This window comes from Tenrec ecaudatus, chromosome 13, assembly GCF_050624435.1.
Source record: "Tenrec ecaudatus isolate mTenEca1 chromosome 13, mTenEca1.hap1, whole genome shotgun sequence".
Classification (NCBI taxonomy): domain Eukaryota; kingdom Metazoa; phylum Chordata; class Mammalia; order Afrosoricida; family Tenrecidae; genus Tenrec; species Tenrec ecaudatus.
This window is the reverse complement of record NC_134542.1, coordinates 66,330,420-66,473,911: the sequence shown is the minus strand read 5'-3', so window position 1 is coordinate 66,473,911 and position 143,492 is coordinate 66,330,420. Positions and strand designations below refer to the sequence as shown.

Genomic DNA, 143,492 nt, shown 5'->3' with positions numbered 1-143,492 from the left:
AACCACACTTCCATTGTTCCCATATTCCACGCATACAACTTTGGGCGAGTCTTCCCAGGCAACCATGATATTGAGGATGGGATTCTCTTACTGCAAACCAATCCCTAATCACATGCTGACCTCCTGGCATAACTGTTTCCTTAACTGCTTCCTTGGACACCGTTTTTGCGCATGTCTTCCTTCCCAAGACTCTCTGTCTAGATCTGTAGCTCTTGCTAGCAACACTGTTGAGGAACCCTGAAAGCGGCCTACGTTGTACGTGAGTCCCGTTCGTTGTTTCTTTGGCAGGCGGGGCCGATCTCATCGCTTCACGCTTTATCAGCCGTGGTGAGTGCTCATCATGAAGTGATGGACAGGAGAAAAGGGCACATCTGGTTAATCACGTGGTTGTCTAATTCTGGAGTGTGGCTGAATGCTAGCGGATCATTTTAGGCAGAAAAAAAAAGGAAGCAAACCTACTGCTGTTGAGTCCATTCCACTGACTGTGTAGGTCGCCACCAAGTGTTTGAGCCACTGCTCCACCAGGGCTCCCTAGTGGCTAATAGCAGGGGGAAGCGATACTGACGGCATGTACAGGGGACAGAGGTGCTCATCTGTGCAGCACTTACAGTCCCCTGCTCGGCACTGGGACAGCGGCTGGGGTGTGTGTCCAAGGACTGGTGTTTCTGATGAATGGGTGCCCACACTATACAGATTAGAAAGTATTTGGGTGATTAACAGTGTTAAAAATAGTTTTAGATCACACCGGTAAATGGAGACCATCCACACTTTATATGTCATCAAACATATAGATTAACCCTACAACTTCAAAAGCCTTTCCCGAGTATATATGCTCTTAACCTTTTCTTCAGTGTTTCTCAGGAGTGACTTCCTTAGGGAAGCAGCAGAGCCATGCAGGCATGGTCTTGGGTCTACTGCTTCCCCCACCTCTACTTCATCAAGGCACCCGCTCTTTCGAATTGGGTTCTGAATCAGAGTTTATTTCTAAATTGTATGTATTTGATTGTTGTCACTATTGGGAACACAAGGACAGCAAACCTTCCACCAATCCAGTTGTTTCTACATGTACGAGGCGGGGACATTGAGTCCCTCATTCAAACTTGCAACCATTTTCACCCTCGTTGACACAAACTCGTTGTGTACGCAGATGCCTGACTGATCTTTTGAGCTGGAGATCTCGCTTATTGGCCTTAGAGCCCTTCATTGTAATATTCGTGTTAACCCCTCCAAACCAAATACACTGCTCTCGAGTCAGTTCCAAGGCATAGCCACCTCTTAGGACAGACGAGAACTGCCCTGTGGGTCTCTGAGATGGTAACTCTTTTTTGGAATAGAAAGCCTCCTCTTTCTCCTGGCTGATGATTTAGAACTGCATACCTTGAAGTTAGCAGTCCAAGTGTAACTTATATGCCACCAGGGCTCCTTGCTAACTCCTAAGGGAGAGGGAAAATATATCCTTATGTATACATATATATATATCACATAGATGATAGATTTACATATATGTATTGTATGATAAACACACACCAGGAAGTATCCCCCCAAACCAGAAGTACAGTAGGCAGAGTGTAGCTTTCATAGTACACATTTTTTCCCACGAGGCGAGCATTGAGAAACTTGCTGTGAGTTAGCGCACACAGTGGCATCATCTGGGAAGGTTCTCTCTGATCCAGTGAAATTCTTTGTAAATGCAGTTTCACTCAAACCTTGTGTGTGTGTGTGTGTGTGTGTGTGTGTGTGTGTGTGTGTGTGTGATGGCCAATTTAAGAGAACAGTGAAATTTTGTTTCCTGCTCAGGAAAAATGCTTCAGAAACTGTTGTGATGTTGAACAGCTTACAAGGATAGTGCTATAGGAAAAACTCAAGTGTACAAGTGATTTTTCTCATTTCAAAAAAGTGAAATGTCAATTGATGACAAACCTCATTCTGGAAGTTCATCAACTTCCCATGGATGAAAATGTCAACTTATAATGCATTTGTAGTTCGTTCCACCGGGTCAGACTGCTAATCAAGTTTTCTATTGAGAGGTTCTAAAAAGATTGCATAACAGTGTGTGACCAAAACGGCCTGATTTGTGGCAGACAGGATTGGTTTTGCCACCACGACAACGCACCTGCTCACACAGCCATCTCAGTGCACTAGTGTTTGGCAAAAAGCACCATGCCTCTTTGCCCCTGCACCTTACTCACCTGACCTCACTCCATGTAACTTCTTTTTGTTTTTATGAATGCAGAGGGACATGAAAGGACAGCAATTTGATGACATAGAAGAGGTGAAGAAAAAAATGATGGCGGCACTGTCAGCAACCAAACAGATAAGTTTGAAAATGTTTCCAAGAATGGAATCGCAGATTTGACAAATGTATTAAGTGTGATGGAGAGTACTTTGAAGGTGATAAGGTTCTTTTTGTTAAAAAAAAAATTAAATACTCGCTTTGAAAAAAATTCTGTGTTTTGGTAGGTACCCCCTCATGTGTATGTATGTATACACACATATGTACACATATACACACACATATATAAAATGACATGTCTTAGGTAAGGCACATTTTAGTCCTCAAAATAACATCTTTGCCTTTCAGCACTCCAAAGAAGTCTTGAACAGCAGATATACCTCATGGCAATGCATTGCTTGATCTCCTTACTGCTGCTTCCATGAGGATTGGTTGTGGATCCAAGCAAGATAAGATCCAAGATAAAATCCTTGGCAACTTCAATCTTTTCTCTATTTGTCATGATGGTACCTATATTCGTCCATTTGTTAGGATTTCTGTTTTCTTCATATTGAGTTGCAATCCATATCGAAGGCTGCAGTTCTTGATCTTCATCGTCATATATATGTATACATTTACATATAAACATAAACGTACACAAAAGGAAAGGTGAAGGGAGTCAAAAAGACTCACTAAAGTAAGCCAAGGAAACAAAATAAGCAGTATCAAAACAGAAGATAAAGAAGAGTTAAGACACAGAAAAACCAACAAAATGGAAGATGTAAGTAATTTCTGATTAGTAATTAGAGTGAATGTAAATGGACTAAATACTCTTATCACAAGGCAGAGAATGATAGAATATATTTACTTTTAATTGTCCCAACTATGTAGTTTTTAGAAGAGATGGTTTAAACCCAAGGACACAAATAGTTTGAAAGTAAATAGGTGGAAAAACAGCCCAAGGGAATACTAACCAATGAGAACTGTGGTGGCAATCTTGCTACGAGACAAAGTAGACACGAACAAAAATCTGTCAGAAGAAATAAAGATACAGTGATAAAAGGAGCAATTCATCAAGAAGATTTAATAGTCAGAAATATATGCATGCAACATCATGACACCTGCTTTCGTAAAGCAAGAACTGACAGAAGTGAAAAGAGAAATAAGTTCTACAGTAATAGTTGGAGAGTTGAATATACCTCTTTCAATATTGGACAGAACACCTTAAAAGAAAGTCAAGAAGTAAACAGAACCAGAATTAATTTATAAATCAGCTAGAATTAAAAGACATAGCCAGCACAATGTGCGTTCTGTTTCAGTGCACATGGGTTACTCTGCATGTCACAAAGGAAGTCTTTTAGGTCACAAAGGAAGTCTTGATAAATTTGAAAGGATGAAAATCAGACAAAGTATTTTCTCTGACAATTATGGAGTAAATGTAGACATCAATGTCAGAAAAAATACCTTGAAAAATACACAAATATATTGAAATTGAACAATCCACTATTAAACTACCAATGGGTAAGGGAGAAGTCACAAAGTTCTTACCATGAAATAAAAAGAAAGTACAACGTACCAAAGTTTATGGGATGCAGCAAAGACAATACTCTGAGGGAAACTTATAGCAATAAATATATACATTAAAAAATAACAGCAATAAATATCTTATAGCAATAAAATAAATATCTTACCGCAATAAAATAAATATCTTACAGTAATAAATATCTACATTAAAAAATAACAACAGCATAACCTGACAACTCCAGAAACTAAAAAAAAAAAAGAATAAACTGAGCCTAAACTCACCAGAAGGAGGGAAACAACAAAGATCAGAGCAACAGTAAATATAATCGAAGATAGAAAACTGATCAAGAGAGACGATTAAACCAGTAGGTTCTTTGCAAAGAGCAATAAAACGGACACATGTTTTGCTAGAGATTGACAAAGAAAAGGCGAGGAGCACTAGACAAGGTAAAAAGACAAATGTGGTTATGTTATACGGGAGAGGTGAATGGAGAACAGAGTTATGTCCTTGCCCACTCCCCTTGGTCAGTTTCATGGCCTTCAACCTGTGCTCTGAATCCAGGTGGTGCTTTCGAAACTTGAACTTCAAACCCAGCCAGGGTACCTTCCGTTCCTTCCGTCTTTTGGGTATTCCTGACCTTCAACCCCAATCACATACTTTGAACGTGCTTCCTAACTGGCCTCTTCATGCAGTCTGAAAGGCTGGCCGTTGGAATCCATTCAATTCACCTGTCCATTGTGACTGTAGTCTGCACACACCCATCGAATTTCCCGAGTCCTTATCAAACCAAACCCGGCCCTGATTCATCTTAACCAAGCGCTGAACCTCTGCCAGCTTTCTGCTTGCTATTTCGTTTTCTAATAACATCTTTGGACGAGACCCTGCATCGAGATAATAGAGTCACCTCCCCAGAGCTGAACATCTTAAAACAAGCATGTGTCAAACTTTTAAGAAACCAGCCTTTGGTTATCTGCAGTTCCAGGCTAGCAGGTCATCCATGCTTGGTGTCGTTGTTCGTGAACTTGTTAAGATATCTTTTATACCAACTTATAGTTCAGGCTATGACAGCTAAACCTGATGGGGGTCTTGTTTATGGACACTATTCCGTTTTCATTTCTCCATATCGGACTGCTCTTAATGAGAACTGAAGGTGCCAGAACTTTCCTCCCCTTGTGCACTGGCGAACACCACAATGGCTGCCAACAAGGGAACTTTGCAGTCGTCAAAATCAAAGAGCCCAGTCCAACGTCTTTAAGGGCCAGTCCTTTCTGCTTGAGAAAACTCCAAGCCCTATACTGCTTATTATGGCCTGCAAATTGTTGATGTGACAAAGCAAGTTCTGTGTACAGGAAGCAACCACTTCCCCTTTCCCTTTGGAGAACCTAAAAAAAATTGATCTTAGATAAGAAGCCATAAATAATTACACAAACAATTATTCCACTTTTGCCTTTTTTCTTCTAATCCTATAATGGTACTTCAGCAAAAACAAAAAGCCAAAAACATCCAAACATCAAATGCTGCTTGCTTCCCTTCCATTTTCACAGTGAATAAAAATAAGAAAAAATAATATTATATGTTCTTGGCTCTTACAATTTTCATTAATTGTGAAGACGCCAGTACGGATGCATTGCCGCCGCCTAATTTGCTAATGAAGCTTGATTATACCACTAAATGCAGGGAGCTTTCTTTCCAAATAGAGCACACAGCCGTTTTTACTGCATGCCGTTAGGAACCTAACTCTTCCTGGTTACATGGAGTCCCTGGATTTACTATGTTTTTGTAGCTCTAATATTTCGTTTGAAACATCTAAACTTTAACTTCTCCCAAGCTACAAAGCCGTTAAAAGGCAGGCCCCTCTCTAAACATTAGTTGGGCTTTCTAATACATGCTGTCTTTTCGGAGCTGAGAAGTTATGGCAACAGTCCACCAGTGTTCAACCAGCTTATTTGATGTCGCTTTTCTGGGCCAAGTGAGGAATCCAGTGGATAAAATATGACCCGTCATTGTGAGCAATAAATAGTAACCATGCGCATACTGATAGATCAGGCATCTACCATTTGGAAATGTTCTGGGGGGTGCGGTGGGGCAGGCGGAGGGGTCAATGACCCTGGAGAATAAAGCTATCCATTAAACAAGAAAAGAATTTCCTGCATTTGAAATGCCTCAACCTGGTTGATTTACTATTCAACATTAGTGTGATATGCACGTTTGATATTTTATAATCACTTTTAAATCATACTTGTAATTTTCATGTTACAAGGTTGGATAGAGCGCTCCGACCACTGAAGCCTATTTTAGGAAAATTACCAAGGAGGAGCTCATGGAATACTGTAAAGGAGCAGGATAATTGTACCTTTCACCAGGTAAGCCTAGTTGCCTCAAGGAGCATTGAGAGCAGGAGCCTGCTTCTCCTAGGACTCCCTACGATGCCTTTGTCATTCGTCCAATCCCTGCATCATGATGTGTTCCTTCGTTCTATTTAACAACTATGGAGGTCTCCAAAAAACACAAAACAAAAGACCGTTCCAACTCAGAGTGACCCTGTAGGGCAGAGTGACACTTCTCTGTGGGTTTCTGGGGCTGTACATTTTTATGAGAGCAGAAAACCTCGTCGTCTTTTCCCCTCAGAGCCACTGGTGGCATTTGGACCACCAATCTGATCTGGAGGTTGACAGCCCAACTGGCCACCCACTGTGCCGCCAGGGTGCCTTAGGGAGCACCCAGCGAGATCCAGTTCAATCCGTGATGAACAGGACATGGTTCTTGACCTCCAAGAGTCACTGCCAAGTGGGATGCCAAGTATCAACAGGATACAGAAGAGAAACGAGGGTCCAGATGAAGCAAGAGCGGGTCGGCACATACACTCTTCTGCAATGCAGGTTAGATTCTCGGCGTAGGAGAGGGTGTCATGAAAAGAAATCTCTATTGTAGAAGACCTGGATTGCCTCTTTATTCAACTACTTTCTAGGTTTATGACCTCAAGCGAGTCCCTTCAACTCCCTGAGTGTTCTCATCGACAAATTAGAAACAACGATATAGCTACGCTTACCCAAGTCACTGGGTGGTGGTTTTAAGTCTTAAATGAGCTAATTGCGTATGCACCATTATGGGTGCTGGTACACAGAGCTTTCTACTCCCATAAAGATTTGCAGTCTCACAATCTCACAGAGTCAGATCTGCCGTTCCTTATAGGTTCATTTTGAGTCAGCATCAACTTGATGGCAGTAAGTTTGGCCAGAATAGAAGGTTATGCAGACCCGTGGGCATTGGGCCAATCAAGGCCTCAATGCTCTACCTGCTCTGTGGCTGGCTGAAAGCTGGGACCTAAAGACCATGTCTAAATCACCAGGCTATGTCCTAGACGCTATACAAGCAAATAAAGTACACCAGCTTCTTCGATGTATCCACGTACAGGCCTCATCCAGGGAGAAGGCCAAGAAACCACTTGTCTTGCTGACGTTGTTCTAGAATATTCTTGGGGCTACACCATGATAAGACTTGACTTTCATTCCCCAAAGAGACAGGAGCCTGCAAATGAACAGGGTCTGACAGTGAGTGGGCTTGCCATTCTGGCTGTGGGTGATTCATCAATCTTGCCCTCCTCTTTCTCTGGCTCGGATATCTGCCTCTAGTTGTGAGATCTGGGTCAGACACATTCCTGAAATGGGGCCTATTCTTTCTTAAAGCTATTTCTCATTATATCCTAGCCGGGAACATATGCTGTTTTTTCCACCGCCCCTGGTTGGATTTGGCCTCTGAATTTGGCTAGCCAACAGGGAAAATGGCAGAAAGGAGAGGGAGTTGGTGTGGTAGCTGTCTATTTTTGGCGGCTCATAGACTTCTCAGTATTCCTTTGGCCAGAAGCTACACAAGCGTTCTCAGCCCAAGGGGAAGTTGTTTTGGAAAGTTTGAGCCAAAGCCTCTCTGTTGCTGAGTGGGCCTGGTAAGAAAAGAATGACTTTTGGAGAAACAGCTTTGCAACTTGGGGGCTAAGATGGAATGGGTCACTGGGATCCTACCTGCTTTGGTTTATTTTGTTTTGCTTTTCCTTTGAGCTGAGTAATAGCTGGAGACAGGGACCACTGGGCTGATGACCCAGGAGGGGCCTCATAGATTACTTCCAACTCACTAAAGACCATAGCTAATTCACCAGGCTATCTCCTAGACTAAGTCGTAGCAACACCATTGCCTCAGAGGTGAGGGCTGAGAGTAGGTCTGCCACAGGCTACCTTGCAGTCCTGTGGTGGGTTGTCATCAAGACAGCTGACTCACGATGAGTTGCCCTGTCTTGTACCATCGTCATGATTGTTGGTGCGTTCCAGTTCATTGCTGTGGCCATTGTGCCTTCCTGAGTGCCCTGCAGCACAGGGGGGTTATCTGCCAGCAGTAGCTTAGGGAATAATCTGTGTGTTCCATAAGATTCTCATGAGCTTATTTCTGGCAGTCGGTGATTAGGCTTTCCCACTGGTCTGCCTTAGTCTCAGCTCCACTGAGACCTGCTCCCCAGGGATAGTGCTGCTGGTGACATACATTCCAGAATCATAACAACGAGCAAGACACTACAGTGTAACACACTGACGGGTGGCAGGCACTGTGGTAGGAAGAAGAGGGCATTGGACTTGAACTCAGGAAACTCATGGGTTAGCCAGTGGTCCAGACAGACCCCTTACTATTTGTGTGACCTTAGACGGATCTATTCTCTTCCTTGGGCTTCAGTTGCCTCCTCTATGAAGGGAAGGGTTCAGACTAGCTCTCCAATGATGCTTTCCCAGGTCTCATCTGAACAAAGATTAGAAATGGATTTCTTTGGGGGACCAAAACTCTAACAATTGAGAAGGGGGTATTATCTTCATCTTTTGGCAGTGAGATAGTTAAAGTTTACTGTGCCAACCTGGCCAATAAACACATGTGGGGTTAATTGAAGGGTGGAGAGATAAATGGCTCAGTGAGCCTCGCCTTTTGCATTCTCAGGTCTCTTGCTTTCTGATGGTCGCACCAGGGTGCAGCTGCCTTAGCCAGTTCCCTGCTTTAGCTGGCAAGGCTCACTTCCTGCAAGACATCCTTGAGGAGAAGCCACATGGACCTACCCCAATGCAGCCCTGGGTACTGGAGCAGCTGTGTGGAGACCCCTGCCAGTGTTGAGATGTTTACACATTCACTAATTCAGCTTTCCTCCTGCAGTCGGCGTCATTGTGTGAGTTTTGTGAGATGGAGGAGGATTTTATAGATTGGTGTTGGACAAAAGGTCTAATGTTGAACTTGTGGGCTTGGGCAGCACTGGGTTGGCATGTTTTCTTAATGTTCACTTACCCTTTATATAAAACTCTCTTATCCATATAAGTTCTGTGGATTTGTTTCTCTAGGGTCCCCAGACTCACACAAGTAGTCACTGATAGTAAAAGACCTCTTAGATCAAAAGGCTGGTTTCCCTGTGGCCCACTTGAGCAAGGATGAAATACCGAGGATTTAGAGGGCAGCTACAGAGAGGATTTCTTGTTCGTGGACAGTGGAATACAGGAGAAATCAAAACAAAAGTGATGTGGTGATTTTTATATGGTGATTCCATGTCATTTCCCAGAATGTATCCGTCAAATGAGACGAAAGCCAAGTTCAACTCTCTTCCCCCCAAAATGTGGAAAAGTTCATTTGCTTGTTAATACACCTATGTGGTTTTTCAACTAATGTTTATAGAGTGCCCGTTAATTTTCACTTTTTCCCTTTGGCCTGGAAAGGAAACAGACGGGCGGGAGGAAAAGGTAAGGGGGAAAGAGGAGTTGGTTGTCTTGACACGGAGGTGGGGCCCGGGGCCCCGGGAGCACACTGGACTTGAAAGTGGTCGTTCTCTAGGCAGGGCCTGGCGCTTCACTGAGCAGACAGCTATCAGATACCTACACTCTGTGTTTGTGTTTCCCTCCCTGCTTCTCCCAGGTGCCAGAGATGAGGGGCCTCTGTGCTCCCAGGCCAAGGGAAGGATGCCAGCCCCCCTACCCCACCCTTCTCCCTTCTATGCTGTCATTTACTCTCATGGGAAGCTCGGAGTTCCCACACAGCTGCAGCCAGGAAGGGCAGCATGGACACATCTGCCTGGATCACAGGGTGCAGCTGATAAGCACCAGCTGCTGGAGCTGTTTGGCCCAGAGCACCGCATCCTCTCTCACCTCCGCTCCTATAGCAAAACCACAGACCCGCTCCAAGGAGCCTGATTGGCGGCAACTTTGGAGAAGGGGAAAAGATTGGGTTTCTTGCCAACCAAGGTCGACCTGGCATTGGTACTGCTGCTCTCCGAAGCAATTCACACACAGGGTGGTGGCATCCCTCTTCTGGGGGATTGACAGGAAACCCAGTTGTGGCGGGGGTGGCAGGTGGACCTCAAACCTGTACAGACCTGGGATCTGGAGTACATGGATAATGCAAATGATTGCCGACGAGAGGTTGATGGTTTGGATCCACTCAGAGGTGCTTCCAAAGAAAAGTCTGCTGATCTACTTCGGAAAGCTCACAGCCTCTGAAAACCCCAGTTCTACACTGACCCGAGAGAACCATCGTGAGTTGGAATTGATTCCCTGGCAACTGCTACGGGCTCTCCAACCAGAGAAACCGATACAAGAGCACGAGGGCAGTCTTCCTCAAGCTTCCATGTGCCTTTAAAATCAGGCTCTCGGTCCGTCGGTTCAAGGTAGGGCCTGAGAACTTCCATTTCTAGCAAGTTCCTAGGTGATACCTACACGATTGGTCTGTGGACTGAGGGGGACATTGTTTTACTTTCCCCAGCACACCTCCCTGGGAGTCAGGTCATGAACCTGAGCCAACTGGAGCAATGATCATATCTCAATCACAGGCAGAAGACACCACCAGGGGGGATTTGCTTGCTTTCTTTTCTTGTTCTTTCTCTTTCTTCTTCTTTTTTTTTTTTTTGGCTGGTCAATATGGAACTGAAGGATGGAAACCTTTTTCCTCTAGTGGCTAGACTATAAGCCAGAGCCAATGCTAACTAGGATTCTCATCTCGCAGAGGAACTACTGGTTTAAAATGATGCAGTAGCTCCCAGGGAGAAGTGGAGAGGAACGGGGTGGATCTGAACCATGTTCGAAGTCCTGGTTCCAATTGTTCTGTGGGCAGAACTTTCTATCCCTTGACTCTGTGAGTTCACACAATGCCCATCATTGCTTAATTCAGCAGTTTATCCATCTGGTTGCCCTTTAGAATCAGATGCCAGAGCCGTCCTTCCCTGGAGACTCTGGTTCAATGGGTGTGAGGCAGGTATTGGGCATAGGTGTGATTTCAGGCTTGCCAGTGATTTTAATGCACTGCCATCAACTCATTCAAGTTGAACATCCAGCAGCCAAAACGGAGAGACTCCTAAGATGGGTTCTTAGCAACCACTGATCCAGAGGCAAAGGGCTGGTACAGACTTCAGTGAGGCCATCAGCTACACAGGCCTCGCTGATGGAAGAGAGGCCTGAGGACAGCAGTCCAGCCTTCAGTGACCCCTCTGCTCCTTAAGCGCTGTCATAGGATTAAAAACATCAAGCTGACTTCGGCTCATGATGACTCCATGTGTATCAGAGTAGAATTGCTCCATAGGGTTTTCCAGGGCTGATTTTTCAAAAGTAGATCTCTATGCCCTGATTCAGGGGACCCACTGGGTGGACTCAAACTTCCAACCCATCTGATAGCAGCCAAGCATGTTAGCCACTTGTGCCACCCGAGGATCATACTGTATCACCTCTGAAGCAGTGCGTGGAGCTCTCTGTCCTAGCTTGGTCTCTGCGGGTTGCCAGTGTCTTAGCTCTCCTTCCACACTGGATTGAAGTCTCCCGGGTAGATCATCCCCAGGCTTTAGCAAGAAGGCTGCAGCACCATGACTATTGCCGTAATAGGAATGATTCTTGGCTGGTAACCGAAAGGTTGGAAGTTTGGCTCTATACAGAAGCACCTCCAAAGAAAGCCCTGATGGCCTGCTTGCGAAAGGTCATGGCCTTTGAAAACCCCATGGAGGGCAGCTCTGTTCTGACACATGTACGTATTGCCACACATCACAGTCAACTCAATGGCAGTTGGTACCGGGACCATTTTGTATGCTCCTGAAGGGCAAGGATGATATCGGAAGCCTGCTTCATGCCTTCAAAGCCTCAGCCACTGTACATGCATTTACTGGCATTCCAAGATATGAGATGATTAATAGCTAATACAAATATGTGCCATAATTGGTTGGCCTCGTCTTTCAAGCCTTCCCACCTTCCTCCATGTCTGTAAGGAATTCCCTAGGCTGTTCACCGTCTGCTCTCCACGTGTGTTTTGGAGGAGGGAGGGGAAGATTCGTGGAGCGGTTATTTCATAGCCCAGACCCAGTGGAGACAACGTGCCCAGAGTGGGGGATCATGGGATTTGTGAAGGCTCTTGCCACTTGAGGTTCAACAATTTGAAAGAGAAGTAGCAGCTAGCGTGTCCACCCCACCCCAGGTCAGGCCCTTTCCTCAGAAATGCAATTGCCAGTAGAAAACTGACACTCCCTAACCAGGCGGTTCAGCTGTCAGCCCCATAGCAGAGTCCTTATTCTACAGCCTTCTCGCTGAATTCTTGGGATGATCGCTGCCAGGCTTGTGGAACCAAGACTTCCAACTGGTTCATTCTGGTTGGACCCTGAAAGACTGACTCAGAATCTACATTTTAACCTGATCTGGAAGAATCACCTGGGAAATGATAGTGTCTGAGTCATTGTCTCTGGGCTAGAGGTGAAAATTCTCTGCAGGGAGGTCTAACTAGCAGGAACCAGAGAGAAATCTGCAGGGAACACATGCCAGAATTGGTAGGAAACCTCACAGAGCTATCTGGGTGGTTTCTTCTTCGCTTCCCTCAGGAGGACTTGTCCTGGGAGGCTTCCAAGAGGACCTTCCACAGCTGGTATGAGGAGACCCGGAGTGTGGGTGTAGAGCCCTCAGATTAACCTCAGGGCGGTTCTCCCAGAATTCAAAGAATCTTAGGCATAAGAGACTAAGCTGAGGGTTAAGCAAAGACACCAGTCTTGCCAGTAAACTCATCTCCCAGGGAAGGTACACGAAAGCTTGTTCACATGCAGGAGCCAGAACTGCTTCTGGATTGATTCAGATGCACAGGGACACTTTACAGGATCTAAATTTTACCTGGAGCAAATAACCTCATCTTTCCCCCCTAGAATGGCAGGTGGTCGGTTCGAACTGCTGACCTTGCTGTCACCCACTACGCCCTCATGTCCTTCTTTAATTTACAGTATAATTATATGGGTGGGAGCAAAAGGATAGGCAAGAGCTCTGATGTCAACAGATGCCGGTTGGGAGTCCAGAGCTTGACCACGGTCTTTGGGACTTTGCTTTGCCTCCACTTTACTGTATAGCCTGCCGCAATTCAAGGAACCATTCTGGACTCTGATTTCTCAAGCTGGGTACCTACAGACTCTTCCATCAGCAACATTTTTACAATTGTGGAAACTATTAGCTGAGGTCAGTAGTCCATAGCCTTGAAATAGCGTGTGTGGGAAACTAATTGAAATTATTCGAAAGGATAGTAAGAGGCTTTCTTCCAAATGACTCGAACCCACACGAATATCCATTCTTTTATATATTTTGTGGTGACTTGGCCAAGGAAATGCTGTTGGCGCTGCTGTGCCATTGGGTGGGTTTCCACACCTAGCGACCCTCAGTGCAACCGTATGAAACCCTGCCCAGTCCCATGCCCTCCTCACGATTGTTCTGTTCCAACCCATCAGCCAGGGTGATTACGGAGCCCCAAACCACAGGATTCCAGGACAGTGTTGTTAGCTGCAGAAAAGAAACATTGGAGGAGACGTGAGAAGTTTCTACAATAATCTAGAATTCTGTCATGTGGAAGAAGGGGTAGGTTTGTTGTATTATGTGGGGTTCTTCAGAGAAACAGAACCAGGAGAAGGTAGATACAGTTATAGTAGTTGGATAGAGAGATGAATCGGTGGATGGGCTGGGCTGGGATAGGATGGGATGGGATGGATGTTCTTATTGTTGGGTGCCACCAAGTCACTTGCTACTCTGACGTGTTAAGTCCTGCCCAGTCCTGCACCATCTTCACCACTGTTTATCTATTTAAGCCCATTGGCGCAGCCACGGTATCAATCTATCTTGTTCCTCCTTTTTTCCCTGCCCCATGACTTTAGCGAGCATGAAGTCATTCTCCAGGGACTGGTCTCTCCTGACGACATGTCCAAAGGACATGAGATGAAGTCTGGCCATCCGTGCCTCCGAGGGGTGTTCTGTTGACTCTACTTCTCCCAAGGCAGATCTGTTGGTTCTTTTGAATGTTAGTTGGAAATGTTCATTGGGGTGTGTGGGTGGTGGATGGTAGCCCCTGGATGGGCTCCCCTGTGCTTTAGTGAAGTCAAGCTCATTTATCTAACTCGTTTGAGAAGTTCTGTTTGTTTTGTTTTTCTCGCTTTTCCTCTTCTCCACAGTCTCAATGGTATCTCGAGGCAGATCTCCCAGGATTCTTGGGAAAGACCTGAGGGAGGAGGACATTCGTCAGGTCAGCTGCTGCACACAGCACACCCTAAAGGAGCATTAAGCAAATGGGCAGAAATGCCTACCCAGAGAACTGCCCCTCCCAGGCCACTGCAGAGAGGTGGAGTCTGGCCAGCTCTCCCCAGCTGGCTTGGCAATCAGATGCATCCGTGATTGATTTCGCCATCTGAATCCCAAAGGCTTGCACAGTGGGGTTACAAAGACAGCTCTTAAGAGTGTGATAATCCACACTTCCTGATAAGGCTTCCAAACACCACTCTCCCCAGTGTCCTTCTCACTTGGTAGCAGATCTCTCTGTTGATAGTCTACAAACACCTCCCAAGGCTGTGACGAAGTTGGCGTCCACTGTTTTGTGTGCCCCCACGGCATTCTGGGATATCTCTCTGTTGCCAAGTATTATGGTGTATTTTCATTTTTTCTGTATACTGCCCCCCAGCGCACACACACACACACACACACACACACACACACACACACACACACCCCAATGATCTCCTCAAGGGTAGGAATTGAGCCTTCTTCATTTCTGTAGATTCAGCAATAATCAGCATCGTAGTCTTAACACCTATTGGGCAGATGTCATGAAACAATCCTATGGGGACTTTAACATGAAGAAATAAGAAATCTGCATGTTTGTCTAGCCACCTATAATATTTATAAAGTGAATAAATGAAATTAGTTTATTAATAAGTAGACTAACATTACTATTATTAAGAAATGAATGCAAGCCTATTTATAAGGCATGTATAAATCTGGCATGGTGTGTGGCATATCGAAGTTAGCTATTGTGTTGTTTCGATACAATGAATGGAAGGAGTAGCATGCGCTCCCATTGACTGGCAACCACAGTTAATGCCAACAACTCTCTGCCCCTTCCGTGTTCCATTAAATTAGAAGCAAGTGAAAAATCACTTTTGAAAAAGTCTCCAGCTAAATCTATAAACTCATTTCTTACGTCTGAAGCACAGTTTGTCATGTTGCCGGTATCCCTCAACAGGACCTTGCTATAGCTAACCAAGTAGTAGGGTCATCTATTTGTAGACAAAAGACTTGGTGGTTAATTTGACCTGAGCCAGGCTCTCCGGCCCAATCTCTTTCCAGTGACCTCACACAGTTGGGTGGCTCATGAGTTCTTTCTCACTTCTGCTTCATCCCTTTTGCTGAAGAGGACTCTGTAACCATGTGAATGGGCCCCAAAGCTTCCTGTGCCATGGAGCTGGATTAAAGGCCAAGAAGAGAGGGGCTATAAGGAAAATGGTGGATATCTCATTACTTCTTGGGTCTTCAGAACTCTTGAGGAGGATTGGTTCTTTGCATCAGGAGTCGAGTAGGTCGGAGGTTGTTTTGGAGGAGTCCTGCTGGCACAGTGGTTGGTACTTATTGTTAACCAAAAGGTTGGTGGTTCAATTCCACCAGCTGTCTTCCGGGAGAAAGATGTTGCCATCTGCTTTCATAAAGATTTCACTAAGAGTCAGATTTCACTCCACAGCAATGGGGGCTGGGAGACTTGTCTTTAATAACTGTTAAGTGAGGGATTTTCCAAAGCAGGCAGTCCCTCAGGCCCTGCTCAACTCCTCTCCCTGGTTAGACTTTGAAGACAGAATTCCATTCATGACCCAGCCTTCCTCCTCCCTCCACACCTAGCCCGGCTATGAACTGGGACGGCTTACCTTTCTCTTTCCCTGCCTCTATTGGGACAGGGCCCAGTACTCGGCTTCATACGTCTCTGATGACCCACGGCCACACCCATTTGAAGGATGATTTTGCAATTCATTTGGGAAGACAGATGGAAGAGACAAACCTTATAAGTGTGTACTGCTACCTACTGCTTCAGAAGCAGTGAACTGAGTAAAGATGAGTCATGCAAATGCGGGCACAGATAAGCTTTTTTTATTTCAAATTTTTGATGTTTTGTTTATTATGGATATTTTGCATTGATGTCTACTTTGTAAAATATCGCACTCAAATAGTATTTATTTCCGTTACTGAGTTAAATATATATCTTTGTACAATGTGTGAATATTTATAAATGATATATATTTATATGTATATATATTAAGGACATGCTCACTGCCATCGAGTGGATGCTGACCCATAGTAACCCCATAGGACAGGCTAGAACTGCCCCTGTGGGTATCTAAGATGGTCACTCTGCGGAGGTAGAAGGCCCCACCTTTCTCTGGCCGAGCAGCTGCTGGTTTCCGCTGCACCACCAGGGTTCGTTCTCTCTCTCTCTCTCTCTCTCTCTCTCTCTCTCTCTCTCTCTCTCTCTCCACACACACACCCCTTTATATTTTGACTGAATCCTCTGAGTTTCAATCACTAGGACTCTATCAGGTGACACACAGGAAACACAGAGCGCTGGTAGACTGCTTTCTTGTTGGTCTCACGTATTTGCTACATGAAGTGACGATGCATTTTCTTCCATGAGTTAACCGAGTGCCCAGCATAGGTCAGGACCTGAGCAAGAGGTGGAAACTCCCGAGTGTGGAAACTCCTCAACGCGTCAGGGTATCTGCTTCACCATAATTAATATGTTTAAATTGAAAGTGGTAGGTGAGCGTGTTGGCGAATCTGTTCTCCACTGAAATGAAAGGATTGTTTCACTGCTAATGAAAGGAAGCCGTGAGCTTCCTCCTGCGGGCTTCCAGAAGCACGTCATCCTGGATTACAGCATGCGCTTCGTTAATGTGTCTGCTCACATGTCTGTCTTTTCCAAGACTGCAATTGCTCTGTGTTTATCTCACTGTTTCTCCCTAGCACCAGGCCCAGTGCCTGGTCCCAGATCTGCTCATTACATGTTTAGGGGGGTGGATGAATGAAGTTAGGCGGTATTTCTGACTCATGCAAAGTGTTTTTGAAAGACACTTTGGTATAATGCTTTTGGTTGATATCAACTTTGCACTAAATTAAAACCACGAGCTTTGTCTGAACACTATCTGACATGGGTTGAACTGTGTGCCCCCAAAATAAGTGTGAACTTGGCTGGGACATGATTGAATGGTTATGTAGTTTTCTAATATGACAGTTATATAATGCTGTAATTATCTTCCACCCACCCACCCACCCCCGCCCAATACGTATTCTGATGTGATCAGCCAGTCAGTTGTAAGGGGATTAGAATGGGTGGGATACAGCGCTGCTATTGCTCAGGTCCCAGTCCTGAGCGGATGCAAGGGGAGTTTCTCTGGAATGGGACCTGCGTCACCTTTTACCTAGAAGAGGGAAGCAAAGGAAGAAGGGACTTGAATACGGTCAAGAAAGAAGAGCTTTTGGACCCAGGGTCTTCTTGCTGAGGACCTCCTAGACCCTGGCTTCTAGACACCTGTAGAGCACCAAGAGCTGTGGACTCACAGATATGAAAAGGGAAAAAGGATCTCCCTGGCCTCCAGAGCCAACAGAGAAAAAAGACTTCTTCTAGAACTGAATTCAGATGCCCAATCTTCCGCTCTGAAACAACAAGTTACTGTTGGTTACAGATATGGACCTGTGCCCTGTGCTGTGTCAGTTCCAGCAACACCGCATTGTCGCTATGCTGTCAAGTTGGGTCCAACTCATACTCCAATTCACAGTGCTAGCACTACTTAAAACTAGACTGCTCCATTTGGACACAGTGAACTGGCCAACCAACTAAAGAGATCCATATTTGTACCCATTTCAAGGAAAGTTGATCCAACAGAATGTGAACATTTTTAATAATATTAATATTACACGCAAGTGAAATTTTAAAGAAGCAAATTTAAAAATGACTGCATCAATGCCGCAACAGGGAACTGCCAGAAATTCAAGCGAACATGGAACAAGGGTTATCACTGCTGATATCAGATGAAAAGACACACAACTGTGCGAATCATAACACATTATGAATAACATACAAAAACCCTGGGACTCCCAGGACACTTAATTGTGCTCAGGCCGCACGTGTATCGTTAGGATGATTCGGGACTGGACAATGTATTGTCCTGCTGCATGTGGGGTAGTTGATGAGTCAGAACTGACTCGATGGTACCTCCCAATGACAAAAGGTAATTAAAACACGAACTCTTTCAGCCAGCGTTTCCATGTACGCGATGCTGATGCTCATAGAATCAAATCGCGTAGGGAAGGCCTCAATAATTAGACCCTTCGGAACATTAATTTAGTGGAAGCTTTCTTTTCCCTTTTGGTTGCAAGTGACATAAGGCAACTCAAACTGGCTCAAGCAAAAATTAGAATCAGTCCAAATACTCAAGAAGTCCAGAGATGGGTAGCAGACCCTCGGCCGTCAAACCTGTATCTCCTCCCCCCTTGCTGGAGATGAGTATGAGCATACGAGGTTCATACCAACCAACTTGGCAGGTCCCAATGAGCAATAGCTTCTTCACGTGAACCTCAACAGGATAGTCTTGGGATGATGTGGACCCAGCCTAATCCAGTGCCCACCTGTGACCCAGTCACTGGGCCAGAAGGTGTGGGCCACTTCAGAGAAATCTGGGTCCTATGCCCATCACTGGCATGCAGGAGAGGTAAGGAAGGGCCAGTCCCACCTGAAGGGTACAACCTGAGACCCCCACAGCAGAGAGGCTCCATTAGAGAAGAAAGGGGTGAGTTCTGGGTGGCGGAAATTGCAGATGCCCACTACACTGTGGTACTGGATTTACTTCTCTGTTTTTGCATTAAGTTTTTACTGATTTATTGGGATTGGTGCCATTATCAAGTCAGTTCCAACTCAGAGTGACCGTATGAACAACAGAACGAAATACAGTTCAGTCCGCACCACCTTCACAACTGTTCCTGGGTTTGGGCCCATTGTGGCCGCCACTGTGTAAATCCATCTCGTCAAGAGTCTTCCTCTTTATCGTTGCCCCTCTGCTTGATGTCCTTTTCCAGGGACTGATCTCTCCTGATACCATGTCCAAAGTAGACGAGACTAAGTCTCGTCACCCTTGCTTCTAAGGAGCATTCTGATTATACGCCTTCCAAGACAGAGATGCTTGTTCTCTTGGCAACCCAAGGTCTTTGCAATATTCTTCCCAAGTATTACAATTCAAATGCACGGATTCTTCTTTGGTCTTCCGTATGCAGTGTCCAACTTTCACATGCACGTGAGGCAATTGAAGAAGGTTATTATCAAGCAGTTTTGTTAGTGATATACGGTGTTGTTTTCCCCTTGGGGAAATCACTCCTGGTCATTTAAAAAGTTGCCTGTTTTTTTAATTCCCCAGATTATCTTTGGTCTCTTTTATTTATTTATTTTATTATTATTATTTTATTTTTTATTACCTATATACTCGAGTATAAGCTGACCCGAATATCAGTCGAGCCACCTAATTTTACCACAAAAATTGAATTTTAAAATGTGCTGAAAAACTCAGCTTAGCACAAGGATCAACCTAGCATCCCCCCTCCCAGGGGGATGAATAATGGAAAAGTGTGTGAGGGGCGATGGAGGATGATGTAAGATATGAAAATAATAATCTATAACTTATCAAGGGTTTGTGAGGGAGGACGGGGGGGCACGAAATGGGGAGCTGATATCAGGGGCTCAAGTGGGAAGAGAATGCTTTGAAAATGATGATGGCGGCAATGTGCAAATGTGCTTGGCACATAGGAGGAATGTATGGATTGTGATAAGAGATGTAAAAGTCCCCAATAAAAGTTTTTTTTTTAAACCACTTATACACAAGTATATACTGTGATTAGCCTCTCCTCATTTGTCTTTGGCTTATTGGCTGAGAACCAGCATCCAGGTTGGAACTCTGGCTTCACGGTGTCCTCTGAGGGAGAATGTGGTGTTGTTCGAGTTTTGACTATCTTCACCTTTCACTTCCGATGGGCTTCACGTGGTTTCCACAGCAGGCTGTCTTATCTCACAGGGCCTGCTTCTGAGAAGCTGCACTGAGCACATGAGAGCTGAGTGCTCACTGAGGGGATCTGCGGAGGAATGCGGATACTCCTAGATCCGGCTGTGTTCTCCCACCTCCATCCCTTTCCGTGGGTGCTTATCTCCCTCTGAAATGCCCTGGCCTGCTCAGTTTCTACTTGTCATTCAAGCTTCCAATCAGGCTTTGCTTCCTCCAGGAAGCTCCCTGGCCACCCAGGCTGAGTAGAGCCAGGGGTCCTTCAGAAGGAGACAGTTCTGTGGTTGAAATCCTGTGCTGAGTTGCCTATGTTTGGTGTTCATGTTCACCTGTCTGTACAACTGGGCAGCTCTTTGAAAGCACAGAGTATGACTTTTAACTCTACTCCTGGAGTCTGGAACAAAGTAGGTCTTTGATAAATGTTTGGAGAATGGCCCATCCCGTCCATTAGACATCTTGTGGGCCCTCTGATTGCTCCTGCTATCCCACACCTGTTCCACAGCCACCACACTGCTGCTATGTAGCTGTGTGTCTCATTTCCCCCATTTCTTTCTAAAGTTCCCAGAATAAACCCACTATGTTATTATTCAGTTCTGTAACCTGGTGCCTAGCTATACAATAGGTTCCACATAAACACAGAGTAAGTACTTTATGCCTCCCCATGTCTCTTCAAGCCACTTCAAAGTGGTCAAATGTTATGGCCCTGCGTTTGTGTGTGCTGAAGTGCTTGGCTAGCTTAGTATGTGCTGAGCCCATGTGACTTTTACTAACCCTTGTTTGGAATAGCCCATAAGTGCCCTCGCATTCAGGCTATCGAGTAATAGAACTAGGCTTCTGGGCATCGTGTGTCCCAGGATCTGTCTCTCTGTCTTTGCAGAAGGAATCCAAGGCTTTGGCTGAGCTGGGATTCCAAGACCTCAGAATGACATGAAAGTCAACGGGGTGGGAATTTGAGCCCAAGAGGGAGGGAGGACGGACATCAAGTCCCCGTTAGAACATGGAAAGCAAGAACTAGATACCAGCTGGGGAGTTCAGAAGGGAGAAGAGACCTCAGAGAGCTTGAGGCTTCCACAGAGGGCACTCGGAAAGACCTGAGCGGTAAGGGGATACGGCAAGAAGAAGGTCTGTCGCTGCAAGCCTGCCATCGGGTCTGTGGGTGGCGAGGGACCGAGGCAGGGAAGGCGTCTGAAAACAGAAGAAGTGGCTTCTTGGCAGCGACAAGGGTCTGTCATGTGTGCCCAGGACACCTGTTGCCTGAATGGGTGATGGAGGCCACACATGGAAAGGCTGCAAGGTGGAGTTGTTACTCTATTCTGGGGGGGGGGGGGGGCAGATGGCCTTCTGACAGCCAAAACTCTCCCTCGGCCTAGAATGAGAGGAAATCAGCTTAACGCCATAGAATTAATAATGTGTTAGCTGGAGTCCAGATAAAGGTTCGCACAAGACTTCGGACCAGTTCCTTCGATTCTACCCCTCACTGAGAACTGGCCTTTCTGGTCAGGATCTATGAAATCAGAATCTACAGGTCAACACGCTCTACATTTTCGAGCTCCCCATAAGCAGTCTTATAGGTTCGTGTGCATGTCCAAGAGCACGCGTGCCTAAGAAGCAGCTGGCGGATGTAGACTCTGGTTTAGTGCATCTGGAGTGGACAGGCCGATGGACCACTGGAAGCCTGGGACCATAGTCCGCGGTGCTGTCACGGGGTAGACAGAGGGCCCTGGCTGAATGTACTGCGTCCGGGCAGGTGGCAAAGCAACTAGAAGACAAAACAAACGCCAGCAACCCTTTCGGCCAGAGCAGCTCCGCCCTGTGGGTGTCTGAGAATGTAGCTCCTTACAGGAGTAGACGGCCGCGTCTTTCTCCCGAGCTTTCAGATTTCTGATCTTCAGGTTAGGAACCTAACGTTCAACCCACTAGGCCACCAGGGCTCTTTGGGAGGAGATTCCAATGAATGGAAAGGGGGGGAAATTTGTTTCTACTTTCCTCGCGCTCATGAAGTTGGACGGGTCTTGAAGTGAAAGAAGTTGACTTCTTGGCAGGGAGCAGCTAACGGGCCACCAGCTTACGTCAGAGAAAAAGATGAAGCTTGGAGAGAACAATGTCTTTATTTCCTATGTATATTTCTTTGTTCTAAAAGGAGCGCTAATGTGTTTTCATGGTGGGTTCAAAGAAGAGATTGTCCTGGGAAACATCACGACTTCTTTGGGAGGTCAACCACCATGTGAAATCCTTTCCACTGAACCTGCGCTCCGCTGAGCCCAGGACCACTTCCCAGCAGAGAATTGAATTTCCTGAGTGGGAAGAAGGGGGTGGGGGAGGGGGTGCGCTTTTTGGCTCAGGTGGTTTTTAAGTAAAACGATTTCTATTCAAACAATGCGCACACCGGCAGAGTCACACAAAAATCAATGAACTCAAGAGAGGAGACATTAAAAAGGAAAAAAAAAAAACGGGAAGGCACTTACGTGGAAGAGCAAAGAAATGTGTTGTGAATTTCCGTTTAAAACATTTGTAGATACAGTCCCATTTCAGCCTCAAATTGAAATGGGCAGTCTACCGGTCCCTATTCACCTCCTCCCTTCTGGCCCTAAAAGACTACGTTGGCTCTAGATTCAGCTCTGCTCCTCCGTTTTCTTCCATTTGGGCAAGAGCAGTGTGTGAGCGTGTACTCCAATCCATGGAATGCATGACCGGCTGTCACTTTCCTTCGATCAACTCAAATGGGAACCAAGTATTCCTAATTTTCACCTTAAACAAGTGTCCTGGTTTGGACATTGAAACTCACTGGCATATAAATATAACTCTGCATTCTTTGAGGAAATACATAAATTCAATAAAATAGCTGCTTTGCTGCTTTTCTGGAGGCCGAAGGAGAAAAATGTCAGGCTCTCATTGTTCACTGTCTCTAACAAACCCCCTTTTGTGTAAGCAGTCTGACTTCCCAGCCCAAAGTTCCACACTGCAGATAATAGCTTCAGAGGCGATTTGAATACATTCTGTTGTGTAGATGAAAGAGAGTCTTCAAAATTAATCTGTGGCATCTCTGAATAAAAAAAAGAAGGGCACTCGTCCAACCACTTGGGGGCCAAAGTGGTGAGCAAGCAGAACAAAAATGCCAGGATTGCGCTCCCCGAGAACCAGCGTTTGACATGGCACAAAGCACAGCAAGCAGATGAGCTACCGATTGGTGATGCTGGCTCGCCGCTGTTTGGACACAGGAAACACCATACCACTATCCTGGAGAGTCAGTTTTATGAATAATTTTCTTTCTCCAAATTTATTTCTATTACAGCCAACAGTAAAGAATAGAATGCACCAAAAGAGACGTAAAGAGATTTGGAGTTGATGGTGTCAGTGACCCTGGCATCTGCCTTTTTAGGGGCATTCGGGTGAAAGGTTTTAGAAGTACTCCATGATCACAACTAATAAGCATGTTGGGAACCCAGCTTACAAAATAATTATGCCAATCAATACTATCCCAAGTAGTGCTTTTAGTTCAATGATTCTCAAATTTGATGAATTTATTGAATGCTTTGAGTGGGAAAGGAGTCCAAGAGGCGCTGTGGGTTGGTCATTGGGCTGCTGACCTCAAGGTCGGGGAGTGAGATCCACTAGCCACTCCTTAGGAGAACGAGGAGGCTACGACTCCCATAAAATGTACAGCCTAGAAACTCGACATAGCGGCAACTACAAGCTGCAATCAGCTCAGTGACCATGAGTTTTGGATTTAGTGGAAAAGAATTTTATCAGTACCAAGTTATGACTCAATCTTTAAGTAACATTACTTAAATATAGACAAACACAAAACTAGATATACCTTTTCTAAGACTCTTAAGCAAGTATAATACCACAAGACATGGTATAAGTTAAATATCCATTATAACAATCCCAATAAAATTCAAATGAGCAAGAATTTTTAAAATGTGATAACTTCCATAAACATTTTATGGATGTTAAATTGGGGATATAGAGTTGAATAATAGGAAGATATCCTTTGCTGTTTTCTGTCTCAGTAGTGACTTAGTTCTCTTGATATGAGTATGGTAGACAAAGTGCTTGCTGTTATTTTTAGCTATTAGTTTTTTAAAGTTCTCTTTTTATCCATTGACTCATTGTGTTGACTGGTCTATCAATTCAATACATTTAGTGTATTCACAACTCATCTTGGGGATGAACCAACTGATCCTCTTTTAGAGGCAAGTACTGCTGATCCTGTTCTGCAAATGACGAGATTGGGGCCGAAACTAGGACCTGTCTTCGGCTGGCTTGTATAGAGAAACAAACCAACTCATCTATGTACAAGAAAGAACTTTAAATTAAGAAGCAAGTTTGCATCAAGAAGTCACCCCAGCCTAACTGAAGTCCATAGACTTGATGCTGACAGAGCCAGCTTCAGGTTCACAGAGTTTTAGGCGATGATGCAGAAAGGTGAAGCAGGACGCAGGGAGATGGAGATCACAGGGTTTTGAGTCTTAGATCCAAGGTTGATGGATCATGTTAGGGCACCAACAGCTCTCAGATTCAAACTGAGACAGACCCAAAGTCCCAGTGAGGAAGTGGGGGTGGGGGGGGGGGAGAGAGAGAGAGAGAGAGAGAAAGAGAGAAGGAGGAGGAGGAAGAGAAGAGGAAAAAGAGAAAGGCAGTTCCCAGAGTCCTTTACTCTCATACAAAAGGCCACACCCCCAAGGGAGTGTCATTGAACTACCACTTGATTGACAGGTGTCCAGTTTAACTACCCCCCCCCCCATTAGCTGGGCGTGTGTAGTTGACATGGAACCATCCAACTGCCACCGTAACCTGGCACAGGAGAATTTATGGTGACATTTAGATTAAAGGGCAAAATTGCATCTCATTTAGAAGGAAAATGAGGGGCAATCACACAAATGAATCAGCCTTTGGTTAACGCTGGCAATCTTGTCGGCTTTATAATTGTCTTTTGGATTCTTCTTTTATCATTCTAGAAATCATCTGGCTCAGCAGGACTCCTGACATCACAATCCTCAACACGTAAACTGTCGCCCAACACTTGTGCTAAATACATCCTCCCTTCCTGTCACCTACCGATGCTACAAGGTTCAGCTACAAGGGCTAAATGGGTAGCTTGTCTGTGGTCGGGAGAACCAGCACTCAACTTGCGAGGTGTTATCCACTTGTAATTAGAGGCGCCCGGGGGTGAGCACCCGGCCCAGTGAGTGCCGACCCGTCTGGCTCAAGCACAGGTGTCCCTTCTTTCTGAACTGCAGCCAGGTGCTCAGCAGCCTTGGGCCCCCTTCAGATAAGGCTAACGCTCCTCCACTGTGGCATGTGGAGACACAACCCTCGGCCGTGTGGGCATAGGCCTGCCTAGTCAGAGTGACGCTCGAGGACATGCGCCCTCAGGATCAAGTGAACACACACCACGCTAGCCCGCTCCGATCGATCATCACTATGCTCCTGTCACAGCTGGAACCCAGAAAAAGCCACGCGGAGAGAAGGGCCAGGGCATGACAATGAACACAGCAAGCGCTCGCTCAGGTCACAGTACGGAGCAGCACTTTCCTAGGCTGAAGGCCTTTCTGCAACTCTAGAATAACTCTGAAAACTGTAGTTTTGGGGGTTTCTTTTTTACTCTAAAATGAACTGCAGTTTATTTTTTTAAGGATTCAATTAGACTTATTTGCATGTTTGGGGTAACCCAGAAAACTAGTCACCACAAGCCTGGTTGCCCTCATCCTGTACTGATTGTTGTTGAGTGTCGGATCCTTCAAGCAGGGCTTACTTCCTTACTAGGAGGCCATTGCCCTATGATTTTCCATAAGGGGCCTCTTAACACTAGTCAAAGTTTGGAAGCCAAGTTGGCATAAGCATGTGTCCACACGCAGGAAAGGGAGGCGTCAAGCAGACTGTCAGCGGGGATTGTTCTCGTGAGTGGTATGGGACGGGTGGCCCCTGTCACTGTTTTACACACTTCAGCTGTTTAAGTGTTGTTGTTTTTTTAATGGTGGGCATGCAAGTCCCAGGTTAACTCTTGGAAAGCCACATTTTACTTATACGAATGCTATTCACTTCTGGAAAGGGCAATTGGATTCCCACTCAGGCTAGGAGCAAGTCTAATCCAAAACATGTTAGAGCAAATTGATCAGATTTGATGGGGTTAACCCATATGGGGCCTCTTGAAGTTGCGGGCAACCCTTGGGAAATGGGTTTGGTTTGATTTTTGAGAGAGATAAGCAGGAGCGATACTTTAATTTTCTCTTCTTCCAAAGGCAGTTCCTAGGTTAAGAAAATCCAACTATACCTAGGAACAACTCTTACCCTTCAAGGATACGTACATTTGCCCTCCCTTGAAAAGGATTGAACCAACCTAGAAACAAAAATGACAACAAAAACAAACTCGCTGCCATCGAGTCAATACTGTCTCCTGGCGACCCTATAGGACAGGGTAGAACTGCCCCCTCTGAGTTTCTGAGACTCTAACTGTTGAAGGGAGTAGAAAGCACTGTCTTTTTTCTGAGGAGCCACTGGTGGTTTCAAACTGCTGACCTTGCAGATCACAGCCCAACGTATAATCACTGCACCACCCCGGCTCCTTGAACCAACCCCACAGTGCAACAAATTCTTCATCACAATCACATTCACTTGCTCACCTGCAGCTTTTCACCAACCAAAGGCCAAACCAAACCTACCAAGTCAGACGTATAGTGATTCTGCATAGGGTTTCCAAAGTTGTAAATCTTTGCTCGAGCAGAGAGCCTCATCTTCTTACCTTGAAACAGCTGGTGGGTTTGAACTGTCCACCTAGCCGTTAGCAAGTGAACACTGAGCCCACCATGACAACAGGATTCCTTCACTCAGAAAGATATGTAGAGAATAAACCAAATTCAAACCCACTTCCAGGAAGTAGATTCCATCCCATAACAACACTGTGGATAGCAACATAGTGAATCTCATGGAGAGATTCGGACAGAGTAAATCTTGACGGAGCCAGACAGCCTCCTCTTTCTCCCATGGGCTGCCTTGTGAGTTTGAAGGGCTGACCCTGGGGTTAGGAGCCCAACTCCTAACCCCACAGCATCACCAGGCCACCTTATTAGGAGGATGCTGTGGGTGTTAGGGGTTGTGGAGTCAGTCCTACTCATAAGGACACTGGGTACAAGAGAACGAAACGAAACACAGTCCACTCCTACACAATCTTCACAATTGTTCCTTTGTTTGAGCTTGTTGCAACCACTGTGTCAATCCATGTTCTTGATGAGCTTTCTCCTCTTTTGCTGCCCCTTCACTTTACAAACACGATGCCTTTTCCAGGGACCAGTCTCTCCTGATGAAATCTCGCCATCCTTGCGTCTAAGGCAGCGGTTCTCAACCTGTGGGTTGCGACCCCTTTGGGCGTGGAATGACCCTCTCACAGGGGTCGCCCGGTTCATGACAGTAGCAAAATCACAGTGATGAAGTAGCAATGAAAATAATTTGATGGTTTGGGGGTCAGCACCACATGAAGAACTGTATGAAAGGGTCACGGCATCAGGAAGGTCGGGAACCGCTGGTCTAAGGCATGTGCTCTAGTTGTAGTTCTTCCAAGACAGATGTGTTTGCTTCTCTGGCCGTCCACTGTACTTCCAATATTCTTTGTCAGCCCCACAATTCAACTACATTAGACCTACTATGCTCTTCCTTGCTCATTGTCCATCTGTCATGTGCATATGAGGTGACTGAGAACACCGTGACTTGGGCAGGCACATCTTAGTCTTCAAAGTGATACCCCTGCTCTTCAATACTTTAAAGAGTTATTGTCTGCCGGGTTTGCTCAATCCAATATGTCCTTTGATTTCTTGACGGCTCCTTCCATGATCACTGACTGTGGGTCCAAGCGAACTGGAATCCTTGACAAGTTCAGCCTTCTCTGTGTTCTCGTGAGGCCGTCTATTGGTCCCGTTGTGAGGAGCTGTATTTTCTTGACACCTAGTGACAATCCATACTGAAGGCCACCCTCAGCAGGAAGGTAGTAGGGTTAGTTTCCTGGCAGTCTCATTAATGGGCCGATAATCACATTCCTTTTTATCATCTCTTCCAATATCAATTGGAGTTTTTAAAAAGTTGCTAAAATCAGCGTTTTTCTTTTTCATTTTGTATATCTATTTGGAAGTGGAGAGATTTTGTTTTATGTGAATTCCTCCTCATAAATCTGATTTTTGTCTTAGGATTTTCTGTCTGAAAGGCACAGAGATCCCTTCAAATTATCGAAAGCTACGGGGACTTTTTGTAGGTACCTAGGATCACAGTGGACACTTTTGAGAGCCACCAGAAGCTGACCGCTCAGAGCACAGTCTCCGTTTGTTTTTGTTTCTTAATGTCCATTCATGCAGATGTCCTCTGTTCCCCTTTCCCTTTCCTTCTTGTTCCGCTCACCATCTACTCTCTTTGCCGACCACCATGCTCTGCTTACTCAAAGCTTTGGCTCCATCCGGGCTTTGGTGTCTATATGCACACCCCACCAAAAGAACGTCTGCCTCCCTGGCCAACATCACAGCCTTTCAGCTGAGGTCACTGTTGCCAGCGGGATCACTCTTTTCCAAAGCACATTCCCAAGAGACGGGGTCGGAGAGGGCCCGCTCATCCTTTAACTCCACCCTGTAGACAAAGTCCCATTGAGTCAGGTGCTCATCGAATCCAATCAACCATGTCTGGGCACAGGCTGTCATGATTCAGTGAACATGAGGCAAAGGCATCTGACCCGTTGTCAAGTTCAGGAAAATCTGACATGAATTGTAGTTTTCAATAGAACTCTTCTCCCATTCTCTAAAAGTCAATTTGAATTTCCATTGACTTCCAGAATATTAACATTTCTACTAGATTCATTTCATGTAAGAATGAAGGGTGCATATTTTTATCTTTTTGTCTACCTAACAAATCATGATATCAAGTGAGATCATAAGACCTAATCCCATGCGGCTGTGTTGAGAATGTGACAAGCAGACAAAGTGCTGCTGTCCTCTACTTGTGCTCAGTCCTCAAGCCATGCCTCATGCCACATCATCCAAACGATGATACTTAGTCTTGATTGGCGACGCAAAGAGCCCAATGCTCTGAGAACCATTTGGTGGTGGGGGTGAGATGATGGGCAGGGTGACAGTCAGGCACGCAGGCTCTGCAGCCAAGGCAGATTATCCAATTAGCAGCATAGCACAGGGGAGTGCTTACTAGTACATTAGTGAGCAAGCACAAGTAAGTCTGTGCTTACCTTGCTTACTGTTACTCTGTCCAGGTCAGAGACTGTAAATTTGAAAAGAAGTCTTACTTCTGTATAAGGTGCTGGGGGAATTCTACCTTACAAATCTGGCTAGACCAGAGGATGTTCACTGGTACAGATAGGAACTGGAAACACAGGGAATCCAGGACGGATGATCCCTTCTGGGAGGGCAGAGGGAGGGTGAGGTAGAGGGAGGGAAACGATTATGAGGATCTGCATATACCCTCCTCCCTGGGGGATGAACAACAGAAAAGTTGGTGAAGGGAGACATCAGACAGTGTAAGATATGACAAAATAATAATGTATAAATTATCAAGGGTTCATGAGGGAATGCGGAACAGGGAGGGAGGGGAAAATGAGGAGCTGATGCCAAGGGCTTAGGTGGAGAGCAAATGTTTTGAGAATAGTGAAGGTAATGAATGTGCAACTGTGCTTTATACAATTTATGTATGTATGGATTGTGATAAGAGTTGTAAGAGCCCCCAATAAAATAGTTTTTTTTTTAAAAAAACCTACCAAAAAAGGTGCTGGGGTTTGGGAAAGAGACAAATACTAGTCAGACATAGAAGTAGAGTCTTTAATGTAGTGAGAAAGAAAGCGGGGTGGGGGGGGATGCTAAGTTGTTCACTACAGATTAGTAAATAAGCTCAAGTAAGCCTGTGCTTACCTTGCTTATTTGGTGGGCCAACATTGACTGGAGCCAGAATGCCTGGGATCAAATCTTGGCTTCAATAGTGTGAGCTGTAGAATCTGGGAGAGTGATAAGACTCGATTGTCTCTCGCTTTCCTTGTGTATACATCAGGGAAACTAAGAGTAATTATGATATAAGGTTACTGTGAAGCTAAAATGAATTAATCAATGTAGAATACTTTGAATAGTACCCAATATGGGGTTACCACTCCGTAAGTTTTAGCTAGCATCATCATAATTCCAGAGTCTTTTATTGAATGTCCATTATGAGATTTAAAGATAGTCATGGTGAAGGAGTCCTAGTAGCACAGTGGTTGCATGTTGGGCTGCTAATCCTAAGGTCAGCAGTTCAAAACCTTCAGACTCTCCTTAATAGAAAGATGGAATTTTTTTCTTCTGTAAAGAGTTACTGTTTTTTAAAAAAAGAGTTATATTCTTGAAAACTTACGGGACAGTTCTACCCACCTCTAAAGGGTTGCTATGAGTCGGCATTGACTTGATGGCAGTGAGGGAGTTTTAGATGGATTATTGCAGACTTTATAACCACAGTGGTCTCAAGCAAGCAACACAACCAAATTTCATATATCAATGTCTACCAGTTTATGTGACCATCTTTTTTTTTAAGCTAGAACTTAGACTGGTTTGTGATGCCAAGTTCTTCACAGAAGCATATTGGACATTTTCTGTCCTCTTCAGATATAGTATTTCATAAATTTTGTTATATTTGTAACTGACTGGGCTCAAGTGGAGAATAAATTATGCTCTGTGAGTATGGTTGTGTAGTCTTTTAGAAGAGTAGAGATTTGTTTTATTTATGCTAATTCAAGCTTCTTTGATTCAATTGCAACGTTTTACCAAATGAACGTATGCACTCGTGTCGTGGCCTGGTGTCTTGCCTTTCCCACCCCCTGAATTACTGGAAGCTATAGGGACTCGAATGGCATTTTAACTCCAAGTTCAGGGACCCCCCAAAGTGCCATAAACAATGAGATGTGGCGCTGTGAGCGGTACATCCTGAACCAAGCTACAACCATTGCCCTCCCGCAGCAGTGAACAGACTTGTCTTGTTAACAAGATTCTGCAGCAGTAAATATTGCAGCCTGTACATATTGGGCTCACCGCCTCCAAACAGGCAGCCTCTCAGACCCTAGTGGTAAACATTTTGATTAGTGACAAGTGTTTCTACATCTGCTTATTCCAAGCCTAAGTGCTGTTGTTCTTGTCGCAGAAGAATTGAGATAAGGCCAACATCATCAGCCTCATTCATTTCACTTGCAGTTACAGCTACTATGCAAATACAAGCCTCGGAGGGCCAGAAAATGTCTTAATTTAACCCAGTATTACAACTGCCCTGCCCGATGCGAGGGGGTGATGGAAAATTGGCATTCCTAATGGAGCTGTGGCGAATATTCATTTTTCCATCTGGAAACTAAGCATGTGTGATTTAGGAGATTGAAAACTGGTGTGACTTCAGCACTGTAAGCGAGTACACTTTACAATCTTGAGAGTGAAATTCATATTAAAAATGGATGTGTTGCTCTGAAAAGTACATCAGTGAGAAATAGGACTTGATTGGTTGTTTAAACAAATTAAGTCCGTAGCTCAGAGGGAATCTTGGGCACAACTACTTAAGTACACACACACACACACACACACACACACACACACACACCCCACTGGGTGAGGATCCAAGATCATCCTGTGATCACTATTCCAAGGGCCATAGGAACTTGGAGACTTTTTCTGCAGGATTCCAGTTTCGATAGGAGCTGCCAGGATCTCTTTAGAAACAAAGAATATTAGGGAAATGGAAGGAAACGAACTAGAAGACACACCTTATACCATAAATAAAACCCTGGAGTTAGGGTTTATGTTGAAAACCGTTAGAACTGCGCTTTGAAAACGCACAGGCTTGGCTTTGTATCTCCGACGGTCTGCCCAGATGATCCAAACTAGGAATCCGTTAGAACCCCTGAAGCACACAGCCCCAGCTGTTGTTTGCACGGTTCCCCTGAACCACTGTGGCAAACGGATGAGATTTACAGTCCCCGCCCCCCTCCAGTACCCCCTGCAGCTTGTCTGCTCGAGGCACACCACGCACACCAGGAAAGGCGACCTGGAAGGGACCCTTCAGTGACAAAGGCGGCTGGGAGATGGGTTGGAGGGCTTTAGATAGGGTTGAGCAAGCCTCCCTCGTGCCCGCTGGCTTATGCCCCGTGTTGGAACAACACTCTGGGATTTGCCCTCCTGCTTACCACAAACTCTGCAGTGGCATTTAGGAATTCTTTGTGATCCTGGGAATGTTACCACCACCACCAACGAGAGATAATATAAGAGTCTTTAAAATAAAGTGAAGTGCACCAGGGAGTACTGGGCGGCTCAGTGGAAGCTATCACTCTACCTACATGAGGCCAGCCAGATTGGTTTTAGTGCTCCCCCCCCCCCCTGTCCCCCTTCCATGCCAGAAGAAACCCCTGTGGTGCATTCATGGAGCTGCTAATCACAAAGTCAGCAGTTTGAACCCACCAGTTTCACCATAGAGGAAAGGTGAGGCTGTTTGCTCCTGTAAAGATTTAGTCTTAGAGACCCAAAGGGGCTGTTCGCCTCTACCTGATAGGCTCACTATGTGCTGAACCTAACTCATAGGCAGGGAGCTTGCTTTTTTGGTTTTCCCATGCTGGATAGAGCCTAGCGGAAACCCTAACACCTACCTGATTCCCAAATGCTGTGAGCCTGTTAGTGAGCAGTTGGAATTAGTGATTGAGCCATGAAATGACTCCCTGCAAACTCTATCTAGTCATCGTTCAGCAAGTATGAAAGACCCACTGCTATTGAGTAAGGGATGACTTGAAGTGTCCCTGGAGGTCAGAGCAGAACTGCTCCATAGGGCTTCCAACGCTGTAAATCTTCCTGGAAGCAGACTACCTCATTTTTCTCCATCAAGCTGCCGGTGGGTTCTCACTGCCAGCATCTCACTCAGCCCAAAGCTTAGCCCAGAAGGGCACTCTCTCTTTCTCTTTGAAAGCTTTTGATGATGGATTAAGTGGAGGTTTAAATTTCAGACCATCATTTTTGCATTCCACAGCTTAAACAACTTTGCAAACCTCTCAATAGCTTGTTCTGCCCCCTGCTTTCCCCCTTCTCCCTCTTGTAGAACATTATCTTCTCCTTCACCCACATTACCACCTGTCTGTTCTCTAGCCTCTAATGCAGGCGTCCTGGAACCATGGCCCGGGGACCACATGCGGCCCGCCAAGGACATTTATTCGGCCCGCCGGGTGTTTTTGCTGCCACTGCCTGTCCTGCTTAGCAGCCGACTCGTCCAGTGTGCATAGGAATTTGTTCACAGTTTTTTTTTTTAACTATAGTCCTGCCTTCCAAAGGTCTGAGGGACAGTGAACTGGCCCCCTGTTTAAAACGTTTGAGGACCCTGCTCTAGTGCTTCCTCTGCTTGCTCATTCCTTTCTCTACCAAAGTCTGTTTGTTTTGGTATGCAAACTTTATCTTGGTTTTTCTTTCTTTTATAACAGTGGTCTCATATAATATGTATCCTTCTGTGATTAACTTCACTCAGCAGAACGTCCTCCAAACCCCCCATGTCATGTTGCATCTTACTCTTTATCAAGGTGTGGTGTTCCATTGTGTGGATGTACCAAAGTTTATTTATCCAATCTTTCACCGAGGGACATTTGGTTGCTTCCTCTTCGTGCTATTGTGAATAGTTGAGCTCCTTTTTAAGCAGGTGTAACTGGCCTCGTGTTATGAAAAGGGAAAGGAAAAAGCATAACTCAGTGTCTTTACCACTTGTGGGCCAGGACTGCAGCCTTGTATCTACTGAAAATGGTGGCAGATGAGGTGGCTGGCTGATGGGACTTGAGCCTGCTCGCTCGCAGCGGAATCCCACTTGGAAACTTTATGGCACGCCTGCTTTGGCTTGTGCTTGCTGCGTCACAGACTGAAACTCGGCGGCGTGAAACAACAACCATTTCATTATATCTACAGTTCTGCGGGTCAGGAACTTAGGCAGGGCTCAGCGGGGTGATTCTTCTGCTCCATAGAGCTTTGGCTGGGTCATGTTGTGGTTTTTGGATGGTGACTAGGCAGGCATTCAGAGTCCAAGAAAGCTTCACTCCCAAGCCTGGCATATTGGAGTAGATGGCTGGGAGGCTGGGCTCAGCCAGATACCCCCCCCAACCCCGCCCCCTCCTCTAGTAGACTCATGGCCATGTCACCATGGAAGTTGAATTTCTTACATGGTAGGTCAGAGCTAAGAATGTGTTCTAACAGTTCCAGAAATAAGTTATAAGGTTCATTATGCTTTAATCTTGAAATTCAAACAGGCCACATCTGGCCCTTTCTATTGGTCAAGAAAGGCCAATCCAGATTCAGAGGGGAGGAATTAGAGTCTACCTCTCAATGGAAGAAAACATATATATTTTTTAATTTGATGGTATCTTCAATCTTCTTCAAATACCTTTTATAACCTTAGAGAAAGAATTCAGTATTATACATCAAATTGTTTCACCAACTCTTACCTAGTCATGGGGGAAAATTATCAAAGAAGAGATCTCTCTCAAAATAAAAAACAAAAACTCTTATGTAGCCCCAAATAAAAATGACATATACCTTGGAACTATTTATAGGCTCTTTCTCTCATTCTTTTCTTCTTTTTAATATCTATCTGTATAAGATAGGCAGGAATGAGGGGAAAACAATGAGACCAATGGTTCTGGGGGGACATAGGAGAGGAGGAGGTGGGGAAATGGAGAGGGGAGACAAGAAACTCAGGGACAAAGGAACAACAAGAGATCTAAAATTGATGTCAAAGAGGGTGTAGAATGCCTGGTGGGGGTTGATCAAATGCAATGTAACTAAGAGGAATTACTGAGAGTTGAATGATGGTCAAACATGATAGTGGGACAGGAGGAAAGTAAAAGAAAAGAAAGGAAAGAAGTAGGCTGCAAAAGACATTTACAGAGGTATAAATATAGGCATATATATTAATATATAATGATAGAGATATAGGTCTATGTACATATATTTATAGGTAAATATTAAGTTAGCAGATGGACATTGGGCCTCTACTCAAGTCCTCCCTCAATACAAGAACACTTTGTTCTAATAACCTGGCATCCCTTGATGCTCACCTTCCCAACATGATCAGTGAAGTCAAAATGGGTGCATAAGCAAATGTGGTGAAGAAAGCTGATGGTGCCCTGCTATCAAAAGATATACCTCTGGAGTTTTAAAGGTTTGACGATAAAAAAGCATCCATCTAGTAGGAAAGCAACAAAATGGAAAAAGTACACCAGCCTGTGTGATCACAAGGTGTCAAGGGATGAGGTATCAGAATATCCAAAACAACAATCATATCAATGTGAAGGGGGGGGGGATAATGAATAGAGACCCAAGGCCCATCTGTAGACAATTTGACATCCCCTCACAGAAGGGTCACAAGGAAGAGACAAGCTCGCCAGGGTGCAGTATAGCACTGATGAAACATACAACATTCCACTAGTTCTTTAATGCTTCCTCCCTGAGATAGTTAAGGTTTATTGTGCCAACCTGGCCGACAAACACATGTGGGATTAATTGAAGGGTGGCGAGATAAATGGGTTGGTGAGCCTCGCCTTTCAAACTTGATGGTCGGACCAGGATGCAGCTGCCTTAACCAGTTCCCTGCTTCAGCTGGCAAGGCTCACTTCATGCAAGACATTCCTGAGGAGAAGCTGCATGGACCTACCTTGATGCAGCCCTGGGTGCTGGAGCAGCCGTGTGGAGACCCCTGCCAGCGCTGAGATGCTTACACATTCACTGATTCGGCTTTCCTCCTGCAGTCAGTGTCATTGCGTGTGTTTTGTGAGATTGAGGAGGACTTTGTAGGTTGGTGTTGGACATATGGGCTCATGTTCGACTTATGGGCTTAGACATTACTGGGTTGGGATACTTTCTTAATGTACACTTAACCTTTATATAAAACTCTCTCTTACATACATATGAGTTTCTGTGGATTTGTTTCTCTAGTCTACCCAGACTAACACACTCCTTCCCCCCCCGCCCCTCCCCCACTATCATGACCCCAGTTCTACCATACAAATCCAACTAGACCAGAGCAAGTACACTGGTACAGATAAGTGCTCTTGACACACAGAATCCAGGACAAATAAACCCTCAGGAACAGTAATGGGAGTAGTGATACCATGAGGGTAGGGGAAGGTGGGAGGAGAAGGGGGAGAAAGGGAGAACCAAAGGCAATGATCAACATATCAACACCCCCTCCTACCCCGAGGGGGGTGAACAACAAAAACGTGGGTGAAGGGAGACAGCGGATAGTGTAAGATATGAAAATAATAATAACATAATTTATCAAGGGGTCATGAGGGTGGAAGGGTGGGATAGGGAGGGTAAAAAGAGGAGTTGATACAGCATCACCATAGAGTAGAAAGGCTCAAGTAGAAAGAAAATGTTTTGAAAATGATGATAGCAACATATGCACAAATATGCTTGATATAATTGGTGTATGGATTGTTATAAGAGCTGTAAGAGTCCCCAATAAAATGATTCGTGTATATATATATTTAAAAGATTTTACACAATTCCTGTGCTAGTTACATAATCTGGTGTCAATCTAAGGATTAAAAATGTAGGGGTGGACTCTAGCCTGCCAATCAGATCATAGCCAATGAGGCCTCTGTGTGGGCATGGCCTTCTCCTGAGAATTCTGGGCACTCCTGTATTTTCTCTCTGGAGGCAGGCGAACTCTTGACTCACTCCCTGAGAGACACTCTACTGACAAGACACATGGCACTACACTGACAGAGCCAGTGCCCTGGGAACTGAAGGAACCACATGGAGACCCCTGCCAGTGCTCAGATGCTTACCAAGCCACTGGATCCACAAGACTTCCCCCCCACTGGCCTGTGATCTTCCTGCCTTCAGCATCGTTGCATGTGTTTCATGAGTCTGAAGAGGACTTATAGATGGGTATCAGACATATGGGCTAACATCAGACTGATGGACTTGATCTGGACTGGGCTGGGCTGTTTTCTCAATATTCAATTGCTCTTGTAGATAAAGCTCTTTCCCATACACATATCTGAGCGCTTCTGGGATTGTTTCTCTAGTCAACCAGGACTAACACAATTCCACCCTAGGCTTGGTTTTTCTTAGAACACAAGCTGTACATTTGTTTAGTTGTTTACCCCTCTTCCAGCCAGTGTGGCAATTAGTCTCGGTATGCGTTGGTTCTTGAAATGGAGCATATGATTGAGAATGATTGCACAGGTTTCAAATGGATAACACTTGGCTGCAATTCTACTATCAATCTCCAGTAAATCAAGAGAACATTGCTGTGCACGTAAAACAACATCACGTGTAAGAACCAAACTCTATGGTGGTGCTGTAACAGAAATACCACAAGGTGGTGACTTTGAAGAATGGTTACCTCGTTTTCATATATCAGGAGGCTAGAAGACAGAATCCAGAATGTGACTCTTGAGGAAGGTCCTTTCTTTGTCCATTCGACTTCTAGTAGCTGACCACCCTTGGGGTTCCCGGGTTTGTGGATTTATCTGCTTCAGTCACGATCAGATAAAATCTGTCCTTCCCTTCACGTGTTTCTTTTCTGTCTAAGTTGCTCTTTTCATAACTCGGAAGTGGTTAGGTTTGAGACAAACCCTATGCCGACAGTGGCCTCATTCACATCACAACAGAAATCCCAATTCCAAAGGGGATTATACCCGCAGGGATAGGGGTTGGGATTCTGGCACGCATGTTGGCGGGCACACTTCAGTTCCTAACTGATGCCTTTCCCAGTGTTGGCCCACGGTCTCCATCAAGTTGCCATAATCATGCCCCTCACACATCGCCCTCACCTGCAGGATTCTCTGTAAACGCTTTGTGGCTTTGAGCCACACTGTTATCCTTGCAGATGCCAACAGAAGCCCGTTTCCTATGGAGCGTTTATTTCCAGGGCAATAAATGGTCACATCTGGAGTATTGCCTCAAATGCATACGCCTCAACAGCTGTGTCTGGTGTTGATATTCAACTCATGTCGTCTCCCAGAATTCTCTTCCTGTCACTGCGCTTCCTCTTCCTTGGCGTGTGCAGTTGGGATGGGGTGAAGACTCGGGCCCAGAGACAGACCCTAGTTATCGATTACTGTGTGGATTTTGGCACTGCAGTGAAAGTGGACTGGGGTGCCCATCATCTGAGCCTGCTCCTTCCTACTTCCTGTGACCAGTTCCCCTCTGCCTGTTGGGTGACGGGAGGATGAAACACACATGGAAGGTGACTACACTATAGGAAGCCGGGATGCTAGACCAAGAGTGGAGCAACACCTTTTCCAAGGTAGGGAATCTAGCCCTCCCCGGAGCCCTGGTGGTGTAGTGGTTACACATGACCTGGGTAACTGCAAGCTCAGCCGTGCAAAATCCCCAGCTGCTCCAGAGGAGGAAGATGAGGCTTTCCGTTCCTGTGACGTGACAGTCTCAGAAACTCACAAGGGCAGTTCTACCTTGCCGTACAGGGTCACTTTAAGTCAGGATCCACTCACTGGCAGCGGGTTGTTTGGTTTGAGGTTGGGGCCCTCCCAGGAGCCTACTGCTTTGTTCTCAGGACTTCCGGAGTTCCCAACATCACACTTTGCTCTCCCAGCACTCCTTCCTCTCCACCCCTCCTCCCCCACTCCGCCAGCTACGGGGCTGGAATGTCCACTCCAGTTTGCGAAAGTAAACTTTCATGTTGTCCTCGCTGTCTTTGAATTGCTGGTAGGATTAGAGCATCAGCGACTTGGGGTCCAAAATGGTGCCTTGTCAATCTGCCGACTGGATACTGGGCTTTCCCATTTCCGTAAGAATTCCCAATCTTTAGCTGGTCGGGAGGATGTGCCCCATGAATAAAGCTCATATTGGGTGTGCTCCGTTGCGAACATGTTATGTAAGGGGTGACACATCTTCTAAAATAAACTCCAACTTCAAAGAAGTCCACTGGCCTCCGTATGATGATGGGTCAGGCACCCTTAAGTCACATTGTGAGTCACTGTGTTAGTACCTCGCATGTTCCTGTGCTGGGCACTGGTGCACCGACGATGTGTAAGGCATTGTCCCTGCTCGGAGTGGCTCAGTCTAGCAGGCAGACAGTCGTGTGAGCAGGTACACCACAGTTATACCGTAACACAGGGTAGGAGAGATGTGTATGTGCAGTGTTGGTGACTGAAGGCGGTCTACTTAATGGGAAGCATACTTCTCTTAACTTCTTCTTTCAATATTTGGCCCAGGTAGCTAATGACTGGAATACAGCTATAGAGACGTACAGTCAGAGAGATATTTGGAGATGGAGTTGAATGTGTGCAGATACATACAGATCTCCTTTGAATGAACTTTTGAAAAGTTTTCAGCTTTTTTTTCTTGAAATCATTTTATGGGGGCTCATACAACTCTTATCACAATCCATACATCAATTGAACCAGGCATGTTTGTACATATGTTGCCTTCATTCTTTTTTATTTTTCTCATTAAACTTTGTTTTAATGGGTCTCAAAATCCTGTGACAAATTTTTGGTCAAGTTGTTTTCCTTTTAAAAAGTACTGATTTTAAAAACTAATAACTTAAAACTGCCACACAAAAAAGAAACCAATGGTCCACAAGCATTATTTTCCTTCTGAAAGTTTTACGATGCATTGTTATCATCAACCAGTCTTTCACTATGAAACTTAAATGGCCAATTGAGACAAACAGTGCTGAGACCGTTCTTCCACCCCTGATTAAGACTGGAGTGGCAGGTGTGATGGGTAATATTCATTTAGCCTTCTGAGCCTTCTGGGCAGATTTGGTGACCTTGCCAGCTCCAGCAGCCTTTTTGTCCACTGCCTTGATGACACCCACAGCAACTGTTTGTCTCATGTCTCGGACAGCAAAACGACCCAGAGGAGGATAGTCAGAGAAGCTTTCCACACACATGGGCTTGCCAGGCACCATATCAACAATGGCAGCATCACCAGACTTCAAGAACTTGGGGCCATCTTCCAACTTCTTGCCAGAACGGCGATCAATCTTCTCTTTGAGCTCAGCAAACTTGCAAGCGATGTGTGCAGTGTGACAATCCAGCACAGGTGCGTATCCAGCACTGATCTGACCTGGATGGTTCAGGATGATCACCTGAGCAGTGAAGCCAGCTGCTTCCATTGGTGGGTCATTTTTGCTGTCACCAGCCACATTGCCACGGCGAACATCTTTGACAAAGACGTTCTTGACATTGAAGCCTACATTGTCCCCAGGCAGAGCTTCACTCAAAGCTTCATGGTGCATTTCAACAGACTTCACTTCAGTGGTAACATTGACTGGAGCAAAGGTGACCACCATTCCAGGTTTCAGAACCCCAGTTTCCACTCTGCCCACAGGGATAGTCCCAATACCACCAATCTTGTAGACGTCCTGGAGAGGCAGGCGCAGGGGCTTGTCAGTTGGGTGGGTGGGTGGCAGGATGCAATCCAGAGCTTCAAGTAGCGTGGTCCCACTGGCATTGCCATCCTTGCGGGTAACCTTCCACCCCTTGAACCAAGGCATATTAGCACTTGGTTCCAGCATGTTGTCACCATTCCAACCAGAAATTGGCACAAATGCTACTGTGTCAGGGTTATAGCCAATTTTCTTAATGTAGGTGCTGACTTCCTTAACAATTTCCTCGTATCTCTTCTGGCTGTAGGGTGGCTCAGTGGAATCCATTTTGTTAACACCAATAATTAACTGTTTCACACCCAGTGTGTAAGCCAGAAGGGCATGCTCACGGGTCTGCCCATTCTTGGAGATACCAGCTTCAAATTCACCCACACCAGCAGCAACGATGAGGACAGCACAGTCAGCCTGTGATGTTCCTGTAATCATGTTTTTAATGAAGTCTCTGTGTCCGGGGGCATCGATGATGGTCACATAGTACTTGCTGGTCTCAAATTTCCACAGGGAAATATCAATGGTGATGCCACATTCCCGTTCGGCTTTCAGCTTATCCAAGACCCAGGCATACTTGAAGGAGCCCTTCCCCATCTCAGCAGCTTCCTTCTCGAATTTTTCGATGGTTCTCTTGTCGATCCCACCACATTTGTAGATCAGGGGACCAGTTGTGGTGGACTTGCCAGAATCGACGTGTCCAATGACGACGATGTTGATATGGGTCTTTTCCTTTCCCATTTTGGCTTAGGCTTTTGCGATGGTTTTCACCGACACCTATATTCTGGCGGCAAACCCGTTGCGAAAAAGCGCCTTCATTCTTTTCTAGACATTTACTTTCTATCGAGTCCTTGGTATCGGCCCTTATTTTTCCCCCTCCTTCCCCCCCTCCGCGCCCCCCCCTGTTAGATTGTTCATTGTTATTATTTTCAACTCTCACATGGACTGCTGTCTCCCTTCCCCCATGTTTTCTGTTGTTCTTCCCCCTGTAAAGGGGTATATGGTTATATGTCAATCATTGTGATCGGATCCAAGATTTCTACTTTTAAAACTCACTGCCGGATCAACACATACGATAGCACCCTCCCAGAGGGACAAACAACCGAAAAGTAGGTGAAAGGTGACAGAGGGCGATGTAAGATATAAAAATAATAAGCTATAACTTATCAAGGGTTCATGAGGGAGGGAGGGCAGGGGATGGGCGGAGGGGTAAAATGAGGAGCTGATATCAAGGTTCAAGTAGAAAGAAAATGCTTTGAAAATGATGATGGTGGCATTTGTACAAATGTGCTTGACACACGGGATGAATGTATGGATTGTGATGAGATGTAAGAGCTCCCAATAAAAGTATTTTATAAAAATTTTTAAAAACTGACTGCCATTGAGTCACTCATAGGAACGCCATAGGGGAGGACAGACATTCTCCTGTGGGATCCCAAGGCTGTAAATCTTTACGTTTCAAAAGCCCTGTCTTTCTCCAAGGAGGACTGGTAACTTCAAGCTGTTCACCTGGCGGTTAGCAGCCCAACTAGTCACCCAGGGCCACCAGGGCTCCTTTTAGAATCTAGTGAAAATATGACATTCAACGCTCAGAATAGTTTTGCTGGGTGTGGGCTATCTAAAAACTACTGTTGGACTGGTTTACAATCTGCCCAGACACTGCTGATGGACTGTCACCCGCATACAAAGACCGTCTCAGAGAAACCTATGTATTTGGTCTATTTACAGAGTACACATTAGGAAATTCTCAAAGTCCTTTGAAATCAAAGAGCTGACTGTCTCCCGTCCTCTTTTAGCTCCTTTTCAACCCAAAGTGACATTTAGCCAACGGTCTCTGTAACCAACAGCACATTGGGACGGGTCGGTGACTTAGGGAGAGCAAACTGCATCTGGAGCAGCGAGGGCCGTGTCCTCTAGTCAGGTCGAAGGCTGAAATAATTCACTTGCTTCTCCTGGGCTAGGTAGGGACAGCACTCCCCATAGTCCTTTCTGTCCCCTGTAATAGGAAGGACAAGCAGCATGTGTTTCGGTATGAACCTGACGACACGTTGCCCGTGCTTTGTCCTGTTTGCCCTGACCGAGCCACCTCAGACACAGATCAAGCTTCGTGAGCTGCTTCAGTTCCTTGTTTGGCAGGCAGGAAATTTGGCCTCAGCGATCCATGATCCATCTATCTGCCAAGGCTGGAGGAGGGTCTGAAGGTGTGGTCTACGTGATGAAATCGGAAGTGGGGGAAACCCCGAGTCTTCATTTGGTCAGAGCCGCTGTCATTGGCTCGTAGCACAGGCCCCGTTTGGGTTAGCTCCACATAAAACGAGAACCGTGGCATCTGCTTTTGTGAACATGCACGGGGGGTTGAATTTTCCAAAGATAATTTCAAAATGAAATGTTAGATCTAAGCACCAGCAAAGCCTTCTTTCTCTTTTCTCTTTTCACCAGGGCTCTCCGAAGCACACTGTGGCATGTTGGACAGGCTGGCCCTTCACTTTGGGGCAGCGTGGCGGCTGGGACAGCAGAGCCATTGTCAGAGGGACATTCTTTTTATTTTTAGGGGGGAGTAGAAATTTCTGCATTCTTGTTCTCCCTTCTTTGTTGTTTGTTCTGTACAGGGGTATGTTCACCAGGCATTGCCTTCAAATGTCTGTTCATGTGCTAGGAGAAGCGACCTGTTAAAATGCAGTGGACACTTCCCTACTGATGTTCACATGACCTACCTGTAGATTCTCCAGTGAAAATTTGAAGGACAAGTTCTGTCTTCCCTACCAGGTAGCGGGTTCTCCCCTACCGATTTCTTTTAAGCAGGACAAACAGCTTTACTATTAATAGCAAGATGTATTTAATAATGCAAAATTTCAGGGGGAAAAGTAGGTTTTAAGTGGGCTCTAAGGTGGGGGGTAATTTAGAACCCTACCTCTCCTCCTCCCCAGGGGGAAGAGATGCTGAGGAAGTGTTTGGAAAGAGCCTTCCGCTTTCATCTTTCCCTCCAACCAGGCTCCCTTTATTGCTTTAGGAGAGGCAAACAATGAAAGTTTGGGATCCATTTTATTGCTTTCCAAACAGTGGCAAGAGATGAAAGCGTTCTATAGTCAGAAGTGAGGTATCTGCTTGCTTCTACCCAAAGTGCACACTCTGAGAAACAATCATCTTGCAGGGATTATTGATAGCCTGATTATTGATAGGTTGGGAGAATTCTTACCTGTGATAAGGGGGACCTAGGTTTGATTCCCAGCCAATGTCCCTCATTGTGCAGACACCACTCAACTGTCTGTGGAGGCTTGTGTGTGGCTAGGACACAGAATAGGTTTCAATGGAGCTTCCAGACTCAAAGGACTAAGAAGAAAGGCCTGATAATCTCCCTCTGCAAGGAGAACCTTTTGGGTTATACAGTCTAGTCTGTAGCTGGTCATAGGGAGTGAGTAGGATGTGGGAGCAGTTTGTTCTATTGTGCATGAGGTTGCTGCAGGCAGTTACTGTTAATAATAACATCATAAACTAAACCCAACCCCAAACTCACTGTCATCGAATCACATCTGACTCATGGCAACCCTACACGCCAGAGTAGACCTGCCCCTGTGGGTTTCTGAGACGGCAACTCTTTACAGGAGCAAAAAGCCTCCTCTTTCGCCTGTGGCCTGACTGGCTGTCTTGGATCCTGACCTGGCAGTTAGCGTCCCAATCCATAAGTACTATCCCACCAGGGCTCCCAACATAACTAATTCTGCCCGTCTGATGAAATGAGTGTGGGACACAGCAGTCCTGATAAGACAAACACTTCTTAACAGGCAGAATATCATTGCCTGAAGCGCTCTCGGTTTTATTTTTCTGATCAACTTTTTTCTCCCTCATTTTCATAGCTACCATTGTATGCATCATTTATTTAATGTAGTCATTGTGCTAGACACCTCACATAGATAATCTCATTTAATCTTTATAACAACCTAATGTGGTATGAAGCCCTGGTGGCATAATGTTATGTGTTGGGCTGCTACCGAAAGGTTGGGAGTTTGAAACCACCAGCTGCACTGGGGGAGAAAGATGAGGCTTTCTACACCTGTAAAGAATTCTAGTCATAGAAACTCACAGGGACAGTTCTACCCGGTCCTATAGGGTCGCTATGAATCAGAATTTGCATTTCTGAACTTTGAATGAAATATGAACTCTGTTCATTTAGAACAGCGGTTCTCAATTTGCAGATTGCAAACCCTTTGGGGGTTGAACGACCCTTTCACAGGGTTCGCCTGATTCATAACAGTAGCAAAATGAGTGATGAAGTAGCAACGAAAATAATTTTATGGTTTGGGGGGTCACACCACGTGAGGAACTGTGTGAAAGGGTTGCCGTATTAGGAAGATTGAGAACCACTGATTTAGAAGCTGGGAAGACTGAGACTTACAGAGAGGTATGTAACGTGGTCCAGGGCTTCAGCTCAGAAGCTGCCTTTCTTGAGTGCTTGCCTTCCTCTGAACTGACACGCTCTAGGGAGGTGGAGTGGGTGGTTACAAGTTGGGCTGCTAGCCCCAAGTTCGAGGGTTAGAAACCACCAGCTGCTCCCCAGGAGAAAAGCCGGGCTGTCTACTCTCAGAAAGAGTGACCGTCTCAGAAACCCACAGGAGCCGTTCCGCCCTGTCCTCTAGGGTCGCTATGAGTCACCATGGACTGGATGGCAGTGAGTTTGGTTTGGGTGAGATCACATGTTCAAGTCCCAATGCAGAACCAGCTTGTCTTTTCATTTTTTCACTGAAAAAAATAATTTCAGTATGAGACAAGCACTTCTTGTCTTTAAAGCGACTAAGAGGAAAAAAAAAGAGTTTACACCATACTTAGCCTTTCAAGATTGCTGTGCACATGACAGGAATTGTGCGTGGCTTCATGTTTGCTCCTAAAGACGGCTGAAATAGAAAACCAAACGTGCTGTGGAAGGATTCCACCTAGCTCAGGAGTTTGGCTTTAGAGTCAACTTGATGTATTGAAGGGTTACGTTTATTCCTGGCTTGGAAAAACTCCCTCAAAACAAACTTGGGAAAAAAACCCTAAACAATGAAGCAATTCCATCCAAAATGGCAATGTGAAACATTTTACAACGCGTAAATGAGCTCACTGTAAGTGAATTAGAAACATTCAAATGAAATTTACTTTAAAATAGATTTGGGTTAAAAAATAGATTTGGGTGTTAAAATAAGATACAGCTGGCAGTTTGGAATCTAGTAACCCCCGACCAAAAGCAGGTTGGTCCCTGTTCATCTCTGTAAAATAGACTGTGAACGAATGAAATGCTTCCCCTTGTTTAAAACTAAAGCATTAAAGTCCAAGGTGGGGAAAAAACAAGTAAGGATCAACTACATGGAGGTGTGTGTGTGTGTGTGTGTGTGTGTGTGTGTGTGTGTGTAAGACAAAACCCCTGAACACTTTTACATAGAGACAAAGAAATACACAAAAATACCTTTTCTTTTTCGGGGGTGGGGGGAATCTACCACTGAATAACAGGATTACTATTTAATGCAGTTTACTATATAGGAGAGGGCTTCAAAAAGTTCATGGAAAAATCCCATTATCTTTTCATTCCATTTTCCCATGAATTTTTAGAAGTCCCCACTTTTATATCTAGCTATAGGTATATGAGAGGGCTTACAAAGTTCTTTCTTCCTCTTTTTAAGGGCTTACAAATTTAATAGAACTTATCCATGAACTTCTGGAAGAGCCCCCCTGGCCTCACGGTGGGTCAGTGCCTAGCATCTACAAGCCCTACTTTAAAACCTGTAAATGGGTGGAGGCTCTGCTTTGGACATGCATTTCAAGTGCACTAGAGCATTAGAACTCGCTTAATGCCCTAAGGCCTCTGTGGGATCGCTGCTTTCATTCTCTGCACTTGTAGCGGGAAACTGAGATGCAGAGCGAGGGGATGATTTGTCTTAGTGGCGCTGACCTCAGACCTTCTGAAGGCGAGTATGCAGTACAAACACGACTTGAACCTGGGTTCTGTTAGCCACGCAGTGGCCACACTGACACACGACCTCGCATTCAAGGGCACCACACAATCTGCTGAATTGCTAGTCTACTACAACCAGAAGGGGAACAAAGAGTTGTCTTTAATAATAAACCTTGATCAGGTAAAAGCAGTGCATTCGATATTCTCTGCTGTTGGTAAGGATGAAGTCAATATAACAGTGATCCTGATAGAAAAATGATGAGAACAAGTCTCAGGACATGGAAAGTATATCAGATGTAACCTGGGGTCAAGGAGCCTTAGTGACATAGTGGGTTAAGGATTGGGCTGCTCACCTGAAGGTCAGTAGTTCAAAACTAGTAGATGCTCTGTGGGAGAAAAAGGCTTTCTACTCCTGCCAAAAGTTCGTTTCAGAAACCCAGAGAGCAGTGTTGCCCTGTCCCATGGGGTGGCTCTAGGCTGGACTCAGCTTGATGGCGGTGAAGCTTTTTTAGTAACTTGGCTCCTCAGACAAGTGACTGTTATTTTGAAATAAGTTAAAAGTCCCACTAACGGTGGGACCTAAACTCAGATGAATAATTTCCTCTTGAAAAACGGACTCATTAAAAAAAATTTAAAAAAAAACAAAAATAAAAATAAAAAAACAAACAAACAAAAAAAAGAAAAACGGACTCATAAAATACAAGAATTCCAAAAGCTCTCCTCTGTGTGAACACCTCTCTTCATAGCTTCCCCTTCCAGGTAGGTGAACCTCCAGACTTCCCAAGCTTCTTCTATATTAGAATCATGTCCTCGGCATTGTTTGTTTGCTTTTTAATCAGCTAATTCTAGAATGTGCTACACTTTGCCAATGCATGGGATCCCAGGAAACTGCTTGAAATGTAAAGGAGCGCTGGGGTAAACATTGCGCCCCTCACCCGCTCCCAGGAGACAGATGAACCTGTCGCTCTTGCAAAGGTTTATCGTCTTGAAACTACACAGTTTTTTTCTTTCTTTTCCTTTACAACGTGGTAAGGAGCCCTCATGGTGCAGTGGTTAAAAGTCCCAGCGACTCACTGGAAAGTTGATTGTTGCAATCTACCCACTGCTCCTTGGAGGAAAGATGTGGCAGTCTGCTTCCATGAAGAGTCACAGCCCCAGCGTCACTGAGTTGAAATCAATTTTACAGCAGGGAATCTTTAATATTTGTTTCCTGGAATATACACATCTTTTTTGTTACATGTGCGTTACACGCATGCGCGCGCGCGCACACACACACACACACACACACACACACACACACACACACTCCCTTAACTGGATAGTGCACCTTTCTTGTCAAGCTCTCTCTCCCTGTTTGATTGCAGACAAGGATCTTTGGGTCTCGGGTTTTTAAAACGCCGTGGTCCCCTCTGCTCCACTCATTCGCGCCTCTGCTCTCAGAGACTGGCATCCTCCTCAGCAGCTCCCGGAGCTTCTCGCGGAGCTTGGCCCCACTCCGTTTCACCACAGCAGCACAACCGAGTCATGGAACCTGGTGGTTTGTCAGGGCGAGCTGACAGTCTTCAACGAGATTATCATGAAGGCTCAGTCTTCAAGTCTGACTCAAGTTCAAGAATGTTTGGTATCGCAGGCAGGAGATCTGTGATAAGTACGAGTGACGCTGTAAGTTTTTCCTCTGTGATGGGCACTTGGCAGTGCCCCAGAGCAAATCTAAGTCTGATCGCTGTTTTTCATGACCTCAGTCTTTTCCACACAAGCCTCAATTAATTCAGCAGTGCACTCGGAGCTATGGACCCTCACAGAACACCTCACTCTGACCCTGTAGGACAAGGCAAAATGGCCCTTGTGGGCTTCCCAAACTGCAGCCCATCTTTCTCCCAAGTGGCTGGTGGTTTCTGAACGGCTGACCTTGAGGGCAGCAGCCCAGCATGTAACCACTGCACCCCCAGGCCTCCTACGCACAGGCAATGGCAGTGGGCAAACATTTAGCTGCAGTATCAGCCTGCTGGTCACATTTTCAATTTGAACACATTGGGCCGTTGGGAGGGAGTAGATGACTGGTCATTCTGATACCATCTGGTAAATAAGCATATATCCCGGGAAGGAAGCAGTGAATGGTCCACAAGATTACTCATGTACAGAGGAATATTCAAAAACAATTAATAGCCGTATGTAGTGGCCACAGCCCATCAGAAGGAATCTGTAGAGCCTGGGGGCTTGAGCTGCTGTGTGTTGAGGAAGTTATCATAGCCCCCGTCCCCTCCCCCCAGGGAAGTTGCCAAGACAGGGCCAGTTACACTCAAAGAGCTCAGGGCAGCAGCTTTCACCAACCAATTCAGCAGGGTTTCTGTAGTTCAGTAACTTTTACTGTACTGTCACATGAGGGGGCCCAGCTGAGCCCCAGCTTGCAGTGAGACTCATTAGGCACTGACTACAGTTGCTTGGGCTGCATGGTTCTAGAATAGTACGTGCTTAACAGGAAGAAGGCTAATTTGCAGTGAGCTTGCATGAAATATCACTTGTAGACACTCTCTAATCTCTCACTGCCATTAAGTCAATGCTGACTTATAGCGACCCTATATGACTTTGAATCTTTGCAGGGGTAGAAAGCCTCATCTTTCTCCCATGGGCTTGCTGGCGGTTTCAAACTGCTGACCTTGTGGTTAGCAGCCCAACATGTAACCCAACCACTCTGTAGATATTCTTCTAGTTTACTCGATAACTGCCATTAAAAGTTACTCAACCTTCTCAAGATGTCTGTTAAAATATCATCACCAAGATTGTTGATGGAATTTGAAAGCTTGCGTCCCAGTTTGGACTGCTTTTGGCTTGTGTCTGACTGATTTCACTCAGCCTGTCTCCATGGTTCATCCATTCTATTTGCCAGTATCTATATCTGTAATATTCCATCATGCACGTATTCCACTTTTTTCTACTCATCTGATGATGGACTCTTGGGTTATTTCTCCCGTTTGACTATTGAAAATCACGGTGCAGTGAACACCATTCACACGTATGTTTGAGTGAGTGGTTTTGTTTATACACCAAGGAATGAAATTATTGGGTCATATTGACCTTAAATATAAATATGGGTCTGGTGGTAGAAAAAATGCCAAGATTGAATGAAACAATTTTGCAAAACCAAAGATGTACTAATTTCCAACACTCTTTTTTCCAATAACATAACCAGTACCACACCAGTGTACCTCACCGAAGGGAATGAAGACATCAAATCAAGTACGTCTGTGGAAAGAGGTGATGGAGCTCAGTATCATCAGAAAGAACAAGGCCAATGACTAACTGTAGCAGACTACCAGTTGCTCTTATTCAAATTCAAGTTGAAGCTGGAGAAATTTAAAATTAAGTCTAAGAGAGCCAAAGGACAAGCTTGAATATATCCCACCTGAATTTGGAGACCATCTCAACAACAGGTTTGTAGCATGGAGCACAAATGACCATCTTAGCTGTGAGATTATGTAAAAGACAGCATACATGAAAAAGCAAAGGTCATTAAATAGACATGAAGAAAGAAAAAAGCGGTGGGAGAGGAGACTCTGGAGCTTGCTCTTTGAATGTGGCAATGGAAGCAGAAATGATAAAGTAAAAGGGTAGAACAGGAGATGTCAAAGGGCAACTGAAGAAGAGAAAATAATATAACAGAATATACACAGACCCGGAGGCAGAAAGCCAAAAACGAAGAACAAGCATGGGATTTTGCAAACGGAAAGAACTGAAGAAACAAATTCAAGCCTCAGGTGAATTACTGAAGGACTCTATGGTGGCATGGTGGGCTACACATCGGGCTGCTAACCGCCAGGTGGGCTGTTTGAAACCACCAGCTGCTCCGTAGGAAACAAACTTTCTACTCTTGTAAAGAGTTACGGTCTTGGAAGCCCACAAGGGCACTTCCACCTTGCTCTATAGGGTCAGTATTCATTGGAATTGACTTGATGGCAGGGGATGGGCAAGATATTGAACGATGGGAAAGCTGGAAGGAATACACAGCATCAAAGAGACTGGTTGGTGTTAACCATTTCAGGGGAAGCCAGTTCCTGGTCCAATCTATCAGGTGCTGTGAGGAAGAAAGATGAGGCTTTCTGCTCCTGCATGTTTTAGAGTCATTATGGGTCACAATTTACTCAGTGGCAGAGTTTGGGGCTTTTTTCTTCTCTTTTTAATGACCCTTGAGCATCTTTTAATATATTTATTGGGTATCTGCATATCTTCTTTGGAGAAACGTCTACTCAAGCCCTGTACTCATTTTAAAACTGGGTTGTTTTTACCTTTTTGATCTATAATTCTTTTTTTTGTGTGGTTCATAGAAATCTTATTTATTTATTTAATCATTTTACTAGGGGCCCATACAACTCTTATCACAATCCATACATACATCAATTGTGTAAAGCACATCTGTACATTCATTGCCCTCATCATTCTCAAAACATTTGCTCTCCACTTAAGCCCCTGGCATCAGGTCCTGATTTTTTCCCCTCCCTCCCTGCTGCCCCGTCCCTCATAAGCCCTCGATAATTTATAAATTATTATTTTGTCATATCTTGCCCTGTCCGAGACGCTTCACCCACTTTTGTGTTGTCCGTCCGTCCCCCAGGGAGGAGGTCACATGTAGATTCTTGTAATCGGTTCCCTCTTTCCAACTCACTCTCCCTCTACCTCCCAGTATCGCCACTCACACCACGGGTCCTGGAGGGATCATCTGCCATAGCTGGATTCCCTGCATTTCCAGTTCCTATCTGTACCAATCTACATCCTCTGGTCTAGCCAGACTTGCAAGGTAGAATTCGGATCATAATAATGTGTGTGTGTGGGGTTGGGGGAAGCATTTAGGAACTAGAGGAAAGTTGTATTTTTCATCGTTGCTACATCGCACCTTGACTGGCTCGTCTCCTCCCCTACACTTCTCTGCAAGGGGATCTCCAGTGGCCGACAAATGGGCTTTGGGTCTCCATTCTGCACCACCACCCCTCATTCACTGTGGTAAGATATTTTTGTTCTGATGCCTTATACCTGATCCCTTTGACACCTCATGATCATACAGGCTGGTGTGTTTCTCCCATGTGGGCTTTGTTGCTTCTGAGCTAGATGGCTGCTTGTTTACTTTCAAGCCTTTAAGACCCCACATGCTATATCTTTTGATAGCCAGGCACCATCAGTTTTCTTCACATTTGCTTATGCACCTGCTTTATCTTCAGCAGTTGTGTCGGTAAGGTGAGCATCATAGAACGCCAATTTAATAGAACAAAGTATTCTTGCATTGAGGGAGTACTTGAGTGGAGGCCCAATGTCCTTCTGCTACCTTAATACTAAACCTATATAGGCACATAGATCTATTTCCCCATCTTCATATATAAATATATTTGCATATGTACGTCTTTATCTAGACCTCTATAAATGCCCTTTGCCTCCCAGCTCTTTCCTCTATTTCCCTTGACTTTCCTCCTATCCCACTATCATGCTCCGTCCCCACCTGGGTTTCAGCAATTCCTCTTGGTTACCTTACCCTTGATCATGCCCTACCAGGCCTCTCACACCCACCTCAGCACCAATTTGGATCACTTGTTGTTCCCTTGTCCCTGGGTTTCTTAACACCACTTCCTTTCCCCCCACTTCCCTCTCTCCCATGCCCCCCCCCCACCGGAACTGTCGGTCCCATTGTTTTCTCCTCCAGATTGTTCATCCAGCCTATCTTATTTAGACAGACCTGTGGAGATAATAACATGCACAAAAACAAGACAGCAAAACCAAGCAACAATATACAACAAAACAACAACAAACCACTGACAAAGAACAAAACAGAACACAAGAAAGAAAAGCTTGTAGTTAGTTCAAGGATCGTTTGTTGGCCTTTAGGAGTGTTTTCCAGTCAGTCCAGTTTGTTGGGGCACCACACCCTGGCCCCAAAGTCCACTTTCAGCATTCCCTGGGGACCTTACTCCATTCCCTTGCTGTTCCGCTGCACTCCCCCAGTGCTTTGCCTCAGTGGGGCGGGATCAAATAGGGTGCAATTCCCACATGGTGTCTGTCCCTTGCAGGGCCATGAGCCAGTGAAAGGCGTCATGTCTCATAGTGGGGCTGGCCATGTGGTCCTCTCTGTAGACTGGCTGCTCTAATGGGGTCATCGTCCTCAGGGCCTGGTGGGCCAGGATGTGCTCCACTCTCTCCTACTCCCCCTTCATCTGCTCCCGTGTGCTCTGATCAGGTATGTCCCTCTCCCGGAGCTACAGATTCAATGTCGTACTTTGAAATAAATTCTTCTGGGGAGCTGTAAATCTTATTGTCTAGGAGCCCTGGCTGTGTAATGGGTTACCCATTGGGCTCCTGACTTCAAGGTTAGCAGTTCGAAACCACCACAGGAGAAAAGATGAGGCTTTCTACACTTGTAAAGGTTTTACAGTGTTCACACAGGGTCAGCTCTGTTTTGTAGGTTTGCTGTGAGTTCTATTCTATAGGGTTGCTATGAGTTGTAACTGACTTTATGGTAATACAATTTTGAGTATATATAGTCTAGATTTTGTATCAGATATTGAATCTTAGATTAATAAGAAGGCATATATATATGGCTACAGCAGCTCCCAACTGCTGAATGAGCACACATTTCTTTGTGTATGATTACTAAATATCCTCTCTCATTCTGTAGGTTGCCCCTTCACTTTTTGATAAGGTCCTTTGATGTATAAAAGTTTTTTATTTTTTCCCACAAAACCATTTTATTAGAAGCTATCATACCATTCCACAGTTCAATCGCATCAGTCTGTAAGTTGCTACTATAATCAGTTTCAAAACATTTCTTCCTTCTTGGACTCCTTGATATCAGCTCCCTTTATCCCCAAGTCTTTGATTTTTGTGAAGCCCAATATAGCTTTACTTTCTTTTGCTGCTCAAACTTGTGATACCATATCTGAGTCTCCACTGTGACAAACAAGGTCTTGAAGCTTTGTGTTTATATTTCTCTTTTCAGAGTTTTTAGACATGCTTCTTAGGTCACTAATCGTCTGTGGTGTGAGGTATGGGTCAACTTCATCACAATACAGTGTATAGATGAAAAAATAAAACACATGGGGCTGCTCAGGAGAGTAATTCTATTGAAATACAATTATGAAGCTGTTGATAAATTTGTGCCATAGCACAGTGAATGCTTCTTTATCGGCGGATTTCATTACAAACCTTGCTGCGGGTGGGATACGCACTGCAATTTGAGGTCAGGATGAGTGTAAGGAATATTTTGAGATACATGCAACGAGGCTGTCAAAAATAAAAACCAAACCCAACCCTATGCTTTCCATTGGTGACAAAGTCACAGACACTTATCTTAATGCCACTGTGGTTTATTGCCTGCCTCCCCCATGAAGGAAATGCTAAATGTCAGTTAGATGTTAGTGAACATAAAAATGGGAGAGAAAAAAAAGTCTCTCAATTTCACAGAACACCCTGAATTTGTTCTCCCTTGGTTGAATCCCTGCAAGGAGAAAGTTGCGCTAAGGGGCAATAGCTCACTTGAACCCCCACCCCCTGCCCATGGGATGAGAGCCTTCATCCCACCCACACAGAGGTAAGAGCTCCACCTAACAGACCGTTCTGGGTATCACTTCAAACAACCCATCCTTTCTGGAGAGGGGCTTCTTCCCTGCCTCAGGGGACCTGGAAACCAAGTTTTACATTTCTGACAACAGGGTGACTTCTTCCGCACATCCCTAGGTCATCTGGGACAATGCTGATCTTCGGTTTTCTCATCTGCAAAACAGAAACCCCCGGCTCAGAGGATGGTTTGGATGAAATGAAATGGAAGAACAGCACTAGCAAAGTTTGCACTTTCACAAGTTTGCAAGGTGGCTTTGGTGCACCCACAACTGTCTATGTGGCTCCATCCCCCAAGTCCTTGGCAAGAAAGTGTTAAGTGCCCAGCAAACTCTTGGAGAGGGAATGAATGAAGCTGCACTTCTGCCGGCCCTAAGGCCCGGTCCACCATTATTAGCACCTTTCTCTACCAACAGGAAGCTTATCGTCCTTCTCGCCGTGCGCAGAAGGGCAGCCACAATTCACGTGCTGCTTTCCACTGGGGTCCTCCGGGTGGGGCTGCCGGGCTCCGAGCTTGCAGTCCCGCCCGCCTGCCGTGTCTATCACGCCGCTCCTTCCGGGCCAGGTAAGGGCGGCGGCGGGCCGGGCATGGAGTCGGGGTCCGGGCCCGGGAGGCAGTGCCCGGACGCGCCGGCTGCCAGGGTGGCCGGGAAGGTGCCGGCGACTGGTAGGGCGGGCGGGCGCGCGAGGAGGGGCGAGGAGGGGCGGGGCGGGGCGGGGCCGGCGTCCTCGTCACTTGATAAAAACGCCTGCGAGTCTCCAGAGAACAACGGGCTCATTGAGCAGTCGGGCGCTGCGCGCGAGGGGGAGCGGCCGCACGGAGCGCGCGACCCGTCTGGGGGTGGGGCCGGGCGAGCGGCCGGAGGCGCGCGGTGGCCGCGGCCAGTGCCGAAGCAGCAGCCGCTCCAGCAGCCGCAGCCGCGCGGCAGGCTCGGACCCCGAACCGAACCGGACCCGGACCCGCGCGCCCAGCAGGCGCTGCACTGCCCCGCTCCCCTCCCCGCGCGCACGCCCGCCCGCCCATGGCGGCCTCGGGGCAGCTGTGGCTGCTTTACCTGTCGGCGGGGCTGCTGCCCTGGTTCGGCGCCGCCTTCAACTTGGACACCCGCGAGGACAATGTGATTCAGAAACTTGGGGACCCCGGCAGTCTCTTCGGCTTTTCGCTGGCCATGCACTGGCAGCTGCAGCCCGAGGACAAGCGGCTGTGAGTTCCCCGACTCTTCCTCCCCCACCGGGGCGCCGGGCCGCGCGCGGGGAGGGGCCGGGGCGCGCCCGACTCCCGCCCGCCCGCCCGCCCGGCGCGCCCCGGAGCCCGCGGCCGGCCCCAGCCCTGCCCGCCGGCCCCCCACGCGCGCCGGGCCGTCCCAGGCGCGCACACCGCCCGGCGCGTCCTGCGCGCTCCGCTCGCGCTTGGCCCGGGGAGGAGGTCCCGGGGCCGACCGTCTGCGGCTGCGGCCCGGGCGGCGGGCGCGTGGGGGTGGTCTCCGTGCCAGGCGGGGCAGCCCGCCGCCCCGGAGAGTGTACTTTTTCTCCTCTTCGTTTTTACAACCAAGTGCTTTCCGCCCGTCCTTCCCACCGGACTGTTTGCTGGGAACTCGGCAGGTGGCACGCTTTGCTGCGCTTCACGTGCGTCTCGGGCGGGGTGCGGAGGTGGGCAAGGGGCCCCGGATCGCTGCTGCGGGGCCGCCGGGAGGGTGGTACCGGGAACTTCCAGGCCTGACCCACACTCGGGGTCCACCCCACCCTGCGGCCCCGCAAAAGTTGGAGAGCCACTTTCCACCGTGCCCCGCGTGGTTTTCCCTGCAAGGCCGAGTGCTCCAGTCCAAGCTGCTTTTTGCGCGGCGGCTGGATTTCGCCGCCCACCTCCCCCACTCCCCATGGATTTAACCAAGCACCTGTTCTACAGGTCAAGGTCAGCTGAGAAAATAAATCCTTTGGAGTGGTCGCCGGGCCCCGCGCCCCTCCCGGCAGCATCGGAGACCCGCGGGGCCTTGGCTTCGGGCCGGCGCAGCCTAGGGGTTAAAAGCAAAATGTCCGATCCTAGCCATGCCTTTGCAAACACGGTTTGCAAATGACACCTCCCCCTCCCCTGCTCCCGCCCCCGGCTGGTCCCTGGAGAAAGTGGAAGTCAGGGCCTTTTAAACATTTTTTCTGAAGCAACTGAAAGTGTTCAGTTTTCACATGGTCTAAACAGTTTAGGCTGGAGAAGGTATTATGAAGCTTAGTGTCTTTAATTGTTGGGCTGCATTCTTGATCTGTGCTTCTGGAAAAGTAGGCTTTAACAACAAAGGGGCTTCAACTCACCCGCAGAGGCCTTTAGTTGACCCGAGGCCCTCTTTGGACAGACAGACCAGAGAGAGAGAGAGTGTGAGCACAACTATAGTGAAGAGAGGACCTTACATTTAGAGGAGGTGAATGGGATTTTAGAGTTGGAGGAAACAGCTTGATTTTAGCAGCTAAGAACTTTGGAATTCGTGAATGCTGTAGGCCCTTGAATCTTTAAAATCAGATTCCCCCTTCGTCCCCATCCCACCCCCCAACCGTAACACCTGCTGGGTCTGCAGGCCTGGCTGTCGCTGATACTCAGCCTTCTTCCAGTGGAAATAATCGTTACACTGTAAATCTGGAATGTAAGGTGTTTTCTGTTAATTAATGGATGAGGTTTGGTGTCTCTGAGTGCTTTGAAGGAGCATGTAGCTGGGCCCCTCATCCACATGGGAACTTGAACTTGTGAGTGCAGAAATGATTGTGGGCCCGCAGAGGGAATATATATTCTTCTTGGCATCCTCCGCACCAAATGCTGGCCAAAGCTGATGGCTTCCTTGGAATTCTGTGCAAGCAAATATTGTCGAAGGGAAAGTACTGGAGCAGGAAGGTGTCCTTGGGACAGAGCTTTCGGGAACATCGTCATATATTAGCCAGGGATCGTTGTTGAGGCAAGGTCAGCAGAATGCTTGCTAAAACTTGTTACTGCTGTTGTGCTTCTCTGGCATTAAAGCTGCTCAGAGCCCTGCCTAGAGGAGCCCTGGTGGCGTCGTGGTTACGCTTTGAGCTGCTAACCAACTAGGTCAGCAGTTCGAAACTACCAGCTGCTCTTAAGGAGAAAGGTGAGGCTTTCCAGAAACTTCCATAAAGAGTTAGTTTTGGAAACTCACAGGGGGCAGTCTATCATGGAACTGTTAAGTTGGCATCGAGTGAGAGGGGAGAGACCCAGCCTGAGGAACTGTATCTTTCCCTAGATCCCTCAAAGCGGTGGCTGTACTTGGGGCCCGGAGGTGTAGGTCCTGGACTTCCTCCCTCTCCATCACGTAGTCCAGTGTCAGGAGTGGCTGTGGTCCTCCCAGGAAAACCAGCACCAAGGTTATTGCACATCAGTTGTCTGCCCCTTTGAAATGGACAAGGCAGGTGTCAGTGAGACTGGGACCCCAGAAAGCCTGGTTCAGCTTCCTAGCCTCTGCTCCAATGAGAGGACTTCAGAGAGTCCCAAGTTCCAATTCCTGCCCAGCATTTAGCAGCTGTTAACTTGCTTTAATTTTCGAGAGTTTTAGTCTCCTAATCTGTGAAGCTGATATTACTGTTTGCTTACTAGGGTTGTGAATGAGGAGTAAGAGGTAACATGCCAAGTGCCTGGCGTGGTTACTTGGTGACTAAAAGGTAACTGTTACTGATGATGGCCTATTGATGGTTCCTGAGTTCCTGCTGTCGTTTATTGTGTGCCTCGGGGTGGATTTTGATTCATTGCTGCACTAGAGGAACTACCCCATGAGCTAGAACTACCCCATGAGCTCCGATAATGTCCGAGGCGGATTATTTTTAACAGGCAAGACCTCCAGGCCTTTTCTCCCTCAAGAAGTTAGTTGGTGGGGTCAGATCGCCAACCTTTCATTTCCCAGGCAAGTGCTTCAGTTTTGGGCCGCCAGGGATCTTTGCATTCCAGATGTGTGCCAGGTGTAGTGTCCAAGGAGTTAACCATCTGGTGACGGTAAAACGAGGGTTAATAGTGAAGTCAGCCAAGAGTTGTCATAGTTTGGCTAATTGGTACTTTAACACAGTCACGATTATGAAATGTGATTTCATAATGCTTGAGCCGGGGGCTCAAAGCAACAGGACTTGAATTGGTTCGAACAGGGTTCTAACAAAAGCAAATTACTGAGCAAGGGACTTTGTGGAAGGAGGCGCAGGAAAACATCAACGATGCATAGACCACAGAGGAGAAGTTCAGTACGAAAGAAAGCCCATGCTAGGTTTCGGTCCACACATTTAACTGCGAACTACAAGGGCAGCCGTGAACCCAACACCCACTGCTTGGGAGAAAGATGAGGCTTGCTTCATTCCCAAAGATTTCCAGCCTCAGAAACCCACACAGGCAGTTCTGTGTATAAGATCACCATGCGTTGGAATCGATTCAGTGAAAATGAGTTTAGAGGGTTTTTTTTTAACCTTTTATTAGGGACTCATACAACTCTTAATCACCATCCATACATACATCAATTGTATAAAGCACATCTGTACATTCTTTGCCCTCATCATTTTCAAAGCGTTTGCTCTCCACTTAAGCCCTTTGCACCAAGTCCTCTTTTTTCCCCTCCCTCCCTGCTCTCCCCTCCCTCATGAGCCCTTGATAATTTATAAATTATTATTTTGTCATATCTTGCCCTGTCTGACGTTTCCCTTCACCCCCTTTTCTGTTGTCCGTCCCCCAGGGAAGTCACATGGAGATCCTTGTAATCTGTTCCCTCTTTCCAACCTAATCTCCCTCTACCCTCCCAGTATTGCCCCTCACACCCCTGGTCCTGAAGGTATCATCCGCCCTGGATTCCCTGTGCCTCCAGCTCCTATCTGCACCAGTGTACAACCTCTGGTCTATCTAGACTTGCAAGGTAGAATTCGGATCGTGATAATTGGGGGGTAGGAAGCATTTATGAACTGGAGGAAAGCTGTATTCTTCATCGGTGCTACATCGCACCCTGACTGACTCATCTCCTCCTCTAGACCCTAGAGGGATTTTGTTTGTTTGTTTGTTTTTAAATCATGGGTTTTGTGGATTATATTGTCTATAGTGCCATTTAGTAACATCCTCAACTCCAGCTAAGATTATTTATTTTAATGTCATTTTATGGGGGCTCCCTGGTAAGATTTTGTAATGGGCTCATGTTGATCTGAGAGGCGCTAAACCTAAACCTAAAACTCTGAAGAGTTTAGTATAAAACCCTAACCTAAGCTCTTTGGAATCTTTGATGTCTCAGGTAGTAGGGTGAGCCCTCCCTGGAGGGCTGATATGTCTGTCCTATGAGTCATCCCTGGGATCCTCCAGGAAGGGGTGGATTCAAGACTGCAGAGCAGGATACCTGGGAGGAGGAGGCCTTCTGTGAGAGTCCTGATTTCTCCCAATCTCCAGTGGTGTAGTGGTTATGCATTGGGTTGCTAATACAAGGTCGGTGGTTTGAAACCACCAGATGCTCCAGGGAAGAAAGATGGAGCTTTCTACTCCCACAACGAGTTACAATATGGGAAACCCGCAGGGACCCTGTCCTGAAGGGTCTATGTGAGTCGGAATCAGCTCAATGGCAGTGGTGTTTTTTTGTTTTAAATCCAGCTGGCTCACTTGACAGATTGAAGCAATTGAAGCCCAAGTTCTGAAATGTCTCATCCAACAGCCTCACCTCTACTTCAGCTGAATCTTACCAGGGGCTGGGTTTGGACTTGCCAGTTCTGACTTGTGCGCCTGCCATTACTGAAAGGAGAAGTCAGAAATGCCCTTCAGACCCGAAGGACTTGGCTGGCATCTGAGTGTTGGAAATGTACTGAATTATGTTGACTTATTAAACTTTAACTGCATCACTTATGGGTCAGGGTTGTCGATGTAAATTCCTTACACTAGCGCTCTCTTCCTGTTGACCCTTCTCCCAGCGGGTGCCCGAGCACCTCTTGGGCCCCTCCTTTGAGGGCCCCCCTCAACCCCACCCTCAGTCTTCATTCTGAGAAAAGCCAGTGAGGTGTGACTGTCAGCCCGCCAAGGATCAGAGCTGTGCCCAGGATGTGTATCTAAGCCCTTGCTTCCTTGTATTACTCTGTCGGAGTGCCATGTGGCCCAGGGCCATCTTCCAGCCACAGTGCTTGGTCACCTTGAGCCCTGACAGTGAAAAAAGAGCGGAGGTGGACCTGGCGACCCAGAGGAAGTCTCAGAGGACTTTGGAAACGAAGAGGCGCTGGCAAGAAAGCGAGTGGTCCGATAAGAACACAGGCGGATATAAAACCGAGTTCTGACTCGGGGTTGGAAGAAAGGGGCCAAGGTCTCAGTCTGACGTGAGGGCTTAGAATCAGGGTGAGTGCTCAGATGTGAGTCCCTTACTCTGTGATAAAGAAGCAGTTCTTCTGGATTCCTGGTGATGCAGACTCGATTTTGGCGTAGCACTATTAGGATGTAATTTCAGCTTTCATAACAAAATAGGACTAGGACTGTGGCATGTAGTTCTCCCACAGAGCATCGACTCAACATACTTTAGTGGCCAGTGAATTGGAATTTCCTAAAGGGACAGTGGAGCCAAACAGAAGACATTAGAATAATGCAGAGGCGACAGGGTCAGTTGTGTCAGAAACATTGATTAGTTGAAAGTTGACCTGTAAGGAAGGACATACTATCTCAAAATCGAGATTAAATTTCTCCAGGAAGGCCTTTGAGCCGATGCTCTGCTAGAGCAGTTTCTGTTTCCCTTGAATGGCTGTAGCGCTTGGTGTCATGTGATTGGCAGTTCAGATGGTACTTTGTTTAGCCGTGACCCACCATTGTCAAGGGATGATCTAAGCACTCTCAACGCAGTATAGGTTCTTAGAGGGCAGGGGTCATGGGCTCGGTTCTTTGTCTGACAGCACCTACCTGGCATGTGCCTTGCCAAGACAATGGAGTCATGTCATACACTCGATTTAACTTGGAAAAAGCAACGTGCCCAGCTTTCCTGGTAGAGAGAAGAAAGGAATCCTCTTTTTAGCCCTTTCCCTTTCCCTGTTCAAAGTGGGGCTTGGCTTCTGCCGCCCCGCAGGAATGAAAACCTGCCACCGTGACACACAGAGGGAAGCCGAAGAAGGTGGTTTTTGGCTTCTGAGTATGGTAGGGCCATGTCTGAGGCTCTTAGGGATTGTCTTGAGTGGTTTCTAACTACACTTGACTTTGGCCTTAGAGGCAGACTTTAGAACTTGACCTCAGAAACACCAATGGACCTCTGTAGTAGCCCTTGGGCTCTGCTTGCTGGCTGTTAAAATGAGACCGGAGAAGAAATGACTGTGGAACCTACCTGACAACAGCGTGAAGGTTGAAATGGGAGGAAGTGGGTGCTGGGCTCGAACTGATAGCTACGGGTTTGGTAGTCAAGGATGTCGTTGGTAGGGGCAGTCGAGTTGGACCCACCTCTCGGCTGAGCCCTCGGTACAGCAGAATGAACCACTGCCGGAGCCTGCATCCTGCTTACAGTTGGTTGAAACACTGTTGCAGACACTGGGTCAGCCCATCTCATTGAGCATCTTCCTCTTTTTCACTGACCCTGTGCGTCAGGGAATATCACTTTTAAATAGGATTGTGGGGAGGCTTCTCTACCCCGGTGGCGGGGAGCCTGTGAGCTGCACAATGGGGGTCTGGGTGGCACATGTTTCTGAACTAGTTTCAGCATCACTGGCCTCTTGGTAAACATGGACCACTACAGTAGTACACACGGGTCTACTTTCTACCTTCCATCTTCCCTGTCAGTGCCTGGATACAATTTTTAGACTTAAATAGCATAACATCTGGAAGAAACTTGGGGAGTCATAGAGCTTGCTGGTCATTGTGGTGCCTGGGGGAATTTTTTCAATAAGAAATAGGCTCAGTTGGGTTCAGCTCACGATTGAGTAACAATTTCTATGGACGATCAAAGAATCTTAGTTTCCTGGGTTTGGGAGCAGTTGGTATGGATGAGTTTAGCATTGTATACAAAGGCAGGATAATGAAGGTGGTGAGAGCAAAAACTAGATTAGAACCTCTGTAGTTGCTGTCGAATCGGCTCTTGTACTCAACATTGTACTTGTGGTGACCCTTGTACGACAGAAGAAACATTACCAGGCCCTGTGCTTTGTGGCAGCTACATAATCTCCTGTCACCTTGAGCGAAGGGGTGGAATCTAGCCTGTCAATCAGATCATAACCAATCATGTCTCTGTGTAGGCATGACCATCTCCTGGTGATTCTGGAAACTCTGGCCTAACTCCCTAGAGGCGGGACACACTCTCTTCTACACCTTTCTGTTGATAAGCCACAGGGAGCCATGCTGATGGCAGCCAGAGCCCTGGAGATGCTTCCACTGCCACTGGATCCACAAGACTTTCCACCCACTGGCCTGTGATCTTCCTGCATTTGGCATCATTGCATGTGTTGTGTGAGTCTGAAGAGGAAATTATTGATTGATATAAGACATATTGGCTAATATCAGACTTGTGGACTTGATCTGGACTGGGCTGGGATGTTTTCATAACATGCAATTACTCTTTGATATAAGCTCTCTGTTACGTACATATGAGTGTCTCTGGATTTGTTTCTCTAGTCAAATGGGACCAACACAGCCCTCTTCCTCATTGCTGGTGTGTTCAAGTTAGCCCTGGGGGTGTAGTGGTTTCCCACTGGGCTGCTAACCTAACCTCAAGATTAGCCGTTGGAAGCCATCAGCTAGCTGTTCCATTGGAGAAAGACGGGGTTTCCTGCTCCCATAAAGACTTACAGTCTTAGCAAACTCGCCGGGGCGGGTCTACCCTGCCTTATGAGGTCACTATGAGTTGGAATCAACCCAATGGCAGTGGGTTTTGAGTCCATTGTTGGGATCTGTAGGGTACTCACTGGCTGGCATTTGGCAGTATAGAGGGTCAGGCTATTTTCCTAGATTGGCTTAACTGGCAGCACCATTACAACATGCCCCCCAGAGGTGGCCCTGCTGGTATTTGAAATATTAGCAGCAAAGCTTCCAGTATCACAACAGACTGGCAGAGGCGTGGCCGAGAGCTGACTTACCTGACCTCCGGCCTGGCTGACTTGGTGCTGGAAGGCTACCTGCACTCTCTGAGCCTGTTTTTTCAGGGGCGCAGTGCCTGCCTCAGCGCAAGCCCGGAGTGTGTGTGAAAGACAGGAAGAGCTCAAGGTGGCCACAGAGCATATCAGGCAGAGTTCATCTTCAGCCCACATCTTCCACACTTCCCAGCCTGCATAGTGCAGGTGCTTTCTCCTTGGGGACCTGGTTTTGATAGTGTTTCAATGTTCATTATCTGCCATTCTGCCCTATAGTTACCAGGTGGACATCTCAGCAAAACCGTGCCTTCGTAGCCTTTTGGTTGTGGCTGTTAAGCGCCTTCAAGTCAGTTCTGCCTCGTAGCGACTCTGTGCCTAACAGGAGGGAGTGCACTGCCTCCTCCTCTGCTGTCCTCATCTAGCTGAGCCCATCATGCCGCCACTGTCCGTCCATCTCATTGAAGGCCTTCCTCGTTTTCTCTGCCCCTTTCTGTACCAAGCATGCCGTCCTTCTCCAGGGACTGGTCCCTCCTGACAATGTGTCCAAAGCATTCGAGATGCAGTCTTGCCATCCTGGCCTCTAAGGAGCATTTTTCTGTGCTCCTTCCGAGACAGATTTGTTTGTTCTTTTGGCAGTTCATGATCCTTTCAGTGTTACTCGACAGCCTTTTGGAATCTACCCCAAACTCTCACACTCCCTGCCGTCGAGCCGAGCCAGACTCCTATGAGCCTGTTCTACCAGATAGGACCGTGCAGAACTGCTCTGCAGGTTCCCAAGGCTGTGCATCTGTATGGGAGTAGACAGCCTCATCTTTCTCGTGCTGTAGTTGCCAAGAGGTAGATAAAGGCCAGCGGTTAGTCAGTCCTCAGTGGGGATGAGTGGGCAGACTGGTGCTCAGGTGGGGTGGTTCCCCTGGCAGGCAGTGCCTGCGTGGGGCAAACCCACGGAGGGCAGGCGGTGCAGTTTCCGTGAGGAGCCAGCCATTAAAGGTAGCCACTGTGTGGGTTCCCAGGCCTTCTCGCACCACTGTGAGTATCACCCCTGTCCCCCATGTCTAGGAGGCTGGCTAGGATAGGATCGAGGACAGTTTAATTTCCCAAGTCTCTCATGTGATGACGTGACGCTGTGGTAGGCAGGAACTTACACAGAGCTGGGTCCTGCTGTTGAAGACCACCAGCCCACGTTTGTAAGAGAGCCTGGACTAGGTGGCTGAGAGTGAGTGTATTCTCAGCATGTTGCCATTTGTTTGTGGAGTTGGCATTTAGAATGGCAAATGATGATCTCCTGGAATTAACTAAAGAGGCTAATAGTTCATTAACCCTGAACTGGGGCAGGGAGATGGGCTCGTCACCCAGTGCTGGTTCCTGCCAGACTGATAATAGGGCAGAATGGCCACCATATAATCTGTACCTTCTGGCTATTCTGTGTAGAAAAACCAAGCAAAACAATTTCAAATTGGTTGACTGCTTCTGATCGTGGCCCCTTTTCAGAAGGCCGTTCATAGACTCGCATGGCGTGGCAGCCCTCTCGACTCATCTGCTCTGGGTTCCAGTGCTGGTACCACCCCCCCTCTGATTCCACATTGGCAGGAGAACTGGTTGGAGAACATTAAGGGCCACGGAAACCAATTCAGGGGCAAAGCGGACTGTTCGGAATGGGGAAGCATGAGGGTTGTGCCTCTAATAGCAAGTGACAGGAGCCGTGGATAGCGATCTGCTTACGTGGTTTTGCCAACAGATGGGATATCTTTTGTATGCCGTGCAATCTGAGAGCTTACTTTTTATGAAAAGCCATTTTAGATGAAGCATGCAAGGAAAACCTTTTAGGGAAATGTGCATTGTAAGCCTGGGAATATCAAATAAAAATAAACTAACAAAATAAACTAAAATAAAAATAAACGTTGGACTCATTTGAAAGGGGCACACTGGTTAGTGATACGAAGAAAACGAAGCCCAGGGTAATGCCATGTCCCCAAAGTGTGTATTTGCTTTGCCTGGTGATATCTATGCCGCTGTGGTTTGTTCCCTTTGAAAGGGAGACCCGTTTTTCCTGAGGTTATTTTAATTTGTGTGTTTGATACAAATGGTAAGATATTACATACCTGGAGGATAGGATGTCACTTAACTGTTTGCATGTCTCCCGAAGCCCCAACTCCCCAAACCAAACTCACTGCCGTGAAGTTGATGCTGACTCATAGCAACCCCATAAAACATGGTAGAATTGCCCCTTTGAGTTTCTTAGGCTGTAACTCTATGAGAATCGAAAGCCTTCTCTTTCTCCTGCAGAGCAGCTGGTGGTTTCGAACTGCTCACCTTGCAGTTAGCCGTCCAACATGTCACCACTACACCACCAGGGCTCCTCTTGAACAGAAGAACTACTTTTAAATTGCCAGCTGTTGTGGAGTTAACTCTGACTCATAGTACACTAAGCCCCCTCTCCACCACCACCCCCACCGCCATGTGGGTCAGAATAGAAGTGGGCTCAGTAGGATTTTCAGTGGCTGTTTTTTGTGGTGTGGGTAATAGATCCCCAGGGCTTTGTCCCAGGGTACTTCTGAGTGGTTGAAAGTGCTAGCCTTTTAGCAACCGGTGGAGTGCAAGAACTATTTGCAGCACCCAGGGGCTCCCATGACCACCTAGTGTCCACAGAACCAGAAGAGAATTCTGGATGTGTCACCACTGGTCGGGTGATCACTGTTCTCTGGTTAGGGTTATAGCGACGGCAACTTCACTGGAGACTCCTGGTCAAAGCGATGGCAGCCAGAAGTAGGGGGAGGCTGCAGCCTGGAGGAGATGGGCTATTGGGCAGTGCTCGGTGGGTAGAGTTGTTCTGCGTTCTCCTTCCACATGGAATCAGGAGTGCCATCACAGTCACACATCCTTCCGAGGTCCGGGTCCTCCTCCTGCTGGTACATCTTGTCCGGTGATGCCCCGACCCTGCTCCTCCAGCCATTGTGGTCTGACTGTTCCTTTAGAATCAAAGGATTTGGTGTTGTGAAATGGAATGATTGGATTCTGTGAGGCTTTGGAGGATTGTGGGGATGGGTAGGCAAAGGATATTTGAAATTCCTGGGTGAGGCTAGTGAGAAGATGAAAGCATGTTGATTGGGCTGAAGGAGTCATCAGGGTGTTGTCAGCAAGGAGAAGCTGAAAAACAAAAACCTGTCACCACTCCCCCATAAAACAGATGTGCTAAGATGGACATGAGGACATTCTTCTGGGAAAATGGCATGACCTCCTGAGGTTGTGTGACTTTAAGACTAACCAGGAGCCAATTGAGGACCATCCTTGAGGAAAGGCAAGAGCCAGCCTTAAGATCTAAAGATCTAGGTGCGGATACAGCTTCCTGAGACCCGTAAGTGCCAAGAGAGAGTTCTGGGCCAGGCCTTCCAGAGGCTTAAGGGTGGAGGATTGGGAGAGACACCTGCTGAATGCAGTGGTTGGAAGCTCAAGGCTACAGCAGAGATGAACTGAGAGTCAGGATGATGTGCAGGGCTAACCTGGGACCCTCATTCAGAGCATGACCCCAGGCAGCAGTAAGCTCAGAGAGAGATGTCTACCTTAAAATAAGAACATAGGCTTCTGCTGGCTCATTCCTGCTGTGAGTACAGATACTGTTGATTTTTTTTTTTTTTTTTTGGACATGAAGGAGACGTGAAAAACTTAGAAAGATGTGCTGGACCTTCTGGAGAGTCTAGAGCCAGCTCTTCGGGATTCTCCGTGCATGTTGCTCATTCCACAAATCATTGTCCTGTGATGCACCAGGCACTGCTCTGGTGCTGGAGATGGAGCAGCAAACAAAGTGAGCCTAATGCCTGCTTACGTTCCGGTGGGGAAGACAAGCAAAATGCAGGACAAATGGGTGTCCAACAGTAACTCAAGAGGCATCCCTATAGGGTTCCAGTTCTTACACGATCAGGCTGCTTCCAAACAATAGGTGTTCAGGTATGTCTGTGGTCAGCGGAGGACTGCAGACAAGTTTTCTCAGTAGCACGTGGCTGAGACTCCAGGTGCCTTCAGAAGAAAGGCCTGATCAAAACAGTGGCTTCTGAGCGGATCTGCAGCAAAATTCAAGGCAGAGATTGACTTAGAAGGTTACGGGACCCTGAAAGGACAGCTTTCCTCGAAGGACACTGGATGATCATGGGTGCTTTATGAAGAAGACGTTTATGCGAAGACGGAAGACTGGGTTGGTGAGAAAAAGACCAGAAAAGGTGCAGCTGGGAACTTTTCCCATCCCAACAGTGCATCTGCTGTTTTTGTGAGTAGCTAGGACTAGCTGAGGAGAATTTGGGGGAGCAATCTTATCCCATCCGCCCTATAGCCCTGTTCATACCCTTCAGACTTCTTTTTGTTCTCCCCCAAACTCAGAGAACATTTAGAAAAGATCATGATTTGGGTTCTTCGAGGATGCCAACACTGCCATTTGGATGTAGTGACATCAAAGTGTTTAGAATTCTTTGGGGGTGGGGAGAGGAGAGGGTGAGGGAGATGGAAATGCCCCCTTTAGAAGTGTGAAGACTTAGATGGAAAAGATATGTGGATATGTTGAGAAACAATAGCTTCGCTTTTGGGTAGTTCTGTTTAATAAAGATTTCTATTGTGTGGCATGACTTCGGATTTACCCTCATTAGATAGAAATCGATGGCAGAGGAAAAAGAAAGTGGAGAAAGGTAATAAGGAGTGGGGATGGATGGGGACTGATGAGACTAGGGCAATCTGGAAGTTTTCGCTGAGGCCCTAAGGCTACAAGGCATGCTGATATTGGGGTGGGAAGAAGTGCCTCTGTCAGAGAAGGCAAGTGCAAAGACCCTGTGGGGTGGACTGAATGAGGTCGCCAAGGGAGTGAGGATGGGACTGAGACTGAGGACCGAGCTTAGAGAAGGGAGGAGAAGCAGTACTTGGGGACATTAGAGTGTCACTGCGGAAGAAGGCTAAGAGATAGGCTCTCTTGGGAACCACATGTTGAAGAGTAATCGGTGTGTCAGATGGCTGAGAGGTGGCCACTAGATGAGCAGTATGGAGGCCTTGGATGGCCCTTCTGGGAACGTGGGAGCAAATTACGACCGGCGTGAGTTTGAGAGAGCCTAGACACAGACAATAAGATGCAGGATTGCTGTTCAGAAGCAGAGCCACGGGCCCGAGATGGAGAGGAAGTGGTGTAAAATGTTTTTAAAAGATGGGCAAACATGGTGAGTTTGCTGAACAGGGTGGGATGAGTCAGTGAAGAGGGAGATGTTAAAGTAGGGGGGCAGGGATTGCTGAAGTCACGAGAGAAGGTGAGGGGGCTCTTTGAGGGGAAGGGTCAGTACAGCTGTCAGGGTTGGAGGAGCAGCTCATTATTGTTGCCAGAGGAAGGCAGGTAATCATTGTCCTGGTGAGGCATTGTGAGTGCTTTCTGATGGCTTCTAGTTTCTCAATGAGATAGGAAGCATGGCCATTAGCTTTTAGTATTGGTCATTCGCATTACATGTCCTTGCTCAATACTTGTCTGGAAGTTTGCTTTGTTAGGAGCAGAATCTGTTCTGGAAGTTAATTTGACCTTGGGTCAATCCCAGTTTAGTGAAGGCTCTGAGTTACCTTCAGCTCAGAGTGATGCATCACCAAACCAGACCAACCAAACTCGCTGCGGCCAGTCGATGCCCCTCTGACAGCCACATGTTTTTGTAGCTCTCTTATCTTTACCCTCTGGTGAGCTGCAGAGGTGGCTCCCCTTTGGGGGGAGGCTAGTCAAACAAAGCCTAAGTTGCTCCACAAGGAACCAACAAGGAAGGAGTTTGGGGAAATGTCCAGGCCCGTGGGAATCTGTAGCATGGTTCGGTGCAGAAAGTAGGACCTGGCAGAAGGATGAGAACACGACAACATGTCAGAGCCCTCGGAGGAGGAATTGTACATTCGAAGAACGTTGACGTGGCAAGTGTTTTGTTACATACAGAGTTACCACAACCTAAAAGCAAACCAGTGAGGCCCCACCCTCTGAGGGTCTCCAGTTCCGTCAAGTATATTTGGGAGATTCCAACTCAAGCCAAATCACTGTCATCGAGTTGATTCCGGCTCGTCGTGCCTCTGTAGGACGGGTAGAACTGTTCCTGTGGGTTTCCAAGACACCAACTCTCTTTGGGGAGGAGAAAGTCTCATCTTTCACTCATGGGGTGGCTGGCAGATGTGAACCACTGACCTTTGGTTAGCAGTTCAACGTGTAACCAAGTACAGCACCATAGCCCCCATTTGAGTGAATAAGAACCACTAAATTCTAAACAAGATGCGCTTGGAGTATATGTAGTATATGTTTCCTGTAGTGGAGTATCTGCAGCCTCGGCTTGTGGGGTCCAGGGGGGTGGGGTGGGGAGGATTGGAACATCCCCCGATGCCCTCCAGCCCAGGTAGACGTCAGGGCAGTTAATGGAGGGTGGGTCTTGCTGGTGGAAGTGAGCCCTGGGAACCCGGAAGGAGATGCTGAGGCTGTTTCCTGTTCCTGCTGACCCAGCTGATGGCTGTTGCAACCCGCGTGGATTTATACAGTGTTTCACTGTCTCATTGAGTAAAAAATGGTGGGTGGTCTTGTGAAGCTGTCAGGAGTGTGGAAGATGAGGCTCAATCAGCACCTTGGGTTTTCAAGTACTGTCCGCCCTCAATCGCCTTTCACAAGTGGTTTAGGCAAGGAGGTAGCTTGAGGTAAATCCGAGTTCTAAAGGCAATGGGATGTCTTTGGCATTAGGAACAGCGTGAGTCACCATGACGTCCACATCCGTTCCAGGGGGAGCCACAGTGAATAAGGTACTTGGACCTCTCGTGCTTTCGGACCGTTGTTGGAGAGACCGATTCCTGCAGAAGAACCCCTTGCTCGGCAGAGTAGCGGTCCCGTGAAAGAGGGGACCTTTGGCAAGTTGGACTGCGTAGTGGCTGCAACAAGGGGCTCACACATAAGCATTGTGAGGACGACGCAGGACCTCGGGCAGTGTTTCACAGGGCCACCGTGACACCACAGCCCCTGACAACCAGCAGCTCTTCCGAAAGAAGCATGATGGTGAATTAATTAAAACAAAAAAAAAACAGAATGGAAGATGTGTACGTTTTTAATACAGAAAATTCTAATGACATTGTGAGCTCCAGGTGGCCAAAAAAATTCAGAGTTGCTGACGGCCCAGGAGCCAGCTGTCCTGCTGCCGAATTCACCTAACGCTTCTGCTTTTTGCTGACGTAGCCCATTCTCAGAGGTGAGCCTGTGCCATGTGATCTTGTCACTAAAAGAGCAGACTCAGACTTTTAAACTGTCCCCTGGAAGAGATAGCAGATAGAGACAGCTACTGTCTATACCCTGCCACCCCACCCCCACGGACTGGGGCACTCCAGATAAACTTACCACTTTCCCACCAACTCTTGGAATTCTTCACGTCAGTTTAGTTCGCCTCCGGTGATGTGTGGGTGTTTGCACAGAGGACAACACCTGTTTGCCCTCTGACCTAACCCAGGCAGATTGAAGGTACTTTGTCATCGTCGGCCTCATGGGTAGTATCCCTGTTGGCTTGTGCGCTTCTTACGTGCAAGGCTGCTATCTTGTCATTTTTGCTTCAAGTCAGAAGAGTACTCATTAGGTCAGGGGCCCCCAAACTACGGCCCACGGGCCACATGCGGCCGCCGAGAACATTTATCCAGCCCGCCGGGTGTTTTTACCCGTTTTGGTTTTCTTACTTCAAAATAAGATGTGTGCAGTGTGCATAGGAATTTGTTCATAGTTTTTATTTAAACTATGGTCCACCCCTCCAGTGGTCTGAGGGACAGAGAACTGGCCCCCTGTTAAAAAAGTTTGAGGACCCCTGCTTTAAATATTTGTGGAGCTCTTTGAGGTGAATTACTTTCCTGAGCACTTTGGAGAATTGTAGAAAAGAGGAGCTGGCTTGCTATTTCTTTGCAGTGGTCCTTTACCACCCTGGTAGTTCTTGTTCTGAAAGTGGAATGCCCCCAAACCGCCATGTCCATCTTCAAGGCCATAAAATATTGGCACGATAAACATAAAATAGCAAAATATAGAACTGCTAAATCATATCAGAGGCTGTATTCTAGAGTAGGTTGTGAACATGGAATTAAACCTTTAGCAAATGTACGGCAGAAGCCCCACCACTTGCCTGTCCAGTTTGTCTCATCGCACCGTGGTGGCTTGTGTGTTGCGGAAGCCACGTCAAGAGGAAATGGATGGGAAAGTCATCGTGACTCACCTGCTTCCTATTGAAGTAGCAGGGCCACCCAAGTGAACGGGCTTTGCTCCTTAGAAGTGAGGCTGGCGGGACTCTGTTGTACTGCGGACATGTAGTCCCTGGAGAAGGACATCCTGCTGGATAAAGCAGAGGGGCGGTGGGAAAGAGGGGGGCCCTGGCCAAGGGGGTGACACCGTGGCTGCAGCAGTGGGCTCTGGCCTAGGAACCATTGTGAAGGTGGCACAGGACCGGGCAGTGTCCCCTCTTCTGTGCTACATGTCGGAACGGACTCAATGGCAGCGAACCGCAGCACAGCAGATGCTCACGGTCAGCCGTGTGAGCTTTGGGTGTGTTTTCCCCATTTGACAGAAGACTGTTGGTGGTTGAATTTAGAGTCTGGGTACCTTGTGCTGCCCAGGGTTCTTTGTGAGCACCAATGGGGAAACCAAAGTTATTGGCCTTGATATCTCTCTCTCTCTCTCTCTTCCCCCGCCCCCTCTCTTTTTAAATCTTTTTAATTTGGGATTAAACTCTTTCTAGGGATGAATAAAAAGCCTGGTGCTTTCTGCTTGTTTCTCACCTATGTCTTGCTGCTTACCGCTCCAGCCAAACTCTCCGTAACCTGAAAGTGAAACCAAGGGCATTTTCAGGTTCAGGCGGTGTTCAGGTTGAAGCAGAGGTTGGCTATGACAATAGCACCTGTGCAGGTCAAAGGTCGGAAGGAAGTGCCTGTTTGCTCAGGGAACAACAAATTAGACTCACAGCTGTTACTTGATTGTAAGGCCATGGGCTGCAAACACCTCCTTTGTTCACACCCAGCCCTCACCAGCTTCCTCTGCAGTCGGTTCTGACTCATAGCGACCCTGCAGCATGAACCGCTGCCGCTGAGCCCTGCGCCATCCTCACAATTTGATCTTACATTTGAGCCCATTGTTGCAGCCATTGTGTCCGTCATCTGGTTGAGGGCCCCTCCCCACTGACACCCCTGCCCCTCCGCTTTACCAAGCATGATGCCCTTCACCAGGGACTTGTCTCTCCCAATAGCTGTCCAAAGTACATGTCTCTGGCCATACTGCTTCCAAGACAGATTGGTTTGCCCTCTCCGTGGTCATGGAACTTTCAATATTCTTCTCCAGCCCCGCAGTTCACACACCTTTATTCTTCTTCAGTCTTCCCTGTTCGGTGTCCAGCTTTCACATGCATAGGGGACCCTTGAAAGCACCGTGGCTTGGGTCAGGCACACATCAGTCCTCAAAGTCACCGCCTTGCTTTTCAATGCTTTAAAAAGGCCTCGTGCAGCAGAATCGCCCAGTGCAGGGTGTCCTTTGATTTCCTGACTGCTCGTACCGCGAGCGCTGATGGTAGATCCAAGCAGGATACACTTTTCATAACATAGTCTTTCCCTTTCCCACGACGTTACCTACTGGTCCAGTTGGAGGATTTTTCTCTACAAACTGAGTTGTAATCCCTACCGAAGGCTGAAATCTTTGATCTTCATTCCAGCAAGTACTTCAAGTCTCCATCACCTTCAGTAAGCAAGGTTGTGCTACCTGCGTATTGCCGGACGTTAAATAAGCCAACTTGTAATCTCGATGCCATATTTCTCAACATAATCCGGCTTCTCTGATAGCTTGCTCAGTGTACACATTCGTTAAGCATGGTGAGAGTCTGTAACCCTGACGCACATCTTTGCTGATTTCAGCCACGCAGCAGTCTCTTGTTCTGTTTGCACAGCTGCCTCTGGAGCCATGCACGGTTTCTGCAGGAGCTCAAGGTAGCATTCTGGAATTCCCATTCTTCTCAAGGCTGTGTGTAGTTTGTTGTGATCCACACAGTCAAATGCCTTGGCACAGTGAATAAAACACAAGGAAGCACGTTTCTGGTATTCTGTACCTTCAGCCAAAATCTATTTGATATCGGCAATGATGTCCTTCACGTCCTCCTCAGAATCCAGCCTAGACTTCTGACATCAGCAAAATCTTGTCTATAATAGCAATGGTACTGTGGTAGCATTTGAGCATTCGATTGGGCCACCTTTCTCTGGAATGAGCATCGATAGGGATCTCTTCCAGTCAGTTGGCCAAGTAGCTGTCTAAGTATGCCCTGGCAACGATGAGGGAGTGTGCCCAGTGCTTCGCCGGCATGTTGAGACATTGCAGTTGGTACTCCACCCATTCCCGGAGCCTAGTTTTTCGGTAATGATTTCCGTTCAGCGTGAACATCTTGCTGTAGTACTGTTGGTTCTTGCTCATATGCTACCTCCTGAAATGGCCAACTGTGGCCACCAATGGCTGACTAGTTTTCTTAGCTATTCTATGATTAATGGAAAGTTTGATAGTCTCTATAGGCAGGCACTTGGATCTTTTTTAAATGGCCTTTTGCTTTGATGTTCTGGATGTCACACACATATACACCCCCACCCCAGATCAGCATGGCTTCTGTTCTTGAGACGTTCTCGAAATTTAAGTCAGATATAGTCAAGGACTTGCTTTACATTTCTTCGGGTTTAACTTGAATTTACATATCGATGGTCTGTTCCAAAGGCCGCCCCCACCTGACTGTAGCTGCTGATGCTGAGCTGCTCCGTTGTCAGTTTGATTTCTGTGTATTCCCTCTGGAGAAGCCGCAAGAACACTTACTGCTTGTGCGGTTGAAGAACGGTATTTGCAACGAAGACGTTGTTCTTGCAGAATCCTGTTATGCAATCTTTAGGTTTCGTTCTATCACCAGGATCATGTTGTGCAGCTGTTACTCCTGCCTCTTTGTTTCCAACTTTCACATTTCAGTCATCCAGTTACCAGTGCCCCTTGAGTGCATGTTTGATTGATTCACTCTGAAGATGCTGGTAGAACTCTTCAATTTCTGCATCATTAGCATTAGTGGTTGGTGCATAAATTTGAATAATCATTGCATTGCTTGGATTTCTTTGTTTTCAGATAGATATTATCCTATCACAGACAGCATTGTACTTCGGGATAGATCTTGAAATGCCCTTTTTGATGAGGAGTGTGATGCCGTTCCTCTTGGTTGCGTTATTCCTGGAGTAGTAAGCCATATGATTTTATGATTCAAAAATGGCCAATACCAGTCCATTTCAGTGGGTACTGCTTAGATTTTTATGTGTTCAGCTTCATTTTTGACGAGTTCTGATTGCTGGATGCAGCTGTTTTCTCTTGAGTCGTGCTCCATCAGCGAATGCAGGTCCAGAACGCTTTACTCACACAGGCTTTACTGTACGTCGCTGTGGTCAACTATTTTGAGAAGGCAGCTCTTCCTCCGTCACACTGGGTGCCTTCGGACCTGAGGGGCTCACCCTCTGGCACGGTCTCTGGCGTCATCCTGCTTTAGTCATTAGGTTTCAGCAACTGACAGTAGTTCGGTGCTTCCCACAGGGGATCTGCCTGTAGTTGCCAGCTTACTCCTTCTTCGCCGTCTGTCCTTAGTCAGGAAGCTCTGCTGAAACCTCTTCACTCTGGGGGACCTGCTGGCATTCGAAAGACCAGTGACACAGCTTTAAGTCCCACCCAAGCCCCACAGCGACACAGTCCCCACAGTGTGACAGACAAGTGATGGCAAGCCTTCTCGAAAGCCATGCTAATCTCATACCTGGAAGCAGCTTTATCCTTTTCTGTCCGTCTTATCGCTGATGTTCCCCTAAGTGAGTTTTCCTGCCCAAATAAGGTTGAGTTTCGCTTGTTCTGTCAAAGGCCGGGTAGCGGGGCTGAGGAGTCAGGGACTGGCACAGCCTCTCGTGTTACTGCATCTTGCATAGCCTCTCGTCCCCATCATCCAAGCAGGCCCGTGAAGACGGGGTAAAGAGGGACAAAAGGCCCCAGCGCCCCGTTGCTCACAGGGGGTTCTGGTCAGCAACACCCCGCTTTGTCGTGCACCCATGTGGCGGGGCTGAGTAGCATGGCGCATGCCCCGCTGCATGGCGGCCTTTCTTCAAGGTGACCACATGCCTGGCTGGAAATCTTAACTGGACAAAGGAGAGCACTGCTACTGGGCAGCAGCCAGCAGGGTCTGGCACAGCACTAAGCCTGGTGTTTCCGTGAATCCCCCTTAGCAAATAGATGATTATGTCAGTTTCCTTTTGAAGACAGAAAAAAAATTAGGTTTCCTAGACTATTAGAATAATAAATGAATATGGCGACCTACCAAGTGTGAGCTCTTTCAATATCCCTTTTTTTCTCTTCTTGACTCTTATTAAAAATATTTTACCGATAAATTGCAGCTCTCAAAAAAAAAGCACCACTTTTCCCCTTTTGTAAATGAGATATTTGAGAACAGCTTTTTAGAAATGGCTTAAAAAAAAAAAAGGAACACTGATAATATTGATGATACTTGCCACCCTTGGCAGATAAAAGTCAACTTGGTAACAAAAGCCTGCTTGTTAAAAGCGATCCGAAATTCTATAATCAACTTGATTCGCTTCAGAAATTTGACCAGGCATCTACAAGGGGTGGTATGCCTGGCAAAGGCTGGTGGGATGGGATGGGATGGGGCACACAGGCTACCTTTCACCCCTACTTGTTTGGAGACATTGCTCTCTGAAAGGAAAAATCACCAGAGCTTTGACTTCTGAGAAGGACAGGCGCCTTGTCCGCTGGAAAATCTGGTCCCTGCGCATTCCGAAGCACAGGAAGTGACCAAACTCTGGGAGCTGCTTTGAGAAACCGGAAGGACCAAGGTTGCTTGGGGACAATCATCAGAACATGGACTTTACTTTTTCCGAACGACAGCAGGTTCCAGAGGTTTGCATTGTTACTACTTGATATCTTATGGGTGTCAGTTGCTCAGTCCGTTTAAAAATCCTTCTCAGCGAATGTCAGTCTCTATTATATAATAATCCAATGACATATTTGTGGCCACGCTTACACAAATCGTTGTTACACTGTTGAGTGTGGGCCGGTGGGGTCAGGTGCAGGAACCCTGGTGAAGATGGCCCAGGCCTGGGCAGCGTTTCTCTGTTGTGCATCGGATCACTGGGGTGGAACCAACTCGATTACACCTGACAACAGCACGTTTTCTGATGCCGATTGTGTTTTATTTACTGTTTTTGAGCTAGAGCCCTGGTGGCAGAACCTAAGAGCCACCCTGCAGGAGAAAGATGTGACAGCTGCTTCCATAAAGATTTTTTTAAAACCCACTCCTACTGAATTCATGGTGGTTGAGTCTATTCAGACTCATGGCAACCTTCTAGGACAGAGTAGAACTGCCCCTTGGAGATCCTGAGGCTGCACATCTTTGTAGGAGTAGAACTCCTCATCTTTCTCCTGCAGAATATCCAGTGGGTTTGAACTGCTGACCTTGCGGGTAATCCACTATGCCAACAGCCTTGGGAAAAATCGCATGGGGCATTTCTACAGGTTCAATATGTAGTTCTACATGTCCTCTAGGGTCATGATGGCCAGGGGCTTGGTTTTTCTGGCTTCCTGGAGGTTAGAAGTCAGTGTTGATGAAGTAGATCACTACCCAAAATCATCAATGCCTGGGATAGAATGAGAATTCCGCCTCCAGGCACCCTCCCTCCCGCTCCAATTTGCTGATTGATTTAGCTTGCGGCATTCTATTTACATCTCTGACCCACTCACTCACCAGCCCCGTAGTTGGTGGTAGAGCTTTCTGAGCCAGCGGAGGCAGCTGCCTGTTGTGGATTCGGCACTGAAACATTTTCTGGTTTGGGTGTTCCCTTTATTGCCTAAGCTCCCTCTTCTTAGGGACCCACCCAAGTTAATTATACCAGTCAGGTAAGGAGAGCCCCCAAGGCGCAAAGGTCAGCGAGTTAGGGCCTCCTCCCCAGAGGTGCTTTAGTTACAGCACGCTCCCCAGGGAGCTAGCGATGATTAGCGAAGGAAGCACAGTGGTTAGACCTGGGCAGACTTGCCTGGTGATCTCGTTAAAAGCAGCAGGCATCCGCTAGGCCCCGGTGGCACAGATACGAAAGCACTTTTAAAGACAGAACTCCCAGCTAGTACCATCTTGTGAAATAAACATTCTTTCATGGCTGTCTGTCCGGGCTGAGCTCTGCTCCCTGGGGGTTTCCCAGGCCGTAATCTCAACAGGAGCAGAAAGCCTTGTCTTTCACCTGTGGAATCAGTGGTTGACTGGTGGTTACAGCCCAACTTGTGACCCCGTCCGCCACCAGGGCTCCTGATCTTTAAAAGAAATGCCCCCACTACAACCCACCCAAAGGTAAATGGTCAAGTCGGCAGAAAGAACATTGTGGGTGTCACGGTCGTTATAAGAATTGGATACAGGAGCCAGGAAGTGCTGGTCACAACTTCTGGTTTTGTCATTACCACCTGTGTCCCTGCAGGCAAGGCACTGGCCCTCTCTGAACCTCCCTCTATCTATTTGTGAAGTAGGTGTGGTAATAGCTTGGGTTTCTTAATTGCTAGCCAAGTACTTAATCGAAGAACGTGAGAGATAATATCAATACTCTGGCAGCTGTGCCTCCTAATTCTGCAGGTAGGCTAATTGGAAGGCTGGTCGAAATCCAGTCTTGGGAGCATGAGGATTGTAACTCTTGGGGAAGAAGGCCTCAGCTTTTTAGTCACCTCTGTATAAATGTGACAACCGGAGGCTAGGAAGTGAGCAGATTAGTTTGCTGTCAAAGAGTCAATGCAGCAACTCTTGGGGAGCCACTGAGGAGCCATCAGATTCAGAGTCAAGTGTGTTAGTCTGGGTACTTTAAAGAAACAAATCCCCTGAAACTCGTGCATAAGAGAGTTTTATGTAAAGGTTAACTGCGCATCAAGAAAACATCCCAACCCAGTGCTGCCCAAGCCCACAAGTCCAACCTTAACCCATATGTCTGACACCAATCCATAAAGTCCTCCTCCATCTCACAAAACACACACTATGACACCGACTGCAGGAGGAATGCCGAGTCAGTGAACGTGTAAGCATCTCAGCGCTGGCAGGGATCTCCACATGGCTGCTCCAGCACCAGGGCTGCCTCTGGGTAGGTCCATGCGGTTTCTCCTCAGGGATGTCTTGCAGGAAGTGAGCCTTACCAACTGAAGCAGGGAACTGACTGGGGCAGCTGCACCTTGGTCCAACCATCAGAAAGCAAGAGACCTGAGAATTAGAAAGACGAGCCTCACCGAGCCATTTATCTCCCCCCCACCGAGCCATTTATCTTCCCCTCCCCTCCCCTCCCCTGCCCTTCCATTAACCCCACATGTGTTTATCAGCCAGGTTGGCACACTAAATTAACTACCTCATCAAGTGATCTAGAACCAGGTGAGTTTGACCCTCGCTGCTTGTATATGAGGGAGAGAATGGAATGCAAGGTGACTAATTTTCCGTCAGGCGACCTGGGTTGATTGTGTATATTTATCCCAGTCGGGAAGGCTTGTGGAGTGTGTGTGACCTTGTAGAAGGGGGAGTGGTGCTTTTGACACCTCACACTTTATTTGCCCACGTGGAGATACCCAGGTAGGCACTTGAAGGCTGAGCATGGAGCTCAGTGCAGAGGTTGGGGCTGAAAGGAGAATATTTGCAGGTCGTTGGTGAGTGGATGGTGTTTCCAGTTACAGGGAGAGAGCATTGCTCCGGACTAGAAAAGGGGCTAAGATCTGCTGGAAGAAGCCAGGGAAGTGGACGATAAACTGGCAGCTATCAGCTGGAATCAAGCTCTCAGACCTGCCGTCCTTTCTCCAGCTTAGTCCAATTCCTACTGAAACCCCAAGAGCAAGCCCACTGCCATCGAGACGACAGTGCTAACTCCTAGGGCAGAATAGAACGGGCCCTGTGGGGTTTCCTGGGCTGTAAATCTTTATGGGAGCATCTTTTTCCTGCGGAGCAAGATAGTTTCTCATCCAGCATGTTAGGAAGGGTCATTGTGAGTACACCTGCTCACTTTGCTGAATGTGCAGGTAACTGGATGCTTTCAGTTAATCGGAGGAGAAAGATGAGAAGACCTCTCTCACTATACCGTGCGCCGCCTCCTTCCCCCATGTCCCCTAGCCACCACCATATTCCCATTACAGCTCTCTCAGTTATTCTCACTACTAACTACCCTGAGTTTGGTCGACCAGTTAAATGCTGTGTTTTCCCTCAAGGTAAGTTTCCTCTACTGTTTGCCCTGGGTTGCTGTAAACTCCTAGTGGTTGGCGGGAAGGGTAGGTTTCACTCCTGCTGTGTCTGCTTTTGTGATTCAGAAATCTGTTGTATTTTTTGGAAACCATCTGGCATGGAAAGAAACGTGGATAAGCGTTAATTTTGTCAGCTGCTCCCCCCACCCCCCTGCCCATTTTTTTATTTGGCCATTTTGTGTTATTAACTGAGCAGCCTCTTTTGGGTGCTGATCTCTGTGAGCTTCCGCAGTCTGGGGATTTCCCTGGAACGGCCTAAGGAGTTGGAGTGTGATTCCGAAAGAGGCAGAGCGCCATCAGTTCCATGGTCCAGCATCCTCCTCCCTTCCAGTTCCTCCGCTAGATGGGTTGTTGCTGAATAGCAGAGCCCTTACATGCAGCCTGCTGAATTTACCATGCGCATTGGATGCATGCTCTTTGATGCCTTCTTCCTGAGTTTTGGTAACATTGGGGGCTTCAGTGAGCTCAGACTAGGTTCTGTGAGTTCCTGCATGGTGGTACAAGTGGCATATCTGCCCAGAGGAACCTCCAGGCTCGGTGACAGTGTACACGGAGACCTGGTGACCGGCACCTGTGGGTTGAGGAGAAGGTGGGGAGTGAACAGCTTCCTTGTTGAGGGAGCTGCAGCTTGAGTTGCGTGGCGATGTAGGAAGGCATTGGGGACTGGGAAGGGGATGGGACAGCATTTGCAAAGCATGGAGATACGAGTGTGGGTATCTGGTGGCCTCTCTGGAATAACAGTAGGGGGATTATAGCGTCCTGGTCACATTCCCACGGCCCGTGCTATTGAGCGTTCACTAGCTACAGATATGCAGCCCATGATTAGAATCGGTCTTCCGTGTTTTCTCATCCAGGTGGAGAATCAGAAGTGGGTGGGAAAAAGACTTTCAAAACCGTTAAGCTCGCAGTTTCTGGATTTAAACTGGGACCCTGGCACTTTCTTTGTTGTTCACCAAGTAGCAGAGAGCAGCTCTAGCAGATGGCACTGCTGAGATAGTTGACCTGTGACCTGTAAGTACCCACTGAGGGTTCGAGTCAGTCGATGAATGAAAAACGGCATCGTCTGTGCCCTCGTGAGGCTTCTTCTCGCCTGTCTCTCCAGCTCTGACCCACGCGGAGCACCTGCGGGGCTTCGGATCGCATGTCGAGATAGGAAACCTGAAAGTGGCACACTGCTAAGTACGTGTGGATGCTGTGGGACTGCGCCCAGCAGAGTCAGAGTGGAAGCACTCTTCAGTTCCGATTGATTTTGAAATGGTTCTTCCGAACTGGTAAAGGAGGCTACGCCATGTGCGATCATCTTTGCTACTGCGCACAGCTCACTAGGGTTTGACGGGCCACCTGTGCGCACGTGTGTTGCGGTTCTCAGAGGTACCAGGTCACAGGCCCCTCTATTAAACATAGCAAAGTGCGAAGCTCTTGTTTCTCAGCCTGTCCTCCATCTAGGTCTCAGTATGCACCTCTGAAATGGTGCTTCCATCTCTGACCTGCCCCGGAAGAATTCTGTGTGCTTTGGCTTACGTGCCATTGAAACGGCTGTTTTGGGCATCCTCGATGGAGTCAAAGTGTGGGCCTTTGAAATGTGCTTTGGATTTTGGGAATGAGAGATCTGCAGTTCTTGTAAGACGAAGAGCTGTAGAATGGGTGGTACGATTGCCCCTCGAAATTCCCCTAGGACGGCTCTCAGCACCCGTGAGGAAAGAGCAGGTGTACCCTTGTGATGGGAAACCGTTCCTCAGCGTCACCTTCCCTGGTCTTTGTCTCCCCAGTGCAGTGCTCCACTCCCCAGGTTGGCCTATGTCCTTTGAGAAAAGCCATCAAGATGACGCCTTTGAAGCCCCCCAACCCACCAGGAACAGCTGTTACTGCCTTTTGAACTGACCTTTCTGCTTTGAATGTAGCAGTTGGTGCAGACCCCTTCTAAAGCCTCTCGACTGGGCCGTCATTTTGGAAGGTGCCCTGGGGGGACAAAGGGAAGTGTCTTAGTGCTGAGAGAACATGTCTGATGGCTGTGACATCCTTGCAGGCGTTTGATGCGGATACACCTGTGCGTGTGAACCACGAGTCTGAATACTTTTTGCCTTGCCCCCGCTTTGGTATCTCTAAATGTCTTCCACCAAAATTAAGAAAAGGGTGGGGTGTTTTGTTGTGTTTTGAGGTTTGCTTGGGTTTTTTCGCGTGTCATTTCAACACTTTCCCACATGTACCATCTAGGGGAATGAAGTACATTCATCGTGCTTTGCAATCCCCCCTGCCATTATCCGTTTCCATATTTTTTCCTTTACGATTAATACAGTGCTTCTCAACCTGCCTAATGCCACGGCCCTTTAATACAGTTCATGTTGTGGTGACCCCTAACCATAAAATTACACCTTTTCATTGCTACTTCATCACTGGAATTTTGCTACTGTTATGAATCGGGCGACCCCTGTAAAAGGATCATTCGACCCCCCCAAAGGGGTCATGACCCACAGGTTGAGAATCACTATAGCTGTAACTCACCAGTGCCCGTACAGCCAGTCAAATCCAACCACCCAGTTTAAAATCTCCAGCATGGCATTGTACTCTCGATTCACGGTGCCATCCCACAGTCAGGTTTCTCTGCTAGCTTTATATTTGCAGCTGGGGTGGCCACGTGACTGCATCATTTTTGAGTCGTGGTGGGACAGATGTCAAGTTTTCAGGGCACCAGGGCAGAAGTGTGAGCTCGAATTGTCCTGGAAGAACCCAGACATCTAGTTGCCCAACTAAGGCCCATAAACCTTACCACTTGCTGGGATAGAGTGATGACCAAAAAGTAAGATGTGTGTGGAAGGGCCTAGTTCCTCAGAAACAGAGAGAGAGGATCGTCCATGAGGCCCTTCCTAAGATACTGTCCACGGCATGTAGACGGAGGGGCTTGAGGTGCTTTCTGTATTTCCTTGGAAAGACTGTGTTCTTTTTCTCCCACAAATGATCCCATCTTTTATTTGAGCCTTAAAAACCCTTTTTTTATTCTGGGAGTTGCTGCCATCTTGATTACTTTATTTTGAACAACAAAGATCTGGTTGATATAAGCACATTAGCTTAAAATGACCCCGATGGGTTTTAATTGTGGGTGCCGATAACGATGCCACTTGGTTTATAAAACATTTTAAATAAGGATAAATACTCTAGAATTAAAGGAGGCAAAGGAACTTAGCTCTCATTTAGTAATGATTCTTCAGGATTTGACATCGTAATTGCAAGTTTCAGATGCTGAGGTAAACTTTGAAAGTGTAGTAAAATCGACGGTTCAGATGTGGAGAACGTGAATGCCCCACTCCAGGCGCACTGACGAGGAAATAATGCCCTCGGAATGCCGGGGAAGGGGCTCAGTTAGGCACTGCTCCCTCACAAACTGATGTCCAAGAAGCGCGGCATGGAGTTAGATGAAATTGCCTCGTGAGACAAATACATGAAGCTATTTTTTTAATTTAATTTAAAAAATAGTTTTATTGGGGCCTCGTACAACTCATCACAATCCATACACCCATCCATTGTGTCAAGCACATTTGTACATTTGTTGCCATCATCATTCTCAAAACATTTTCCTTCTACTTGAGCCCTTGGTATTAGCTCCTCATTTTTTCCCTCCCTCCCCACACCCTCTTCCTCATCAACCCTTGATAATTTATAACTTATTATTATTTTGTCATGTCTTACACTGTCCAATGTCTTTCTTCACCCACTTTTCTGTTGTCTGTCCTCCAGAGAGGGGGTTATATGTATATCCTTGTGATCGGTTCCCTCTTTCTATCCCACCACCCTCCCCGTATAGCCACTCTCACCACTGGTCCTGAAGGGTTCATCTGTCCTGGATTCCCTGTGTTTCCAGTTCCTATCTGTACCAATGTACATCCTCTGGTCTAGCCAGATTTGTAAGGCAGAATTGGGATCATAATAGTGGTGGGGGAGGAAGCATTAAGAAGCTAGAGGAAAGTTGTATGTTTCATTGGTGCTATACTGAACCCTGATTGGCTCATCTCCTCCCCTAGACCCTTCTGTAAGGGGATGTCCAGTTGCCTACAGATGGGCTTTGGGTCTCCACTCCGCACTCCCCCTCATTCACAATGGTATGATTTTTTGTTCTTTGATGCCTGATACCTGATCCCATTGATGCCTTGTGATCACACAGGCTGGTGTGCTTCTTCCATGTGATTTTTCCATGTGTTGCTTCTCAGTTAGATGGCCACTTATTTATCTTCAAGCCTTTAAGACCCCAGATGCTATATCTTTTGATAGCCAGGCACCATCAGCTTTCTTCACCACACTTGCTTATGCACCCACTTTGTCTTCAGTGATGCTGTTGGGAAGGTGAGCATTGTGGAATGCCATTTTAATAGAGCAAAGTGTTCTTGCATTGAGGGGGTACTTGAGTAGAGGCCCAATGTCTATCTGCTTCATTAATAATAACCTATAAATATATGTACATAGATCTTCCCCTTCATCGTATATAAATATATTTACATATGTACATACCTGTATTTAGACCTTTATAAATGTCCTTTGCCTCCTAGTTCTTTCCTCTATTTCCTTTCGCCTACCTCATGTCCCACTATCATGCTCAGTCTTCATTTGAGTTTCAGTAATTCCTCTCTGTTACATTGCTCTTGGTCAAGCCCTACCAGGCCTTCTACACCCTCCTCACCATCGATTTTGGATCACCTGTTGTTCCCTTGTCCCTGAGTTTGTTAATACCCACTTCCTTTCCCCCACCTCCCCCTCTCCCATGTCCACCCCCCCAACCTGTTGTTTTCTCCTCCAGATTGTTTATCCCACCTATTTTATCTAGATAGACCTGCAGAGATAATAATATGCACAAAAATAAGAAAACAAAAATGAATGCCTAGCATATGTGATTTTCTGAAGTTGTAAACGGAAGTGTCAATTGACTGCTTCGTCCACATTCTTAACAGTTTAAATACTTACATTAGCACAGACCCCATCTTTTTGTGTTCAGGAGCCTCTTCTCCCCAACAGAGGGAGTGGGCTTCGATTTAGGTGCACAGGGTATATGGGTGCGGGGGTGGGGGGGAGGAGGGCGAGGAAGGTGGTCATAATAATAGGGACGGGAGGTGGTAGCAATGGAGGAGGGGAAACAGCCACCTTCAAGTTGCAGGAAGTGTAGAGCTGGCCCTTCCAGAAATGGCTGGATTTTGACGTGTGGTTAAAGTGGCAGAAGGAGAGGCAGACTTGCCTCCAGACTCTGCAAGTCTCCCCAGTGACGGAGGGACTGGTGTCTGACACGCAGAAAGCCTACAGGACCTGCTTTATGACCTTGATGGGCGCGTGGACTGCTCTGTGCCCTCTGCCCTGCCAAAACCACCAGGTCAGGCGGGGGCTGGAAATGAGGAGCGAGCCATGGACCCCACAGACACCATCATTCTCCCAGCTCAGTACAGAGCACAGGCTGCCACCAGCGCAGGCTGACGCTGCTTTGGGTCAGGAACCTAAAAGACCACCAGGACACACTTCTGGAGAGACGGGTGATGTTCACGTGTAATTTTTACGAAGCGTAAATCGATTCCAATTCACAAGAATAGATTGTCTTGGAAGTGGCCAAGGCAGTTGTGACATTTCTGTGAATAAAGGGGGTAGGAATATTGGGGGGCTAGAGCTTCCAGAGTGACACTGGCTACCCCAGAATGAGGCCCTCCTCCTTCTAGCCATGGAAGAGGGAGGGGTTTGGGTCGGACAGGTCAATCCCTTTCTGCTCTGCCTAGGGTTAGTAGGCTCTGCCCAGGCCTGACTCCCTTTGGGAAAGAAAGCCTGTTCCAGGCGAGAGTTCTGCCTTTTTTTGTAATGTAAAACAACAGGAGAACCCAGCAGTCAGGCAGGACGAGGAATGACCCTGTGCACTGGGGGGTGGGGGGGGACGGACAGAGAGAGACTACCAGGGAATTGAAGGAGCACTTGAGGGTGATCAGATAAAACAGACTAAAGAAGGACAGCAGACGTGAACTAGCCTGTTCCTCTGGGAAGGAAGTGTCAGCAAAGAAGAGATTCTCATTTACAAAGTGTGGCTGGGTGCTTAGAAAAGATGTTAGAATAAAATGTTGGAAGAGCAAGACGCTGCCTTTGAGGATTAAGGTGCACCTGATTCAAGCCGAGGTGTTTTCACTTGCTTCATATGCATGCAAGGTGGACCTTGAATGAGGAAGAGTGACAGGAAACAAATCCATGCATCAGAAGATGGTGTTGGTGAAGAATATTTCAAGTATCACAGGCTGCCCAAAGAGCAGACGGATCTGTCTTGGAAGCGGGACAGCTAGAATGTCTCTTAGAGCCAGAGTTGGTGAGACTTCATCTTTAGTGCTGTGGCCATGTTTTCAGGAGAGACTGATCTCTGGAGGAGGATGTTACACCTGAGTCGGAGGGCCAGCGAAAAAAAGAGGAAGGCTCTCAACATGATGGGTTGACACAGTGGGTGCAAAAATGGGGTCAAACTTAGGAAGGGCTGTGAGGATGGCGCAGGCCGGGGAGTGGTTCGATCTGGTGTGTGGAGGGTCACTATGCGTCAGGACCGACTACGGCACCTACCAACCAACCAACCGAATAAAGGCAAACGATAGGAGAAGAAGTGACACGAAAAGCAGAAGTCACGGTTCACATGTGAAAGACACCGAGCAAGTGGTAGAAGGTATAGAAAAGCAAATAGGAATGAACTTGACACCAAGAGCGTCCTTTGAGACCAAGAACGTCTGACATTAGTCCCAGGTAAAGAGGAGGGTGAACACTGGATAATGTTTCCTCGCTTGTATAAAGCACTGATGACCCAAATTGCGGTTCTAAGGCAAAAGTGAGTGGTCACAGGCCTAACACAGCGTGAAAGATGAGCTGCTGGAGGCTGCGGCTTGGGGCAGCCCAGAGGGATGGGCTGTCTGGGAGAAGGTGTTCTCACCAAGTGCAGAATAGCCATCTTGTCCACCGTGGATGGGGGAGGATGGATAGGGATGAAAATGAATGTCCACCTGCAAGGGCAACACATACAAGATTTAAAGGAGCAGTGTCCTTAAGCATTGAGGGGGAATGGCAAGTAGGCTTGCTTGTAGGTTGGTTTCTCTTTAAGGAGTGTGCCCAGAGTGGAGCTGGGGATGGTGGTGTGATCGCTGGCTTTCCCCCCTAAGATCATCTTGGCTTATTTCTTTCCTTGTCATTGGCAAAGGAGGAATTAAGGCTGAAGGGTTAAATGTGGATGTGAAGGGTTAATTGTCACAGGAATACCATCTTCTGAACTTGGAAGCCATAATTTGGACATGCCACAAGATGCCGTGTTTTAAATTAAGCAATAATAATGGCCTTGTTCTGAAGGCAGCAATATTTCATCTTTGTTCCCGGAACAAAGTTCCGTGGCTGGAGGCAGAGTCTTTAATCCTTAAGGAAATGGATCTTGCCAAAGACAATGAAGCCCAGCGACTATTGTCCTCAGAGTTAAAAAAACAAAGGCTTCAGCCTTTAGAATTTGGGATTGATGTAGTTGTGCAAAAGCAAACGCGTTCTCGTGGGGGAGAACTTGGACCTGAGATTCGGATAAGCATGAGTTAGTTGTCCAATGCCATCAAGCGGTGCTGACTCCTAGTGGCCCCCACACCCATCGGGGCGGCACACCGGCCGGCCCGCACCCATCTCAGTCCTTCCTTTTTAGCTCCGTGTTGTGGCCCCTTTGCCGACCCACCTCCCTGAGGGTCTTCCTTTTTGTCACTGACGTCGTTTCTAAGCATGCTGGCCTTCACGGACTGGTCTCTCCTGACAACGTGTCCAAAGTGGGGGAGCCGCAGGGTTGCTATGCTAAGGAGTACTCTTCCAAACAGATCTGTCCTTTTGGCATGCCACGGTTTATCCGGTATTCTTCGCCAGCACCAGTGCAAAGGCCTTGATGCTCTGGGCTCCCTTGCTGCGCCTCCTGCGTTCACGTGTATGTGCAGTGATGGGCAATAGCCTGGCTCGGGGCAGGTCCCCCTTCTTCCTCACGGTGGCCTTTGGCTTCTGAGCACTCTAACAAGGTCTTTTGCAGCAGATCCACAGAGGTAATAAGCTCTGGGGTCGGTCCTAAATCTTTGGGCCAACCATTCTGATCTAGATGCCAAATGCTTGAACTCGGAGCACAGCCTCACTTAATGCCAGAATTGTAGTTAGCCGCCTCTGGCATTGTTTCATAGGATTTCATTTTTGCCTCGCCTTCAGAACTATCGGGGTGGTACAGGTTTTGAGTGCTGCCCTAGGTTGTAAACCCCAACTTTCTAATATGTTGGAATCACCCAGCAATTTTTATTTGCATGCAAGTCTAAGATTCTGTGGAGGGAATTGTGTCCTGGCTTTGTGGAGCACAATTTACAAAGTAATTCTCTTGGTGTCTGAAGACCTCTTGGTTCAAGGCATGATTCTTGCCCTTTCCTGATTATGATTTTTCTTTCTTTTGACCTGAGTTGAGAATAGGCTTCTGGGAGCGACTGTTTAATTTCTACCACTTCCCTGTCAAGGCTACAACTCACTTTGCCTGATCGCTCTCTCAAGGTTATGCTGCTCCTGGGTTCGGCTGCTCTATGTGTTCTGCTGGCTCAGTCATACAAGGGAAGCCTGGCAGCTGTCTGGCCCTGGAGTCGCTGTGAGTGTTGTGCTGGACGTGCCAGAGAGTATCCTGGAGCTCACACACAGCTGTCTTCTGGGCAGGAAAGGACATTCATTGGGGGACAAGAAGAGAGCTTGGGATTTTGAGCAGAAACCCCAGCTGTTGGCGGGGGCTGAGCCCCCTCCCCCACCCAGCCCCCTGCCAGATGTTCCACCTGGAGCTGCCCCTACTCTGCCAGCTCGGGCTGGTTCTGTGTGACCTGGTGCCCACCATCTCCAGTGGCTTAGATTAGGAAGTAGATGGGCTGTTGCCTGGTGGTGCTGTGTGACTACACACAGCTCTGTTTACACTACCTCCACGCCTCCCTTGTCGGCTTAATTGGTAATATGAAATCCTCGTTATGTGAGTCCTGCCCTCTGGGCACCACTGGTAGATCTTGGGAAACATGTGGCGTGGCAGGCTCCCCTTCCTCAGGACCACAGAGCCATCGGGGTTGGTGGGAGGGACGGTTGGATGTTGTCTCAGCCTCCTGTCACCCACCATGAACAAGGACCCCATTCATACCCTGCCCACCCTCCCTCTCCCTGAAGCCCCATGAAACCTTCTTCCCTCTTACCTTCTCTCCCTGGCCTCCCAGGTAACTTCCAACTCTTCCAGTCTCCCCCTGCCTTCCAGGGGCCTCGGCTGTCTGTACCACAGGCCTCAGCTGTGGTAGAAGAGGTTTCCTGGAACTGAGGTTCCTCACATGGTCTGGTCATCACCTGGGCCTCTAGTGTACCATGTGGTCTGGTCCTCACCTGGGCCTCCAGTGTTCAGGGTGTCCAGCAGAAGGTACCCAAGTCGATTCCCACTGATAGCTACTCTGTAGGACAGGGAGGGCTGCTTCTGAGTTTCTGAGACTGCAGATCTTTACGGGAGTAGGAAGCCTGGTCATGCGGCCAAGGAGCAGGTGGTGATTTCGAAATGCTGACCCTGTGGTAAGCAGCCCAACTTGAGTAACGACGATGTCAGCCGCTCTCCATGCTGACTGTGTTATGTTGATGGCATTCGTTGGAGGGCACTGCCCGAGGACTGTTGCAGACAATGAGATAGTTGGTGTGTTGTCTGGGTAGGCTAGAGAAACAAATTCATAGATGTTCATGTGTACAAGAAAGAGGTTTATATACAAGAGTAATTGAATATTGAGAAAACTTCCCTGCCCAGATCAAGCCCATACGTCCAATATTAGCCCATATGTCCCATAACAATCCATAAAGTCCTCTTCAGACTCATGAAACACATGCAATGACACCGAATGTAGGAAGAATACGGGCCCCAGCGCGTTGGAAGCGTCTCAGCTCTCTCAGGGGTGTCCACGTGGCTCCTTCAGCTCTAAAACTGACTGCCTCAGGGTAGCTTCATGTGGCTTCTCAGAAATGCCTCACCGGGAGTGAACCTTACCAGTAGAGTCTCCAAAGGAGTGAGCACAGAGAGCCTGTCTCCCACTTCCAAAGAAGAAATACAGGAGTTCCCAGAATCCTCAGATGAAGGCCAGGCCCACACAGAGGCCCGATGGACAGGCTAGACTCCACCCCTACACTCTTAATCCTCACATTGACACCAGATTATGTACCTACCACAGGTGGTAAATGAGGAGCTGGCTTCGCTTCTTCTCCACAGGCATTGCCTCAGGGATTGGCCGAGACCTCCTGTGATTAAGGCTGTGAATTAAGAACCTTGGCTTGTGAATAGCATCCTTACCTCGAGGATGAAGGCACCAGCCAACTGTTGGGTCTACTCGGGGCTATTGTCTTCTTCCAGGAAAGTGCTCCCTACCTTACTTTCTTAGGACTTCAGATCTACCAGCTTCGTCCAGTTTACCACCCCCACCTCCATGGTTTTCCTGAAAGTGATCCCTCAGAAAACGGTGGAGCAGCTGGAGCAGGGGCTCCCTCTGCTGTTCACTGGCTGCTTTTCCGCCATGGGCCATCTCAGAGCGTGAGGCCCAGAGCTTGGAGCCCCCAGCCGCCATCCCACGTGGGACAAATAGGAGTTGGGTGGAGACTCGGGTCTAGGCATCTGAGAGAAAGGATGCTGTTGGCATTGGGTACAGGCAGAGCCCAAAGGGCGGCACTATGGGCCCATATCGCCTCTCTTGTAGCATTCTCTCTGAAACCATGTGGCTGCTTTCATCCTTCCATATACTCTGCTTTCATCAGCAGGAACCAAGAACCGGAGCCTCACTGCCGTCCGACTCCTAGCTACCAGACAGGGCAGGGTAGATCGGCCCCTGTGGCTTTGCCAGACTGTCACTCTTCATTGGAGTGGAAAGCCTCTTTCATAAGGGTCTGAGGTTTAAGCACATGCGAGAGTTTGCTTACATAGCTCCTATAATCTGCCAGCCAACTCAGGTTACCTGCCTACCAGGTCAGGCTCCGGTTCAAAGCCTGTTAGCCAGGGTGGAAGGATGGAGGTTCCTCAGAGGGAGGAAGCCTGCCTCAGGGCGGCAGAGCAAGCAGGGCAGGGGATAGGGGGGTGAGGAAGTGGGCCCTTGCGTGGTAACAGAACAAAGCCCCATCTCTTAACAATGGGAAACCCAGGAGAAACACCCCCATGCATGGCACAATGGTGGGGCAGAAGCCAGGGGCACTCCTTTCAAGTCTGATGGCATGTGTCCCAATCTGACCCTTTGTCCCGTGAATGTGCGCGCAGAGCCCTGCAGTACAGACTACAGACCCCCTGCCAGGGATGCTGTGATATCACTGATGCTCCTTCATTTTCTCTGGCATCTTCCCTCTCAGATGCCCCTGGTGCCCTTGACCGAGCCTCAGCTGGGCAGTGTCTGCTCCGCTGACCCACGTGGGGACTTCCTCCCTCCCAGGCAGGTTATGGTGCCCCTTCCCTAATACCCACACCACACTTGTCTCTCCTCTTGGCCTCTTCCGGTTGCTTGTAATTCCCAGAGGTGACCTGCCCTTAGGGTTCTCTAGACCGCATTCTCTCCAGTGGAGGAGGAATCCAAGGCTTAACAATTAGTTAAAAATGGTAAAGCAGTTTACAATCACCAGCAGCTCCTCACAGAAAGATGAGACTTCCTATCCCCGTGAAGAGCTATGCTGCTGGAGAGCCACATGGGGGCAGTTCTACCCTGCCCTCCAGGGTCACTCAAAGGCAGTGGGCTGTGTTAGGTGGTTTGCGGTCTCTGGGTCTTTTCTCCCACCCACGGCCGGTGGGTTCCGTCTGCCCACCTGGGACGCCTTCTGTGTGTTGTTTTCACTATGGATCCGTGGATCTGGCACCGCCTGAGTTTGGGGGAGGGGGCGGTTCTTTACCCATCCCGGAGACTCCCTCAGTGTTGCCGGAGCACACATGTGCAGGAAGGGGTAAGTGTCCCAGGCAGCAAACATGGAGGGCAGGACCTCCCAGGGGGGGTGAAAGAGGAGAGGGACCGCACAGTCACAAGACTCTCCGAAGCTCTCCCCAGCCCTTTGCAATTGGTAACCTTTACGGAAGTCTCTTCCCCGACCTTCACCCCTCCCAGCTTCCCAGTCTTCCCTCCGGCAGTACCACGTACCAACACCTTGAGCTGTCTTCCTCTTCCTCTTGTTGATTCTGAGTGTTCACTAGGCGGGGCCGCTCACCTCTAGGCATCTCTGACTCATGGCTGCCGGAGAACCTCACCTTGAAGGAGTTCAGAAACAGACCCCTTCTGAGGGACTCCGCATGGACTCACCTCTTCCCCCCACCCCTCCAGCCTTTCGGTCAGCAGCCCAGTGTGGGGACCGTTTGTTCTGCCTGGGATTCCCAGGCTCCTTCCTTAAGATGCTGATTTGTGTTTTCACTAAGGCAGCTTAAGAGCGGAGAAACATCACCCTCGGTGATTCGGGTCCCGGCTTCCCATGAGCTGTGGGATCCTAGGGGTCTGTGCCTTTGCCCCTCAGGAGACCTCTATTTCTGCGTCTAGAGATCCTCCCGGCTGTCCTTAAGGATGGTGGGTTGGTTTGGGGGAGCCTCTTATAGAAGAAAGGAGCATTGGAGGCTCAATAGTTAAAGTGCTCCAGGTGGTGGTTTGAAGCCGCCAGCCTGCTCCATGGGAGGAAGACCCTGGTGGCTGTCGCCCACAAAGATTACAGCCCGGGGCACTCGGGGTGGCAAGGCTGCTCTGCCCTCAAAGTCAGCCGGGCGACACACAGGCTATAAGAAGTGACTCGACCTGGGGTGGGAGAGCGGAGGAGTGTTCCGAGGCCTGGGACCTAAATGGCACTACATAAAACACTGAGCCCGGAACCCTGGGCAGGGGGACTGTTTGGGTGAGGAGTTAGTCAGAGAAGATTGGAAGGCCCGAAAAGCAAGCGTAGGCTTGGGAGCTGCCGAAGAAGGCAATTCCGTTGAGTTACGTCACAAGTACAGGTTAGGATCCAAATTGCTGAACACCAAGGACAGAGGCCGAATTACCCCTCAAAGTACTCAAACCTGGACGGACGACCAATGATCAGCTTTCGCACGGCCTCCTTCCCCCTGCAGTGGGCAAAGCACTGGCGGTTCTGTCTGTTGAACTCCATCTTTAAGTCTAAGGGGCCCTCCTGGGGTGGGGCAAGCAGTAAGCTCTCGGCTCGGAACTAGAAGGTTGGTAGTTTGAATTCACAGAAGGCACCTTGGAAAAAGGAATTAGCCATCTATTTCCAAAAGTTCCCAACCACCGGAAATCCCGTGGAGAGGCACAGATGGAGCGGTGGCACTCAGAGGGAGGCTGTGAGAGTCGGCCTCTGTTGAGTGCTGTTTGGTTTTGAGCTTGATGTAGACTGTATATTGTGTGAAAAAGAGGCCGTTTAAAGCCAGAGACCCAGAATAGAACCAGTCACGACCAATGAGCATAGTTCTGCTTTATTTAAATTAAAAGAACATTTTTTTTCCCATCCTGTCCTTTGAGGGTTGCTGTGAGTTGGAATCAACTTCCTGGGAGTCTTCTATTGCTGTATTGGTGAACCAGTCACCAACTCCACCTTGTTCTCCCTCCCTGTTCGGCTGATGGAGATTTAGTAGACCCTTGGCAAAGAACAAGGAGCTCTGGTGGCCCTGGGGGTTAAGTGTTGGGCTACTAACCTAAGGTTGGCGGTTCAAACCTACCAGCCACTTTGTGAGAGATGAGCCTGGCTGTCTCAGTTCCTTGTGGAAAACACCCTGGGAGGTCACAATGAATTAGACTCAACTCAATGGCAGTGGGGTTGGGGTTGGGGTTGGGGTTGTGGGCTAAGAGTAGTTCTGTGACTGCCTGATGTTCTGACTAACTTATTTAGTTTATATTAGACTCGAGTCTCCTAAGTTTTTTCTGTTTGTCAACAGGTTGCTGGTGGGAGCCCCTCAGGCCAAAGCCCTTCCGAGGCAGAGGGCCAACCGGACGGGGGGTTTGTACAGCTGTGACATCACCTCCCGGGGGCCGTGCTCACGGATTGAATTTGATAACGATGGTGCGTTCTCCTGATTTCAGTGTTCATGTGTCCGTCTCGTCTGTGCCCCACTTCCCATTCCCGTGAGCCGAGGAGGAGGGTGCAAGCATCTGTTCTTGGGGAGAGGACAACTTTTAAGTGTAAAGCAGTGAGGAAGGCAGGAGTCCTGGTGATGCAGTGGTTCCGTCCTGCACTGCTGATGGAAAGGGCAGCTGTTCTAACCCACCAGATACTCTGCGGGAGAAAGGTGGCTGTCCACATCCCTAAGGACCACCGCCTTGGAAACCCCAAGGGTCAATTCTCCATCCAAGCGGGTGGGTCCCTGTGAGTCAGAGTCAACTCCTCAGCAGCCAGTTTTGTTTTGCTTTTGCGTTTTCAGTGTGCCCTGAAAACCCTTTTTCATCTTGCCTAGTCCTGCTTTCTGAGCTAAACCGTGTATTGATGTTGCCATCTAGTGCTGTCTCGAGATCCTACAGGAAGTTTCAAAGCTGTCGGGAAGTCGAATGTGCTCACACTGTAAGAACCGTTGTGAGGCTGGGGAAAGACTGGGCACTGTTTGTCTGTTAGGTAGAGGATTGCCGTGAATCAGAACTGCAACTAATTAGCTCCACAATGCCTGCACTTAGCAGACATCTGTTCTCATTGGCTGGAAAAATTGCTCAAATATTAGAACTTTGAAGTGAGAGCCATCAGTATGGAGCAAGCGGCCCTGCTGTCGCGGCAGAGACTTGCTCTGGGAGAACTCTGGGGAACTGGAGGATGCCCTGTGATGGGGTCCTGCTGGCGTCCAGCTTGCCCGGATTTCCTGGAGGCTTGGCAGACTCCATTGGAATCCTGCGGCACTCCAAGCCAAAGTTTGACTTGCTTGTGTGAGTCGATTTGCAGATTCATGTTTGAGTTCCTCACTCGCTTTTACAGCTTGAAATAGAATTTTTTTAACCAGTGAGAAAAATTAATAATACATCTTGACTGCAGGGAAACATGCTTAATACGTGGATCTATACAGAGGACAAACAAAACCTCTGGAATTTCAATATCATGACTTAAATCATTCTTAACATTTTACCATTTCCTCCCTTCTGTTGACTTAAACTAGTTTAGTTCTTACATTTTTGTAATATTTGGAGATTGAAGATTTCTTACCCCTGCTTCCAGGACGCAAGCAACAAAAGCAAACCCTCTGTCAAAATTTCGTGTGAAGAAGAAACTGGATGCTGCTTAAGGGCAGAGCATCTAAATGAACATGAACGTGGGCAGACAGGGATGTTTATTGCTTCTCGCTCTGGGGCTAAAAATAAATACACTGCTCTCTTCCCTGGCCCCGATCCAGAATGTAACTTGCCAACGATGAGACCGAAAATGAATCTGAGTCCATATCCTCCCGTCTCATGTGCAGCAGTGAAGTGTGTGTGCTATTAAGACCCGCTTGCTGGGGTAACGAGACGAAGCACCTCTCTCTGTTAGTTTGAATCACACAGGGAAACCTAGGAGAGCGGAGACTGCCTTGTTTTTCTGGGTCTCATGGGGTTTCCCGCCTTAGACAGGCGGCAGTCTCACCGTTTTAGGGGGGAAGCCACGCGTTGTCCTTCTCTGGCAGGTTTCCACCTTCTACAGGTTCTGGCTCTTGCAAGTTTTGCTGTCACAGACCATCGTGCATTATTCTTGCTTTAAGGGCGTACATCAGAGGGCCAACCCTCAGTCTCAGAGTATCCACGTACCATTTTGTGTTCAGGCCCCTGGTGTCCGAGAAGGCGAAATAGATTGGGGGATAAAATAGGCGACCATGAAGAACGAGGCATTTTAAGGAAAGAATTCTAAGGAAGACTCTTACAGATAAACCAGTTTAACCCATTTTCTTGAGAAAAGCAGTAAGTTCTCCAGGCCGAGTAGTTGTGTGTACGGAGTGGTTAGACTGGGAGTTGAGGCCGTAGGACCTAATTTCTCGTGTTCCTGTGATTTGCTGCCACATTGACTGTGTGTGTGTGTTCACAGCTGACCCCTCATCGGAAAGCAAGGAGGATCAGTGGATGGGTGTCACGGTCCAGAGCCAGGGCCCAGGGGGCAAAGTTGTGGTAAGTGTGAGAAACGTGTGTGTAAGTCTGGGTAGACTAGAGAAGCAAACCCAGGGACACTCGTGTGTCTAAGAGAGAGCTTTATATGAAAGAGTAATTGTATATTAAGAGAACATCCCAGCCCAGTCCAGATCAAGTCCATAAGTCCGATATTAGCCCCTATGTCTGATACCAGTCTATAAATTCCTCTTCAGACTCACGCAGCACATGCAATGATGCCAAATGCAGGAAGATCACAGGCCAGTGGGTGGAAAGCCTTGTGGATCCAAGGGCAGTGGAAACATCTCCGCCCTGGTGTGGGTCTCCACATGGCTTCTCCAGCTCCGGGGCTCTGACTACCGTCAGTACAGCTCCATGTGGCTTTCCAACAGGAATGTGTAGCAGAGAGAGTGTGTCTCACCTCCAGGGAGGAAAACAGGAGTTCCCTGATTGACAGGCTAGACTCCACCCCTTTGTCAAGTTGACAGGAGACCATGTAACTGCCACACTGTATCTCCCAGCCGGAACCCTGAGGCTCACTGCAGAGGACAGAACAGACACAACGCCGACCTGCGTAGAGTTTGCATTGCTTTTAAAAAGCCCAGATTCACGTCAGGGAGAAATTCTTGATTCACTTTTAAACAGCCACACAACCTGCTTTTCTTTAGCCCTTTTCACATTAAGAGAACATATTTTTGTAAGCTCCAGGTAGTCTTTGTTGTTTGTTTTTTTTTTGTCAAAATAAAATGGTTTCTGCTCTGGGAGCTGAGCTATATTGTTCTTAGAGATGAATTGTAAAGATGTGGGCATGGTCACAGACGGTCACGTCAGAAGGAAACTTGTCATTTAACCCGAGCTTCGCCAGCAGGTCAGGGAGCAGAGAGCGGGACCTGGCAACGATAACAAGCAGATGTTTGCGGAACCCTGGGTTCTTTTTGAGACTCAAGGGAAAATGACGTGACTGTTGCATTTTCAGCCAGTGTTACTTCAGGGGCAACCCCAAGTGCCTGCCGGATGACACTGAACTTCTTTAGGCAGTGTAATTCTATGCTTGACATTTCAAGGGTGGTAATCTCGGTTTAGAAGGTAGGTGACTAATGAAATCACGTGGGTGAGACACACACCCTTCTCCCGCTCTGTGTACGTAATCCCTATGAAAGCATATCTGTGGCGTGCGTCTCCCCTCCACACAGACTGCCTTACTCTGCCGGCAGGTGTGTGTGGCCATTGTGTGGTCATGGAAAGTCGGCTAGCTGAACGACGTAAGGATGGGTTTCCCCTTATCTATGTGATAAGGCCATGGAAAGAGGGGGCTTTCTACTCCCATGATGAGTTCGTGTTGGAAACCATGAGGGACTGTTCTGTCCTGTCCTTGAGGCAGCATGGACTCAATGGCACTCGGTATGAATAAGCGATAGGAGGTCATTTTATGATAGTCTGTGGATTATAGATCAGCATTTAATATTTGGAAGAGAAGACAGAATTCTAGCTTCTAGACACTAGGTAAGTGATTGTGGACACTTTGGGAAAGAGTCAAGGAGCCCCGGGGGGCGGGGGGCCCCGTGACTCAAGGTTGACTGGTCACTTCTCACTAGCACCGCGAGGCTGCCTATGTGATAAAGACTCGCAGTATCAGAAGTCCCACCTGGGGCTGCCTTGAACTGCACTGGACTCAGTGGCAATGGGTTCAGTTTCTGAGGCGGGGAAAGCATTTCAGTCGTGGGATCCACTCCTGGGTTCAACACCAACACATTTATTCTTGGCATCTCTAGATGGTAGCTAAAGTGAACATGGTCTGTTGCCAACCCCAAGGTGGGAGGTTTGAGTCTCCCCAGAGGTGCCTTTGAAGAAAGGCCTGGTTCTCTCCTAAAAAAATCAGCTTTTGAAAACTCAGTGTAACACTGTTGTGCTCTGATTCAGGTGGGAGCCTCTGAAATTGGAATGAACTCCATGGCAACTGGTGTTTCTGTCAGCACCAACTGCTTGCTTTATTTATGACCAACAGTATTGCTCCTTGATACACACACACACCCACGTGCGACTTTATTCCATGTGCTTGCAGACATGTGCTCACCGATATGAAAAAAGGCAGCATGTGAACACAAAGCAGGAAACTCGAGACATCTTTGGACGGTGTTACGTCCTGAGCCAGAATCTCAGGATTGAAGATGATATGGATGGAGGAGACTGGAGTTTTTGTGATGGTCGGTTGAGAGGCCATGAAAAGTTTGGCTCTTGCCAGCAAGGGGTGGCAGCTACGTTCACTAAAGACTTTCATTACATTGTGTTTGGAGCGCCGGGGACTTACAACTGGAAAGGTGAGCCCCTTCCATTTATAGGCGTAGAAATTAGAATGTATATACTATTTCTGGAAAGATGTGCTATGGTTTAGTACATGGAAGTTAGAACCAATTATGTCACAAGGCACTTATTTGTGTATTGTGGAAGTAAGGTAGGAGAAATCAAATTCTCTAAAGCAGCTGTACCTGCTGTACATAGTACCTGTGTGAGTAGTTTCCTTTTGAAATAACATGTTAAGTTTAGAAACATTTCTATTTTTGCAAGAACAGATGCCATTTTAACAAAAGAACCAACTACGTATGTTTCAATATGACTTAACTGATTTTCTGAACACTTTCCTAAAGTAGGGGCCTTTTTAAAAGTTTGGGAGCTAATGAATAGTGCAAAAAAGAAGAAAATGAAAAAAGTTATAAAATGGAAAGTAAATTATGTTTTTGAGTATATTTATATATTAAGTGTGAGCCTTTTGAGAAGATCGAATGTTGGTACTACTAATTTAAAGGAGAGAAAAATGCTAATTTCATTTCTGTATGACAAAAGATACACTACATTAATTTTGGGTTACAGAGCATGTCAAGTACTATGTGTATTAAGCTCAGGTCGATTTAAAAAGTGGTTTGTATAGGTTTAAAAAACGTTTTAAAACCGATCTAAAAAAGTGTTGGCCAAGCGAGTTGGTGTTATCCAGTTTCCATCTAGGTTCATGGCGTCATAAAGTTTATGAAAAGACATAGGATAATGTTTTAGAATTAGTACTACGCATTTCTTTGAATCAAAACTTTATGTTATCATTATTATATTAATTTTAATAACCTTAAGAGTCATCTCTTTCCTCCGCCTTTTCTTCCTTCAAGCTTTTCGTCCTGTAGTCAGAAATAGCAATGAGGGATGTATGAGTTTCAGAACGATTGGTTTCATTTTGTTTCATCTTCATTTTTCTGTTTTGTTTTGTTTTGTTTACCATTTCACCTCTTTAGGGATTGTTCGCGTAGAGCAAAAGAATAACACTTTTTTTGACATGAACATCTTCGAAGATGGGCCCTATGAAGTTGGAGGAGAGACTAACCACGATGAAAGTCTAGTTCCTGTCCCTGCTAACAGTTATTTAGGTAGGAATGAGTGCAGATGGCCGGCCGCCTTGCAGACACTGCTTGTGACTCTCCCCTCCTGGGGCCTCCAGGACCCTGAGAATGCAGCCTGGAGGGACCAGGGCCCTGCAGCAGCTACTGGCTTTAAATCTTGGGGATCATGAAGTGACCTGGCGGGTGTTCAGAATCCTTTCCCCTGACCTGGGGTTCCCTCAAGGTGGGGAGAAACCTATTACATCCTAAAATTGTCCATGCCCCATGCTAAAGAAGCCAACTGCTGAGCTAACTGCTGGTGGGACACAGGTGCCTTTGTGATGGTGCTCCCAGCCCCGCCCTCTCCTCTGCCACCTCCGGGAGGTTCTCCTAAGAGCCACATTCACAAAGTAACTCTTCAGTGGCAGTTCGAGACCGCTGGGTCCTCACTCTGCCATTGCCAGGTCTCCAGAGGTTGGCCCTGCGTTTGGATGGGGGCCCCATGTCACAGAGCCGCAAGCAGGACCCACTCCAAGCAGCTTTCAGGACAGCCAGGCTGTGTCTCAGTGCCAATTCCTTAACTCCTAAAGCTGGTTTGCATTTCTAATGGGGTCCTAAATTATTCACATGCATTATGGTAATTACACAAAGGCTTTTAAAAGCTTTACTTCTTCGTATGAGTTGACATAAAGAATAATTACTGTGTATTTCTTGGGGGGAAATGTAAAAAAATCTCCTAAAACCTAAATAGCAACCTATTTAAAAAAAATCATGAGAAAAATGCGCCTATGCTTAGAGATATCACTGGGCTCTGGAAGATGACAAAGGGAAGAAAAACAAGATAGGAATGTTTTAAACAACATCTTAGTGAAAACACCCTCTGGGGAAAGCAAAAAGTCTAATTGTATAATGCATATGAATGATACTTTTACACTTGATCTTAGCCAAAAGGCCGAGAAGCTACTGAACTCTACGTTTATTTGTGAAAACATTCTCAGAGTCCCTTCTCTCACCCCCCAAAAGTGAAGTGTGGGGATAAAGTGTAGAAAGAAGAACAAAATTCTTCGTGGTTATCGAACACTTGAGCCCTGGAGGAGTCCTGCTGGGCCATGCATTGAACTTCTAACTGCGAGACCCGCAGTCTGACCCCGCCACCACTCTTTGGGAGTACCGTGAGGCTTTCTGCACAGCCTCAGAAACCCCAAGGGGCAGTTCCCCTGTGCCCTAGAGGGTCCCTGAGAGTGGGAGTCGGCTCCATAGCAGTGAGTGAGGTTTGCAGCTCGGGTGGAACCGTGGGCTGCGCACTAGCCTCTGCGTGGGAGAAATGTGAGGCTGTGTCTGCACCAGCAGAGACCTCAGAAACCCACCTGGCAGCTCTCTGCCCGCTAGGGTCCCCATGAGTCAGAATCAACTAATGGCAGTGAGTTTTATTAAGCATCTGCTAGGTGCTACAGGGTAGGTGACTGTATTAGGTGCGTTACTTATTTCATCTTCCCAACAATATGATTGGTGATATTGCTCTCTAGCCAATGAGTAAAGACTGCAGCTTGGATTAATTTCCTCATCCAAAGGTGAACAGTTTGTCTCCCCACCCAGCAGGGACAGACTGGCGACTAGGCCAGAAGCAGGAGAGGAAACAAGCTGGGTGTGTGAATGGGATGTTAGTGGCCTTGCAGGTTAGGGAAACTCGGGTGAGTGGCTTACAGTCTCAGTTACAGAAGAGGAGTTTTCGAGATAAAATCCTTTTTAAGGTAGCTATTACCAGCACACCAATCTTTTATTTGAAATCTGCTTTAACAGACACCTCTCTCTCTGCAAATGCATTATTTAGAGACTATGGCGAAAAAAGATTTCGTGTTAATGGCTCTGGTCAAGAAACAAACACTTTGGTCGTGAAGATAGATGCCCAGGAATTTGATCACCATAGTTGCTGGGAGACCACTTTAAAGTAGTAAACGTTTTTTATGAAAAACACATTTGCCACTTGCTTGGAATGAATCTTCTCAAAAGTGGGTGCCCGCAGGGTGGAGGCGGCGTGATTACACGCTGGGTTGCTAATCGCAAGGTCAGCGGTTTGAAACCACCAGGTGCTCTGAAGGAGAAAGACGAGGCTTTCTGCTCCCGTAAAGAGTTGCAGTCTTGTAAACCCACAGGGCTGGTTCTACCCTCTTCTGCAAGGTCGCCGTGAGGCAAATAGACTTGATGACAGTGTTTTGTGGGTTTGGGGGGCGGGGTGGAGCCAAGCTCTCCCTGTGATATTTTGGTTGTCTGTGAGTCTGTCGTTTCAAAAGATCTCGGTGGGCTTGGGGAACAAAAAGGTCTGCTTGAGGTTTGAGAAGCCAGCAGAGATGGCTGCTTCTGCTGATGCAGCGGAGCCTCCGCATTCGGTAGCCTGCTGCAGTCGCCAGGCCTCTTACCAAGCATAATTCTTTTTTTCCCTCCATCTCCTGCGTCCCGTGTGTGTGCTCAGGCCTGCTGTTTCTGACCAGCGTTTCCTATACCGATCCCGATCAGTTTGTTTATAAAACGCAGCCTCCCAGGGAGCCGCCTGACACATCCCCTGATGTGATGATGAATAGCTACCTAGGTTTGTGACCTGCGTGGCGGCAAATAAATTGTCTTGGTGTCATGGTCATTTAAAAAAAAGGTTTGATCCATACAGAGCATAAATCTTTTTTCATTTTCTCTTCCATTTCAAGTGAAGCATACACGCACACAAAGCATGCCGTAGGGGGAGCTCTGTTGTCTAGCTGCTTTGCGGAACTAGGTTAGATGACAGTGTCCTGTCCTAACCTCGTGGCTCATCCTGCTTTCTCAACGCGCTTCACAATTTGAGAACTCGGCAGCCGTGGTGATGCTTCTTCACGAATACAGCCCCATAACGGGGGAGGGCTTACATTATTCTGTACCTTGCTTTGCCTTTTTTGTAGAAAGATATCCTCGATTTGCGTGGGTCCTTTAGATGTGTCCTCTGCCCCACATCTCACTGTGCCTCACCCAAATTCAGTCTGATGCCTTATGATTAGGCGTGTCAATGGCTGGCTGCCTTCTGAACGGCAGTGTCACGAAGGCCAGCGATGATCTGCTCGCCTCGGTTGTGGATACGAGGTTCTCAAATACTACCTATCATCCATCAGTCGTGGATTTGTTTGCATGTTTGTGTCTGAAAATGGAGTTGGTCCAAATTAATGAAGTGCTATCTATGGTATATTAATGATTGTTAGCATTTGACCTTGCCCAGTTACCAAGGAGACCGAAGTATACGGAAACCTCGTGAACCAAATCCTAATCCTTGTGGCAGAGCCCTGTCACATAAGCTCAGTTGCACTGCTGGTCGATTGTTGTGCTTTCCAGTGTGACACAACTTCCCGCAGTCATCCCGAACTTAAGCTCCTCTTACCTCCATTTTGGAAAATGGAGTCCAGATGGGTTCTCAGTGCGCACGAACATTTCATGATTCAAGTGACGTAAACTTTAAATAGCATAGAGGCTTGTCTTTTAAAGTCTTAATATCCATAGAAAGCAGTGGGAAGGCCCCACTACTCTGTCCCTGTATCAGATCTCTTAGCTGTGTAATTTACATGTATGGTAAATATGACAGCTGGTGGGAGGGTCCAGGCGAGGGAGGGGAACCGAGAGGATGGAGGAGCAAGGGCAGTGCCTCCTGAAGTTGAGGGTCGATGAGAGAGACTATGTTTTTGTTTTCCTAGGCTTTTCGTTGGACTCGGGGAAAGGCATTATGTCTAAAGATGAGCTCACGTTTGTGTCTGGTGCCCCAAGAGCCAATCACAGCGGAGCTGTGGTCTTGTTAAAGAGAGACTTGAAGTCTACACATCTTCTCCCCGAGCACATCTTTGACGGGGAAGGCCTGGCCTCTTCTTTTGGCTATGACGTGGCAGTGGTGGACCTCAACAAAGACGGGTAAGAGCGTGTTCGGTGGTTTTAGATGGCAGCTCATTGGCTGGCCGCTGTAGACTTGGAGAAGAGCCGCCTTTTCAGGTTAGTTGGCACCAAAGCATTATCTTGCCGCGAGATGATGACCACCCCATCACGTCCTCATCACCTGTGTGACGTCAGCAGGCATTCACGGTCCTTTCTAAGATATAGGATGAGATTTGTGATGTTAGATGTACACTCCTGTCTCAGGATTATTAGCCCATGGGGATGAAAGTTTCTTTTTTACATTTTATTAGGGCCTCATACAACTCTTATCACAATCCATACATTTACATACATCAATTGTATAAAGCACATCTGTACATTCTTTGCCCTAATCACTCTCAAAGCATTTGCTCTCCACTTAAGCCCTCTGCATCAGGTCCTCTTTTTTTTCCCCTCTCTCCCCGCTCCCGCCTCCCTCATGAGACCTTGATAATTTATAGATTGTTATTTTGTCATATCCTGCCCTATCCGGAGAGTCTCCCCCCCCCCCTTCTCTGCCGTCCATCTCCCAGGAAGGAGGTCACATGTGGATCCTTGTAATCAGTTTCCCTTTTCCAACCCACTCACCCTCCACTCTCCCAGCATCGCCCCTCACACCCTTGGTCCTGAAGGTATCATCCACCCTGGATTCCCTGTGCTTCCAGCCCTCATATGTACCAGTGTACAACCTCTGCCCTATCTAGTCCTGCAAGGTAGAATTCGGATCATGGTAGTTGGGAGGAGGAAGCATCCAGGATCTGGGGGAAAGCTGAGTTCTTCATCAGTACTACATCGCACCCTGACTGACCCATCTCCTCTCCTAAAACCCTCTGTGAGGGGATCTCCAGTGGCCGACAAATGTGCTTTGGGTCTCCACTCTGCACTTCCCCCTTCATTCACTATGGTATATATATTTGCATGATGCCTTATACCTGGTCCCTTTGGCACCTCGTGATCACACAGGCTGGTGTGCTGCTTCCATGTGGGCTTTTTTGCTTCTGAGCTAGATGGCCGCTTTTTCACCGTCAAGCCTTTAAGACCCCACACACTACCTCTTTTGATAGCCGGGCACCATCAGCTTTCTTCGCCACATTTACTTATGTACCCGTTTGTCTTCGGCGATCGTATCATGGAGGTGTGCAGCCAATGATAGGATTTTTTGTTCTTTGATGCCTGGTAACTGATCCCTTCGGGACCACTCGATCACACAGGCTGGTGTGTTCTTCCATGTGGGCTTTGTTGCTTCTGAGCTAGATGGCCGCTTGTTTATCTTCAAGCCTTTAAGACCCCAGACACTATCTCTTTTGAGAGCTGGGCACCATCAGCTTTCTTCACCACATTTGCTTGTTCACCCGCTTTGGCTTCAGCAGTTGTGTCGGGAGGGTGAGCATCGTGGAGTGCCAATTTAATCAAAGAAAGTATTCATGCATTGAGGGAGTGCTTGAGTAGAGGTCCAAGGTCCTTCCGCCACCTTAATACTAAACCTATAAATATAGACACATAGATCTATTTCCCCATCTTCATATATATATTTGCATGTACATGTCTTTGTCTAGACCTCTATAAATGCCCTTTGACTCGTAGCTCTTTCCTCCATCTCCTTTGACTTTCCTCCTGCCTTACTACCTTGCTCCGTCCCCACCTGGGTTACAGCTATACCTCTTCGGTATGTTACCTTACCCTTGATCATTCCCTACCAGGCCTGCCACTCCCCGCTCACTACCGTTTTGGGTCTCATGTTGTTCCCTTGTCCCTGTGTTTGTTAACACCACTTCCTTACCCCCGCACTTCCCCCTATCCCAAGTCCCCCCGGAACTGTCGGTCCCGTTGTTTTTCCTCCAGATAGTTCATCCAGCCTGTCCTATTCAGACAGACCTGTGGAGACACTAACATGCACTAAAACAAGACAGAGGAAAACAAAGCAACAGTATACAACCAGACAACAAAACAACAAACCACTGACAAAGAACAAAACAAAACACATCAAGAAAGAAAAGCTTGCAGTCAGTTCAAGGATCGTTTGTTGGCCCTTAGGAGGGGATGAAAGTTTGAAAAAAGTGATTAACTTTACCCAATGATTGGTTTCTTAAGGGCTATTGAAGCATCCAGGATATCCTGGTGAAAGTAGGGGTGGGGGGGTGGGGCAAAGATCTGTGGCTGTTGGTGCCAGTTTGGATGGGGCAGTGTGGACTTTTGGGGAGTCCCACTGCACTCTAATTATGATTTGGGGAACTAGATTCAAGTTCTGATTTTAAATACTTTTTGAGAGAGCATTTATTTAGGCTACTTGGTTTGGTTTTTTTTAAGTCTCTTCTACCATATCTCTGCATCCTTTATACCTGGTTTGGTACTATTTTCCTAAATGTTCAGATATTTTAGCTGACGGTTCACAGTTCCTTCCCTAATGATGCTTCCAGGTGGCAAGATATAGTTATTGGAGCCCCACAGTATTTTGATAGAGATGGCGAAGTTGGCGGTGCAGTGTACGTCTACATCAACCAGCAAGGCAGATGGAAAAATGTCAAGCCAATTCGTCTTAATGGAACCAAAGATTCTATGTTTGGCATTGCAGTTACAAATATTGGCGATATTAATCAAGATGGCTACCCGGGTAGGTAACAGATTTATAGATAATTTGGTTGTGTAAAATAATGAGTGCTTATGTCAAGGAACCCTGGTGGCGTAGTGGATTACACCTTGGGCTGCTAATTTGCACGCTCGACAGTTTGAATCTATCAGCTGCTTCTCAGGAGAAAGATGAGGCTATGGACTGCCATCAGGATTTACCGCCTCTGAAACCCACCGGAGCAGTTCTACTCTGTCTTTTAGGGTTGCTGTGAGTCAGAATTGACTGGAGGGAGTGGGTTTTTATAGCACCTTATTTTAAAACTTTGTATTAGGATGTTTTGAAGATTTAATGTCTGTCCAAATGTGATATTGTCTACAGACATTGCCGTTGGAGCGCCCTATGATGACATGGGAAAGGTTTTCATTTATCATGGGTCCCCGAATGGAATAAATACCAAGCCAACACAGGTAACCGAATAACCCAGATCGCCACAGTAAGGAACTCGAGTTTTTGCCTTGTGTTAGAATATTTAGTTTTAAGTGGATTCTCACACGAATCATGTTTCTCTTAATGAAATCTACAGTAGCATGGATTTTGTTTTTGTGACATATTATTAGAAAACAACCTGGAAAATAGATATAAATAAATCCAATGACCAATTAAATGATCAGCTATCTTCATTAAGTTTGAAATCAGAGAAGTATTCCTACCCTGACAAGCTAAAGGGATAGAGGTGTGACATTCTTCCAGCAGTGGCGTGCTGCATGGTCATGAATCCAGGCAAGTGAAACAGAGAGCCAGGGTTATGTGGGAAATGCAGGCACCCAAAATTACAAAATGACTTCTGAGAAAAGTTTTGTTGGTTGTTTTTTTTTTTAAAGAGAGGTCAGATCAGAGAGCTTTGTTTTGAAATATCCAGGTGGATCTCGCTCAGTGTTCCACCTCTTCAAATGTCTACTCTTTCATCCTGTGAGAGGCTTAGCGCCTCGGATTTCTACTCAATAAAATGTACAAAGCATCGGTTGTGTATGCACATAGTTATAGTTGCTTATTCTAATGTATAAATGGACTCTTCCCCTCCGGTTCCAAAAAAAAGCGTGTGTTTTTTTTCAAAGCATCTTAATAAGAGCTGTTGACCCAGTGCCCATTCTGATGTCCTGTTCCTTGCAGGTCCTTGAGGGTAAAACACCTTATTTTGGATACTCCATTGCCGGAAATATGGACCTCGACAGAAATTCCTATCCCGACCTTGCTGTTGGCTCGCTCTCAGATTCCGTAACCGTTTTCAGGTGTGTGATCTTTGACTTGACTTTTCCAGGTTCAGTAAATGAGGTCGCATTGAAGTTTTTTTACGTTCTGGATAGGAAAATATTTCAATGTAATGCCTGTTCTTCAGAGATGAAGACTTGTGTGAATTCCAAAGATGTTTTTTTCCTCTGGAGTAGATAGTGTAACAACTTGATAAAAACATTGCTCAACTTGGACGAGGTGGTGAGAATAAAATGTGTACATATCAAAGTTTCACAGGACAGAGACCATAAAGAAGAAACTAAGCCATCCCTCGTCGTTAAACTCCAAACTGCCTGGTGTGCATTCTTCCAGTCTCTGGTGTCCTGTGAATGTACATGCGCTTTATTTTCCCCGTTGAAGTCGTATCGGGATTATTTTATGACTGGCTTTTGCCCATTTGTAACAGGAAGCGAGCTTGTTTCCGTGTCAGGGGTTTTCGTGTGGTGGCTGCTGTCTCTCAGGTGTCGCATTGCTGTATTGTGGTTGGTGTAGCCAGCTGCTGTGCTGTGATTGGACATTCATGCTGCTTTCCAGATTGGCGTGATTTTGTTGTTTTTGCCTCAATGTGCAAAGCTGTGGGAAACTTCACGTTTGTCCCTGCCCTCGATTATTTGCTCAATGATTGATTACAAAAAGTGAAACCACCGAGCTGAAGGATGTGAGCCTTACAAGGCTTGTGGTTCTGTTTACCCCCACCCCCAAAAAGCAAACAAATAAACAACGCCGCCATGGTTGGCATTCCTGTCAGCTGAGCGTGAGTCCCATGCTCCCTGGGTTTCCTCACTACTGGAAATTTCCATCTACGTTTGTTGCATTTTAAAAGTAACACACTTTTGTGAAAATGAGGATTGTAGGTCGTGCAAGTTCCACAGAACCATTTTTGATGAGTTTTTGAGACTCTTCCCTTTGGGAAGGGGAGCCCTTGTGATGTGTTGGGCTGCAAGGTTGACAGCTTGAAACCAGCAGCTGCTCAGAGGGGAAGGAAATGAGACTTTCTGACCCTGTAAAGATTGACTGACTTGGGAACCAGAGTGGTCGTTGTACTTTGTCCGGTCGGCGCTCCCTGAGTTAGAATCAGCTCGTTGGCGGTGAGTGATCAAATTGGCCTACCCACTGTTGTTGAATTGATTTGACTCCTTGGAAGTACCACACCCCCAGGGTTTCCGAGGCTGTAATCTTTATGGACAATGGGGTGCCACTCTTTCCTGGGAGCTGCTGGTGGGCGGTAGCCCGACACTTAACCGCTGTGACACTAGGGGTCTTGCTGGAGCAGCTGCTCTCTAGTCTGGTTTTCAGTTTTTACTATTTTCGGGTATCTCTGCCTATTGATTCAGATGTACAGCCTGTCATTTTTAACAATATACTGCAACTCACCAGTGTTCATTTAATCAGCCATCGGTTGATGGAAAGTGTAGATTCTGATTGTCCTTTTGTAAATTATGTGCTATAGTGTAGTGTATATATGTAATAGTTCTTACTTTTAGAGAAATGCCCAGGAATATCGATTCCTGTTTTGTTGGGGTTTGTTTTATTTATTTTAAGAATTATGTTGCTTTATGCCCGCAGACCCCAAACCGCGACCGTCACGTGGATGCTGACGCATTGCGGCCCAAGAGGGCAGGGGAGAACTGCCCCTGTGGGTTTCTGAGGCTGCAGCTCCTCGTCTTCCTCCTGCAGAGCGGCTGGTGGTTTTGTACTGCTGACCTTGCAGTCGGCAGCCCAAAGCATAACCCTGGCCCCATTAGTGCTTCAGGGCTGGTAAAGAAATCCCAGTGAAGCTTAAGACAGCTGGACCGATTGAACTTGCTTCAGAACCCTGTGTGCCAAGGCACGTGGTCATGGTCCCCTGGTGCTGCCTTTTCAAAGTTGTGTCTGTGTCGGATACATGCCTAAACATCCCCAACACAATACAAATAGGTTTCAGGCCGAAATACAGAGAAGTAACGATAGGGGTTTTTTTTCCCATAGACTTAGTGAAGTTCCCTCGTGTGTTAGAATAAAGTGTCGTCACACGAGGACACTGAAATAGATATGTAAAACTCTGTAGGTCTGTGCCCGGAGGATCTCTTAGGAGTTAATAGCTGAATGCAGAACAGAATTTCAGCGTCTCGTGGAATCCAGACTTCTGGAACCATGGAGACTGGATGAGCCGCTTTGAAATGTCTGCCCGAGCCTCTGTAAGCCTTGGACCGACAGTACTCTATGCAGTCCTTAGAGCTCAACCGTGGGTCAGCTTAACGAGCGAAGAAGGCCTGCCTTGCCTAGCATGCTGTTCAGATCTGTCTGAGAGCTCAAACTGCGGACAGTGGCTTGCGGTACATGGAGCCCCGGGGGACATGAGTTGGTGTTCAGCCTCTCAAACAGGAGCGTGTGGACGCTCGGACATCTTGAAGAGGCACCAGTCGGGAAGTGAACACGCAGAAGCATGTTCTCAAATTTCGTATTTTAAGAAGAAATGTGTTTTAGAAACAGTGGGTGTCTTAGAGTTGATTAGAGAGACACTCTTATTTCTATCAAAGAGCAATTGTGTATTGAGAAAACACACCAGCCCAGTCCAGATCAAGTCCTTAAGTCCGATATTAGCCCATAGGTCCGATACCAGTCTATAAATTCCTCATCAGACTCACGCAACACATGCAATGACACTGAATGCAGGAAGATCACAGGCCAGTGGGTAGAGTCTTGTATTTCCAGTGGTGGTGGAAACATCTGGGTGCTGGTGTGGGTCTCCACGTGCCTCCCCCAGTGAGCTATTTATCTCTGTTGTACCTGTTTATCTCTGTTAGCCGCTACCTAATCGACAGGTTAGACTCCACCCCTTTGCCCAAGTTATGTAACTGCCACAGTGGGCTAATGTAAGATGAAGAAGAGAAAAGTAAACAATTAAGATCAAGGGAAATACAGAAAGGGGATCAGGGAATCTGGGCCGTGTGTACCATCTCATTACCTTTACTATAAATGGACTTGTGTTTTCCACTCATGCTGTCTCTAGCTCACCAGTAGATGATTCCAGAAGTTCTGGGACCTGGTATGCATTTTCCTATAGAAACAGTGTCCTTACGATGGCTGGGTTGGTTTCCAGCCAGCCCGCCCGGGTTGGTCTAACTGAAACCTCCTGGTAGAGAAACCACAGCGTGTCTGCTCGGAGTCCTGGCAGCATTTACCATTCCCCGGCGCGCACACAGTTTGCTGGACACTGACACTACCGGTGCCTTTAGTTGAAGTTGGCTCCTGATAGCCCTTTGGGCTGTGGAAAGTAGGAAAGATGTACTTCTGTGGCAGGAAGTGGGGGAGGCGTGGCATCCCAGCTTCCTGGGTGCTGTGGAGCAGAGGTGGGACCCCTGTGGGAAAGGCTCCGCTTACTGTCTAGCAATGGAGAAGGAGAAGGAGAAGGAAAAGGTGCGCATGTGCAGGATCCCCTCCATCCCCCAACCGTGGTTTTCTAGATCTACCAGTGGGTGATGCTGGGTGATGCGTGGGGACTGTTCCCTGCAGGGTCAGCAGTGTGAAGTCAGCAGGCAGGCAGGCGCGCCTGCTGAGCTTTCTGCTCTGTGAAGTCTGACGGCGCTGACAACCCACAGGGGCAGCTCTGCTCTGTCCCGTGGGCTTGCCGCCAGTCAGGATCAACTCGGTGGCAGTGGATTTGGTTTTCTGAAGTAGCTCAAAGGAGCCCTCGGGCCACTGCGGTTAAGAAGCGGACCGCAAATGGAAAGGTCTGTGGTTGGGACCCACACGCTGTTCCACGCTGGATTGACCGGCTTGGAGGCTCCCTGTGAGGCAGGACCTCTCTGCTCTCCCCGGGCTCAGTGTGTCGGAACTCACTCCACGCTTAGGAAGATAGGGAGCCATCTAATCTGTGAGTTCAGGAAGCCATCGTTATTGAAACTATTTTCTTCTTCTTCTTTTTTTAACTCTTTTGACTTCAGGGCCCGGCCGGTGGTGAATATTCAGAAAACCATCACAGTGAAGCCTGACACAATTGACCTCCGCCAGAAAATGTCTTGCGCGGCCCCGAGTGGGATCTGGTGAGTGCTTTGGCAGTCTTCGCCCCCTGCTTGGCCTTGGGCTTGGCCTCTGCTTGTTGCCCAGCGAGCCCCAGGGCTGTGGAGAGAGGAGAGCTGCCCTGGGACTGGAGCACACAGTTGCTCCCAGGGGGCGGGGGTGGAGGGGTCGGCGTTCTAGAGCTGGGGAAACGAGTGGGGGGTTTCTCTTTCCTGTTGTGGGAAGGCGTCCTCCCGACAAATAACATGTTTGCTTTTCCACCCAGCCTCAGGGTGAAGGCCTGTTTTGAGTACACTGCCAAGCCCGCCGGCTATAATCCACCGATAGGTAAGGACCTTGCCCTTCGGTACAATAGTTCCTGCTGCCCTGAGTAATAAGAAAAATGCACCTGCCTCGTACAACCTGAGCTCATAAAGTCTTTCTTACAAAAGAAAAAAAATTTTTAATTCAGTGTGCCTCATGCGATTGGGCAGATGCCGCACACGGAAGGAACATCGCCTGCCACATGAACTTTCCCCGAACAGATGCTTTTTCGGACAGGGTGTCTTGGGAAAGTTCCGATCGCCACAACCGTTGCCTCAATTTCTGTCTTTGAAAGCCAGTGTGGGAAAAAAAAAGAAAGCCAGTGTGGAAAATTGACTTTGTGGTTGTGAGAGACCGGTGGTTGGAGAAGTGCCGGGGGAGCCTGAAGTCAGCGCAGAGCCAGGGCCCGGCGGGCACCCGCTCCCTCCCTCAGAGGCCCCGTGGCCGCACCGCCCAAGCTGTGTCTTGCTTGAGCAAGTGCAGGTCCCTGGTGGGAATGCTGGCCAATGCGAGGGCTCAGTCTCAGGTCCTGCTCCTGGTTCCAGCTTGGATGCGGACTGAGCCTATCCCCCCCGGGCAAACCTATTCCTTCCAGGCATGTTTACTTCCCAACACGTGTCAGATAATAATTCCTGACCCATGTGTTGTGGTCGGGTCAAGTGAGATCATGTGGTGGGAATTGCTTGAAATGTATCGGCTTTTCTGTGCCGCGTCTGTGTGAGTGGGGAGGATGTCTGCCCGCGTGTCAGCAGTGCCCGATGCTGTTTTCCACCACGGTGGGTTGGTCCTGCAGCGGTGGCTGGTATGTGACTGTGATACTGGAGGCAGAGTCACCCGCGGTGCCCTGCCTTCCCTGGAGCTTCCACAGGGGGAACAGACTAGCCAAGAGGCTGCCCCACTTCAGGGGGGTTAAAAACAAGCTCGCTGCCAGTGACCCTAAAGGACAGGGTTCCAAGATGATAACTCTTCATAGGAGTAGGAAGCCTTGTCCTCCTCCTGCCGAGAGGCTGGTGGTTTTGAACTGCTGACCTTGCTAGCAGCTCAGCATGCAACCACGATGCCACCAGGGGGTCCTTGATCTGAGGGATTAGTCGCTAAAACCTTATGGGTAGCCGTGGGACATTGATTGAGTGTCATTTTGGGTAGCACTCAGAGGTCTGGCAGCCACTGTGAGGATGAGGCAGGGGACCAGGCAGCATTTCCTGCTGGTGTCAGGAGGGTCACTGTGCGGCAGAACCCACACGACAGCACCTGTCAGCAACAGCTGGAGTCCCTGAGTCATACAGGTGGTTAAAAGGCTTGCCTACTTTTGCCAAAAGGTTGGCACTTTAGGTCCACCCAGAAGGGCCTCTGGTGGGGGGATGTGGGGGAAGAGGATAAAAGGGGGGAACCCATCGCAAGGTTGGATATATAGCCCATCCCCCAGGGAGACGAGTAACAAAGGTGGGTGAAGGGAGACAGTGGACAGTGTAAGACACCAAAGAACAAGAAAAATATGTAATTGATCAAGAAGTCAAAGGGGGGAAAGAAGAACTGATAGCAAGGGCTCAAGTACAAAATGTTTTGGGAATGTTGGTGACAACTTATGTACAAGTGTGCCTTAATAGAATTGAATGATGGGTTGTCATAAGATTTGTAAGAGCTCCCCAATAAAATGATTAATTTAAAAAAAAACATTGAATAAAAAATAATCACTTTGGAATAAAATAAAATCACTGTGTTAGTCTGGGTAGACTAAAGAAACAAATCCATAGACACTCATGTGTATAAGAAAGAGATTTATATGCAAGAGCAATTGAATATTGAGAAAACATCCCAGCCCACTCCAGATCAAGTCCGTAAGTCCATATTAGCCCATATGTCCGATACCAATCTATAAAGCCCTCTTCAGGCTCACGAAATACATGCAATGATGCCAAATGCAGGAGGATCACAGTGGATCCAGTGGCATTGTGAGCATCTCAGTGCTGGCAGGGGTCTCCACGTGGCTTCTTTGGCTACAGAGGTCCAGTTGCATCAGGAGAGGTCCATGTGGCTTCTCCAGCTCCCAGGGTGTAGCACCATGTGTCTTGTCAGTAGAGTGTCTCACGGAGTGAGCAGAGAGAAGTGTCTGTCTCCCGCCTTCAAGGAGGAAATCCAGGAACTCCCAGAATTCTCAAGAAAAGGCCAAGCCCACACAGCGGCCTCTTTGGCTGTACAATGAATGACACGCTAGACTCCACCCCTTCACTCCTAATCCTCTCAAGTCCCAAATTGATTATGGAGCTACCAGTCACCATTTAAAAAAAAAAAAGGCTACTCCCCAACTCCCAACTCCACCCTTGGGAATCATGTGGTGCAGTTTCTAGCCCGACCCAGATGTGGTCAGCCTGAGTCAGTCTGCCTGGCGGCACCTGGTCAACCATGCTGTGGTCACAGTAAAGTCTAGTATCCTGGGACAAATGGGATTGTTCCAGTATGCCTTCATAGCAGCCTCATCTCCTCCAATGGGGGCCACCAGATCCAGTGCTTGGGAACTCAGAGAAAATCTTTTTCTCAGTGGGGAAAGGAGCCAAACAAGAGGATTTCTCTCTTGGGTCTTGCCCACAACCCAAGTCTCGCAGGATCTGATTTGATGTGCTTTTTTTAAAAACTAAAGCGTGGCAGAAGGGGAAGGTGGTTCTGTTCATATGTTCTTCAGCTCTTGCCACGGCTAAAGGGCAATGCGTTCTCTTAAGTTCCCTATGTTTATCATGTTTCTCAAATATAACACACCCATGCATATTGAAAAGGGAGACACAAAGGGCGTGTTCTGTGTGTACAGGCGTGGCAGTGGTGGTATACAGTGTGCAGGTTACTGGATTTTAATTTTTTTATTCAATCTGACCTGTCATTTGTGAAACTGGGCTCTGATTCCTAATGAAGAACACCCCTACCCCCCCCACACACCTACCTGATAGAAATGTGGTTAACTCCTGCCCAGCTGTTTATCTAAAGTACCCCCTTTACTTTTTTTTTTTAACTAAAAAAACTCAAAAAGTCTCTTTTAACTTGAGTGTGGCAAGGAGAAGTCTGTCATTGCCCAATTCACCCTTTCGGGCCTCAGAGCTGTCACCCATGCCCTTGATTTTCATTGGCCCAGATCTTAGGTGGTCCTTCCAGGTAGTTTCTTAGCTCTCCGGCTGCTCTTCTTAGGCCCCCTCTCTTGGGCCCTGCACTGCTGTACCACGTCACATCTTCCTAGGGTTTGCTGACCCTGGCGTGGTGCGTCCTTGGTGTCAGTGTGCTGCGACCTTGTGAACAGGTGGAGCGGGGATGTTTTACTTTGCTCTGTGATGCGGCCACATCTTGGCTAGAGGAGGCTATTAATGGTGGGAAAACATCCACCTGAGGCCTCCGAATTGGTCTTCCAGGACTGTGCTCATTGTTTTCACCCCAATGCGGTTCCTTTGCATTTGCCCACACAGAGAACAGGCTTCCGCCATCCTGTGGAAGTGAACTAGAGAGGCAAAGAGAAACGGGTGATTCCTGGACTTGACCAGGGGAGACAGAGTGGGCAAAAATTGTTTTTAAATTTTTTATTCAATCTGACCTGATATTTGTCAAACCACTTTTGACTATGGGTGTATCATTTCATCAATGTGCTCCTCGCCAAATCCATCACTTAATTATGATCAAAGACATTCTCTGCACTGTAGTGCAGCATTTTATGCCATGTGTGCAAATGTCTTTAAATGATGGAACCGCCCCACTCTCCAGGTATTTACTGATGGCCAAAAGGAACCCAGGTAGTAGAGTGAGCTTCTGATTTGGGCTGCCAAATGTAAGGTCAGTGTGGGAGAAAGATGAGGCTTTCTGCTTCCAGGAAGATGTGCAGCCTCAGAAAGCCTCCGGGGGCAGGTTCTACTCTGTCCTCCAGGGTTGCTATGAGTCGGAATCAACTCGAGGCTGTGAGTGTTTGTTTATGGAAAGAACTTTCTTTTCAGAAAATGTTCAACAAGAACCCATTTTAGTTGCGGGTGCTCCTATAGCCTTGAAATATTCTCCAGCCTATAGACCAGAACTCCCAGGAAGCTCCCCAAGGGGCTAGATGTAAATACTCCGTGGATGCTGAGAAGAGAGGCTTAGGTTTCAGTGGATGGTTTCCCCTCGGCAGGCCCCAGGGTGCTATTCCATACATGCAGAGATTTATGATGGAGCCTCAAGGAGGAGTGTCTGAGTCTGGCCCCTCTGCAGGTCGGCAGAGGAGGCCAGCAAGGATTTTCAGATGATGTGCACTGTCTGGAGGTTCACAGAAGGTCAGCATGGGCTTGGGAGATGAGCGGTTCAAATGCACCCACCTCCTTCCCAACTTCCATCTGGCGCACCATGGAGGTAGCAGGTCAGCGGCAAATGGGTGGCGTGTCGAGGCTGCCCCGCCTTGGGAGCCTTTCACTCGGCAGTGGTGACATTTCAGAGTGCTTCAGATGGACTCAGAAATTACCGTGTTAAATAGAAATAGTGCTTTTCCATCTCCAAGTAGCTATTGTTTCAGCACAGGAATACTGTTACTGTTTCTCTCTCTGCCTCTGTCTCTGTCTCTCTGTATGTGTGTGTGTGCAACCACTTAGTCCTACCTAGATTCCCATTCATCTGCCCTTATAAATGTGCAGTTCCTGAGGAAAATGGTGAGGAACGAGATTAGCATGGCCCTGCTCTGCTGGAGTGGGGGGATGGGGGGTGCAGTAGAACTGGTGTTGGAGTAAAATGTGCTCCCCGTGTAGGGTTTTCAATGGCTGATTTTTCACAAGTGGATCTTCAGCCCTTCCTTTCAAGGCACTTCTGGGTGGACTCAAACTGATAACTTTTTGTTAGTAAGTAGCCAAGCCATTCACCACCTGGGACCTCCCTATTGTGGATACACCTGGCAGTGATGGCCTAGCAGGCTGCTGTGGTGGGGACATAAGGACCACTCTGGGATCCCACCCGGAGTCCTGGAAGGAAGGAAGTGAAGTGGTGGTGGTGGGGGGGGGGGGGAGCATAGCCAGTAAGTCAGGAGGGGTTAGTTGGTGGGAGCAGAGGGAGGGCAGCTGGCAGAGGGGAGGCGTGGTTCCCGCAGAGACAGCGAGAACCTGGCCCTGGAGCCTTGGTGAAACACCCACCTTGAGCTTTTGTGACAGACTTGGAAGCTCTCTCCCCGACTGTGTGGGCCTGGGATGGTCACCTCCCTTGTAAGCCTCCTTTTCTTTTCTCCGACAGACAAAAGGCAGTAGATATCCTGAGCCATGTCCTCTGGCCCTGACCCTAAGGTGAATCTCAGAAAGCGGGTCTTGTTAGGTGTCATCAGTCGGTTCTGACTCAGAAGGAGATGTGCCACCCCTCCCACCCCCTCACCCCCCAGTCCTGTGCATTCTCGCAATGAGCCTTCCACTTGAGCCCACCACTGTAACCGCCGGGTCCAGTCCCTCCAGGGTCTTCCTCTTTTCCCTCCCTCTGTCCTTCTGCTGCCCTCTCTGGACGACATGTCCAAAGCATGTGAGGAGAAGCCTCGCCATCTTTCTAAAGCAGCGGTTCTCAACCTTCCTAATGCTGCAGCCCTTACAAGCAGTTCCTCTTGTGTGGTGACCCCCCCCCACCATAAAATTATTTGCGTTGCTACTTCCTCACTGTCATTTTGCTACTGTTATGAATCGGGCGACCCCTGTGAAAGGGCCGTTCGACCCCAAAGGGATCGCAATCCACAGGTTGAGAACCGCTGCAGTAGCCTCCCCAGGAACACATGAATCACGAGACGAGCTTGCGGTCATCGGAGCCTGGGTGCCTCCGGTGCAGGCGAGCCTGGGCAGCCCGCTGGAGGTCTTGAGCTGTGGGGCTGGGAAGCTTCAGTGGTGAGTCCATGTCTGCCTAGAGAGCCGTGGCACCAGGAATGAATGTATTTTACCTTTCAATGTATTGTTCACCTTCTTTTGCGTTCAGGTGAAGGTAGAGCCCATCTAACTTTCAACAGCCGGTGCACATTTTGCCCTCGGCCTGCCATCCCACCTCCCACCTCCTCCCTGGTCTCCCTGCTTCCCATCTTCCCCTTGCCCTAGCCCTCTAACGTGGCCTTCCTCATCTGAAATAGTTGATTACTGTAACAGGCGTGACTGAGAACCATGATCTCTGGGGGCCCACCAGTCACCCGTCAGTAGGCCTGGTGTCTTTTATGACTAAGTTCGGTTGCACATTTCTCTCCCTTTCTATCACTATTTTATTTCCCCATCTTTATGTTAAAGTGCAAGGTCTCATTCCCTGTCGAAAGCTTTCCCCATCTCTGTTGTTAGTTAGGGACCCTGGGACGGCGTGGTTACACACTGAAGGTTGCCACCTTGAAGCCGGCAGCTGCTCCCCTGGAGAAGGGGGCACTTTCCACTCCCCTAACGCGTTATCGCCTCAGTTCTAGCCCGTCCTGCAGGGTGGTTGTGGGTGGGCATCGATTCGATGGCGGTGAGTTTGGGTAGTTGCTGGACTTGCTGTTGCGACCCGGACTCCTGGAGACCCCAGGTGGACAGAGTAGTCTTCAAGGCCGGGACCCTCCCAAAGCCTGTTTTCCGAGGTGCCTCTGGATTGGTTAAGCATCCTGCATCACTGACTTCACTGTGCGGAAGAGTCAGCTCCTGGTCCTGCTAAAGATCGATTCTGCCCTCAGATTCCTAACAGACTCTGGATTCCTAACAAAGCCTGGTACTGCTTTGTAGAGACCCTCCGATTCGCAAGGCCCTACGCCAGTTCCGAGAGTTGACTCTGGCCCTTAGGGAGTGTCATGTTGGGCCCCTCTAGAGTTTAGACAGCTGTAGTAGCAGTCTATGAATCATTGAATTCATCCAGAAAAAAACAACTCCTAGTGGACCCTGCTGAGAGGCGTTGACTTATTCTCGAGCTCCCCCATGTGGCCTGACGGAAAGTTGACTTTGCAGCCTTGTCCCCAGCCGCTGCAGCGGAAGGGCAGCGCTGCCAAACGTGACTCATCCGGGTCTGTGAGCAGCCCAAACGAACCCTGGCGCTCGGGTGAAAGTGTTCATCTGCAAGAAAATACGTTTGAAGGGACTCAGCAATACCCAACAGCTGAACTGTGTGTGGGCGCACTTGAGGTTTACGTGCATTTTCCCTTCTCATTTTGTCTAGTCATCGTGGGCACGCTCGAGGCCGAAAAGGAAAGGAGGAAATCAGGGCTGTCGTCGAGAGTACAGTTTCGAGGCCAGGCTTCCGAGCCCAAGTACACTCGGGTTCTCACTCTGAACAGGCAGAAGCAGGAGGCGTGCATGGAGGAACAGCTCTGGCTGCAGGTGAGGCTGCAGGGGGCCTCCCCTGGCTTGTAGAGAAGACTGGATGAGTTACATTGTGTTTCTGAATCTTAACGCTAGCAACCTTCCTATCATTCGTTAGGACTTTCTTTTGGACTTTCTGGTTAGCGTTCTTCTGTCTGTGACTTAGGGCCCTTCACCCTGTCACTGTATCCTTTCCAGGAAAATATCAGAGATAAGCTGCGCCCCATCCCTATCACTGCTTCAGTGGAGATCCAAGAGTCTGGCTCTCGTAGAAGAGTAAATTCGCTTCCAGAAGTTCTTCCCATTCTGAATTCCAACGAACCCAAGACAGCTCAAGCAGATGTAAGTTTCTTTTTTGTTTGGCTGTGTGTGTGTGTGTGTGTGTGTGTGTGTGTGTGTGTGAGAGAGAGAGAGAGAGAGAGAGAGAGAGAGAGAGAGAGAGAGAGATGCTAAGTCACATGCCTTTGAAGGCACTGGAACTAGTGCCTTTTGCTTTAAGTCAGTTTTGTTCCAATAAAATTTTTAATAGATACTGTGTCGGAGAAAGGGAGGGTAGTGGGCTGCTAACCTCAAGGTCCATGGTTCAAGCCCACCAGTTGCTCCAGGAAAGAAAGAAGAGGTTGTTTGTTCCCATGAGGATTTATAGTCTTAGGTGAACTCGATGACAGTGGATTTGGGTGTCTGAGACTTGTTTCCCAAATTAGCAATGGACTTAGAAGATACCAGGTAGAATTTGGAGACAGGATTTCTTTTTTTTTTTTTTCCCCTTCATGATTTTTAGCCACTGCAGCTAATTATAAAACAAAAACACCAAACCCCCTGCCATCAGGTTAATTGCAACTCACAGTGACTATATCGGGTCCCTGAGAGCAGATAGCCTTGTCTTGCTCCTGCTAAGGGGCTGGTGGGTTTGAACTGCAGCCCTTGTGCTTAGCAGTGCCGCACGTATTCACTGGCGGAGTTGTCGGTTTCTCACTGAGAACGTTGAGATGTAGAAGTCAAGCCATTTGACTAGCCTGACCAAGAACTCATCAAATCCAGGACTCTCAAGGTCCAGCACCACACGAGATTCTTGGCAGTGGAATAGTCTTTGAGCGCCTCATGTAGCCTAAGGAACCTTAGAAAGCTGCACGTGTATTGTGTGCTTTGCTGGAAATAGCATATGAGGTGGGGTCTGTTTTCAAGGGTTTAGGGTGACTGGGAAGCCAAGTTGAAGGTGCCTTGGTGGCACACGGGGTTATGCATCGGGCCGCTAACTGAAAGGTTGGCAGTTTGAACCCACCAACGGCTCCACATGAGAAAGTTAAGGCAGCCCTTACCAATTTGCTTCCCTAAATACTAAAGCCTCAGAAACCCCATGGAGCAGTCCTGCTCTGCCTACAGGGTGGCTGTGAGTCGGCCTTGACTCCCGGCAGTGGGTTTGTTTGTTTTAGGAAGCAGGGTTAGGTTGAGCCTTGTGGCATCTTTTTTTTTTTTTCCAGACCAGCTCCATAGTTCCTACATGTTCAGTGGCATTGATCCCATCGGTCAGTTGTGTGCCCCCTCTCTGCCCTCTTTCGAGTTGTTCCGCCCCATTAACATAAACTCGGTTCTCCCGGAGGTCCCTGTGCCATTTTGGGTTGTCCTTGCCATTTGATCTGCGTAGGTCCTAAAAGGGCACCGTGCTCAGGGCAGGCAATCGGACTAGTTAATCTAAACACCTGGTGGGTTTATGCTGCATTTTGGGGACCCTTTTGGTTAGAGGTATAAAGATTATCCTAGGGCAATCGTTTTGGGGCTTCATCCACCCTCCATAGCTCCAAGGAGTACACTTGATGTCATCTCGGGTTGGCGTGTGCACGAAGCCCGGTGGGGCTTGGAGTGTCTGTTCTGCTCGGCCTCTTGGCCTGATGGGTCACCAACACGGCTTTTCAGAAATCAGTCCTTGCTGCGTGCGGCCTGGGCTTGGGAGCTGGTGCCTAAGTCTGTGCTGTCAGTCTTTATCCCCACCAAATACAGGACCTTATGCTTTGAAGGCCCTCGGTATTTTATATTATTTATCGTTACTGATGTTTCAGCTGTACATGTTCCCAGCCCCGTAGCCACGTTAAACATAAGAGTGTTTAATTACTTGTCCCTGTGATAACCGAACAGTTAGCATTGTGCTAAGTACTCCTGTCACTTGCTTCCTGGCCTAGAGCTCAAGGAGCCCTGGGGGCATGGTGGGCTGCTAACCACAAGATCAGTGGTTCAAACGTACCAGCCACTCTGTGGGAGAAAGACGAGGTTTCAGTCTGCTACAGCCTCGGAACCCAAAGGCGACAGTTTTATTCTGCCCTGTAGGGTCACTGTGAGTGAGGCAGCATTGACTCCATGGCAGTGGGGCTGATAAGAGTCTACTCCTCCATAGCTCCGCTGTGAGAAATTAAAGGAGTTGAAGTGTGTCATTATGCTACCAAGCATATCATCTGTATCATTAAGCATTCTTACTGTAGCCTTAGACAAGCCGGATGATGGACTCCTCGTGATACCCGGTGATAGGTAGACTCCGAAAGATTAAGTGGCGTGCCTAAGCCACCGTCTCTTTCACAGCCATGCAGTCCGTTCTGACTCCTAGTCGATTCTGACCCGATAGCACAGGTTTTTTCCGAGATTGTAACTCTTTACTAGAGTAGAAAGCCTTGTCTTGCTCCTGTGGAGCGGCCAGTGGTTTTGAATGACTGACACAGGGTGAGCAGCCCACCATTAACCACTACACCCCCAGGGCCACACAGCTCGGTCAATGGCAGGGCCGAGTTTGGACCCCAGACCCAGGATGTTACAGACTCGGGGTGTTGCAGACCCGGGGTGTTGCAGACCCGGAGTGTTAAAGACCCGGGCCGGGGTGTTACAGACCCGGGCCGGGGTGTTGCAGACCCGGGGTGTTGCAGACCCGGGGTGTTGCAGACCTGGGGTGTTGCAGACCCGGGGTGTTGCAGACCCGGGGTGTTGCAGACCCGGGATGTTACAGACCTCGAGCTCCTCCTCGCCACCACCCTGCACCTGTCAGAGCAATCTTACAACATAGATTGGGAATTAGATGCTTGACACAGTGTCTTTGACACTTGATTTGCCAGTGACCTTGTCATTGCAAGGAAATGAACCATGTGGAAACAGCCCCTCGCCTGTGTAGAGGCCTCTCTGGGGCCTGGGCGGCACGCCAGTGCACTGATTTTGACTCTGTCATCTTACAGGTACACTTCTTAAAAGAGGGATGTGGAAACGACAACATCTGTAATAGCAACCTTAAGCTGGACTATAAGTTCTGTACCCGGGAAGGAAATCAAGACAAGTTTTCCTATTTACCAATGTAAGAGCCCCTCTGCCACCGTAGCAAAGTGACCCGAGCGTGCTACCTCGTCAAGCGGCCTTCAGTAAGCAGTGGTGGCTGAATGCACGGGAGCACTGTGATGTTTTCTCTCTTGTGTTCTGACAGCCGAAAAGGCGTTCCCGAACTCGTTCTGAAAGACCAGAAGGACATCGCTTTAGAAATAACGGTGACCAACAGCCCCTCCGATCCGAGAAACCCCACCCTCGACGGCGACGATGCCCACGAAGCTAAGCTCGTCGCCACGTTCCCCGACACGCTGACCTATTCTGCGTATCGAGAACTGAGGTCTTTCCCTGTAAGTCAGTGCTCCTCAACCCTCCTCCTGCCGCGGGGACCCTCTAATGCAGTTCCTCGTGTGGTGGGGACCCCCAACCATAACATTATTTTCAATGCTACTTCATCACTGTCATTGAGCTACTGTCGTGGATCGGGCGACCCCTGGGGAAGGGTCGTTTGACCCCCACCCCACCCCGGTGGCGACCCACTGCTAAGTGTTTGGCAGGCCTGCTGCGGGGTTCCCATGCTGATGAGGAGCTGGGAACGACTTCCTTGTCCTCTTGTAGGAGAAGCAGCTGAGCTGCGTCGCCAACCAGAACGGCTCGCAAGTGGACTGTGAGCTCGGGAACCCTTTCAAAAGGAATTCCAACGTAGGTGGCACCTTCCCTACTGGATTACCTTTTGCTGCCTGACGGCTCTGCTTGGCTGGTGTTCAGCGGTTGTTTGTTTGTTCTCAGGTAACCTTTTATTTGATTTTAAGTACGACGGAGGTCACCTTCGACACCACGGATCTGGACATTAACCTCAAGATGGAAACGTAAGCGAGCTCCTTCAGGCCCCCATATGCCGTGCGGTGGGGCGGCGGCCTGGTCTAGCTCGTGAAAGCAGCATCGTCGTACTAAGCAAGCTGGCGAGTAAACTAAAGCCCCATGGTTTTCCTGTTCATTTCAGAACAAGCAATCAGGATAATTTGGCTTCAATTACAGCGAAAGCAAAGGTGGTTATTGAGCTGCTCTTATCGATCTCCGGGTAAGTGTCTGTGTTGAGTTGACCACAAGTCGATGTTTGAAAGAGCCCTTTCGGTCCTCGCTCACACGGGTGTGTTCTGCATTGAACAGCGTGGCCAAACCCTCCCAGGTGTACTTCGGAGGCACCGTTAAGGGCGAGCAAGCGATGAAGTCCGAAGACGAAGTGGGAAGTTTAATAGAGTACGAATTCAGGGTAAGTGGGAGCAGAGTCCCGCGGATTGATTCCCTTATCCCAACGCAGACAGTCTAATAAATGGGATTTATAAATAACTGAACAGCGAGGTGCTGGGGGAGGGGCCCCTCAGAAAAGGAAGGTGGGGGGGGCGGTTGTAGAACTCAAAAGAATATAATTGACACCATTGAGTTGTAAGCGTTGAAAAGGTTGGATCGGTGTGTGCTTTTCAATGCATATTCTCAATTTCAGATTTGTTCAGAATCACGGTCCGTCTCCCCCCCCCCCCCCCCCCCCCCCCCCCCCCCCCCCCCCCCCCGCTCTAAGGTAGAATTTTAATGTGTATGCTTTAGACACAAAGTAACGCTTGCTTTTTCTACGGGGAGCCTACAAAACAACAGTTGACGAGGAAATAATTCATATGTGGCTTTAGAATGTGTAAAGTTTTATTCCTTTATTCGAAGGCCTTCTTTCTTAAATGCTGGTGACGGCATGGGTGGTGGCATCGTCTCCCTTCCACAAGCCCACCTTTGTGAGAGTGGCTGTGACTTTGGGATATGCCGATATCACAAAAGGCCATTATTTTCTTAGCTCTGGGAAGAGCTTGCTTTCTTTTTCTGCTGACTCTGGAGAAAGGCCAGCTGGGGCTCCACGTGTCTGGGAATCTGTCTCCCCCATGCCTGGGAGATTCTTAGTGCAGGGTCCTGGAGTCCAAAGGGAGAGTCCCCTCCCAGCTCTTCCTTGATGGTAGTCAGGTCCCTCCTTCCCTGCTCACTTCTCTCTCCCTTTATCTAGTAAAGAAACAAGGTGATCAGGCCACACCCCAAGGAAACTGCCCTTACATTGTATCAGAGCTGGGACCTGAGTAAGCATGTTGATTCCCGTTTAAGCTGACTGAGCACATCAGCTTGCACTGTTATGACTTCATAACAGAACTGCCAAACCATGGGGCTCAGGGCCCAACCAAGTTGGCACCTATTTTGGAGAGCACAGTTCAATCTTTGAGTCTCTTAGCACCGCAGACGATCACGAGAGGTCATGGTGGTGGCCATGATCTCTGTGCAAGTGTGGTTGATGGAAAGAAGTCTTGGGTTCTGGAGCAGGACACTCCACATAGGCAAAGATGGTCCTTCCCTCTGACTTTCGGGTTCTGTGGCAGGAAGTTGCTCTGTTACCAGCCTAGATTCATGCCGATCATATGGTTTTATGGTCTTGGTTATTTCCCCAAGACTCCCCAGGTAGTGTAAGACAGGAGCGCTTTACTTTACAGTAAGTGAGGGTGGCCTGGAGCAGGTTGGGACACTTCCTCTGTCCACATGACATCCTCCAGCAGGTAGTTTCCAAGCAGCGCACAAGTGCACATGACTCTTCCCCTTGTCCTGGGCAGGTGGAGGACGTGGTCCATCCAAGTGCCAATTCTGTTGCAGTTTGCAGGTTTTCTGGATTGAATTAGCAATGAATTTCTCTAAGGTTTTCTGTTTTTCCCAGTCCGTCTTATTTTATTGAGATATAGACCACATAACAGACCTCATAGAGCTCATTCGTTTAAAGCGTACGATTCATTGGTTTTTAGTATCCACAGAGCTACGCAACCATCATTACAACCTAACGGCAATCATTTTCATTGTTCTGGGAGGGACCCCACACCCATCAGCAGGGATTCCCATCCCCCATGCCTTCCTCACAGCCCTGGGCAACCCCACTAATCTGCTTTCTGTGTCTTTGATCGTCTTAAAAACAAAAGTGTACTGGCAAGAACCTTCGAGCGAAATTTTCTGTTTGGGTCCTGCACTTTTAGTGAAGGATTGGGTCAGATATTTGGGCTTTTTTCTCTGGGTAACAGGGACTTGTTATTTAACGTTGCTGTTTAACGTTGCCATAAAGAATCATACTGAAGAATAGGTACGGTTTTCCAACAGGTAATTAATTTGGGCAAGCCTCTGAAAAACCTTGGCACAGCAACCTTGAACATTGAGTGGCCTAAAGAAATCAGCAACGGCAAATGGTTGCTTTACTTGGTGAAAGTGGAATCCAAAGGACTGGAAATGATCACCTGTGACCCGCCAGGGGAAGTCAACTTCTTGAACCTAAAGGTATGTGACCCGATGGGTCCGCTGTCCCCATAGTTGTAGATGCGCAAAGGTGACTGGATGGGAAGTCATCACGCTCCTTCGGAAACTGGCATTGGGGCATGGTGGTCTTTCCCCTCGGCGTTGCAGAATCTTGGTTTACATTATGGAGTGACCACGCCAGAGAAGAGCTTCGGCTGGGTAGTGACCATCCTGGGGAAGAGGCAGAGAGTCCTATAGTGTTGATCCAAGGCCATGGGATTTCTAGCTTCACGACCAACGATTATGTAATATGGCAGCATTGATAAAGAGCAATGGGACATGGTCCTAGGGGGCTAGAGGCAGTAAGCACACCACCAACCTTAACTTCTCATCTCATTGCACCAACCAAAACTGTGTTGCATTTATTTGCCATAAAAATAACCAACAGACCCAAATATATGGCAAAAAGGTATTATCGGTACCTTATAACAAATGCAGTACCTTATCAATACCTTATTTTTTTAAGAAAAGGTATTATCTATACGTTATTAAAAAACCACACACACACAAAATGTCTCACTACCGTCAAGTTGATTCTGACCTTAGCAAAGACTCTTGGAAGTTTCTCGTGGTTCTCTTAAAGGCAGTATGTACTGAGCACAGTCGTGTGGAGTCTCAGGCACTGTGCTAAGCATTTTGTCTGCTGCTTTCTCGTTTCTTTCCCTTGGTGGCCCTGGGAGGTAAGAAGTGTAATTACCCTGACCCGGGATGCAGAGTCACTCTCTTAGAAAGAGGCAGCGCCAGGCCCTCCCTGCCCCCCACAGGAGCCTGCTCCACACCAGTGTGACTGATGGCTCATTCCCACGGCCGCCTGCTTGATAAATGTTTGCTTCCTCACTGCGGGCCCATTTTAAAATACAAGGTCACTGAGTGGGAGCAGTGTTCACAGCGGGTGGCTGATAGATAGCTTGGTGCCCTGTCCCTCAACTTAACAAACAAGCCAACCAGAATGGCCCAGCTTAGTCTCCCCAGTGGTTATTATAAGGAAGGGTGCAGGGTGACAACTTGTCATTTGGGGGGGGGGGGGCGGAGTGCAGGGGGCTTCAAAAGTCCATGAGGAAATAGAATGAAAAGGCAGCAGCCATTTTCCGTGAACTTTTTGAAGCCCCTCATCCATCTCTGACTTCAGTGTTCCCCTCTGAATTAGTCGTGGGGCAGCTTTTGCCCCGTTCTTTCCCCAGTCCTCGGCGTCGCTTAGGCATTCAGGTTGCGTGGACTGTCTCCAGGGGGTCCTGAGCCATGTAGGGGTGCAGGAAGAAGATTGGACCCGTTTGGTGGGGAGTCGGAGCATCCGAGCGGGTATTTGGTCAGCGTGAAAGGAACTGCCGGAACAAACCTGACCGTGTGTTGGGACGAGCAGACACTGGCTGCCCAACAAAGTTAGCTCCGGGGCTTTGGTGCCGGGAGCAGAGTGGCTGAGCTCCATCGCGGATTGAGAGACTCGGCCTTCACGGGGAGGCTGTGCCCCATTCGGATCTGCCTGGTAGTGAAGTGCAGGCGGGACTGGCTCGGCTCTAACTCTTCGCAGGAGTCTCGCCACTCAAGAAGGAAACGGGAGACTGCCGAGAAACAGACCGACGACAGCAGGAAATTTTCTCTCTTTGCCGAGAGAAAATACAAGACCCTTGTAAGTATTTTCAGGAGCCAAGAAGATTGGCCAGCGGGGTGGGGGGAGAAGGTCGTCCTTCCCCCCCCCCAACGTTGCCTAGTAACCAGTGATCTTCCTCTTCCCTGGAGAACTGCAGTGTGAACGTGAAGTGCGTGCCCATCAGGTGCCCGCTGCGAGGCCTGGACAGCAAGGCCTCCGTGGTTCTGCGCGCGAGGTTGTGGAACAGCACGTTTCTAGAGGTGCGAGTCTCTGCCCGCCCCGCCCGCAGTCACAGCTGCCACCTGCGAGCCCATTTCCCCTTAGTCACTCCCTTTGCCTCTCACAGGAATACTCTAAACTGAACTACTTGGACATTCTGATGCGGGCCTCCATCGACGTGACTGCCGCCGCCGAAAACATCAAGCTGCCAAACGCAGGCACTCAGGTGAGGGGGGGCCCCAGTGTTCGCTCGGCTCGTTGAAAATCACGGTCTCCATGCCCACGGCCTCTTTGGCTGCTCCTGTCCTCAATTGCACGGTCTTACCCTGTTACGGAGAAAGCAGAGACTGTCTTTACAACCAGACTTTCCAGACTCTGGTTCTCTTTCTAACAAGTGGCCAATGACAACCCACTGAATCACAGTGGTCTAGTCCCATTGGGGGGCGGGGGGGGGGTGCCACGAGTCCTGCAGCTGACAGCAAGCCACACTGTGTTTTAGTAGTCGTTGAGAAAAATATGTGAACCTGGGATCATCTTGTTCCTCAGAGTATGTGGTAGGCTTGAGAGCCATTGGCCCTGTGGAAGAATCCCTTCCAGCCCTATAGAAGCCCATGGCTTGTACGGTCTCGGCTGGTACAGCCGTCATCGCAGTGCCAGGATGATGGCAATGTCATGTTTGTCCATGGGGTCATCCGTGCCTGTGTCACCAGATGCAGTTACTGGAAGACACAGCCCCAACCAAAATCCCAACCATTGAGTTGACTCCCACTTGCAGAGACCCCGTGCCACAGAATAGGACTGCCCACGGGTTTCTCAGCCTGTCTGACATCTGTACGGAGACAGACAGCCTCTTCCTTCTCCTTCATGCGGCTGGTGCATTTGATCCACTGGCCTTGTGGTTGGCCAACCCAACGCTTAACTCAGTGTACCACCACAGACCCTTCGTTATAGGAAAACCTCTCTCCACATGAACCCAGAACTGAACCTTTGCAAGAGAGGCCCTGATTTACGCCCCTTAGGATGAGTTCAGAACACGTTCTCCCTCTTGAGTGTGTGTCCCGGATAATGACGGGAACATGCCGCCCCCCTTGCACAGGCCTCTCCCCTTGCTTCAGAGCCAGGCACTGCAGCTCCTCGGGGATCGGCCTGCGGGGCACAGCCAGGCCGGCACCAGCCCCTCTCTGTCCTGGGCCTGCCTTCGCTGGGCGGTGCCCTAGTTCAGATGTATTCTCAGTGTACCCTGGAACCAGTCCCTTCCTGCATCTCAGCCCCACACTCCGATCAGCCCAGCTGAAGCGGGGGTTTGAAACATTTCCTGAAGACAGTGTCCGCGGTTCTAGCTGCTGATTTTGAATTTGGTTCTACAGAATCCCTCCAGTGTTTTTTATCCACACTTGTGGTCAAGCTCCATTTCCCTTATCCTGCCCCGGAGCAGATTTTAAAGACCGCAGTGTGTGAAATGCACCTTCCCTTTGAATGCAGATTTGCTTGGGGGCCCATTGTTTGCAAGGAAACCTTTGAGATCTTGATTTGTTGCTCTCCTTACTTTCACGGTTCAAAACTAGTCCACACCTTCTCTTCATCTGTGCAGTTGCCACACAGGTTGAACGGGTTGGGGTTCCTCGTGCGGAATGTGTCGGGTTCTTTGGTAGACTGACTGCACATCACAAGAGACCTGGGGGCGGGGGCATGTTGTACCAAGAGACCGAATGGAGGAAGGACCGAGGGATGGTGTGTGACTTCTCTTTAAGTTGAGTCCTGATTGACGAATGGGCATTTTCTGATGTCAGTCATTTAGCCAGCTGAAATCTAGTGAGCTTCCCAGATCTATCTGAACCTCCCCAATCCCCCTGATTTCTGGAAGACACTCAACCTTACACCAAAAACCAAACTCACTGCCATTGAGTCCATGCTGACTCATAGTGACCCTATAGATTCTCTAGTGTAGAACACAGTAGAACTGCCCCTATATGAGTTTACAAACTAACTCTTTACAGGAGTAGAAAACCCCACCTTTCTCCTGCAGAGCGGCTGATGATTTCGAACTGCTGACCTTGTGTTTAGTGACTCAGCAAATAACCACTCTGCCACCAGAGTGTCCTTCAGTCTACAAACCAGGATACATTTGTCTGGGACAAGTGTTAACCCAGGCATGATGCTGAGACGAGGGTATAAGGCAGGACTGTCCCAGGCTCACAATGACAGGTGGTTACCCTCACTGTAATTCTTTTGCAAGTTAGGCCAGCACACCTTCCTCTATCTTTATCAATAAGGCTTCATAAAAGTCTACACCTGCCCCGAGAATCCTTTCTGTGCATCTCTGGCCGAAGGCAGCTGCCAGCAGATCAATCCCACATGGCCCTAGGGGACAGAGTAGGACTGCTCCCTCAGGTTTCTGCGACGGTCCATCTTTCCTGGAGCGGACAGCTAGTCTCTATCCCACGGAAGGGCTGCTAGGTTTGAGCTGCGGATCGGCTGCAGTAGCTTTTCATGAGTTTCAGTCAGCAGCTCTGAGAAGGACTCTGTTCTAAAAGCTGGAAGGAGAACTGACATTTTAACGTTGATCAGACATTAAGAAAATGCCTCTCTTTTACTAGAGAGTTCATTTGGATTCTTATCACGTAACGTTCAGAAGAATACCACAGTCGATCAACATTGTCTCCCCCGCATACAACAAATAGCAGGCTCAGAGGATGTCATATTGAAACCCATAGTTGTCTGGCTTTTCACGACTTGCTCTTTCACTTTGCAACTCTCAAATTCAAATGAGGAAACAGAGTCCAGGGAAGGTTGTATCTCCCTCGAGGTTGCAGTCAGCAAGTGGAGACGAGACCTGAGTCCCACGACTCCCACTCCAGTGCCGCCTCTTCTGGACGATGATGGGACCTGGGTCCCTAATGGGAATGAAGGCCTCCTGGTCCTGCCATGGGCTTAGGCCTTGGAGAACTCGTGCCTCCTAGTGGGCCTTGGAGGCTTTGTTGTGACCCTACTTTTGTTTACTAATGGGTGGATTTTGTGAGGGGATTACTGCTCTCTTATGTCTAGAACCCATTTCTTTAGAAAATGAGACATTGGCTTATCTCTAGGATTTTCATTCATCGCGCCTTCTAAGCTGCAGTTGCTCAGACGTGAGTTCTGCGTGTTTCTTTAGTATTCGATGGGGCTGTTGTTCTGCAGGTGGCGCTGAATTCTAGAGTGAGGAAGCCTTTCTCTAGTGTGGGTGTCAGTTTTACCCCTCTCCTGCCTCACCGGCCCTTTCTAGTCCGAAGATCAGGGCCTTTGGAGAATTGAAGCCAAAGCAGTCTAGTAAGTCTTGTCATTTGGTCTCTTAATATTGCAACTTCTTTCTAGTGCTTTCCTCCTAGCTTTTAAAAAATACAATAAAAAAGAAATCTTTTTGTTTCTTAAAACCCAAACCGGGTCGAGAGGGTTTTTTTTGTTCACTTTGCAGAAAAGCACCTTCTAGGTCACTGTAACCAAAAATCGTCAAAAGCAGAGGTCATTGAGTTCAACCGAGGGACGCGGTTGTACGTTAGCCTTTATTAAATTAAATCCGTCTAGTTAAGAAGGATACGATGCCCTCTCCCTGTCCAGATACTAGAGAAGCCAAGTTGAATGGGACACAGGGCTTCAGTAATTCCTACAAGAATTATTGAATTACGCCAACAAAGGAGATTATTGACTGCCTGTGATTTCCAAAGAACTAGAAAGAGAATGCTTGGCCAGTCATAAAGATGTGGAACAAAATATGGTGGGTGAAAGTGAGCACACCACTTAAAGGAATGAGATTTCAGGGTCAGAGTGGGGGTGGGGGTTGCTGTGATACTGCTCCCTGGGGGTTGCTGGCACCACCCCAGCAGGCCTCGAAAGCAGGTACCCACCTACACTTTATCCTGGTTTATGGGCTAGAGTACAAACACTTTTTAATTGCCAAGGGGGCGATGAATTCTACCACCATCCCCTGAAAAGGAGCAAGAGGCCAAGTAAACTTGAAAAACCAACGGCTTAAGTAGAAAATACAGTGTTTTGGAAACGATGATGGCAACATATGCACAGGTTTGCTTGATGGAATTGATTTACAGACTTTTATAATATCTATAAGAGCCGCCCAATAAAATGGTGTGAAAAGGAAAAGAAAAATCTATTGTCTAACTTCAGAGCTGTAAGTCTTTTGAGATGGGTTCTTCTGTAAGGCATACCAGCAAAGAGTGGATCTGGTGGGTTTGTACAGAGAATGGAATGGCCCTCACAGATGAGTCCTTACACAGCCGGGTGGGTGTGGTGCGGGATAACATGACCGAGGGATTCGGAACAGGACTTGGCAGCCTAACATGTCCGAGGCGCTGCTCAGCGGTGGAGACCTGGAACCTCTGTGCCTGTGGGAAAGCGGAGTGGAGGGAGGCTCACCTAGTGATGCTAGATATTTATGAGAAAAAACAAACTCTTTTTGAGCGGTAAGGCCCTCAGGCGAGATCAGTGCTTGGCGAAGGCTATCCCGTTTGGTAAAGTGGAGGGCAGGGAGAAAGAGGCAGGCCCTGGGCAAGATGATTGGCACAGTGGCTGCGACCATGGGCTCAGACATAAGCTCAGTTGTGAGGACAGCGCCGGACCAGCCAGTGTTTCGTTCTGTTACACATTAGGGTCCATATGAGTCGGAACCAACTTGAAGGTACTTGGCAACAAAGCCCTCTTGCCATTTCTAATCGCCTCAGCTTTGTATTACCTGTCATCCTCATCCGCAGTGGCTGTGACAAAGGCCGGACCGCTGGCAATCACAGTTGATCTTTGTTTACCTGGTTCTAGAGTCAGGTCCACTTAGCTCCACCCCAGCTGGAGAATGGTTGATTCATTGACTCATTCATTCATTCAATCTTTCTCTCATGCACGTGCTTCAGTTGAGAAGTAAACCAGAAAATAACAAAAGCTTCCTTACTGCCCCACCCACCCCCAGGTCTGCCCTTCAGGTGTGTAGCCCAGTCCCCTAGTTACTCTTTAAAACACATTGATTAACATACAGTTTCTAAAAGGCCCCAAGCAGTGATTTGTAATTCTGGACAACATGAGGGCTTAGAGCTCTCAGCAATGCCCCTGCCACCTCAGGATGCCAACTCAGAACTAGCCCGTTCCTGCCCCTGTGCTCTCGGAGCTGCACTGTGTGTGAGAATAGATCCCCGTCCCTTCCCCCTCCAAATTTCCGGAGATTGAGAAGGCCCGATTCACAGATGGATTTCTCGGAGGGAGTTTATTAACAAGGCTCTTCCATGGACCGTCTCCACTTGAATACTTGGCAAAACTGACTTACAAAAAGGAGCACCAGTGGGTAAGCCCTTGGATGCCAACAGGTTGGCAGGTCAAACTCACCCAGTTCTAGTAGTTTATGGAGAAAGACCTGGGACCGGCGATTGGTAAGGATTCTGACATAAAAAGCCCTCTGTGGAGGCTCACAGTCAGACTGGGGTCACTGGGAGTGGAAAAGACTTGAATGACCACCTTGTACAGTGGGTGGTGTGAGCCCCCTTAATGGAAAGGTTGGAGGTTTAAGGTCACCCTGAGGTCTCATGGGAGAAAGGTTTAAACATCTGCTTCTGAAAAAGTGGCCACTGACAGCCGTCTGGCGCACGGTGCTGCAGTGACAGATGGGGCACCAAGCCTGATAGTCACGAGGCTGTCTCTGCCAAGTGGCCACCTTGCTCCCAGGACGCACCCAGGGTGGACCTGTCCCGTGCGAGATGGGGGAGACCAAGGTGACTGAGCGTCCAGAGTCTCATTGGAAGATTTTGTTGTTTTGTTTTCAAAGATAGTCAGTTTACCACTCATGGTAAAATCATCCACTGATTTATCTCCTCACTGCTCCCTCACTGTTTTGTTTTCTTCCTTCTTTGGTTGCTCTACAGCAGCGGGTCTCCACCTTCCTCAGGCCGCGACCCTTTCAGAAAGTTCCTCGTGTGTGGTGGGCCCCCAAGCATGACATTATTTTCGTTGCTACTTCATCACTGTCATTTTGCTACTGTTAGGAATTGGGCGACCCCTGTGAAAGGGTCTTTCGACACCCCCCCCCAAAGGGGTCGAGACCCGCAGGTTGAGAACCACTGCGCTACAACCTTTAAGGAGGAACTGGAGAGGGAAATGCCTAAGCTCTAAGGAAAAGACGCCCAGGTGTGTCATCCGGCATAGGCTGGAAGCATTCCTAGGTTGCATCCAGAATGGAATAGGTGACTGAAAAACACTTCTCTCGGGAGCTAAATTCTCCTGCTGGGTTTCGTTTAACCTTTTATCCTCGATTCAGAAATACCAGATACTCCAACAGGGACTCTCTAACCAGTGTGGCTCCCAGACTCCTGTGTAATCACTTGGTTTTTCATGTGCTTTGGAAGATGGTCTCCTGGCATCCCTACAGTCCCCTTACAGGCTCCTGAATGCTGTAACGGAGTCTTTGGGAATTGCTGTAAAGTTTGTAACATGCTTAACATCTGAAGGAACCCTGGAGGCATCCATCATGGGCCAAAGGAGAACGCCAGGCTTTCTGCCCCCGCAGACAGTTGTTACTGTCTCAGAAAGCCCGCGTGGACACTTCTTCCTTGTCTTAAGTGTCCCGGTGAGTCAGACTTGACTTGATGGCTGTGAGTTGAAAGCTGAAGGAAGCATGCCAGCTCATGGGGCATCCACTGGCCCTTTTCTTGCCATTGCTGAGCATGAATTAAAGAAGGTGTGATGTTTCTTTAAGAGACCTCAGCTGAGATAGGTGAAGCAAGCTTGTGCGGTGATGAGGGTTGAAACTCGGATCCGCCATGGTTTTTATTGTGCAGTCCTCGCCCTCTCTTGGTCGCCAGCAGATGTTCAAAATGATAGCAAAGAAACAACGCCTTGGTCGGAATGCCATCCAGGATTTCCCAGCTTTGGGAAGCGATCTCCACGGAATGCCTCCTGAGGGGCAGTATTCTGTCATGAAGGGAACGAATCTTACGTCAGGAAGTCTTATTCACTGATAGATTGCATTGTCCAGAATGTCTGCAATCCAAATTAGAAGCCCACGCTCCCAATAGTACCTTCGTCCCAGGGTATGACAGTGGTGTCTTCTCCGTGCCCCGCAGGTCCGGGTGACTGTGTTTCCCTCCAAGACTGTAGCCCAGTACTCGGGAGTGCCTTGGTGGATCATCCTGGTGGCGATCCTGGCCGGGATCTTGATGCTCGCCCTATTAGTGTTTGTACTGTGGAAGGTAAGTCAGAGCTGCCGTTTGACTTTCATGATACAACTATTTCAGCTTAAAAAACAAAAAAACAAACCTTTTTTCGGCTTAAACACATTTTTTTTAAGTTCATGTCTTTGAGAATAACACTGATAATGTTTTCCTTTTCTTTGTTACATTCTCCCCCAATATTTCGTTAGAAAAATGTTACAACATAATGAAAATTTGAATAGAGTGAACACCGATTATATCTACTTTTCTAGTCATTTGTCTTTAATGTTTCTTAAATGTGTTGATTTTGATGTCTTATACATATTATTTAGCATGGCAAATAATTTTTGGTTCCTTATTTTTATTTATTTTAAAAAATCATTTATTGAGAGCTCCTACAATGCTTATTATAATCCATACATCAATTATATCAGGCATATTTTTACATATGTTACTATCATTGTTTTTTGATTTAAATTTTTTTAAGGTGTGCCAATTCATGTTTACTCTTTTTAATCATTTTATTAGGAGCTCATATAACTCTTATCACAATCCATACATACATCAATTGTGTTAAGCACATCTGTACATTCACTGGCATGGCAAATAATATTGTCTTAGTACTTGAACATTTTCATCATCTAAGATGAAATTCCACACCTAAGTCACATTATTTGTTTCACATTAGTCTGGACTAATTAGCCTGATTTTAATTCCTATATGGAAATGTCCATGGCAGCCATTCGGGGGTTGTGACCGTGAGTCAGAATGAACTTGACAGCAACTAACAATAGGTGGCAGCCCAGAGTAGGAGGAGGACGTGAAAATGAAGGAATGGCTCTCTCTAGGGATCATCGTAGCCTGTATGTGGAAGATGGGGTTTGTAACAAAGTGTGAATAGTATGAAATAGTCTTCCACTTGCTTCCTACCGGTAAATAGATGATGTGACCAAACGTGTATGCGTAAGTTCATACGTGATGGTTTCCAGAAGCGATAACCTACAGATTTCCTATTATTTCCAGTGAGTGATGTGGATTCACACCCTTATCTGCAATCCCAGATTCCAAAAGGCTTTGGAAGTGGAGAGTTTGTAGTGACTTAGATGGCAGCAAACCCTGACCCGGTCGGAAGAGGGAACAGGTGTTTACTTGTCCATTGGCTTCACTACAGGGGCATTACATGTGCAGCCTGCTGCCTTTCTAAAAACAACAAATTCTGAATTCCCAAACCTCTGTTACATAGAGAGCTTTGATGAGGGATTCTGCACGCAACCTCCACTCTCCTACAAGCAGGCACCTCCTTATCAAGGGGTGCAGGAGAGAAGACTTCAGGAAAGTCTCGCCTTTAAAATACGGCCCTCTATTTTATTTTTCCAGTTTCCTTTTACCCAAGGCTAATCATTTCCCTGCCGTGGGACACTGGCATTTCTTGGCCGTTTATTAGGACAGTCTTCTCTGGAGCAGTTTATATTGCCAGTCTCTGATGAGAGTGTAAACGGGGCGAGGGGCAGGGATTGCTGTGTGTGTTGAGGCCCTGGGACACCGGTTCGTCTCCGCTGTGTAGTAAGTGTGTCCGACTAGGTGCTCTCAGTGGTGTGTTTTGAGAGTTCTCAAGAATCCAGACTTCCAGGCAGACTATAAAGTCAATCAGTTAACCTTCTACAGCCTCCCTATGAACAGGACTTTTATTCCTTTATAGATTTTTTTTCATTTAAACTGAACTGTGTATGTATTAGAGTCATGAAATGTTCGGGTCTTTAGAAGAGGTTGTGCATGCTCACGTAGGCCTCGAGGCTGGGGCTTGGGTCACCGTTCAGACATAGAATGCTCTGAGTGCTAGGATGCTAACTAGAATTTTGTCTGGAGGAAAAAGAAAAGTCCACTGAGTTGGGCTGACCGCCTTCGTTTCAGGGAGAGGAAGACATTCATGCTCAGCGACAGTGAGAACATTGTCGGGTTGGCCGGCTCTGCGGTCTGGTCTGTGTCCTCGTTAACCACCTCTTTAGTAGCATGTGTTATTGAAAGCTGGCTGGATATGGTCACTGTCTGTTAAGAGTTGCAAATAGATCCCTGCTAGATCCACATGGTGGGGATCTGTGGGGCAGCGCCCTAAACCTGCACTGCCCGTTAAGGAAGCTGTTAGTGGAGGCCACGTGCGAAAGCTCCCGTTTTATTTCACTTCGATAATGTGCGTTCTCTCGTGGCAGCAGTTGTACGATACTACTTGATGTGATGGAACAATAGGATAACCGTATTTGGTCCCAATAAAATGGTTTTGGAAAAAAAATAATTTGCATATTAAGAGCCAGGGATAGCCAATGGCTGCCAAACGCAGCAACAGAAATGGACGTTTTCACCTGCATGAAGTTGCCAGCTTAGAAGCAGAATGGTGGAGAACAGGGAGATACTCGGCCAGGTGACATTTTAAAGAGCAGTGCATGGCCTTAGGAACTAGATCAAAGTAAATAGAAAATGTTCTCTACCATGGAGGGAAGGAAATTATGGTGGAAAATGGAATTAGGCTTTTATCCTCATTTAAAATGACCTGACCTGAGAAACTCAGGTCTCCACTACTTGGAGGTTTCACGGTAGTTCAGAATGTGGGGAAATGACAGCAATCATTCCTTCATGATGGTGTATTCGAATTTATATTGTGATGAGTCATCTTGCCAGTCAAAACGTCTCAAGTAGATGGCATTGGTTTCATAAAATTTACTCTGAAAGGCAGAAGAATGCCTGCAGCGGGTCTGCATTTTACTTAGGTGGGTGCCAAGTCTTGCGTACAGAAGTTGCCCATTGAAAATGTGTCTGAAAAAGCTGCCGAGCCTTTGTCTTAATAAACTGCAGGAGTCCAGTCTTTGGCCTATTGTCGTAGCGTCCATGTTCTCTTGCAAAGAGAACCCGTCCAAAGTTCTTCTCAGTTTCCTCTGTTCCAAAGAGAATCAGTCTGCTGCCTGACGTCCTTATTAACGTCTGAGCACAGACCCGTGGTGGTCGTGTGGGGCTGAATGCCGTCACGCTCTTGCTGCCTGCTTAGCAGGTGCTGTCCGTGATGGCCTTTTGAGTAAACAAGCTGTCAATAGAAAATGGGTGAAAACCCAAGGGTTTCTTTTTTTTAGCTCGTATCCACGAAACGGTGACATTGACTAAATAACCTTGCTTCCTTGTAGTGTGGTTTCTTCAAGCGAAATAAGAAAGATCGTTATGATGCCACGTACCACAAGGCTGAGATCCATGCTCAGCCGTCTGATAAGGAGAGACTTACTTCTGATGCCTAGTATTGATCTCCTTCTGTAATTGGTAATGGATTGCCATTTTTTTCATTGCTAGCTGTGGGAGCTGCTGTGGTTGTGGTGGCTAACTTTAAGAGCAACCGCTTGCTGTGTGTGTCCCATTAACAGATGTTTCCAGATGTCCACACTGGCTTGCCTTGCTTAGGTTTACTTATTACGCTTGAAAGCTCATTTAAAACAAAACAAAACCAAAAAACCTCCAAGAATCTTTGGTTTCAGGTGAGTTGTTTGGTGTTCTGGTTTTTGCACAGCCTCCACTACCATGAGCATCATCTCCATCGATGGACACGCCCAAGAAGGCATCGGGCGGGCCCCCAGAATGCCCCGGTTTGCCACATGGTGTTTTCTAGTTACGTCAGGCCCACTTGGAATTCCAACGATGCATAAGAAATCAGTGCCGACTTCTTGTCCATTTTGGAATTCCCCACAAACAGAAGCTGGTGTTGACTGCCTCGTTAACCTGTTGCATCTCTTGATGGCCCTTTCTTGCTGTCATCTCTTTTGGGCTCCTTGCTGTGAAGTGATGGGGGAGGGGGGTTGCTTGCAGTGCTTTTTTATGTTGCTCAGAAACCATTGTTTGCCAGCTTAGCACGCACCTGCCTTTTCCTGTCGACTACAGGTCAAAGCCCATTACAACAGAACAGAACTATTGGCATGATGTAAATTGTGTCCCACCTCAGAAGGCGAGCCACTTGGCTAAGTCACCTCCGGTGTCAAAAAAAGATGTTTTGTCTAAAAAGTGCCCTGGGCAGTTTTTATGTCACTGGTTTAATGGAGTTTGACCTTGTTTCACGATCCTAGGAATTTTATTCAGCCTTGGGTCTTTGTTGATTCTGCGCTTGTGTCTTGCTTCTGTTTGTAAACCCATGGAAACAGGAATTGGTAATGATGCCCTTTTCCATTTCTGTGGGCAGGGGGGGATTGAATGACTCCCCGTCAGCACTTTCATGACACTGTTAGAATGAACCCCAACATTGCCACTGCAGTTTCTCACACCTTCCTTACCTTCCCTCCTTGTTGAAATCGTGCAGTGATCACATTGTACAATCCAGGGGTGCTTTGGTTTGTTTGCACCGAAAAACAAATGAATCGATGTTGAAGTGGCCCTGGCATCAAATTCCTTGGTCCACTTTACCTATTGATTTGGTGATAACTATGTGTGCATTTTTATTTTGCACCAAAGTTTATTTTTAATCATTTTATTGGGGGGCTCATACAACTCTTATCACTATCCATCTATCCATTGTGTCGAGCAACAAAGGACATTTTTCTTCTTTTTTTTCCCCAAGGACATTTTTATAACAGAGTAAATTCAGTATATTTTGTTTCCTACAATAACACAGACTGCTGATGTCACATGATGAACTCAGTAGTCAACCCTTCTAGTTATCTTTCATCCAGGCTTCGTTTAGCTGCCCTGCTAAATTGAAAACACCTTTTAAAAAAGCATGTGCATATTTAGTCTGATTCCAAAATCTAGAGCTATGTTCTTGATAACAACCAAGATCTTTAAAAAACCAGACTGAATAATGAAATACACACGCATTTGTATCTTCACTAACAATTTAAATATGAGGAAAAAAGGTAAATCCAAGGGTCTCCCGAACTTCCCAGTCCTGCATGGCAGATGGCTGCCAGCAACACAGTTACTCCGGACTGATCACATAAAAGAGTTGAAGTTTCAGAAATATATCCATAAATCCAGGCAAAGCAAACGACCGTTTAACTTAGTAAAGAGAGATGTGCTAGTAGCTCCCAGAGCCTCAGGAACGAGAGAACTCCGATCCAATCAGTTGAACATTGCATCACTTAAATGACATGCACAATAACTGTGACTGGATCTCCGCTTTTTTTTTTTAAGTTGGACAGGGGCATGATAACATCTTTGGTTTACAGCCTTAAAAAAAAATACAGTGATCGTCTAAGACAGGCGTCCTCAAACTGCGGCCCGCCGAGGACATTTGTCTGGCCCCGCCAGGTGTTTTTGCCCCGTTTGCTTTTTTACTTCAAAATAAGGTATGTGCAGTGTGCATAGGAATTTGTTCATAGTTTAAAAAACCACAACAAAAAACCATAGTCTTGCCCTCCAACAGGTCTGGGGGACAGTGTACTGGGCCCCTGTTTAACTAGTTTGAGGATGCCTGGTCTAGGCAGCGAAACATTAACTATTTTTACACATGTGATGCTGTGATGTGTTTCATGAACTCTGCCAGTCGGTAGCAAAGAGGAGGTGGCTTACATTGGTATGAAATACAGAGACGAGATAGAAATGGACGTTTTTCAGCTCCGTGGCTGTAACTCCTTTCCATTTAGCTCTAGGGACTGGTGTATTTTATCTGCAGGACTATTGGGTTTTTTTCCTTAAAAGGAAACCATTTCCTCCTCTTTTGTGATCAAAGGCTGAATAGACTGCTTCATTAATTCGTTTTCGCTTCTCCTTCCTCCCAGTGTGGATTCTTTAGACGCGCTAGGTACGAAGATCGCGTTCCAGAATACAGTGCCATAAGGATCCCTAAGGAAGAGCGAGAGATCAAAGATGAAAAATACAGTAATTTTGATATCCTTGAGAAGAAGCCATGGATCACAAAGTGGAATGAAAATGAAAGCTATTCCTAGGGGAGCCTCCCCTCTGCCCCCCAAAAAAAGCTCCCCCAAGAACCCAAATTGTTTTCTGTTTTTCACCCTTGGGACACAGAAGTTCAAATGGATTGGAAGGCCCCTTCAACACCTGCCTGTGGACTTCGGACTGACCACACACAGTAGAACTTGCAGTTTGACTGGCGCTTATCATGTGGCCTAAGGCTCTTGTTTTGCACAGCCAAATTTAAAGACCGATGGACCGGATCGGCTTTCTCTGCCTTCACGTAACTCTCGGGGTGGCTGACTCACACGTGCACCCAGGCAATGTCCTGCACACGGCGTCAGAGGATGGCACTCCGGTGCACCAGCCCACCGGTGGCCCTGCCTCTGCAAACACTTCTTCCCTTGGGATGGGGGAACCTGCTGCAAGTGAACTGGCCCCGTTGCATAACTGTGGCCAGGGCAGTTGCAGTTCCATTCACAGCGGCGCTGCCGTCCATTGTGCAATAGAAGGTGATGTGGCCGTCTGCCGCCGGTTTCCGTTTCCTGGGTGTGTGCATGCTTGCTCCCCCCAGACGCTCATAGGCTTACTTCTGCCTCACTAAACCGCACAGGCGCAACAGATCGGAATGCGAATTATACTTGTTTGTATATATCTAGCCCTGGTATTTATTTTTACTTTTTTTTATTTTTGCAAGCCTTTTTTGTGATTGACAGGCCAAAGATTCTCGGATTGACCCCTTCAGGGTGGTGGAAGCAATCAGAATTAAAACTTGGGTGGTCATTGGTTTGACCTAGATTCTTTCCAGCAAGAGGAAAATGCTAGTTCTTTATGAATGTACCAGAGTGTTGTTTTTATAACTTAAACTTAACCTTTAAATTAAGTATAGCATCTCCCTCCAGGACAACCCCTCCCCCTTTCCACCAAGCCCCAAATGGTTTGTTTAAAGAAATAGGATTATAACTGAGTACGATCATTCATTCTTAGCAGAAATTGGGTATTTCAGAGTTTAGAGTCTGGCGTGTGGATTTCTGAATTCCATGCTGTAACTTTCAGGAACTGATTGGAGAGAATGGGTTTGTCGTTGAACTCCCAGGCAGTCAGTCCACTCACCGCCATTAAAACAGGGCTTGAAAACGTTCATGGAAAGATGTCATTGTCTTTCAGTTCCATTCCGCCCCCTGTAAGCTCTTTGAAACCCTCTTGTACTGTGTATTCAGGGTGTAAAAGAAATGTTGAGCGCCTATCCTGTATCCAACCCAACCCCTTTTGAGACTACTGAATAGATCAGATTACCAAATCAATGATAAAATCCATCATGGTGCCCAAGCTTTTGAATGTTAATTAGAACCATTTAATCCCTGAATGGTGTTCCATTTGTTTTTATTTTCTATCTTTCCCTTATCCTATAAAATGGCCTTGGGACTACTTTAGTTAAAATTTACTGGTTTTTAAGGATTTAAAAAAAAAGTAACCATCTTATTCTGTACATCAGTTGAATCTGATCTTCGGCCCTGCCAACAGCTACGTTGGCAAGCACTACATCCAGCTGAAGAGATGTGAAGGCTGCTGCTTTTTGCTAATGACTGGGCTTTGAAGCATTAAATGATCTGGGTGAGAAAGACACCACAAACAGGTGCTAATTGGTTTAGGTAAACAGTGGCCTCAGCGTCTGGATCTTTCCCAAGTACAAAGCGGTGGTGGGCCACAGCTGCTTCTCAGCAGAACTCTGAACCACCCCCAAATACTGGTCGTGCTGTTGGGGTTGCCACAAACATAATTACATGCGTGCTGTTTTGTTTACAGTTATTTCTCTAAGATAGTCCTTAAAATCTCAGTTTCTTGCTTCGGTGACTCAAAAGTCGAATGCACTGGCTTTGTGGGTTGCTAAAGAAGCTGGTGTTTTTATAGCCTCCAGCGAACTGTGTTATAAAAATGAATGTCCTGAGAGGCGGACCCAGGAGGGCTGGGTGGCCCAATGATGAAAGGACCCGAATGTTTGGGCATTTGAATTTAGAACTGTTTAAAAATGTCACCTCAAGTCAAGTCACTGGTCTGTTTGCATTTGATACACTTTTATACTAACTGGTGTTGTAAAGTTTTTTCATGATCAGAACATACCTGTGGATATTTGTGTATAAACCCGTGAAATAAATTTTTTTTAAGAAAGCGTTCATCTATATAATGCAGCACTGTCTGTGCGGCGCGAGCTCTTACCATGTTTTGTAAATGACAACCTGAATTGCCTTTTGTTTGATCAAACCAGACATAGGGTTCACGTTCAGATTACCAAGTAGTCGGCAATGTTTCTATTACTCTAAAAATGCAAACACTGCCATTGAGTTGATTCCAAGACTGGAAATCCTTACAGGGGGACCGGGTCTCACCTTTGTCCCACAGAGCGCCCGGTGGGTCTGCATTGCGGACTTTGCAGTTAGCAGCCCAAGACCCTGACACCCCTGGTGCCGCCTGGGCTCACCTTAGGGTTCCATATCACCTTCGAACTGCCGAAGAGTGCAAGGCTTAGTGCAATGTGACTCAACTGTTTCTTTCCAGTAGTATTCCTTCTTCATAAATAAAGGAAAACGAGCTTAGAGATGGTTCACTCAAGGGACGTAGCTGTTACGTGTGTATTGATTCGGGTGCTTCAGAGCTTTGTGCCTGTGAAGGTTGGCATTGTTTTGAAGTGCTACCAATGTACCAAGAGCAAAGGTCCTGTGGCTGCCTTGCTTCGATAAAACACATCTTGCTCGTGAGCGCAAGTCTAACTGACCTGTGTCGTCACACTGATTGCCAGGACTGACTGGGTGGAGTGAACCAGTGGGGAAACGTTTTCTTGACCTGTGAAACTTGTCTAGCTGTTGGATTTCACAATATAATAAGAGTAAATGAAGGCAAACATCACGCTGTGGCGTGGCATGCCCTGGCTTGAATCTCTTGCCAGTTTACTTTCTTTGGTCAGTGTGTTAAGTAACCAACTTAATGGCATTTGGTTCTTGGTTTGGAGGTGTAGGGGACATCCTAATTATTGGCTAGCATGGTGTTTAGTTCTCTTATTTCACATCATAGTGCCTGAGGGTCCTAAGAGCTTGCCAGCCACCATCCAAAGGACGATTGATCGGTCTCTACCTGGAGCCACAGGGGAAGGAATGTTGGGAGTGAGAGGAAGAAATGGCTGAGTGACTCCATTCACTCCAGGACCATCTGCCTCCTTTCCTAGGAGGCAAGAAATGGATGGTGCCTACCTACCATCTCTGAACGCTTTGCAGAAGAGTCCTGCTCAGAAGAGGGGAAATGCCGAACAGAATTTCCAATTCTCCAGGACTCCATGTGTTCTGCAGCCAGGGGGGCTAGGTGAATCCCCCAAAATACTGCCCTGAGAATCTTTAACACCTTGACACCACACACTTGCCTTAGGCTCCTTAAAACCAAAACATAAACTGGGAGCAGGGCTTGGCACCTCATCAGACTTGGTCAGAAAACATTCAAAAAGATCTTCAGACAGACACGGAACTATTTATAGGTTTTGGTGTGATTTTTTTTTTTTCCTTTTTTCCATGTCTGTATAAGATAGGCAGGATAAACAGTCCCGTGGAGAAAACAGTTTTGTGGGGACATGGGACGGGGGGAAGTGGGGGAAAGGAGAGAGCCAATAAAGCCAGGGACAAGGGAACAACCTGTGATTTAAAATCGATGGTGAGGAGGGTGTAGAACAGCTGGTGGGGTTTGATCAAGTGCAGTGTAGCCCAGAGGAATTACTGAGAGCCGAATGAAGGTCAAACATGCTAGTGGGACAAGAGGAAAGTAAAAGAAAATAGTGGAAAGAAATAGGAGGCAAAGGACATTAATAGAGGTACAAAATACAGGCACGCACATTGTAAATATAA

The 143,492-nt window shown here is 47.5% G+C and overlaps 1 protein-coding gene and 1 pseudogene across 2 annotated transcripts; one reads left to right on the top strand and one right to left on the bottom strand.

Annotated features, from left to right (window-relative positions):
- Positions 1-39,812: 39,812 nt before the first annotated feature.
- LOC142424158 (elongation factor 1-alpha 1 pseudogene) lies at positions 39,813-41,279 on the bottom strand (annotated as a pseudogene).
- Positions 41,280-54,878: 13,599 nt separating this feature from the next.
- Positions 54,879-141,779, top strand: ITGA6 (integrin subunit alpha 6). Of its 2 annotated transcripts, XM_075529261.1 has the most exons (26): positions 54,879-55,193; positions 93,223-93,347; positions 95,319-95,398; positions 97,440-97,695; positions 98,656-98,787; positions 102,450-102,660; positions 105,078-105,271; positions 105,608-105,696; positions 106,400-106,518; positions 110,446-110,544; positions 110,787-110,848; positions 117,947-118,107; positions 118,288-118,431; positions 121,302-121,417; positions 121,544-121,733; positions 122,002-122,085; positions 122,173-122,252; positions 122,387-122,464; positions 122,554-122,656; positions 124,555-124,728; positions 126,275-126,373; positions 126,484-126,594; positions 126,681-126,779; positions 133,645-133,770; positions 136,902-137,031; positions 139,473-139,608. In XM_075529261.1, exons 1-25 carry the CDS (start codon positions 55,012-55,014, stop codon positions 137,007-137,009), a joined length of 3,222 nt encoding a protein of 1,073 aa, XP_075385376.1. In that variant the 5' UTR covers positions 54,879-55,011; the 3' UTR covers positions 137,010-137,031; positions 139,473-139,608. The 2 variants fall into 2 exon arrangements, with proteins under 2 accessions (XP_075385376.1, XP_075385375.1); XM_075529260.1 differs by lacking the exon at positions 136,902-137,031 and having other exon boundaries at positions 139,473-141,779.
- The last annotated feature ends 1,713 nt before the right edge of the window (positions 141,780-143,492 follow it).

Excerpts from the sequence above, each read along its gene's own strand:
- ITGA6 (XM_075529260.1), top strand. The coding sequence starts at position 55,012 with ATGGCGGCCTCGGGGCAGCTGTGGCTGCTTTACCTGTCGGCGGGGCTG. Across the intron at positions 122,253-122,386 it reads ATTAACCTCAAGATGGAAAC|AACAAGCAATCAGGATAATT; the intron begins GTAAGCGAGCTC and ends TGTTCATTTCAG. Across the intron at positions 122,465-122,553 it reads CTGCTCTTATCGATCTCCGG|CGTGGCCAAACCCTCCCAGG; the intron begins GTAAGTGTCTGT and ends TGCATTGAACAG.